Here is a 133,391-nt window from a genome sequence, read left to right on the forward strand (position 1 = left end):
GCGAATAGTTTGAACTGCAGCTTTACATGTCAAATATATCCATCACAAAAATCAGAGCCCATAATAAGAATATTATTTTCGGACTCAGCAAGCTCAACACCATTTTGACCAACAACAAACATTGTTGTTGGTCAATGTCGTTCTTTTCACAAGCACAGCTACTGCAGAAAAGATAGTCGAAAACTATTGATTTCATCATTGCACCTGACTAAAGAACCGTGTTACGAAAGCTCGTGCAACCGCTGCTGCTACAACGAACCCGCAGCATCAGGCTAAAACAGCTCGTTTATATCTACATTTGTGAAGTAAAATCTGATATATAGCTAGACAAAGACTCAGATAAAATTTGATGCAGATCAACATCATCCATAATAGAAGATTTGCTGGCGTAACAACACATATCAGAAAAACTTCACAAGAAGATCCAGTACTGTAGTTTGAATATTAAGATAACCTGCACTAAGTCTCGACCTAACGCATTGAAACAGATAAGCGAACACATTAACTTGAAAGCAAAATAGCCTACTGTTCAAAAGGTTTTTAACAACGGTTCGTCGATTATGGAATAAGCTGAGGTAACAATAAATTCAATGCTATTTACTATTCAAGTAGTTCAGCAGAGCACGAACGCACGGAGAAAACGTTAATTTCACAATCTCATGCTGTTTCTTAGATTGTTCTGTCCACTCACGTGTGGCAGAAAAAAAATTGTCCGACTACAGAATTTGTGGACAACAATAACAATAAGGTTTACTTCTGCTCAAAACAACTCCATAACGCAACATGCAAACTTGTTTTACGAATCATCAGAGAGCGCTATGCAAGATATGTTGTCATGGACTTATATTTTTCAATATGACTTTCAATTCTCATGCAGCCTAGTCAACATCCCTACTATTAATTATAAAAACGACCTATCTTTGGGCTTTGGTGTGGGCTACAACAACATTAAAGAAAAGATAAAAAATAAATGGAGCCTTAACCAGAAGGACATTTAACAAGAATGCCGAGTGAGCATGCTCTACTTTATACTCTGGGCTGATGTAGGCTAATCTCTCGACGCATAGAATATAACCGACTCATCAACGGATTTTGCTTTATAAAGCTAACACTCAAAATACAACATTATGTGCAGTAAATGACACTACTCTCATAACAAGATATATAAAATATTTTTCTTATAGGCTTGAAAAAGGATGTAGGCTATAACTAGCCGAAAACATTCGCTTATTGTTTTCATAATGTTAAATGTGGTGTTGTTGCTGACTTATGTCTACTTATGGTTTAAAAAAGTTACCGCTCTACTCAAATTAGACCTATATCTGATCAAAACGTCAATTGTCATGATGATGGCATGACAACGATAATGTCACAATGATGGCGTGACAACATCCAGGTTGAGCGATACTGGGCGAGCTATAGATCAAAACCGTGATTCATGGAAAGATAATTCACATTGATGTGCAATCTGCTTCAAGCGGAGGATGGCGACTGAATAGTAGTAGTTTGACTGGAAACACCGCTGTATTCTGCAGCAAAAACTACAATGCTAAAATATTTCCACCAAGATCTCAGATTTCTATACACAACTTTACCGTGTGATCACCAGTTGATTAATTATTCTGACGCTGAAACTAAACCGAGAATATCATAAGAGGAATACGATACCAAGACAAAGTTGGATTTAAATCAGATTTATTAAGACAAAAATAACGCAAAAAAAATGAAGGCTTTACACCGACGTTCGAGCAACTATCTGATAGCAAATAAGATATTGATCGTACAGCAAGTTGTCAACTGAGGAAAATCGTGATGCAAATCTTAATGAGAGGAATGAAAAAGGTGAATAAAATGCGTTTCATGCAACCGCGGCTAACGATGTTACGTAAAGCTTAAATACGGCCAGCTGGCAAAATCCATTTCTTTTACATTGATTCAACGTCTGCAGACGTTGAATCAATGTAAAAAGAACGGATCTTGCTAGCTGGGACAGCCGCAACGCAAGGATACAGTTAAGGATATTAGGTGCAAAGTGTGCCACACAGAAACAACTTTAAAAAACAGTTGATATTCGTTGCCCAACGTCCATATGATGGGTGAACGAGTTTTACGTTAAATGTTTCAAACAAAGCTTGTTGCTGCATAAAATACAATGCTGACTTTGAAAAATATGACAATGTACTTAGCAGTGCTACTTTACATTAGGCTACTAGAACCGGGTTGGAAGTGGAAAAAGGAACAAACCATACTGTTAGCTAGATGTGAAAACTGAATTCCTCAGATTTCACATACTTTCGCAAATATGACGTGATGTATGAAAAGTATCGCTCGAAAATCTCTTATAGTTACGTAGAGGCGCAAAGCTATAATCACACTACTCCAATACTCCATGTCACAGCTATATTAAGGCAAATACATTGATTGTCCTTAAGGAATTGTTAACAAGGTGTGCTGTTCATATGAAAATATACGCAAAGCAAAACGTACTTATTGTACCATATAGGTAAAACTTTAACCCGATCTGTACCAGGGTGGTACAACTGCCAGCAGCAATGTGGTTTTCGCGGCACACGGAATTCTTTCTTGCATACAACTTGACCGATTGCGATGAACTGCAACGCGTGACAATTCATCTCTGTATTCGTGTAATCGAGTACAGTATCAGCTAACAAGGCTTTTTATTAACGTTGTAACCTTATAGATTCAGTCAGGAACAGTTTTGAAGTGAACTATTTGAAAATGGCGAGTTTGCACAAAAAAGCTGCTGTAGCCCTTCCTAAAAAAACGTGGATCAAGTTATTGTAGCAAAAGCACTCAATTCGTTGAACAAACAGCACAAAATCCATATCTAAATGTTCTAACATTAGTGTAATTACAGTACAAAAGTTATTTAATACGAGCTATTCATTTTTTATAAGAGGCATTAGAAATTTAAAACAAACAAGAACATAGTTACATATATTATGTAAATAATCAATAAAAATACATAAACAAGTAAAGAATACTTCTGTTCAGTGTTTGGTTAGCTGATAACCAATTTGACAACTTGAAAGAACAATCATGTCGGTAACGTGCAAAGCGTAGCAAAAATCTCCTGGCAAGGAAATTCGGAAACGGAAAATGATGCAATGCTCAAAGAGGAAGATACGCAAGCTTTAACAAGGGCCTTTTTTGGGTCCAGAAGACCAGGATACGTTAAGACGCTTTAAAAAAAACAGGACAATATATGTTTCTGCCTTGATGACCGATAACGGGTATCTCCCAGTGTCAAGCTGGTATTGTGCTCATGGAAATGCTCCGAAACCTAAAACCTAACCTTGCCGGTTCTTCATATCCACAAGCAAAACAACACATCTATTCGATCATGTGGAAGTCGAAAAACTACACAGAATCAAGAAAATTGAACGTGCTTGAAGCTGGTTGAACAGCACCTAACAATGAATCAAAAGAAACGAGTTATATTCGTTTTACAAAGAAAAAAAAACGTTCATTAAATATACGCAAAAAAATTAATATTTAACGTAAAAAAAAAACAATAAAAAGTGTAATCTGCAACAGACGACACTTTAAACCTGGGTACCGTGGTATGAAAACCTTCATGTTGTTTGGGTGGAAACAGTTTAGAAATACACGAAAATAAGCAATTATTAAATAAAATAAATAACCAATACAATACACCAGTGCAAAGCAAGGCAAGTTATGACTAATGCAAACAGTTAATTTTCAAGCCATGCACGCACAAAGATACTGACAAAAAATACTGCATGCAAGAGAGTGAATACATAATCAATGACAGATTTTGTCACCACGTTTCCGTCACGAACAAAGTAAATACATATCGTCTCTAATATACGATAGTTCAGCTTATTAGAGACGATATACATAGGTAAAATGTATCTAAGTACCGTATAACAAAAGAAAGCTTGCTGAACACGTGACTGCTAGTGTGACGCAGTGTTCAGTTGCATTGTGAACCGTTGGCGCTTGAAGTTGAATACAATACTGACGAGAAAAAGTAGAGATTTTCATTGAATATCTCACTCCCGTTGAAGGTTAGGAGAGTCTGAATGATCCTGTCGTAGCGTTCGACATTTTGAACATTTTCTGGGCACTCTGGTCTTTGTATTGCATCGCTGTCTTTTCTTTGTGGTGCTGTGAACGAAAAAAGATGAAAATAACAAAATTTTGAATAATGCACCGATTAACAGAAACAGCACAGCACGTTTTAAGCAGGTTTTAAAGATTTTACATTATTAAACTGAACTTCTAGAGGAGATGCTGTCGATGAAGTTTCAATAGGATTTTTCGACATTTCTTTTTTTATAGGTGCATGATGACTTATAGTCAGTGTTGGACTAGGTTCTAATTGGCATTCAATGTGTGTTGTTTTGCTTCAACGGGATTTAGATTTTAGGGTCGGACAGTGCAAGCAAAACTGTCATAGAAAACATTCTCTTTTCGGCATGACATTGAGGAGTTTGTTAACATAGGTTTACCGCTCCCAGTGAGAATCGTACAGACAACCTTTAGAGCACTTCTCTGGCTTGAAAACCCTAAACAAAAAATCAGTCCCTTTTACATTGATTTAACGTCTGTAAGCGTGAATACATAGCCGAGTGATGAAAGCCTGCGCTGTATCGTTGGCAGGACACTGAGTGGCATGACTGATGGTGGACACGGAGATTGGCTTTCTTGCCTTTCCGCCCACTTAATTTAATTCTTCCACCACCGGCGTAAGCCTAAATATTTATTTTTGACAACGTTTTGAATTCACTTCGTTAATTAGGAGAGCTTGTGACAATTTGGGTGCAAAAAGACTTTAATATACTTAGCAAAAAAAAAAGTTTTTCTTGCTAAGTTCATGTTGGTGATGGAAGACTTTTTATTTACAAAAATGACGTTATTTCTCAGTGTATGGTAGGCTTGTACAATTTCCCCTCTGATCCTCTAAAATAAAATACGCACGCCCTTAAGCCGTTGGTTGGTTAATATTCCGGGATAAAGCAAACGATAAATTTTGCAAAAATTAAATTTTTTTTGCAATTTTTGAGTCCACGTGACTGTAGTTCTATGTGATGCACGAGACTGGTGGCTTTTCACAAAGCTTTGAAGGTTTGGCATAATCTCCATCAGGTTGCGTATGGGTAACGTCGAAGATCACCACGGTGGTATGAGTGGTTACTTCGCTTACAAGCATTACTTATATCGCCGCAAAAAACGTATCGTATGAGTGGGCACTGGGCTCGTACTTACTTGCAGGGCCGTAGAATGTGAAGCTGTGGCATAGTGCTGTGACAATCATACCGGTATCCAATATAGGCGTTTACCTTAACCAAACAATGCCTTTGACGGTCAATCTGAACAGCAGCTAGCATCCTTTCGTAAGACTTGCTGCAAAACTCTGGCTTGCTGATTTTAATGTGTCTTGGATGCATGTGGCCTGGGAAACTGAGTAATCCACTGCCGCAGTGCCCAGCCTGGTCGATTCGATATCTCTCCAACTAGACGTCGAGCTTCAAAGAAAGAAATGAAACTGAACAGCCAGAGAAGAAAAGTCGGCCTTTTCAAACTTTGCTTGACACGATGGGGCATGGGGGCTTCACGCATCAGCACGGTGCGTCGGAGAATAGAGATAATGACGCAATGTTTGGTTGTCAACTATTACCCTCCCAGCGGAATAACAGGCCTCCACCGACATGCTTTCAAGAAAAAAAAAAGGACTGGACTCAATACTCTATCCTGCTGATGAACTTTCTGCTTTTTTTAAACAGTGTTCACTTACCGTCTTCAATTCTTGCTACAATCGGTTGCTGAGAAACATACAGCAATATACTCGGTTAGTGATTTAATATTTTAACCCCTTTTGTCTAAATTCGCCTCCTATTTTCCCTTTTCGAGTTATCTCTTCCTGCATCTTAAAATCGCCTCCAAAGGAGAACACAGCCCACTTCGGGAATCAATGAACTAAGTCAGTGTTTCTTAAACAGGTGAATGGTTCACCCCAGGGTGAATAAATTTTTTGCAAGGGTGAACTAACCAAAAGGGGTGAATAAGGGTGAACCGTCAGAAATGGATGATGGCTTGCGAGCAAGGCGGATATTCAGGGTGTTCCACCTGTTCAGTGAACAGGTGAGAATTTCCAAAAACAAAATCCATTCTAAGTTTTTCATTTTTTAATCAAAAGTAATTGTTTTTTAATAAATTTCAATATTTTTTATTGTTTGATTCTTTTATAAATATCAAAAAATTAACTGAAAACTAAAAAGAGAAATGCGCTGAAATGTGTGAACTCATCGATGAGAGTGGCATTAGAAGGAAAGATTCATCCGCGATTTGAAAAACTAGTTGCGAAAGTTCAGGAGCATCCTAGTCACTGGTAAACAATTTTCTGCAGTAAATCGACTACGGTACTGTTGTTTTTTTGCTTATTGTAATAGTGAAGTTGTTTTGCACTGAGTGTATAAGTATAAAAATTTGGTGACTGTGTTTTGTAGCTTTATATCTCTGGACTCGAGAAATTGTAGATTGCAATGGTAAAACTTAGCTTGAGTTGATCTTAACAAAATTCGAAACAACCTAACTCATTCTGTGCTGTTATATATAGACGAGATAGTTTTATGATATCATGAGACAAGGGTGAATGAAATCTGGAGATAGATGCTAGGGGTGAACAAAACTAAAATAGTTTAAGAAGCACTGAACTAAGTGGTTGAAACGATGTAAAAATACGTCAGTTTGAAACAACTTTTTACCTTTGTTTTCTTCGCTTTCGGCTTCGGCCCTTTGGACATAGATGGAAGTTTTGACAACATTGACTCCAAAGAAGAGGAGTGCTTTAGGGGCTTTGACTTCTTTTGATTAGGAGGAGCTCTTGGAGGAAGAGCCGGGGGCTGTTGCTATGAAAAATGATGCAGCAACAGATGAGTTTGATGAAACAGACTGGATCATAAAAAATAATCTCAAGCACAAGCACCAAGGTTTTATTGATATCACAAATTTTACATTACAATAGAATTGATTTACATAAAATATGATTTGCAACAAAAAAAGCAAAACACAAGGGCTAACGATGGAAACTATCGAGCAGTAGAAAACATTTCTTTCGCTTTCACAAGCCAAGACAAAGCCAAAAATTTTAGAAAATATTTGCAACAGAAGATATCATCAGGATGCCTACCATGTCGCTAATCTCGTCATCATCGTATACGTCTTCAGGTATCATGTCAGGTTCCGCATACGTGGCGCTTTGTGATTGGCTGTCGCCCGAGGATGTGGATGACGCATCGATCTTAATATTGTTGGGAAAATGAATGTCAAGTTATTTATTTTTCAACATGGAATTAGATCAACAACATTATCATAAAAAAGAAAAACAGTGAAAAAAGGAAATTGAGAAATTAAAGCTTCGAGCATACACCAACAATCAAGTAAGCTTATGATCCCTCACCACGGTTGATAACAACCTATAGGAGTACTCGGTCTGTACCTGAGATAGATCCTGCCCAATGTCCTCCATTCGTTTCATGACGCAACCGTATATGTCGTCCGCTTGAGCGTGCGCTTGCTCAGAGTCAGTCGTACATTTCAAGCTCCTAGGAAGCAATAGAAAGATGATGATCTAATGGTGGCTTGTTATTCCGGATACAAAGCAAGCGTACAAATATAAAAACATTATATCATATTTCCAAAGGTAAACTGTAGACTACTACCACTGTTCAGGAAAGCACAACAGTCTACACGAAAGACATTTTCAAGAAAACGTCATGTGGAAAAAGAGCAGAAACTTTATCAACGGTGCGTAAAAGACACCACTTGATCACTCCACAGCATATTGGTTTCACGTTGTTTACTTTTCCAAAGCAAAATAGCCGACTGTGCCATCGGTTGAGAGAGGAGATTTTGTCGCTTCAGCTTAAAAAAAAGAATACCTTTAATAAGCAATAATGAAACTTTATTGTAGAAAACTGAGTGACTCACATGCCTCGGTTGACCAGTGCCTTGTGAGCGTTGGCAACCTGCTGCGCACTGTCAAGATCACCTTGCAAAGCCAACCTTGCCGCAGACTGACTCGCGTATGTTCCTAAAGAAACAAATCATTAAGAATAGAAACAAGAAGCAATGATGAAATAAAAGATCATTGGCAAAATCTCCAAGTTCAACTCAATTTTATTTTTCATTGCTGGCGCGAGACCGTTGAGAATGACACAGCAAACACACAAATCAGTAAAATAATGTGTTTAAAAATCACAGTGGTATCGTTAGTTTAAACAGCCACCAAACCTACACGAAAGCTAAACAAAAGTTTCACAAAGTCTGTTGAGAATGACACAGTGAACACACAAATCAATAAAACAGTGTTCAGAAATTACAGTAGTACAAAACAGTTTCACAAAGTCTGTGTTTTCAGTTGCTGCAAAAACACTATACAAAACCCAGCTTCAAATCAATGGCACTACCAACAGAAAGCACGTTAGCATCAATAGCAAACATACCTATCACAGCCGGGTCCATCTCGCTCTCTGCCAACGCTCTGTCTTGAGTCACCCATCGTCGTTGCGTCAGCACACGCATCTTGACCGCGCCATCCAATGAGCGATACATGATTTTCAGTTGGAAATGAGCTTCCTTGGGAGGTGGCGTCACTGCAAGTTCTAGAATACGGTGGACGATGACACAGCATGTTGGAGAGAATAATGATTATCAAAAATTTCACAATAGAATAAACTGCTTGCATTGAAAATAAGTAAAATTGCTTACTGATTGTGTTAAAGAAACTGCGTACGTATGAGCAGTAAATTGAAAATTTCACGATTTTGAACGTATTTAGGAAATTACGAAATAAACTGCGTACATTGAAAATCAGTTTCGTGTAGACTAATGATTGATTGTTTTGGATAAACTAGGTACGTATGAGCCGCAAATCTTCGCTGTGGTGACGTCATTATGTGTTGTACAATGTGTCGTTGTTAACCAGCTCAGTGGCCGAGTGGTTATCACCTTCAGTTCTGGTAAATCTGAGACCGATTCCAGGTCGGGTCAAACTAAAGACTTTAAACACGTCACCGATTGTGTTCTTTCTTGCATAACGCCGTGAGAATAAGTCGAGTAATAATGTGATGACATCGTTAACCTGATACAAAATGAGCCCTATCGCTAAAAGACCTTAGCTGTAGTGGAGGGACAATAAATAAAACCATAACATTGTTATTTATGAACGTGGTTGTTAACTGTCAACAACATTGTGTTTAGCCAAACAAATCATGCTGGCAGTTTAAAATTGAACTCGACATCTTTCTTTACAAATATGGTCGATACCAGAATAAATGGTTGTACGAGTAAACTAAACGGGTCATCTGATATGGGTCCTCTTCGTAGAGGACATCTAACTTCATTTTAAAACGCCAGCTTGATTATTATGGTCAGGAAATTGTTGTGAAGCTTTACTAGGCAGGGCATGTTTCTAAAGTTACTAAAAGTTAAGTGTAATTTTTTCAAAATAAAAAAAAAATAAATAAACAAGCACTCACAAAACCCTGCTGCTACTCTACAAAGTGGTAAAACAAGGCTGAAGAGAGCCACTGTTTGAGATACCTTGAAGTACAACTTACTAAAGCAGTCATTTATGTAAAAATAGCAATTTTTACGAGCTGGAAAAACACTACAATAGATCCTGCAACAATACACACCATTGTCTTGGTGCATTCCATAACGGAAAGTGACCTCAGAGTCGCTGGTAGTGTTGCCAATGAATTGGGAAACGGTGCTGCTGGCTATGTTCTCCTCGTTGTAAAAGTATCTGAAGAATACGTATCATAGAAAATGTCTTGGGGCTTGCATGTTTTAAGCCGCCGGCGATTTCATTTTTTCGCATCAGTGAGAAATCTAAGATTATCAGGTCAATAAAAACTTGCCTTGATCATAACTCATAAACGAGCAAAAATTTTATTACTTTATTCTGTCAGTTTCGATGACCGGGGCTGCGTTAGTGGTTCAAAGCTCCAAAAGAATGCGAAGCGGCCATAATTCATTTTCCAAAAAAAGAATTATTTTAGTTTTGGAATAAAGAGTCTTCTTACATTTCACAAAGTTTATTAAATCCCCAAGAAATCGGTTTTGATGAAAAAATATTGATCGCAAAAACTAAAACTCGATTTAAACATAAAGAATATAGCAGCTGCGAAGAAGCTTCAATGTTGTGCAACAGAAGCAACACGACTTATTGAAGTTAAAAAAAAGCAATAGACTGTAGAACAAATCTCATATAACAACAGGTTTCTATAAACACGGCATCTGAACAAAGTTCACTTACAAGTGCTTTTGTGTGACCAGATCGATGGAGACGTTTGTGGCTAAGACGTTTCGCAAGATAATGTTTTCAAACGCTTCTGATAACTCGTTGGCTTCTACTATGCTCACCTGTCAATGACAAACATAGAAGAAATAAACTTGCGAGGTCGAACAACTTCGATGAAAAACTAAAGAATCCTTGCCCAGACACCAAAATCTGTCAGTTTTACAATGATTTAACATCTGCGGATCATAAATTTTCTCAAAAGCTTCTTGCGAAGAGCAGATAAATTGGAAAGGGGATTATAAGCATTCATACAGTACTCAAAATCTACAGTGCAGTATATTCTACGCATAAGCCAACAACATACGGAAAAGCTGGTAAATCATGTAATCGAGTCAAAGATTCACAGCAAGACGGACTATTTCCTCGAAAATCACCTTAAATATTCTTCTTTTTATTTTAGTATGGATTGATGCCGTTAAAACGACTGAGCACCACGAAGCTCCAGTAAACGCCTGCAGCATTTGCCTTTGATTATAAGACCATACCATCATTGGTAACTAGGCTAATTCAGTGCGGTTTCAACCGAACGCACGTACCAAAAATCACATATTTAACACGCTGGTCAAAACGCTCTTTTAACATGCAAAATCAATTTTCACAACGGACTTCATTTCCATAATTCACGTATCCGAGACAAAAATATTAGCTACAATATGCAATAAATCAGCACACAATGAGCAGGAAAGGGTGGCAAAACCTTGCCAGTTTTAAAACGTAAAAAAACGTAAGTTATCGTAAAAGATACCTTTCAACACTCAACAGGTAACACAGCCACTGAAGGCAAAATTTCTAAAAGATAAGACAAGGTTTTACCTTCCCCGAGGTTTTATCGGCAACTTTCCCAAGCTGGACAAGACGGCAGTCGGACCCAGCAATGCTCATAATTGAAACGATCACTCTGAAAGTAACGACAAAACTTCCATGAATAACTTAATTCTTCAGCCAAGAATTCAAGAAGGCTGCCGCAGATGCTGGGGGATTGCAAAACGAAGTGATTTGAAAGGTCACACAAAACTTGACAAAAATAAATAAATATATAACAGAAAATCAGACTGTTTATATTTTCAGTAATTTTGAATGACAGAAATTCCTGGCGCAGCTAACCTTCAAATTGCTGTTGACGGTGAATTGTGCTTAGTTTCTACATTATGAGCTTTATATATTTTTTTTATCGGCTTGACCAGTGGTTCTAACTACTTTGCTCCCAAATAAAAATTACTTAAAATTAATAATGTTTTTGTCAAAACGCTCAAAAGAGTTGGTCAAAAGTTTGTCAAAAGAGTTCATCATGTACTGTATTTCTAACCCTCTCGAAGCAGCGAGGCCAGTTGCTTGGTTGTAGAAATGATGACATGATGCATAATCTTCCTCTGTTTCGAGACTACCAACCCCAACATTGGCGCGACCATCTGTGCAGACGACAACCTGTGAATAAAGCTTCAATAAAAATAGTTTGAACGAACCGAAGCCCTTTTGAGTGACGTTCCAAGGCTCTCACCAATGACAAAAAATCAAGCGGATAAAAATGAGGGCTGCCTATGAGCAATCAACTTTTGATTAGTGGCAGTCGAGCTAATGTAGTGAGAAAGGCACGGGTTTGAAGAGTCCCAAAGATCAGACCAGATGCCTACAAACTTCTCCAGTCTAGATGCTCAACACAGCATACCAAATTTTTATGTTTTTAGATTAGGGTACATTGATTTTCGCATAATTTAGCAACGTCATACGCAACTAATAGAATCTCTTGAGTTTATTCTTTTCAGAACTGGTAGTTACATGAGTGCAGTGAAGCCTGTTCCCAGTAGTTTCTCGGAGTTTTGAAGACACATAGCAGTCAAACAGTTAAGCATTCTCATAAAGCAGAGCTGTTGCGATACAAAACGTACAATATGCTAAAATAGTAAAAGCAGCGTATTGACTTTGAAAAGTTGCGCATTCGATAAACTTGGATTACTGTATTACACAAAACCAATTTTCTTCTTCCATATTTCGTGAACACACGGGTGACCATGGTCGAACTAGGTTAAAGATAAAAATTTGTCGGTTGAACACGATGTGTGTCTAATTTTAGAGCATTCAAAAGAAACCGTTTGAACAAAAGCATAAGGTAAACCCATGGATGACATATGTTATTCAGCACTGCAGTGGCGTGACGAAAAAGCTTACAATAACCACATAGGCGGCATGAAAAGAAAACTTCGAAAGGTGCGGACTAAGATATTCGTCACCTGCGATCCCGGCAATTTTGAGGCCATGGCGGTTGACAACAGCAATGCTGGGCCGAGAGCAGTTCCACCGCTTTCTTTCAGTCTGAGCATGAACAAGTTTGATTCATGAAATGTAGAGCTGATCCAATAAAGATGAGCGGACGCAATTTTGGCAGGTAATTAAAACGAGATGAAAATTGCAATGAAATCGTAAGCATTGATTTTACTACTACCTCAAATTCGTATTCGGAGACTAAACATCGTAGTTGTATTTTCAGCGCTATAGAACAATGACTCCTCCAAAAAAGTGTTACAAATGTTTAAGAAGTCAATCTCTATTTGCATACAAAGCCGAATTTATATCTGACCACAATTTATTGAGTTGTGATTTAACAGCACGGAAAATTGTTTAATAATAACGAATAACCAAAGAAATGTCACAAAAAAATGTCAACTTTTATCATAAAAGTTTAATGTGCGTCGTGAATGATCTTGGCTTTAAAAAAAATTGTTTTCTTGATGATTGCTTCTGTATTAGGTAAATCGCCCATTTGAGGAAGTGCTTTAGTACCAGATCGCCTTTTCCAGTTATTTTTTTCCACTTTTGATTGCTTTAAAAAAGTAGTAAAACAGGCACAATCTGGTGGATACACAAATACACATACCCAAGCACAGTCTTAGTCAGTTGAACACGTGAACTGTGTATCAAGCTAGGCAGAGGTGCATTCCAGCCAGTGTGGCACAAATAGTCGAAGTCCAACAGTTGATATTCTGATAAAAAGGTGGCTTGTTCAGGAGAGCCATCACCTAGCATTTGCACCTGAAAGAAAATGCGTTCATCGCAATTTTATGTCATTTTTGTCTATGCTATACTCCCAGAAACACAGCTAAAGTTCCTAAGGATCTTAATCTGCAGCCTTTCTTATGAAAACCTTAATAATGGCTTTTATTAATCTGTGGCCATATTACAAAATTTTAGTCTGAAAGCAATAAAAAACTACCATATTATCGACTTGAAAACTCGTCTAAAGAGAAAACTTAAACCAATTTTCACGCTTCAAGTCACACAACCATGTTGTTACATTTCCCTTGTCAGTTTTGTTGGAGTCCGGTCTGTGACCGAGGTTTCAAGATGCATTGTTATGTTGTACAACCACTTTTGGTAAGGGGTGTTCAGTGTTCACCCAGCCAGCCAATTAGTGATATTTTTACCTTGACCGGTTAATCAATGCAAAAAAAGTTGATTTGGTAGTTACGCAATCCGAATGTATCCAGCGCATGATAAAAGCATTCTAGCAAGTTCGTCAGACGCGAGTGAAAGTTGCACAATTTGATAGCTGTATAAGATACTTACACCGTGTAAATGTATTGTAATGTTTAAAAATTGTAGTTTGAAACACGTTAAAACTACAACAAAAGAATTTCACAAACAAATCAAACCTCGCTGTTGAATGTGACCAAAGCGACTCTGCAATTCGGTTTCGTTGCTTCGATGATGTTGAGTTGATCGCTGATGGCTTGCTGCAGGCTCTGATGAAATATTTTAATGCAATTCGTGAAGCAGGAAGAAACTAAACACAACATTGCGCATGACTAAGGAATTGCATCAGGTTAAAACAGATCGTTTGTATTTACACTAGAAGTAAACAACGATCATGCTGCTAAAAGCGAAACTCAATCTATTACTAAACACAAAACGTGATCGGTGGTTTTCAAATTCACTGCATTAGTGCACAACGTTTTTGGCATGCTGAGCTCGCGCTGCAAAAAAATAGAAATATCTCGCTATGTCAGTTTAACCTGGTTATATTAATGACATCATACGTAGGCCTACTACATTTAGACAAACCGTGGATTATTAAATTGTAACACAAAACTTATATTTTAATATAAAAAATACACAGCCTTGCAAGGCATGGATTCTGATTTAGAATCTTTACTCTTAAACAGATGCTTTCATCCAAACTACATAAGGATTTAGTCCAGCTATATCCTGATTTTGCTTGATACAAACTTAAACTTTAGTAGAAAGTAGAACGTGGATAGGAATACATACTTTCAAGCGTGAAACGAATAAACATCCGGTGTCTGACGTCACCTACAAGTTGCAACATAAAACCAATTTATGGCGGTTTCAAAAATAAAATGATTACAATTACCGATCCGTCGATTAACTTCGAGCAAACTCTTTTGAATTATCTAATCCAGTAGTTCTCAAACTGTGCGTCGCGACGCCCTGGTGCGTCGTTTCAATTTTCCAAGGGCGTCGCAGAAGAGTTTCGTTTCGTAGCTGAATTCAGTTTATCTTATAAAGATGAGGTTAATCCAATTGATTAACAGTTTCAGTTGTCATCAAAGTTGTTAACTTCATTAAAACACGCCCACTGAAGTCAAGAGTTTTCAAAAAACTTTGTTGAGAAATAAATGCAGCGCATCGGAGTTTGCTCTTTTAATTTTCATCCAAGTGGCTTTCGCTTAGAAAATTCTTTGAACGCTTCTACGAATTGGTGGATGAACTTGAGGCTTTTTTCCAGCAAGAAAATAATCCACTTGCAGATTGTTTAGCTCAGAACAATTTTTTATTGAAGTTGGCTTACTTTACTTGTGTGATATCTTCGCCAAACTGAACATTTCTATGCAAGGGCCGAATAAAAATGACATTTCAGATAAAATTGCAGCATTCGTTAAAAAGCTGCTATTGTGGAAGATATAGCAAACCTGTCTGGAAGCTCTCGATACATCACTTTCTTGTCCAATTTGCTTGAAAAGAAAAGTATGACGCTGCCTTCAAATTTGTGAAGCATATTTGGGCAACATTTGTCCAAGCTCGAGTCGAAATTTGCAAAATACTTCCCGAAAAATTTATCAAACTACGAATGGATTCGTGATCCTTTCGTCCAACCTACTCCACTGTCTTGTACTGCACAAGAAAAAGAGGCCTACATTGACCTTTCTTGTGACAATTTCCTGAAAAGGACGTTTAATTCAGGAAATCCGGCAAATTTCTGGATTTCAATGAATGGCGATTATCCAGCTTTGGTGAAGAAAGCACTACGAATTTATTTATGTAAAGCAGGATTTTCTGCCTTGGCGGTGATAAAAAGCAAATTTCGATCACCAATAAACACTGAAAGAAAAATGCGGGTGGCAATTTCAAAAATTCTCCCAAGATTTAATGAACTTTGTAAAAACAAACAAGCCCACACGTCACATTAAATAATATGCATTGCTTTTTGTTGTTGTATCAACAAGCAAAACTTTACTAATAAGTTTCCTCATTAACTTTTATTTGCTGGCGTCGCAAGTCCAGAAAACTTTTCCAGAGGCGTCGCAACAAAAAAAAGTTTGAGAACCACTGATCTAATCAGACTGTAAGCTTTATCAGCCGCTTAAAAGAATCAATTGTTATCGGTGCATCCAACCTTAAAAGATTAACTGGAGTACACCATACACATTTTTCAAGGTGCATAATATTCAACGCGACGTCTGCTTTATACTGACTTACCTCCGATGAGACACACATGCTCCCGGATGTATCCACACAAAAAATAACGAGGGATTCATCCGCCGTTGATGAACAAGTGGGCGGCTGAAGTACGTATGTGACGTCATTTGCGCAGTCGGCAGGCACTGATTGCACATGAGAATTGTTTTTCGACTCGCAAAAGATACAGTTCCATTCCTGATTAAACAGTAGGTTGTAACTGAGGTGCGCCAGTGGTTAAAGAATAGAATAAAGTGCTCAGGAAGGCAAAGAAGTTAATCTTCGGGTCTATCATCAAGTATTTACGCAATGAAATTCCACGTCGATATTGTTAACGCAAGTTTCTCCACGTGTTAATTTTATTCGTAGGCCTTTATCCATTGTTCGTTCAACCGTTTCGCCACTGTCCAAATTGTTTGCTCTACGTTGGCAGTGATTGACGTTGGTTTTGCAATGCCATCGCTGTCAACGTGGAACCTTTTTCGCTATAAATACCAGTTCATTTGTAGTGTTATTCATTCGCAATTCAAAAGTTGTACTGAAGAGAGCTAAATGCTCGAAATCCGGATATACAACAAATTCATGTTGTGTATGAATTGGAATTAAAAGCGAATTGAAGTTCATCTAGTCCTTTGTCTCCATTCATAGAATTTGAGCATACGCTGACGACGACGACGATCAAGCTTGTCATTTCCTGTCTTGCTAAGACAGTCATGTGCTCTCGAATTAAGGTCTTTTTGGGCATAGATTAGACTTGGTATGGGCAAGCTACAACCAGTGGGCCAGGTCCTTGCAAATATTACTAGCAGCATATCAACGGAAGCGCAGGTTGCTACGACGTAGTCAGCTACAAGTTCATGACGCTCTTGCGCTACCTGGGTCCATAATTCCAACTCTAAAAGATTTCTTGCCTGCTTGTAGCCTAAAGCGTTCACCCATCCTTTGATTAAACGCTTTTATCACTCGGAGCCACTAATTAAATAGATAACCAAAGCTGATTGAGAAAATTTTTTGAAAGGTTTTGCATTTGCAAGTTTAGTTAAAATGTTAAACCGTGTCGTTTGATTACAAACAGCAACCATAAACTGAAGGCCAAAGTGACAAATGTTCACCACGATGCCGCATCCAACAGTAGGACAACCACACAGAATTGAAGTTAATGATACACAGTTTGCATAAACATTAAACACAAATAGGTTTAAGAAAACCGAACTGAGACCGCTTCAAGTGTTATCTGAATATGTGACGTCATTCTTCAAACAAATAAACAAACAAGAAGCAATTCTGTCATGCATGCATTTGCAGCGTGCATCCTCAATAACGTAGAAACCCCCTAAACTACCAATTAATCACAACATGATTCGTCATGTGAATCAGTCGTGAGTCGAATTGTCACCAATCGAAACTATCCCTGATGTCGTTGGTTGTTTCAAGCAAAGTGAACCAAAGAGTGTTGATCGCATGTGAACGCAAAGTATTTCTGATCTTTCCTGTACGAATTCTCAAGTCATAACTCATAAATAAGCATCTTTCAAATATAGTTTAAATGTCGTGAGGTGGCATGCCGCTCTTTGAAAGCTGTGTGCCCTGCAAACAAAAACTCATGCCGACACAACAACATTTCTCCAACACTCTTATGATTATGTGTTTAATAGTATATTATATATATAGTTTTTAAGACTTAACTACGACTGACAAACAATACATAGAATAATGGAATATGAATTGCAGGATAGAGAATATCAGCAGCTTATTCCTGAATCCACTACTTGACGTTAAACGACGTAGACGACATTTTATGTAAAAATACAAAAACATCTACCCATACCTGTTCAGCGTTGTTTGCAATTGCCCCACACTTAAAGCAATGGGATGGCATCACAGGATGGAGGAAACTTTGTTTGTTGTCTCCAATAATGCCCAACTTCACGCAGACGATGTTCGTATCTGCGCAGGCGTATGTGGACTCGCTAGAATTTGCCCTAGACACAGTTGTTGGTGTTTAGAAATTTTTGCGCAGCATGCTTTTGGCTCGTTTTACATTGGAAAAACGGGAATTTTGTTGTCCTTGCGGTTTGAGTTTGATTGGAGGCAACAAGTTTAGTTTTCATTAAGCAAATCGAAAACTAACAGTGATAGATACCAGATGAGGTGCAATATTATTATAAATTCAAAATACATGACAATAAGACATGTTTTCAAGTTTAAAACAACATCAGGCCTAGTTCTAGTTGCATAGTCTTCAATGATGTTTTCTTCTAAGTTACTATCCACCCCTTTATCCAGCACTGATGCACTTAGCACACTCCTATGCTTTAGATAGGCATATGACGAGAGTCGAGTATCGAGCATAAAACAAATTGCACAAAGTAAGTCTGGGAATCGAACGCCTGCCCTTTCGATTCGGAGCGCAATGCGGTATCACTGCGCCACGGTTGCAGCTAGTCACTCAGCATCACATGTTAATAAAACGACAAAGCTCGCTTCAAACAGAGGAAAGAGTGAATGAATAAAAAACACTTACCTGCACTAACCATAGAAATTAAAGAACATGTGCCATAAAACAAGATGGAAGAAAATATTTCTTCATAACGCATCAATCATCATAAACTTAATAAACATGTAGGAATATGCAGCGTGACAGAAATTCTTATAAAAACGGTTCGAAGGCATCTATTTCAGTAGTTCGGCGTACAAGCTCGATACAGCGTAAACAATTAAAAACTCATAAAAATTTGACTAACTCTTTGATTTGGATTTTTGCTGCATCCCTGTCTCGACGAATCATGCTTTGAGAAAGATGAGGAGCCGATGGACGGATCAACGATGTCTAAATAGAAAAAGTTTCTTTTTAATTTTCAAGTGCAGCACATGTTACATCATCACATGAAACTGAATTGGGCAAAAAATGAGATTTTGTGATTATGAAAAAATAAAAATCGATTTTGATTGCTCCACTCACCACTCCAACTTCTTGCGCAAAGTTATCATCATCGGATAGAGTTTGATCAGATTGCCCAACGTTCAAAGTCCGAAGTTGCTGCTGCAAAAACTCTGCATCTTTTCGCACTAAAGTGGCAGTTAGAGGGGGAGCAGATGGCGTCACGTCTACAGTTTCGTATTCTTCAGCCGTATTGCCTTCCATATGGGATAAGGAAGGATAGCATGAAGGTATGACTTTGGAACCAACATCACTATTGAATACTGTCAGATAAGGAATATTTGACGCTTCTTTTAAGTCCTCTTGGTGTGAATGTGATGAGGAGTCTCTCAAGTCGGAGAGGCGTGCGTCTGCCAGATCCGATTCTGAAAGTTTTGGAGGTTGATAGTTCGGAGAGAACGGATTGGTCGGACGAAAAAGGATGCTGTTGTTCGGGATGGCTGTTTTGAGAGCCGAATTGCTGCCAGAAAAATCAACTGCTTCTTTAACATTCTTGCCATTAGTCGCAGTTGATGATCTACCACGTTGGTCGGCAGTGTCCTCCAACAGTGTCAAGTGAAGCTTTTCATTCTGAGGAGTTAATGAGTCGGTTTGTTGAGGAATAGAAAGAGGGTCGAATGGTGCATTAGGAAGAACATTTTTTTGCTTTGGTACGCTTGGAGGGGGATTCAGCAGAGGTACTGCCGGGATTGGTTTCTTGAAATTGAGTGACAGATCAGGAGCAGAAGAAGTCAAAGCTTTATTTGATCCTAAAAGTTCCTCAACATCTTTGGTGGATCCACTTTTACCAGATGGTATTGGAGGAGGGATGCTGGATAAAGTCTTTGCACGTGGTTTTCGTGGAGGAGCGCATGGCATTTCTCCTTTAAGATGACGGATAGGGGCTCCACTTTGTGAATATGGACTGGGCTTTTTTTGTATTTCTAGAACCTAAAAACACCAAATAGAATACATTATAACTCGGTAAAACAAAACAATAACATTAAGTTACAAAATCCAAGACATGACGAGTGTTCTTAAAATGAACTACTCGTTTGAACTGTCATGAGCAGAGCTGTAAGTAAAATAATTTTGATATTTTTGTCAACAGGTTGATCACAGGTTTTTATCAACCGACAATACTTTTAAGTTTCCCAAATTAACCGCAAAACTAATTATTAAAGATTCAAGGTGATTTAAGTTGGAAATTGTAGCCTATCCATTGTACATATATTATAAAAAACGGAAACACCTGCATAGCGCACATACAAAACGGAAACTACTGCTGAAATGGAAGCTACCTTAACCAAACACTTTCTATCAGTGGGTGTAGCAAACACAAACAAAAAGTCCTACTACTCTTGTTGCCATTATAACATAAGCAAGAGAAAATGAGACATGTATGAAACCAGAAAAAACTACGCATCAGACAGAACGGTTTCCATTGATTTGAACTTGTTGTTGCCGTAACAAAATCAGTTATTTTACAGTGTCCGACTGTCCGTTGGTGTCTGCAGATGTTAAATCGATGTATAAATTATAGGATGTCAAGCCATATCATTGATTTATTCCAAGGCAAGCTTTGTAAAGCACAGTTGTGAGGCTAACAGAAAAAATAGCTTTTTATCCCTTCTCAAAACATGCCCGTACCACCTCACTCCATTCGCCTTCACCAACTTATCGACATTTTCATTCAACCCAAGCAGGTTTATAAATTCTTCGATGTTCCTTTTGTCCATCAGCTTCACGCCACACATCACCATCGCTCTCTCAGTTCTTCTTAAAATCGCCAGTTTGTTTTCCCGTAAGCACCATGTCTCACTTCCGTGACTGCATTGCAGATCTCACGCAAATGTTTTTCTCTCATTTTCAATGGAAACCTTCTACCACAAAACTCCCGACACTCTCTAAACTTCACCCAACCAAATCTTACTCTTGCAGTCACTGCCGCTTCACAACCACCACTGGCATTCAATCTATCTCCTTGGTAGCAAAAGGAATTCACTGATTCAACTTCGTCATTCAGCTTTTCAACAAGACCAACTATTCTTTCTTCAATCGAATCTTCTCTTGTACATTCGGTAATCACATCAATCACAATGGCAAAGATTAGAGGAGAGAGCATCCTCTCTCAGAGAGGACAGAACCCTGGTGTACAATAACCTACACCAAAAAATCGTATGAAAGGACAGATCCAACGCGAACTCTCGTCCTTGCACCGTCATAACGACGCATAACTGCTTGCACGAGTGCCTCTGGTATTTATTTTTTTTTCTCATTGCCCATTCCATCACTCTTTTTGGAACTCTATCAAACGCCTTTTCCATGTCCATGAAACACATGAACAAGTTCTTTCCATTGTCCCGATAATTCTCTTGCAACCTTCTCAAAATAAAAACAGCATATGTCGTTCCCTTCCAGACATAAATCAACACTGCATTTCGTCCAGCTTCACTACATATCTTATTCTATTCTCCAACAGCCTTACCACTACCTTCATTGCATGTTCCAACAACTCCACTCTCCTATATGACCCACAATCCATTAAATCATCCTTTCTCTTGAAGATGGGCATCACCACGCTCGTCTTCTATTCATTTGGTATTCCTTTCCATCTAACACACGTTGGCTGATTTTCTGCATTACTTTCAATCCTGTCTCTCCACTTGAGCGTATCATTTCCACAGTGATTTCAGATAGTCCAAGAGCCTTCCCCGATTTCATTTTCTTCATTGCTTGCATCACCTCCTCTCGAGTTATTCTCTTTAATAGACCTGCTACCACGTCGGCTTCCACATTTTGATCCCAACCATTTGCAGGCCGGATCCGAACACTGCCGAATGCCGATCTATATTATGCCTGGTCTATATCCTAAAGCCATTACGCGTTACTGAAGCAACAAGGGCCAACGAATCCTTCTTAAATACATAATGCAACAAAGGCTTAAACATGAGAATTATTGCCAAGGTATCCAGGATGATGAAATGACTATAACAAAAAGATTTAAATAGATACTTTGACAACATTTGAATGCTGCAGGTCATAATAATTTGTTTCCTTGATAAGTAAATTCACAGAACGCTAGACCACATGACCTGTCATTTCACTGACACACTTTCACCTACTCTGGGAAAAATTTCAAAAATTTGAAACAAAACAAGCCGACATTTCAACCTGTTATTAAAAAAGTTATGCGAGTTTAACTTGACACGGCTTGCAGGCCAATTGCATTTTCACCTTTTGTTCCTTCTTTTCCACAGAGTCAATCCCTTTCTCTTCAAGCAATTGGTAGACCGCTGGTTTGTTGGGTATCCTTGGAGCCTTTGTTTGGTCTTCGCTGCACGATACACAATATTTAACGAAAAAAATTAAATATACGAAACAAGAATTTTGCACGTTGATCCAAACACTGTACCGTAACATGTCTTGTAAGTGAGCTTTGGTGCCAATAAACTGGAAATGTTAAAAAAAATCTATATATGTTTGAAAACTGTTTTGTTTTTGTCGATAAATACTTGCATATCCATTGACAATTAGTGACAGCAGAGATACTAAGAATTAAATATGCTGAGAAGAAACAAAAACTTTAATTTAAAAAAAAAATGACAAAGCAACCGTGGCCTACCTGACATGCTCATCTGCTACAGAATCATAGGTGTTTTCAGTCTTTTTCAATGGTGGTGGCATAGGTTGAAGTGGCTTTTTTTTAACATCTTCGATTGACTCATAAATGGGATCTGATACATAGCAAGCCATTAGATACTTTTAAATGAATATAAACTATAACATACTAAAAGATGTAAAGCCATGAAGTGAAATACAATTATATACAGTAAAAACACTATATTACCATTGCGTTTCGATAGCTGGAATGAGTAGCAAATCATTGCTTTATTATTATTGGAAAAAATTAGCAATGCATAATTGCATATAAACACAAAAGATTCAAATCGAATTTTTATACCATAATTGCTTGCATCATTTCGTTGGGCATTTGCTGTTTCTCTTGAGACACTGAAAAAAAGCATACATATATAATCAGTAGGCCTATAATACCGGAATGGCCCGTTTCGGCGAGTCCAATTTGGCTAATCCGATTCGGCTAGTCCGATTCGGCGAGTTCCCTATTCGGCGAGAGCCTTTTTCGGCGAGTGCCCTATTCGGCGAGTTTTCGAAATTTTATTTTTGAAAGGGAATTATCGGGTACCGTAGCCTAACTGTTTTCACATCGTTTTAACGTCGCTGAACGTGCAAAGAGGAATAAAAATAAAATGTTTGAACTATTAAATTAAAATTCATCATGTCAGTTCATTTCAGTTGTTTTTATTTCTGACCATCATATCAAAAACAATACACGTCAACATAGCAAAGGTAGAAGCGACAAAACGTGAACGCTAAAACGTGCTTGAATTCGTCATGTCAGTTCAGTTGTTTTTAAGGTAGAAGCGACAAAACGCGAACGTTAAAACGTGCTTGTGACCGAAGTAAGTTATTGAGTTGAAAGAAATTTGGCACAGTCGCAACACCTTCAGAAAAATTTAAGATGTGAAGGGAAAATAAAAAAAAGAAAATGTTACAAAAAAAAAATCATGTTCATATCTATAAGTTAGTACTTTTGAATAGTTAAAATGATTAGTTTCGATCAACAAATGTGTGGCCTACAGCTTGGATTGAAAGGAAATTATCGGGTACCGTAGCCTAGTTATCCCTACCAGCAAAAATTTGTTCCAAGATCCCAGTTAGCCTAACAGTTCATTTTTACATTGTAGTAACAGAATGAAAAGGCTAACCAAATGTGTGGCCTATCATTTTAACGTCGCTAAACGTTGAAATCGTGTAGAAAAGAGAACTTTAATGACTAGGATACGTTGCAAGCCTTAAAGCAGCCGGCGGCCATCGCCGCTAAGTAGTGCTTGAATGACCGCCTGTGCTACCTCCTCCGTCGGCCAAGTTTGCCGCCGGTTTCTTCTAGCCAATTATTTAATTTCACAATAGAATGATCGTGGATTAACTGTCGAAAATATGTAGTATCAAATAGTGACGCAGAATTAGGTCAGCACATCATAGTCACTGCTGTTGTATTGAATATATCCAGCTGCGATCACCAGCGCTGTAAGTCTTGTTTGCAATTCCCGATGTTTATTTTAACAAAGTGTTAATCCGAAGTGCTAATTTACATCGGCTGGCAATATTGTCGTATTTATATCGATTCAATGTTGTCGGACATTGAATCGTTGTTAAAAAGGAGAACTAGGTTAGTTGACATCCGTGGGTAAAACACGTGGCTTCATAGTTGAAAACGCTGTGGGTTAGTGACTTCACACCCTCAATGGTGACATCATAACGGAATAAATGGTCAGGTTTTATGAAAGGCGGTATGCAGTTGAAGCAATTTACTGAGCTGCGAGCAGTGAAAACAATTTAGGGTCGTTAGATGGTCCCGCAATACCGGATTACAATCCCGATAAAGCATTTAATGCGTGGTACAACGATTCTATTGCAGGACGTCGTCCAGACTTCAACAACGCTAACTGATCATTTTAACATCGTTGCGAGTTTAATGCTAGTTACTTGTGCTATCGTTATTGTATTTTGGCGTCCAAACACGCAGATTTGGCCGCCGAGAAGGAGCTCTCGGTAGGCCACGATGGCTGCCGGAAAAAAACACGAGTTTTAAGGCCTGCGTTGAAACTGAGAAACATTCACAGAAACCCTTCGATACGTTGCATTTTTAAGATTATGCATTTTTAAGATAATGTATTCAGACGTAGAATCAATGTACAAATGAACTGTTAGGCTAAATGGGTTCTTGGAACAAATCGAAGGGCTTCTGTGAATGTTTCCCAGTTTCAACGTATCTTAGTCAGCAAAGTTCTCTTTTCTACACGATTTCAACGTTTAGCGACGTTAAAACGATGTAAAAACGGCAATTTCTGCTGGTCGGGATAACTAGGCAACGGTACCCGATAATTTCCTTTCAATCCAAGCTGTAGGCCACACATTTGTTGATCCAAACTAATCATTTTAACTATTCAAAAGTACTAACTTATAGATATGAACATGATTTTTTTTTTTTGTAACATTTTCTTTTCTTTTTTTCCCTTCATTTCTTAAATTTTTCTGAAGGTGTTGCAACTGTGCCAAATTTCTTTCAACTCAATAACTTACTTCGGTCACAAGCACGTTTTAACGTTCGCGTTTGGTCGCTTCTATCTTTTTCTACACCTTTGCTATGTTGACGTGAATTGTTTTTGATATCATGATTTAAAAATAAAAACAACTGAACTGACATGACGAATTCAAGCACGTTTTAACGTTCGTGTTTTGTCGCTTCTACCTTTGCTATGTTGACGTGTAATGTTTTGGATATGATGGTCAGAAATAAAAACAACCCAACTGAACTGACATTTTAACGAATTTTAATTTAATAGTTCAAACCTTTTATTTTTATTCCTTTCTGCACGATTTCAACATTTAACGATGTAAAAACGGCAATTATAATTAGGCTGCGGTACCCGATAATTCCCTTTCAAAAATAAAATTTCAAAAAATCGCCGAATAGGGCACTCGCCGAAAAAGGCTCTCGCCGAATAGGGAACTTTCCGAATCGGATTAGCCGAACCGGACTCGCCGAATAGTAGCAGACCCCTATAATACATAGCCTTATACATTATACAATATCCAAAGTATCAAGAGCACGATCAAGCACAGCAGTTTGTATTTTTCCCTGTTTGCTACACAAGTGTGATACAGTATTCAGGATTCATTGCATTACCGTACTCAACATGTAGTTGTAAACACTATTACACCAGCTTTTTCAAGTAAGATAAACAAATGAGAAGTGGAAGTATCCTGGACAACAACCTAAAGATACAAATTTCACTTGCGTACGCAGTAGGGAGGGCCGTCGGAAACAGATCGCTTAGCAACTCGAGTTTCTTAGGAGGTTCGTCGAGTAAATGACGAAATCGAAAACAATTTTTTAATTGAACGCCAGGAAGACGGTGCACAACCAGGGGCGAGTTTAACTGGTGGAGGCCTGGGGCACTCTTAGATCGGGGAGCCCGTGAAAAAAGTTTTTTGCGCCGAGGGCGCGTAAAACTTTACAAGGTAACTTGAAAGTCACCCACACCGTTGCTAATGCCTTTACGCCAAGCTCAGTCGCCACCTTGTGACCAAAAATTAACCTTGAAAGAAAAAGGAGGCATCTTGCAGAAATTTCAAAGGCTGAGAGAAAATAATTATAATAACACAAAATAACATTTTTTCACGTCTGAGGGGCCTTCAAAAAGGGGTCCGGGGCAACTGCACCCTCTTCCCCCCTTAAATCCGGACCTGTGCACAACACGGTCCAACTAATTAGTAAATCACCCCATTTCTGGGATATAACCCCCCACCAGTGGTGACTTTCTCCGAAGTTACGCCCCAGTGAAAGAAGAAAATCATGAAGAAGGAGGAAACCGGAGATCACAAGAAGGAAATGGAGCTATCTACAATTTCGCCACAGTGGCGATCATTACGCGTGAGGGAGTGATCAAGAAGATTCTGAAGGAATGGGCCATGGTTAAGATGAAGAATAAAATCCTCACAGCGAGAAAGACGGCTAAATGGAAAACTTCATTGAAGACCAATCTTTGCCTCCACACTCTTACAAGAAGAGGGACGAGCGGAAGGAGAAGCTGTTTTCAAGAGAGAGAAGCGAGAAAACGAGCGGAAGAACGCGAAGAATGTACTCACGACTCGGATGACGACAATACAGAATGAAACTCCCAGAAAGCGCTTCCTTTCAGAGTGCTCGATTGGCAGAGAAGAACTCGAAGAAGAGCAGGAGCGATGTACTTTCGATCTGCATAAAGTTGCGCGTGAGGAGGAAAGGTACGGAATTCCGAGTCTAGCAGCAGCTGCCCTCGCAACCGCAACATTACTGGACACAAAAGATGATTTCAATCCGACAATGATAGTCGACAAAAACAAGCTCGTTCGTGCAGGAAAACGGTTCCGTTTTGAGACGAGTCACTTCGTGTCCAGTTCGCTCGGCACAATAGCTGAAGGCCTTTACTTTGATGACAGAAAGGATAAAACTTTTACATTAAATAGCATAACTATGGCTATCGTCAAAAATCAATCGAAGCCCACTACGTGATGCTGAAATACCCAGGATCTGAACATATCAACCACGTTTCCATTTAAGGGCGTTCAACTGGGAACAAGATTGCCAAAACGATGTTGGCTGCTCTTGAAGTCAAGGGAACTGACGTGAAAGGCATTCGAGTCGTTGGCTGCGATGGAACTGCTGTCACTTACAGGTAAGCACACAGGGCCATCACTACCATTGAGAAACATATCGGGAGTACGATGCAATAATCGATTTGCCAGTTTCACCTCAACGAACTCCTGATGGGAAATCATCTGCACCGCAAACCTTCAAAGGATTTATCAGCCGTGTCGTCGCTAATGATAAGTGCAAAATGGGAGAATTTGCAGTCGCCGAGTTTGAGAAGACAAAAACTAATCTGAAGGAAGTCGATGAGGTGATGGAAATTAGCGGCGATCAAAAGTAAGCCTATCTGCTAGATATCGTGTTGGTCATCGAGGGAAGTCTGCCTCCATAAAGTATTCGATTCAGCGATCCAGGAAAACAGGGTCATGCACGATGGCTTACTCTCGTTTCAAGGATATGCCGACTTTATATCTCGGAGCCAGAACCAACAGAGGCGCTGATAGAAATGACGACGTGTGCTACATCGTTAAAGTTTACGCTTCGATGTGGTTTACTACCATGCAAAACAAGAAGATTCACTTTGCTGCTCGGTCCTTCCTTCGGTTGGTGAAGCTGACTCGCTATCTGACAGGCCAATCAATAAAAGTCGTCGACAGTTGTCTACAAGCAAAGGCCTTCGCTGCTCATCCGCAGAATGTAGTGTTGGCCCTTCTGCATGACGAGTCTAAGCCAATGCGTATGCTCGCATTTCATCGGATCCAGAAAGCAAGGGACGAGTAAACGGGTGGGATACGTCCTTTCGAAACTCCTAAACTAAACTTTGGGTACACAGATTTGACAACAAACTCGTTGCTCCGGTGGAGCGAGCGGAAACTCACTGAGCCGCCAATCTACGCGATTTCAGCATCGAACAGCTCACAGAGCTTTTCGTCAAGACCGACGTTCCTAGGCTATATCGATTGACAGTTTTCCGTGCTGCACACAAGCAGTTGAGCGCGCAATCAAACTCGTCACCGAAGTAAGCGATGAAGTCATCGGCCATGACAGCAGACATAAGCTTATTCTGACGCGAACTGCTGCTCGCTCACAGCGTTCACGTTTTGAGTCAAAGAAAGATTACGTTCTTTGATTGTTTTTGACTGTTTTCGTCGTTTTGTGTATTTTCTATTTTTTTTAATGATTTAACAATTTTTTTTTTTTTAAGAAAAAATGATTTTTATTTTATTTGGGTAATATTGATTTTTTTGTGCGGCGTTTTCCCGCGGCCCGATCTAAAAAAATTCAGATTATTTGTTTGTGACCCAAGCCTCCTATCTGAGCCGAGTTGCTAAGTGATTTGACAAAAAAAGTGCATTGACGGCCCTCCCTAGTACGCAGAGGGGGGGCATTGGGCCATGCCCCCCTCCCTTAAAAATGTTTTAGTAGTTAACGACGTACATTAAGGCATTTAATATGTTTTGGATTGCACTGGCAAAGCAATTAACAATGTTGTTCTATAGACTAAGCCAATATATACATGGGCATGGCCCAATCCACCTGGGTCTGCTACTATTCGGCGAGTCCAATTCGGCTAGTCCGATTCGGCGAGTGTCCTATTCGGCGAGAGCCCTTTTCGGCGAGTTCCCTAGTCGGCGATTTTTTGAAATTTTTTTTAAAAATTATCGGGTACCATAGCCTAATTATCATTGCTGCTTTTACATCGTTTTAACGTCGCTAAGCGTTGAAATAAGACCCTAACCCCCAACCTCTAAACCCCAATCCTAACACTTTCCCCTAACCTCTAACCCCAACCCCTAAAACGGCAATGATAATTAGGCTACGGTACCCAATATTTAAAAAAAAAATTCAAAAAATCGCTAAATAGGGAACTCGCCGAAAAGGGCTCTCGCCGAATAGGGCACTCACCGAATCGGACTAGCCGAATTGGACTTGCCGAATTGGACCTGCCGAATTGGACTCGCCAAAACGAGCCATTCCGAATACACCTACCCCACCCCAGGTATGCCAATGTAGCATAGTGTTCTGGAAGCCTATTATAGTGAAAAAAAAATGGATAAATTCTAAACTAAAACCATACTGGGATATCATGAAGACGTTTGGGATATCAATGGCCAGTGGCGTAACCAGGGGGGAGGTTTGGGGGATACAAACCCCCCTTTGGCACGCGTGTGACGTCACGATATTGAGATTGATGCTTTCAGTCTCTTTATGCTTGGGAATGATGCTTTCAGTCTAAAAAAAACTTGTCTAATTTTAAACAAAACTGCATTAAAATAGCGAGTTTTGCCAATACCAAACATTCAAACATCTCAGCCAGGAATTAGCAACAAGAAAACATAGAGACTTAGCTTTATTTCCGAAAAATGCCGAAGAAAACATGATCTTATCCTTTTGCTATGCCACTGGACAGCACCATTTTACAGGAATATTCATATCCAGATTTTTGTTGAAAATGCTCTCAGAATGCACCAAATTCAAAGTAATTTTTCAAAATTTTCTGGGGGAGGCCCCCCAGACTTCCCGACGCTGGGTGTCGTCTCAGGCAAAAATGCCGTCGGGCTTCGCCCGCCGGTCATCACACCCCCCTTGAGAAAATCCTGCGTACGCCACTGGATGCAATTATGAATTTTATGGATATCATATATATATATTAAATTTATCTTAATAAATTACAGTATTGCTGTCTGTTAAGTTTTAGTTTTCAGTTGAGTTTCAAGTTCACACGTACACAAACTTAACAGGCAACAATCAAGACAGCAGCCTCAAGTCGATGAAAAGAACCGCAAAAAACAACAACACATTGTCTCCAACTCTATTCGTCATAACACAATTAACACATGACTGAGAAACTGTGTTCCAAAAGCTAATTGCAAACCGCGGCAGCCACAGGAAACCTACAGCATCAGGCTAAAACAGGTCATTCATATCTACATTTGTGAAGTAAACAACAATCATGTCGCTGAAGGCGAAACTCAATCTATTGCAAAGTTTCCTTATTTTCGCATAAAATTCATGATAATGAAATCAAGAAGTCCAAATAATGAATCAAGAAGTCCAAGTTTTTTTTTGTAGCACGTTCTCAAGCAGCTGCTTTCTTACTAAAACTCACAGATCACAAATAAGTTGCCCCAAATTAGGTTTGAAACAGCTCTTTCATTAAATACAAAGTACTGTAACTTGCCTAGTTATTAAATATTGTAGACATATAAAAAACAAAATGTATAAAAATGCTCTGTAATTACACATGGTAATCAGAGTCTTGTTTATTACATTTTTTGCACACAGAGTAATGTAAAGAATTGCAATTTGTAACAGTGACCGAAAATGAACTAAAAATAAAGCCTAAAGATAGGCCTAAACAGTTAATCAAGTTTCAAGTGTCACAAAACATTGAAATTGTAGACAGCCATTAATATTTTAGACCAACTTACCTTGAATAATATGTTTCAGAAGGTACACTTGCATAAACATGACTTGATCCAAACTCCATAATAACGAAACTGTTGGTTTTGTTCAATAAACCATTGGTAATTACGGTAATTCATTGAACTATTACAACCTTAATCTACAGTATTATATATGAAGCTGACAAACACATGTAAAAATTAAAAAATACAACATTACCAAAAACTATCTGGTCTACACTTTTTCTATAATCCACTAGCCTGGAACAATGCGATAATTACAGAAAACATACATTCAAATTGGTGATGTCCTGAGCAGAAAAAAACTGTCCTCTGCAAGCACTGCACTACAAATGTCTGCCTGCACACTGCATCACAAAAAAATCTGAAATCATCACAATGCATACTATATACTTGTAAACCTGCTCGACATATATGAGTAACTTACAGCAAAAAAAATTCCAAAAAAAATTCCGGACGCATTAATGACGAAAAATAAAATGAATGGTAGTGCCAGTGCCAGTGGTAGTAGCTTGCAAATAGACAGAACAGCTGGTGTGCAACAGCGCCATCGTATGGAATTGTTTATGCATTGCTCAAAATTTTAACCGATTTCACCTAATTTTAGTCGCTTCTTATACATTTTCGGGTGCTTTGTTTGATAAACTCATAGCATTTTACCATCATCCAAGCAATCATCTTAAAATAAAAGCAAGATTTCATTAGCAGTTGAATTTCAAAAGCTAAGTCAGTTTAATACAAAAATTTGTAGTTCTGGTTGTAGACTGGTCATAATTAACTATCACCAAGAGAAGTCAATAAAATCCTCTGCAGTATTTTCATAATAAATGCACTTAAAGCTTATTTTAGAAGAGCAGCTAGGCAGCCTCTATTAAAGTTGCACAATGTTTTACTTCCTTGATAAACTGATAGCATTTGCGCCAGGATTTGAGCAATTCACCTCGGCGTTACCGGGCATTCATAAAATTATTTACAAACAAGACATTCAGGTAGGCAACCCAAATGTAGATAGCCTACAACCATTTGGTTATTTCTTCGTTTAATGGTTAAGCTAGCAACTGCTAAAGAGAGATTCCTTTTTCAAGATTTAAAAATAAATTGAATTCTACAATGTCTCTAGACAGATTGTCTCACGTCTGCCTCAAAACGGGAATGACCTGGGGCCTCTCTTTACATAAATCCAGCCCTGCCTGTAGTGGTAGATAGTTTTTAGATGAAATTTATAAAGTTGGCTAAAAAATTAACTTTTGGTAACTTATCTTTCGACGGTTTGTTGGCTTAAAAAACTACTATAGCCTATTCGGATTTTGTTTCAAAGATGGAAAGTTTGAGTCAATGCAAGGTTGCCAGTTGAATTTTGCATTTGAGTTTGAAAGTCTGAGCAACATGCACAAAATTGTGAGTCCCCATTGAAACAAGTTACTATTGAAACGGCCCACCCCAGTTCGCAAGCGATTGAGCTTCACGCATTCATTCCAAGATAGTAGTGCATTGGTAAAGACTGAATTGGACTAGCCTCACGCCTTCTTTCCATTCACTGTTCCAAACTTCGAAAATGTGGACGTTGGAGTTGCAGATAACTGCAGCATAGCGGCAAAAAGGAAGTCGAGATTTCAAGCGCTGGGGCCTTTGAAAGTGCGAGATCAGGATAATCTGGTTAAGGTGATCATCCCTTGATAGGTGGTAAAACCAGACTACGTAGGCTACGTGATTTTCCCCACGCAGTCTAGCTGGGGCAATGTCTGATAGTAGCTACCAGCAGAAAGTCAGTGGGAGTTGGAAGTAGAAAACCGGTGATTATTCTCATGGTGGTTGTTGAGGGCAGTGTCAAATTTGCAAGTGTGTACGCTACGGCACCAAGCGGGGGAAGCATATACGGAAGTGCTGTAAACTAGTGCAAAAGCACTTTTACGGAGTGTGGAGATGGCCTACTATAGCACCCCAGGATGTTCTAGATAAGCATATCAGCAAGTTGTTGCGTGCTGATAGCTGTCTTAGGATAATGAAATAGGCTATGATTGAGCGAGCAAGAAACTTTCGCAAAAAGGGTAAAAAATTACATGTTTTATGCAGGCTAGGGGGCACGTGACAAAGCTGCCCTGGATCTGCTACTGGTGAAGCTTTAGTTCTGACACTCAGACAATTCAAATAAGATGCAAAATTTGTAATGCATATTTCCAGCAAGTACGCTTAACAAAACACAAGAAAGTAAAAGATAAATCATACTCGTAGCGACAGGTTGAAGCATCAGATTTCAATCACAGAATAACGCTTTTCAAAATACAGTGAATATTAAAAAATGATATCAAATGAAGTCACTCAGAACTACAATCGACTCCTATAGACCTTATGTAAGGGTAGATTTCTGACACGCAACTTATACAATAGCTGAACCTACATTCTGCACTTCAGTGCCAAAAACCTTAAGCTATCACTTCCGGTGAGCTAATCAGTTGCGGATCAGCCGTATTTCAGGTTTATTCCTCAGATTCAGAACATTTTTCTTGTAAAATACCACAACTCACACGGCCGTTCGTGGATTAAACGTTACTTAACCAACCAAACGGCTGGGATACCGGCAACTGAAAGATACAAAAAGGCTCAGTTAGCCTAGAATACCGGATACAATCTTTTGATCAAGATTCTGCCGAATAAAAACTTTTATAAGTTTTCTAATGAAAATAATTTCAGTCGTTTATAGTCACAAGCAGACAAATTCAATAATGTCTCTTTTTCTTTAAATTATAAAGCGTAGCTATAACTACAAATTTGCACCTCCACTAACTCTTCAACCTTGTCCTGTAACGTTTACCTTGAACGGTATGACGTGAAACCGATGACTGGGTAATGTCACGCAAAAGAACAACAAAAACAGCAATATTTGTGTGCATAACCAGTGAGTAAAATAGTCCTTTTGACATTGATTCAACGCCTGGAGACGTTGAATCAAAGTAAAAAAATGGCAGATTTTGCAAACTGATTACAACGGAAATAAACGGTTTATAAGATAATAATGCAGTACCGGTATAAAAAAATAACCTTGAAAAAACATATTAAACTCGGCGAACGTCTGCAGTGTTCACTGTTACGTTGAAATCATCCGTTTTCTGACACCGCATGAGCTGAATTGTCGTGGTGTTTAAGTTGAGGTGCTTCAACCCGGACATGCTCCACATCCAGAGTTGCGACTTGCGGTTCGCTGAGAAAAAAAGTTTGGATTATCACCAAATACAATACTTTGGCAATAAGTACGACAATAAACAAAAAACTGAAAAATAATTCTCCTCTTGGCGTCAGAAAAATATCAGTTTAATGTTTTTAAGAAACGTAAAACTTGGTCTTTTAAAGAAAGTGAGATCATAGCTTGCCATCCAGAGGTTGGCACATAGACCTCCGCCTTATAAAACGGCTATTTTCACACCTTCTGCGGTCAACACACGCTCGAACATGTGTTGTGTACCTAATACTATGACCACCCATAACAATCTTCATGTCAATATCACTACCCATTTTAATTCATTTAAATCCTTAACCAATTCGACAAAAAATGCCAAAAAATCATAAACTAATCCTGTGGACTGTTTAAATGCATCCCATGTGTTGATGGTTGCTTGGCGCTTGCACACCAACAGTGGATGTAGATGATTATTTTAGTTATAATAAGCAATAGTTCACCTGGCACGGATAACTCCTCTTATTATTTCTTCTTCGGCAGCTCTTTCTTGTTTCTCCAACTCCCGTTCTTCTGTTTCTTCTTCCTGCTGTCTTTCCCACTCAGAAATAGCATACTGATATTTTGGAGAAGTGATGCCGAAAAAGTAGGCCAGTTTCTCACCCAAGTAATCGCAAACTTAAAAATAAACAAGTTAAAAAATGTTACTGAATGCTTTGAAACAGTTATTATCGTTATATACAAGGTCGCAAGATTTGATTTCTAATCATCTTTCATTCACTAGTTTTTTAAATAGTAGCTAAACAAACAGCAGTGAAAACGCAAAATATATTACTGCTCAAAAAGTCAAAACAGAAATTTTGAGGTCTGAACTTTGACAATCTCCATTCGTAGCTACACCAGTACACCTATTAAGATTTATTTTTCTCGCTACATGGCAACTCTTCATGAAGATACATGTGACAATTTCATGGCCAATGATTCTTTTGTACTACAGTAGAATTCGCCTATAGTGACACCTGAAGGGACCGCGGAAAAAGTGTCACCATAACCGAAGTGTCACTATAGCCGAATTCTACTCAACTGTTGCGTATGCAAACGGGACTTTGCAACAGGTGTTACTATAGGCGAAGTGTCACTATAGCCAAAGTCACTATAGGCGAATTCTACTGTACTTTGAAAATACAGTAGTATTTGACATCAGGCCCGGATTTAGTGGGGGGCAGAGGGTGCAGGTGCCCCGGGCCTCCCGACTTTCGAAGGGCCCCCCTACATGAAAAAAATGTGATTTTGTGTTAATTTTTCTTTCTTTCAGCCTTTGAAGTTTCTGAAAAATGCTGTGCAGTACTGGATTAATGCCTATGTAGACGTAAAGGTGGGTTTTCGCACCAAGGCGCAAAATTTTTTTGCACGGAGGGCGGAGGCCCCCCGATTTAAAAGTGCCCCGGGCCCCTATCAGCTAAATCCGGCCCTGTTTGACATATATATTGGCAAAAAGTTAAAATCTTGATCTGTTACAACAATGCTAAAGAAATATGATATATATATTTTGTTTACAATAATTCAACAACTGGATGCTACAAAACACTGCAAAATATGGACCTTGCTCATTGGGAACATAATTGAAATCTAGTCACCTGCTAATCCACCAACAGCAGCCTGCACAGTGTAGTACCAAAAGTATGGACCCCAAGGCAATTTGCTCTGCAAAATCCACAACAAGAAAATAACAATGAAAAAAAAAGATGAAACCAAGGACATGATAATCCAATATATTGGGAGTTGTTTTGTGACAATTTCCATGAATATCTTGAGAATGATTATAAAGCTTAATTAAAAAAAACATATTTTACTAAACGATCTGTTTCAGTTAGTTTGAGAATTTATTGTACAAACATTCTCCAGAAAATATTTTAAAGGTTTATTTGATTTATGAAAATATTACCATTAAGGTAGAAACAAACGTTATATATATAACAAAGTGTCTTAATTTTTATAACTAAACATTAAACTTCAAAAACACACTGTATCAACTGGCACAGGTGGCAGTTCGTCTTCTTCTTCGTCTGTGCTATATTCTTCAAGAATTCCATCACTACAATGAATTAACCGTCGAGGAACCTGAAAGTGTTATGTAAATAAAGCTTTTCTATCAGATTAGCAAACTCGAACAGTTCTTTTCACAAACTAAACCAATCTTACTCTCTTGAAATAAATCTTTTCTGTATAAAAACACATATATATATACAATTACATAAGTAACTAGCTTACCATATCGCATTTGTTGTATGACTGACCATTTGGATGAAGAGTTTGAAATAAAAAACTAGCCTTTACAGATTACTATTGATTTGAACATTTTTATGAATGGATGTTTTGAATTAAGTCCTTTGTTTATTAAATAAAGCAAGGGCATTAACTCAATATCATCTTAATAAAAGAGAATTAAGACATTGAAAACAGAAATAGGGTTACCTTAACTTTCCCATGCTTGTTAAGCTTAAAATGGTCAAGGTCTGATGGACAAACTACAGCAGTATCATTTGGTCCTAGTGGTTGCGAAGACGATTCAGGTACATTAGTCGAAGCACTCATTTTTGACTAGAACTGTAGCCTAATCTACAAAGAACAACCTTTCAATAATAAATATTCAAATACTGTACAAAAACAAAGTTGCTACTGTACTCTCTTACAACGTTCAACAGTTTGTTTCACATTTGGTGGAATTTCAAAACATAAGTATTAGGCTACAATAGTTTTTATTGTTTTATTGCTTGGCATTATGCACCCTCTTTGGGATAATATTTATCCAGGACTAGCCCATACCATGTATGGTTTGGTTTTGAATCTTTATTCTTGGACTGACATTGAAGCCTTAATAGGTTAGGCTATTCTTGGTAGTTTCGCATACCTGTAGAGCAGTGGTTTCCAACCTTTTTTGGGTGACGACTTCTTATGTTGATTTTAAATATTTTGCAACCCTCTCCCTAAAACCAACTATTTTTTCTAAGCAGCAAGATCAATGTCGACGGTAATGAGCTCCAGTTGGGAACCACTGTTGTAAAGGCTTTTGAGTTTTGACGCATGGCTGGTTAACGAGATGAAGGCAGGGGTGCAACCTAGTTCGTACCTTGAACCATTCGTACAGTCAGTTCGTACCCTGAAGAGATCGAGAGAAAAAATTAAAAAAGCCGAAGTCGCTAATCGGAGTTTCCCTAAACAATTTGAAACAAACTCGAGGGTTAGGGTTAGCGGAAACTGCGGTTAGCGGAAACTGAAAAACTGCGTCAGCGAGGGTTAGAGCATAGATTACTCTATGGTTAGAGTTAGGGTAAGCGGAAACTGCGGTTAGCGGAAACTGCAGAAAAATGTTGCGGAAACTGCGATCAGCGAGGGTTAGAGCATAGATTACTCTATAGTTAGGGTAAAGGTTAGCGGAAACTGCGGAAAAATGTTTGTGGAAACTGCGATCAGCGAGGGTTAGGGTTAGAGGAGAGCATAGATTACTCTATGGTTAGAATTAGGGTTAGCGGAAACTGCAGAAAAATGTTTGCGCAAACTGCAATCAGCGGACTTCGGTTTTGAGCTATTTTTTCTCTCGATCTTTTCAGGGGGAAAATTTTAAAATGATTGCGGAAACTGCGATCAACGACTCCGGCTTTTTTTAATTTTTTCTCTCGATTTTTTCAAGGTACGAACTGACGGTCAGAACTGTTCATGGTACGAACTGACAGTCAGAACTGTTCATGGTACGAACTAGGTTGCATCCTGAAGGCAGAATGAAGTTTCAAATTGTTGAAGTGCTGTTGCCAGGGAATAATTCCATTCCTCGTGTGCTACTGAATGGAGAGCAGTCCTGAAATGTGTTGCTCAAGCACACAAGCACCGAGAAGTGAACCAGTGCCTTGTCATCTTGAGCTGAGCACGTAAACACTTCAGGAGGTAACGAGGGGGAATGAAACCTCACTCAAACAAAACCATAAAAACAATCTATTCATAAACTAGCCTACAGTACATTTCTGTAGAAAGTGCCAAATAGGAATCTAAAAATCTATATCTATAACACTGGTCTACACAAAATTTCAGGTTTGGGTTTTGACAACTCATTTTAGCTAATTTTGGGGCGCTGAATCCGAAAATGAACTCAGATTTTCTCCATCACATCACGTTTTTGAGATATGAAATATCCCTAATTTTTAAAAAAATTAATTTTTGCCCCCCCTCTGTTGTCAAAACAAGGAATTCTGATGCAATAAACACTGTTTTACCTGCAATAATGTAGCTTTAATTAGCAAACAAGCATTCTATATTATATTCACACAAATTTGCGTTGTCTTTATTAAAATTTCATGCCTTGGAATAAAAAATAGGCATGCAAAAGAGCAACCATAATAACATCAAACGCTACATTATGCTGACGAACATGTCGATAGGACAGTGACAAGGTATTATCTGAATTATAGCCTACAGTTCACACAATATGCACATAGACATTCCAATGGAGTGCAGAAATTCTGAAGTCCCAGTAGCATAGGAAACAAGGGTATTTGGTGTAGCCACTTTGTTGCTCCAGCAAAAAGTTCACCATTTTTAAATCTACACAGATGAGCCAACCATGCTCATGGTACTTAACTTTTCGAAAATGGTTTTGATGTTCTGATACTCTTCTTTCATTGTCACCAAATGTCATATCGGAATAGAACCGTACAGGCGTACACGTTACCATTGTGAAGTAGAACACACTTCAAACTTCGTTTGGAGCTATCAATGAAAAGTCTCCATTCGTCTGCATCATACTGTGGTAATCCCATTTTTGGAAGAAGCCCTTCTATATCGTTGCAATAAACGAAATCCTTGTGGGAAGCAAAATATGGAAGCAGTTCTTCTTCTCGTTTGCGATAAAATGTCACGCTTGTACCAGCTTTGAGAAGTTTCCTTTCCTGTAGCCTTGATGCCAATAACTCCGCAGATTGCTTAGGCAAATACAAATCTCTCACTAAATAATTTAATTCCAACTGATTAAACTGGGAAGGCTTGTCTGACAGATCCTCGGGTGCTGGTTGAAAAATTTCACTTTCTCCTTCACTAAACGATGCTTCTGAAGAAGAAATAGCCTCTTCGTGTAGTTCTGGAAGTGATGTAAATACTGGCAGTGGCTTTTCATCCCTGTGAGGAACTGGCCGCAATGCCGAATCCAGATTTGGATATTTCAAACAATGTTTACTCTTTTTGTTATACCCTTTCACATTAACAAGACAAAAATAACAATCATCAACATGATTTCGTTGCTCTCGCCAAATCATGGGTATTCCAAATTTCATTTGTGAACCTTTTCCTTGCGACCAACTTCTCAGACATTCAACGCGGGTCTTGCACACTTTATGAGGAGCCCAGCTTTTCTCCTGATCCCCCAACTTGACTTTAAAGTAAGCAAGATATGCCCTTTTTACAAACGTGGTAATATTGCATTGTTGAGACTTCAACATGAAGCATCCACAAATGTAACAAAATATATCCGGATCATTACAACATTTTCTTCTTTTGCTGGAAGCAGACATAGCTTGAGATCAAATATAACCTTTCTTTGTTAGTAGTTTTCTAAGAGCAAGTTTTTCCACAGAAACACCACTATACCAAAAACTCTAACCGACTTGAACTCAAACTTATAAAGTATGAAAATACCTTTTCCTTCTACACACCACTTTTCAGCTTGAACTCTGATGTTGGTCTGTACAATGTACATGTGCTTTATGAAACTTCTAAATAAATCTTCCTTACTGAGCAAGAATTTATTACTAAGTCAAATCTACTCCCACCAGCTGTCTTCCTACGATATTTCATCTGCACAGTGCACAGAGATAGCAGCTGACCCACAGATAACGCCTGAGAAGCCAAGACAGGGAGTTCAAGCCAGCATGAAAAAACTCAACGCTACCAATCTCCACTATGTCCTATTACGATTATCAAAACAGGAATTTTTTTTATTTTAGAGGAAATCTAAACCAATTTATGAATTTAGTGTAAAAATATCTCTATGTTTGAAAGTTTATAGTTGTCAGAAAATAATTACGGTATATTTGACATTTTACTGCACTAAAAAGGGTAAAAATTGGTCAATTTCATAAAATAATGGCAACGATAGAAAGAAAACTTGATGTGATAGAAAAAATCTGAGTTCATTTTCGGATTCAGCGCCCCAAAATTACCCAACATCAGTTGTCATTTGTCAAAACCCAAACCTGAAAAAAAAAGTTGAAATTTGTAGACCAGTGTAATCCGTCTCGCAGCAATGCTTAGGTATTTTTGAGAATTGCATTCCCAAAATGACAAAAATAAATAGTAATCCTCAACAATAACAAAGTTGCCAGATTCATATTACATACTATGATCAAACTTTATGACAAATTCAATTCAATTTACTTTTCTTTGTTGGAAAAAAACAGCAATGATAAAGTTACCAACAGAAAACGAGAATAAAACCAACAAAAGGAAACGGCGGTAAAACCAAAGAACTTTAAACAGTGCATGCGATGTAAATTAAAGGATACTTTGATGAAAGTAAATTTAAGCACGGCCACCAAACCTAACAGTGGCCGTGGCGTAGCCAGAAAAAAAATTTGGGGGGGGGCAAATATTTGATGAATTGAAGAGAACGACAAAGTGTTTGATTTAAGACATCGCCACCTGATGTGCAGTGGCATATCCTGATGGGTTTTAAAGCAAAAGAAGTAATAAAGCGGGTGGGGGGTTAGAGCGTGCCGAAGGCACGCGTAGGCTATTCTAGGGGGTCCGAGGGCATGCTCCCTTGGAAAATTTTTGCAAAATTACACTCAAATAATGGATTATAACGCTTTCTGGAAACACTTTCAGGGTAATATTTGTATGAAATTTATTAGCAGATAAACAGCTATTAACTTATTAAAGGTAACTGCTTACACACGAACGGGCAAAAACTGCTGCTAAAATTAGAGAACACAAAAAGTTCAGCTACACAAAAACCCAACAGAGTAAGCGAGTCTGAAATTGCTTCCACAGATTAGTTAAAAGAAGTGTAAATCGCGTAAACTTTGCACAATTTACAATTTGCAAAAATTATTGGTGTCTTTCTGTGTGTCTAAAACAAGTCCTGGGGGGTGTTAATAGCCAGATGTCTTGGGAAACGATATAAATTTGTTCAAATTATATTATATTTTCAACAAAGGGTTCAGCTTCAAAATCCAAACTGAAAATTTGGGAGGAGCCCCATGGCCCCTTTCACCCCCCCCCCCCCCCTGGCTAGGCCTATGAAACCTAACAGTTTAAAATAGATGAATGAGTTGAAAGAATCAGTTGCCTCCACATACCTAAAGCAATCGGAGGTCTGACAGTTGATGAAGCCATGCGGGGAGGACTGAACCTTACAACCGATACAAAAAAAGAAAAACCAAAAACACTAGCATTTAGAATCAACGTACGGTGAGCTTATTATACAAAAAAACTATGTACAGTACCGTACTTCGTTTTTAAATAAAATAAAGTGAAGTGTTTGCAGCAAAGACAGTGGTGCAGTTTCAAAATAGGAATCGATAATTGATGTGTTCAGGAATATACACTAAGTTAATTATTGTGTGAACATGATATTAAAGTGATGATCATAAATGATGAAAAATGTAGTGAAGAAGGTATTAAAATGGTCATGGTCAAAATGGTCATGACAAACAAACTTTCATCAATATAAAATAGATAGTAGTTTGTCGATTGTATCATATTTTCATTATTTTATAGTAAAAATATTTCTTATGCATCATAAACGTAATAAAATGCTATTGAATTTAATTTAAAAAACAAGTTGAAAGCATTATTTATCATGTTTTGTATTATGTTGATTATTACAAAACATATTTCAAAATATTCCTAAAACATTTGTTTAGAAACTAAAAAATGTATCAAAAATTACAGTTTAATCTTTTAAACAAAGAGCATTTTTTTGAAATGTATTTACAATTAGAAAACAAACTAAAACAATTAAATCTTTTTTTTTTGTTATAGAATTGGTCAAATTTGTGAGAACATGGATATATCTGGCAACTCTGGCATAGCGGATGGTGAAATTTTGTTGGAAAACGGAAAATATATAATCTTGGAAAATAAATTGATTAGCACAAAATTTGGTCTAATCAAGCATTTAGTAAAATTTTCAAAACCAGCTATTGAGTGAAAAAAAACAAGATATAAGCAGAGACTATTTTATGAATAAATTTTTTCCAAACATTTGATTTTAACCGTTTGATGAAACTTAACTTCAACTCAATTATTTACAACATACCAACTAACGTTACAACGTACCTACCCCCGGACTCGTTGAAGACGAAGAATAAAATTAATAAAATTATACAAAAAATAGTTATTTGAGATTAAAAACACAATTAAATTCATCCTATTTTTTACTGAAGTATTTTGATATTTTATCGGAAAGTGTAACTCAATGCACATTTGTTCACGAGTCGCACTTTGCACAACAGAAAAAAAGTTTAGAAAGATATTATCCGTTAATTTGTGCCATGAGTTGTTGATGTCTATGGTTATTATGCTTTTTTTCTTTGTCCGTTTTCCTCAGAGAAGCTTTGAGAACAAGAACTCTAGAAATGACAGTGGAAGAAAAACGGTAAACTGAGCTGGGCCATTGTTAACTAAAATCAGAGTTGTAGAAGCACGAAACATTTCGTGACCGTTCTGATCAGTAAATCACGTGCAGCACTAGCAAAGCCGCATGTGTGTCACCCCATATGGATTACTGTATCGTAATTTGTTTATAGTCTGTCACTGCATCTGCTTTTTATTTCATGTTAGGAACTGTCTCATCTCATTAAATAGAAGTACGGTAATGAACTTTATATATGATCGATGTCCTGCTTGTGGTCTAATTGGAAAATCTTTGGCCTGCTCCAAGTGTACGAAAAATCAAGAAAAGGGTTTTTTGATTTTGCAAAAAGGCAATCTTCGAGAAAAGGAAACTAAGTCTGCCAGTGTAATGTTCATTCCGAAGTAAGCTAATAATTGATTTTTTAACGGTTGTAGTCGTCTTATGTAAAGTAATTACCCTATATCTGTGATGCTTTTATTGCACATATGCATTAATTAGTTTTGTGCATAATCATGTGGACTCTAAGTTTTTGTTCGGTCATTTGTCGGTCTTTGACCAAATTTTAATCTAAGTTAAATCTCTAAAAAGTTAGTGAATTTGGTTAAAATGTCCAAAAAAATATATACTGTATTATACAGTGTATATACAATATACGGTACATGCATAAATTGATTTTAATAATGCAATAAAAACAATTAAGCGAGAGTTGCTAATGAGTGGGTGTGCACCGTTGTGGTTTCTACGGTATGTGTGTGTTATTTGTTCCTATTTTTGAAGATGAAATTGCTGATTTTTAATTGTTATTTTTTATGTATCCACTTTTCTTAAACTTTAATAGTTTCTGTGTCCCATTGAATTATTTCAAGTGACAGTGCAACCCACTATATAGTGGGTTGCATTGTCACTTGAAATGATTAATTTTAATATAAATTAAAAGGTTATAATAATTATGACAATGCAACCCACTATATTAAAAGGTTAGATATCCATGGCCTTTTACAATAAATGCATACACAAAAATAGCAGTTGAAAGGAAATATTTTCATCACAAAAAAATAACTTGCAGGTTTTTTGGCAAGTTTCTTAATTCATGCATTGTTTTTGCGATTGAGATTCCAAAGGGATAAATTTGAAACAGCCCAGAAGCGTTGTTTATTTTATTTTTTTATACTTTATAAAGCGACTCATTTGATGTTATGCTTTTCTTTGCAAAGATCAGTAATAAAGTTTGGATGTTTCATTCACATTGCACAACTGTTTGTTCCATATCAGATATCACTAAGTCATTTTTTCTTTTAGACTTGCTAGCCTAGTTTAGGGAAATGACTGTTTCGACTTACTACATTTTTGCTTTTAACAAGTAGGCTAAGTTTAGTGGCTGTAAAAATTACGAAATACTTATTTAAAAAAAATAACTTCATTATATGTATAAATTGAGGGTTTTGATTTTGCAATCTTTTTGTTGTCGTATTGCTGCCAGCTGCTGTCTTCATACCTGCATAACTTTGCGTTTTGCAATGATTGACATAATTATAGGCTGCAACACGCCTGAGCACATATTGAGGTCAAACGTCTTGCTTGAGTAAACAGGGAAATATAGCCTTAAAATTTACCTAAAAAATAACCAAATTGTTTTAAGTCATTTCGGACAAATAACCGAAAAGTCTCAGCCAAAAAAGACAGTGTGGACAACTTTCCTGTGAAGTCTACATAATTTCACATGCTTCTGATGTTGACTTCAAAGTGAAACTACCATGATAGTCATTATTTCAATAGTCAACATACCACACATAAGAAAGAGTGCTGAGATATACTTTTTTTTAATGAAAAGTTATTTTATGTATGAGTATCATAGGCGCCTAACTATTTTTTTGGCCGTGGGGGCAAAAGCGTATTTCATCAGCAGCAACGTAAATTCAGCGAAATGTCACGCAGATGGATGACGTAATTATGTCGTCACACTAGGATTGCTTTTATTGCCACACTTGGAGTTATCGCTATGTTCGACCTACAGTTAATTATTTTAAACAAAACTCGACCAAAACACATGCTATGTGTCTGCGTTGGCTAACGGTTGATGGACTGCGACTCTTTAAGCTAAGCACAACATAAAGTTTAGCAACGAACTAGATTTATTAGCATGAAACAAGAAACGAAAAGGTTTACTAAAAGGTATATTGTAAATGGAATGAAAATATTAACTTGATCATATGCTTGAAAATATAATATGCCTGTTGAAAGCAAAATCATTCATGTTTACATCAGTTCAACGGCACGTCACCTTGAATAAATTTAAAAGTTCCTAATTTTCGTAAACAGCCCTTGAAAAATAGTTACGGAGAGACGTTTGATTAAGTTTTCGAATTGACGTTGCTCCCTTTTCACTACAATATCGCAACTTATGGCTGACCAGCTGTCAAGTTTCAATTCGCTGTAATACGCCCATTTTCGTGTTGCAGATGAAACAAAAGATGTGCATATTCTCCGCTTTTGATCGGGTTTCCACAGCAACGGTCGTCAGGGTTCGACCTTAACTTTTTTTCGCACTGGCCAACCGGACCAGTGGCTCACCATTTGCACTGGTCCGCACGAGATCGCACTGGTCCGTCCCGATTACTGATAAAAACAAGATTGTCGTGGGAAGCACGAGGCCAACCCAGGGAAAACCACCTTAAAACGACAATAATGAATGGTGGCAATAACATGGAAATATACAACGGCAATAACAGTAACAACAGTTTATCTAGGCAAGACATTCAATCTACGTTGACTCTTCAATCTACTTGGATCAATCAATCTACTTGATATCCGATGATGGGTCATAATTGGAATCTGATGACGGGACGATCACGGGGTCATAATCAGAATCCGATGTGTGTTTGTCTGGTCTTGTAAACACATAGCCACTGTCGGTCCTTCTTGACCTCACAGCTCACGTGTTGTTGCGATTACCCTTTTTCTTACGATTTAACACCGTCACGTGACGTTGCGATTGCTTTTTTCTTACGATTTAACACGTGATGTTGCGATTGCCTTTTTCTTACGGTTTAACACGCACGGATCACGTGTTTTGTTGTTTGAAGAAAAGCGCAAACGAGAACCACGCACTCTAAACGATCAAACGACATAATACGATGATATTTTCGCACTGGACAGTCGGACCAGTGCGAAACGATTCGTACTGGTCCGCGGGGAACTCGCACTAAGACATTGGCCAGAGGACCAGTGCTAAGATCGAACCCTGGTCGTGTGTGCGCCATGCACTTTGCGCGAGTCCGTTGTTGTGTTGATTATGCCGCATGTGCGCAATGCGGTTTGTACCAGCCCTTGTTACGTTGGTTAGTGGTTACCTAGGGCCGAGACTTCAAGTTCATTTTCACAGCAAGCGATTCACTGCCGCGACAATTCTCTGCAGAGGTTTCGACTTTTGAAAGCGACATCGAGTCTGTTTGCAAGCGCATTAAGCTAAACGCACGCTGCGTCAACGTAGCAAATATGTTGTTTTTGGGTGCATTCAACATCTGATGACATTGAATCGACTCAAAATGGTAGATTTTTGCTATGTCTCAGGCAGCAAAATTAGTCATTTTACATTGATTCAACGTCTGCAGACGTTAAATCAATGTAAAAATGACAGATTTTTTTGTCTGGGGTGGGATTGTAGCTTCGCTACTCGTTCTAGTGATTATTTATCGCGAAGCTGTTGCGGTTTGCATTTAAAAATGTTTTCCTGCTGCCGATCGCTAGTTCATCTATTGTTTTATGTATCAATGCAGCATAAAAAGTTGCTCCCACGCAGAAATATGCGTGGGGGCCTGGCCCCCACGGCTTAGGCGCCTATGATGAGTATGTCCCATTTAATGCATATATACATATAGCATCAGCTTAAATGACTAATGGCTAGCCTACCATATACATTTGATTTTCTTCGTTGTTTATTTGTTTAAAATTCATTCTTTTTATTGCTCTTTATTTTGAATAACAAATACATTCAAAAGCTGTTCAGGTAATATGTAGCTGCTGTGGCAGCTGACTTGATGACCCTTTGTGGTCCTTTCGCAGGCTCAAGTTCATTTCTGAAGGAATTGTTGGTTGTTAATTCCTTCAAGACTGGTATTAAAGCTGTATATATTTATATATTGTAGTGAAAAATAAATCCATTGATTGATTTTAGAGTTCTGGAAGAAAGATTGACAAACTTTCAAGACAATCTGAAGAACTATAAACAATACAAATCAAGGTATATTTGACTTGTGAATTAGTAAATATACAACCATTTGTTGAATAGGCTATCAGTAGCCTACTTGTTGATGATTTGAATAAAGCACGCTTTTCCGTAAGTTACTCAGTAAGTAAGTAAGTTTCCGTAAGTTACGCACTAACCGGTCAAAACTAGGTTTAAACCGGTCAAAACCCTGAACTGACTGGTCAAAACCCTGTAATGAGTTGCTTGATCGTGTTTGCCAGAAAATCACTGAAAATGTGAGGGAGGAGGGAGAAGGAAAAGATGAAATTGACTGGTGAATGAAGCATTTGAATATACTGGAGAGACTTGTTAATTCCAATTGTTCAATTGAGGTGTTCTACATGAAGTAGATAGGCATAAGGCATCACAACTTGTTCCTTTTCCGATAATCCTTTCTTGGCTTGACGTGTACTTTGCTTCAAAGAACGAATCATAAACTATCCTGTCTTTAATTTTTAAAGCATCTTAGAATATGCATTCGCATTGTTTTATTTTAACTGGATAAAATTTGATGGCAAATGTTATTCATAAAAAAATTGTTGGAATAAATTCTTGTACTTCAGTTGGCTGTGCAAATTGTTCATCGTTTCACCAAGCATTTTTTGGTTCATCAGAAACTTATTTTTAGAATTTGAATTTTCTCCATGATTAAAATAACCAACTGATTGAAATATCAAAAACAAACAGAGAAGTTGAATATTTTTTGTTCCAAATCCAGCATTTAGGTTATGTTGATCAAAACAAAATATAGTTGAACATCATTACTAATAACATGGAGGGTAATACATTTAATTCAATTGAAAAGCAACTTGATTCATACACTAAAGGAGTTTTGACCAGCAATAGGTGGTCAAAACTGCCCGGTTTAAACCAGGTTTAAACCGCCCCGGTTTAAACCAATCCACCCTGTCTCACTGAAGGTCACATGTGGAGTGTGGACTTTATGTTAACATCGGTAGGCTATTATAATTACACGTATTTATCACTTGATGGGGTACCAAGGTAAACATCAATTATATAAGACGAAATCGGTTAATAGTATACTGCTTAAACGTATCAATCGTTTATTTGAATCAAAACCTGAAATCCCAAACCAAATCCAATCTAATGTTAAGTAAAAACATCGGTTATGCGTATACCGCTTAAAAGAATAAGTCGGATAAAAGCATCAGGATTTGCTTCTAATTTGCCTACTTCATTCATTTAATCGTATAATTGTACCCGTTAGCGAAAAGAGAATGTCTCTTTTTTGCTTCGCATAATTGTCTGCAATGTTCAAAGGCGAAATGAAGCAAAGGTTAGACAGATGCAAGCGATCAAAACAAAGACAAGTGTCTGTAATCCCAGGCCATAATCTTATGTGCTAGACATCGCACTACAAAGAACCAATTTTCGCACAGCTGGGCTTCATTAAAACAGAAGAGCACACAAAAGGAATAATCACACTTCCCAATAAAGAAGTTTAAATGCTTTTGATGTCATCGGTCGGCGACTGGCCTTGCAAGGAAAAGACACGGACAAATTATTTCGGCTTGAGAGGGAAGTGTTGAAAAGAATGTCTAAAAGTTTAAACCAGAAAACTGTGGAGAATTTTTTTTTAAATTGCTGAAAAAAAGTAGCCTATTGTTGTGAAATGCAGTGCGTAATTTCATTTGTGCAGTATTTTACCAGACATGGCAAAACACTTGAAAAAAAACCTTTGCGATTTCAAAACAAACAATGAGTGTGAGCTGTGTTTTTCCACCATACCACTATTTTCGTAGGCCCTTTTCCATACTCAAAACTACACAGCTGGTACAGAGCTAAAAATAGACCGCTTGAATCAAAATCTTCAACGTCAAAGTTCGCGTTGTGACGTCACAGAGATCGGTGATATGAAAGATTGCCGATTTGCAAACCGATTGCTGCAGTTTGCAGAAAAATGCTTTGATGGTTCTCCCTTTCAGCAAAGCTGATCTTTTTTACATTGTTTCAACGTCTGCAGACAATAAATCAATGTAAAAAAGACCAGTTTTGCTGGCTGGGACATACAGCGTAGTGGTATGTTAACACAGAACTAGGAAATTCTTTAAAGTTTAACCAGAATTGTAAACAGTTGTAGGAAGTATCAGTGGTATAATGTGCGTTGCTGCCTAGTCAGCACAGACATCTTCTCAACATTACGCCCATTCACAATAAACCTTTTTTTAGTAAATTGGTTAAACGAATCAATCGTATAATCGTATCAAAATGTCTGGCAAATAGGTGATTCGATTAACCGATTTCGTCTTGTAGTTGAGTAATGACAACTTAAAACTTTAACTGACTTCTAGTTGTGTGAAGCAATATACTGTGGAAATGATTCATCACACAAACTTAGATTTAATGTAGTTGTTCTTTACTATTTTATATATGTCATTAAATTTGTTTATAGTATTGTAGGCCTACCAATTCTGAGTGTTTGATAACCATAAAAAATGTACAAACAATTGTTTTTAAATAGTTTATTTATCGCAGTTACTGAATGACAGATTTTATATACTTTGTATTTGTAACCAAATGTTCCGTACATATATTTTACAGAGCTTCCAATGAAATAGAAACCCTGACAAAACATCCAAAAATCGTAAGTGAAGTTTCATTTCAGGCAGTAGGCCTAATCTTTTGAACAAACATGCTTCATTGCTAATTTTACTTCAGTATTTTTACTTTATTCAAGAGCTTGATGAAGAGAACGCTTTTACCTTACTGTGTGGGATTGTTTTATGGCATTCGCTGTGCACAGTGTGTTACTTATGTCATTTACCAGTTTTCCTTGAGTTCATACATACCTATAATTTTTTGATTCTACTTATTATTATACTTACCAAGTCAGTTAGCATGTCAGTTGCTGTTCATTGACTTCACAATTCAACAATACAACTTTTGCACTAATTTTCAGAAGAGTGAAATTTCTCATTACACCAAATCTATTGCAAGATTGAAAACAATCTTGGCCAATCAAAAGCTTGAGCTACGTCATCAAAAACGTGTTCTATGTGAGAGCCGAGAAGATTCTCTAAACACCCAAAAGCGAATAAAGAAAACCTTACAAAAGAAAGAAAAATTGAAAGAGTACATAAAAAATAGACAGGTAAGGTACTATGCACTACATCAGTTTATGTTAATTTAACATGTCTTGCATCTATTCATGATCATGCTGTCTATGGCTGCGCCTGTGCAGGCTACTTACTTCTGAGCTTCTTGGCAGCGTTTTTTTTGTTTTGTTTTTTTCAACAAGTTTTATGTTTCATGATTTTATTCAAGCAAAAAATGTCTGATTTCTGAATTTTGTATCACTCGCAGATTCATTAAAGATGCAATGGGTCTAGTGGAACTTTATTGCAATTTTGCAGCAATCGTTTTTTTAATGTAAAAGATTTTTTTCGTTAGTCACAGATCTTTCATGTTTTGTAATATGTTGATGCAGAACAGCATCAGTGTGTCTGTGAAGAAATTAGAATCGGTAAATGAAGATTTGACACGTCGCCGGAAGGAACATGTAACGATTCTCACTGAGTACATTTTTCCCATCAAAGAAGTGAAGCTTATGGATTTGTCGTCAAGGTACATGTTTTTCAATTGAGCTTTTTGCGTCTTTGAAATGTCTGTTCTGAAATAATCAAGACATCGGTAAATTACAAAAATACAACTTTGTCACTAAATTTTTCGTTAAAATCTTTTGACTTCACCAATGATTCAAAAGGATGCGTAGTGTGATAATATAATCAAAAAAAGTATAGAGTATCATCACACTATAATTTGCAAATGCACGTGAATTACGTTTAAATTGAAAGAGCTTGAGTTTGTCGATTTAGTGTGGTACTGTCCGTTTTTTTTTTATGGATTAGTTAACCTGTATCAGTCGACTAGACTGTAGATTTACCAATTAGACTGTCACTTTGAAGAACATCATAATACTCATCATAATAGGCTATGTGAACGATGCAATAAAAGAAATGACAGGGACTACAGAAATAAACAAAGTAATAAAAGAAATTAAGACAAGCGGCAAAGGAGGTTGACTGTTAACATGGTCGCCGCTGGGACCGAACAGTCTTCATCCCTCTCATCATTAGTAGGCTAGCACTTGAAGTTGGGCGGTTCATTGGTACCACTTGCTGAGCATGCGACCACACTTCTGACTTACTGAGCTTATTCAAAACTGCAGCAAACTAATTTATAATAAGTTATTCAGCAACTATAATTCAACACTTTTTTTTGCAGTACTTTGTTGTGATAAATGAAAACAGTTATTACTTGAAAAAATGTATGAAACAATTGAAAATAGTATAAAAAACGAAAAAAATAAATAAAACGGATAAAAAAAATGACGTCTAAAAGAAAACCGTTTTTAATCATCCCTAGTCTCAAGGTACAGCTGTATTACAGAAAGTAAAGAAGTAATGCGCCAATGCGCAGCTGTGATAGGCCTATGTATCAACAGGTAATTGTTGATAAGTAACAATAGCATCAGTCTACAATAGGGATACATGTACATTAGGGTGGGTCGCGAAATGGACTTTTTCACCAATTCGAAAACCTCAAATGGATATGTGAAAATAGGCCCGAAAAAATACTCCATGCCAAGTCTGAGCTGATTTGGACCAGAAATAGCTTGCAAAAATGCATTTGAAATTTCCAAAAATATAGACTTTTGGGCAAAAATGGCATTTATTGTTTTTTTATCCAGAACTTAAAAACAATTATCCTGTGATCCAATATTGGTGAAATGCATCTCCTATACATTTTAGATACCACTATACCCTTTTCAAGGTCACAATTCACCTCATGATTATGTTAAAAACTACTTTAAAATGTGAAAAAATTGCTAAATTACGCAATATTGCATCATTCACAAAATGATACTGTAAGAGAGAGGTAGTGTTAATGTAGACTGATTACAATGCTGTCAAAATTGAAAATAACCAGAAAATATGCATGCCCGATTGTTGGTCCTTCTAGAAAGCTACCCTAGGCACAACTTCCAATATCTAAGGATATTTTGAAGAAAGTGAATCTCCTTAGGGAAAGATTCCTGGGGGATGGGGACGAAGAAGCTGTCCTTTCACAAATAATGTCAGATGTGAAATCAATTAACCTCAAAATCTGTACCAATATTCCACTAATTCCAGACAAGACTATGAAAACCAAATTGGCTAGGCTCCTTAAAGAATATGAAGATCTCAAAACAAACCATCTCACCAAGAAAAAACGGACTAACTTTACTTCAAAAGGACACAATTGTGGCGGAATGGCCCGTTTCGGTGAGTCCGATTCGGTGAGTCCGATCCCTTAACGGGGGATTTTTTCAATTTTTTTTTTTAAATTATCGGGTACCGTAGCCTAATTATCATTGCCGTGTTAGGGTTAGGGGTTAGGAGTTAGGGTTAGGGGTTTGAGGTTAGGAACTCACCGAATCAGACTCACCGAATCGGACTCACCGAATAGTAGCAGACCCCAATTGTGGATGTGATATGAAAGCTCATATCAAATGCAAGTGCACAAAAGAGGATCAAATACCATTGATTGATCTGCATTTTGTGTGGCATCAGCGGTTAAGGGATAGTGGTCGCTCAAGTTCTCAACTTCAAAGTGTCGATCCAACTGGAACTGCAGCACTAAGAGAGCAAGTACGGAAACAAGCAAAGAAAGGATCTAGATCCGCAGCTGCACATTGCAGCACATTTGCCAGTGACATTCAGGGAGACTCTACTAATACTGATGATACCAATGACTCGTCGTCAATTGTTTCCTCTGTTACGTCTTCATTTAGGGATGTTGTTGCTGATACGCCAGAACTGTCAATGTCGAAAACGTATCAAGTTCTCGATTGGCTTCACAAAAGAAGATTTTTGAAAATACTGTACGCGAAAGTGAAAGATAATGGTGTGTCCATTCGAGCAACAGCAGTGATATGTACCGCTCTCTTAGTTGATATCGGCATCGTTACGGAAGATGATACTTCACAAATAATTGATAAGATTAAAATCCAAAGAGATAAGGAATATCTTAGAAATGAAAATGTGGATTGCAATTTCATCGCAGTGTGCCCGGCTTTGGTCCAGGATGTGTATTTTGATGGCCGTAAAGATCAAACACTTGTTCCACGACCAGGAAGCAGCGGCAAGCACGTGGCCAAAGAAGAACATTATTCTGTAGTGAAACAGCCTGGTGGCAGGTACCTAACTCACTTCACTCCTCAAAGCGGACAGAGTAAGGACATTCAGCAATTCTTATCGGCTGCCCTAAATAAAAAAAATTGGCTGACCAGTTTGAAGTTCATCGGATGTGACTCAACTGACTCAACAAATGTTAACGTTGGAATGCATGGCGGGGTTATCGCATTATAAGAAAATCATTTGGACCATCGGCTTGTCTGGCTGATATGTATGCTGCACATAAATGAGTTGCCATTCCGGCATCTTTTTATCAAACTTGATGGAGAAACTACCGGTGAAAGGTCAATAGGTTATTCAAAGGATCTATTGGGCAGCTTTGTAAGTCTGCTGAATACCTACCTATCGATATCAATTTCCAACCGATCGAGAATGCCCCACCTATCCGAGAACTACCTAAGAGATTGTCTATGATTTATCGGATGATCAACGGTATCTGTATGATGTTTGTACAGCTATTCGAAATGGATCTGTACCAGCCCGACTAGAGAGCATCAATATCTGCCCCTTAAACCATGCTCGATGGTTGACTTTGGCCTCCAGAGTTTGCCGGTTGTACGTTAGTGAACATGGTCGTGTTGGTAATGTGAAGGCCAACCTTGAGGCACTAGGGAGGGCCAAATTCTGTCGAAGCTTAATTCAAGAGCCATTCATCCAATATCTGATTCGAAGAAGAATTTCATTTCATTTGTGCACCAAAGTGGCAGTTATGATGGAGCAACCATTGATGAATGAATTGACTGACTGCAGCCGAACTGCTTTCATAGATGCTTAATTGCATAATACTGTATGTTTCTATGTACTTCAGCTTGAATGGTACAAAACTTCGAACAATTGAGAAAATGCTTTAAATGTGTGCTGCAATAAAGCATTTTATCAATTACTTTTAGCCTATACACACTAGTATACAGTATAATACACTGCAGTATACAATACACGTTATTTCAATTGTATTCGTCATCATGCATATTTGGCGTTTTTTTTACATTTTCAAACAAGTAGTTTTGAGACATAATCCTAGTTGAATTGGCCTTTAAAGGAGTACAATGACATCTAAATTGTATAAGGGCATGCATTTCATCAATATAGTGTGACAGAAAATTTTTTTTCAAGTTCTGGAGAAAAAATGGTAAATGGCATTTTTCCCAAAAAATCAGGATTTTTGGGAAATTTCAAATGCATTTTCGCAAGCCATTCCTAGACCAAATGAGCTCAGATTTGGCATGGAGTGTTTTTTCGAGCCTATTTTCAAATAACTATTTGAGGTTTTCGATTTGGTGAAAAAGTCCATTTCGCGACCCACCCTAATGTACATTGTACAATCCGACCGACCCGACCGTATCCTTCTACCGTCACGTGTGCACTGTCGATACATTAGAACTTTTTGCGAGTTGCATGGCTAAGCGGTAGGAGAGCTTTTGAGTGACGCTAAAAGAGCGGTCGACTCAGAATTAATCGAGCTTTCATTTCTTTTAGCTGTGAATCTGATAGTCAAGATGTTAGAATAGTCACTGCGATAGGGCGCAGTTCGATGCAGAAGGAATTGGATGAAGCCCAGAAATTGTCGTTTGTCAATGGGAGATGGGTCGATCAACCGGTGAGTTACGGTATCTTTAAAGACGTTTCAATGTTCAACTGCCTGAAAAACTGCTGATTGTCCAGTTTCGTATGCTAAGAAAAGAGTGAAAGTCTTGTTAGGTCTTAACTTATTAATGGTTGTGCGAGAGTGTAAAAAAAAAGTAATAGTCTTCCAAGTAAATAAAACGTTGGACGATTTTACTTTTCAGCATAATCTTTATGTCTTCCTTCATCGTAACCACTGCACTTGTCTGTACATTTTTTTTTCGTTAGGCTCATTGTTTATCATACAATTCTCGTATCTGCTATGTACACTAACTGATGACATGGTATATATAACATAAAATGTAATAGTTAAAAACTTGGAGGCAGTGACTACAATACTTGTCAAATGAGTTTGTGATTTGTGAACCACAAGCCCTTTCTCGTATGGAGTGATCGATCGCAGCACCATTTTGTATTGCCAATGTTTAATTTAGTGAAGTGATTGTTGTTTGATAACTTGTCGTTTAGCGTCATTTACACACAAGCATTACATTATTTCTGTATGCAAAGATTTGGTAAGTAGCTTTAAACATTTCATTTTGGCAATGTAAATGATATAATTCCATTATTTGTTTCCGGTACAATAAGGTTCTTTCTGTGAAATAAAATGGTATGCTGCCATCATCACTTTTTGCACGATTGTGATAAAAATTTTCTACTGCTTGTTACTTTGAGGATACGTGGTATTGCAATGCACGAAACGTTGCATTTTTGTGCTTTTTACTGCATCCTACAAGCACTGCTAAATAAGTGCATCGTCTTTGCAGTGCGGCGATTTTGTGAATTTGTCTGTCGGCGACGATGCGGCCAGTGCTCCTCTTAATGGGGACTACAGCCTCTACGTGACATGGCTGGAAGAGAATCACAAATCCGCTGGAACAGATCCTCCACCCTCCGGTGGCTCCATGTCGATGTCCCAGTCTGTCGATGCGGGATATCACCAGTCTACGCACAGATCCGCACTTCGAATTGGAGTTGCTCTCTGCCATGCAGCCCAGATGTTGTTGGTCATACGAAAAATCTTAGGAATTCATCTTCCTCACAAGTTAAACTATAGGTAAGAAAATCTGTTTTTATTTTAGACGCAGTCCTCAGCTACTCTGTATGTTCACTATACAATAGGGTGTTTCATTTTTTCACCATTTTTGAAATTCAAAATGCCTGGGGTCCCATCTGGTGGTATTTGGGGTAAAAAGTTTACATCCCAATTTTTTTTCAATTATGACGTCATATTGAGGTGGTCCACGAGGTTTGAAATTTTTAGGCCTCAAAATCTCGAAATTTGGCCGTATCTCCGGAACCGCTCATCATAGATCGACAAAATTAGTATCAAAATGCGCAGAAGGGTCGGTTTCCTATACCTGATGTAGAGAATATTAAGGTCTATCTGCTTCAGAAAAAAAGTTCTTTAAAAAATCTGATTTTTGGTCTATTTTCTCCTGATGAACAGAGATCAGGTGATCAAGATAAGAATTTTTTCTGTATTTTTCCATCTTAGAAGCTGCTATTGCGTAATAATAGTCCTTGTTCGTTTTGCAAGAGATGAAAATTAATGATAATTTGAAGGTATTACTATTTTTACTTAATGTAACCGTTGAGGAAGAGGTATGCTGCTCAGTGCTCACCTGCTTTAGATTAAGTGTCATTATGGCATTAAGGTCAAGTATTAGTAAGTCGATGCAAAACTTCAAGGAATTGGAGAGAAATGTGCTTCCCCTTAATTCAGATATAGTCAGTCACTATTTTTACTTGAGGAAGAAAGTAGCCGAAGCTAATCCTAAGTTTTTGAAGAAAATACCCCATTTAAAAGATGAACTGCTGAATGATGTAGTTGGCATATGGAACAAAGCTGGTCTTCCAGTGCTTAGCAAACAGAGAAACCTAGCACTTCTGGCATACAATCTGCCAAAGCATCGGCACTACTATGTATGAAACAGAGAAAAATAAATGAAGTAGTTAGATGTCTACACAGTAGCGAAAGCGACTCTGATGGTGATATGAATTGGGAAGATGATAAAGAATACAAGCCTCTGAAACCAGCTGTTGGGGAAAAGTGTACAAGAAAGTACATTCTTTTTCAGTAAATGATAGAAGTTGTGTACTTGCTGATCGTAGGATGACTTCGGTACGCCGGCAGTCAGATCTTATGAGGTCGGTTCTTGGAAAAGATCAAGTGGCTGCAATGCTGCATCACCTTCGACAGTATATCGCCAACGACAAAAAACGAGAGAAAAATCTCTGATGGAAAGTGAGAACCTTCTCAACTCAGCTTCTGCCATGCAGTCTGTTATGTTATGACGGGCGCGTTGTCGATAAAATAGATCGATACGTTTTCTTGGGCCAACTGGTTGATGATAATGGCATGAAGCACGAAAGTGTGCTTGCTGTTAAATCTTTTCCCAAAAGTGTGTCGGTCACTGCAGAACTGATTTTTGGCACCATGATCCAGGAGGCTTGCAGAGTTCACCTATCCCAAGTATATTCAGTCATGGCTGATAAGACTGCTCTCAACGCAGGAAAAAAAGTCCGGAGTCAATACTCGACTGGTCAATTATTTTAATGATGAAGTTGGTCATGATATTCATACCCTTTAATGCATGTTCCACATAAACGAAATATATCTTTCCCATGTCATTTCTTTTGTGGACGGCGCCAAGAAGAGTCCCGGAGCAATGCATGACGGGGCTTTGCTTAACCAGATAGCAAGACTAGACAAGCCCAGTACTGAAACCTTAACACCACCTATTATTACGCAATAACAGCTTCCAAAAGTAGAAAAAAACAAAAAAACTTTCATCTTGATCACCTGATCTCTGTTCATCAGGAGAAAATAGACCGAAAATCAGGTTTTTTGGAATAACTTTTTTTCTGAAGCACATAGACCTTAATATTCTCCACATCAGGTATAGGAAACCGACCCTTCTGCGCATTTTGATACTAATTTTGTCGATCTATGATGAGCGGTTCCGGAGATACGGCCAAATTTCGAGATTTTGAGGCCCAAAAATTTCAAACCTTGTGGACCACCTCAATATGACGTCATAATTGAAAAAAATTTGGAGTGTAAACTTTTTTCCTCAAATACCACCAGATGGGACCCCAGGCATTTTGAATTTCAAAAATGGTGAAAAAATGAAACACCCTACTATACAATGTAGATTGCTGCTTGTCCCTTTGTCGACTAAAACATCAGCGCTTGCTTCAAAAAGTTGCTTATTACATCATCCCGTTTGAACTGTGTTATTATTTTCTTCTTCATCTTACAAGTTTGTTTTTTTATTTGACAAACATTTTCATCGCTTCCAGAACATTCTGCAATCCAACGATATCACCCCATCAGTTTATCAACGCAGTCAAGCTGCTGAACAGCAACCTGCTCAACATATGCTTGCAACAAGGCGTGGACAGTCTCGCTCTACACCCACTATACACTTTAATAAATCTACAGAAAGTCACCGATAAATTACGAAATGAAGGCGAAAGGTAATTAAGTTATGTTGAAAAAGTATTCAATTATAGTTGGAAAGATTACGTTACATTTTAAAATTCATGAAAGTGAAGCTTCACAGCACATTAGTCATACCAGTTTCAAAGGTGGAAAAAAACTGAAACAGTGAACACTGAACAGTATCATAGCTGTTCCAGGCTCCGTACCTTATTAGCACCGCACATACTTCGATCATGTACCGCCGATACAACTGCAGTGTCCTGCTTGAGTTTTTCCGCAGTCTATCACCGATGTACAGTTGTACACGTGAAAGTTGCGATAGACGGTTATCGTGGAACGTGTTTGTTCATTGTATTGGTACGTGCCATATCTTGCTCACAATCATCCCTAGCCCTTTTCAGCGCCTATCCGTATGCTGATAGTTAGGAATGAAACCACTGGAACAATTGTTTGTTAAAACGCGCTGTGATCATCCTAATGCACCTCCCATCACTCAGTTTTTGTCATTTAGAAAGGTGCATGCTCTTCCATCAAATGACGTGCTATTCTCCATGGAAGACACACTGGGTCTTACCGATGTTTCCGATGATGATTCTGATCCTGACGCAGAATCGCTGGACTGGCAGTTGCCGTTTGAATCGGATTGGGAACCCGCATCAACCGGAGATTCCAGGTAGGAAGCAGTCGTACCGCGATTTTGCTGTAGGTTCATCTATTGTAGTGAGAAGGTCAACTTGTAGGGCATTTTCCCTTACTTCTGTGTTGATGTGGTAAAAACGGTTACGAAATGTTGTCAAGCTTAACCTTTGCTAAATAGTCTTAATACAGCTTTGGCTAGGCTTTCTTATTAAAGCTTTCGCTGAAATTGTATCTAGCTTAAACTAAGCTGTTCACTGAGTGTTGATATGGACAGATTTTGATACTATTTGTGTTTGAATACCTACTGAACAACACATTAGCGTCTACATGAGGTTTTCATAAATCTGACTCAGTCTGAAACAACTACGGGTAGTTCAAATCAGGATGTGCTTCAAAAACATCTGATAAAGAAACTTATTGGACACCATAGTTTTGGCCAAACCCGGCTTCCTGAACCAGCATGACTTCAAAAGTTTGTTATATCAAGAGGTGCAGCTGACTCGAAGACTATATGTCACTTAAATGCTGCTTCCTGTAGTATCGCATCTGATCGCAGTGTACTGTATGTTATCGCAATGGGGGCAAATAAGAGCATGATTATTATTATTATTATTATTGTTTTTTCTTTTTTTTCAGTTCTTTGCCACATTCGTTACAAGCATACCAATCAACCAACACTCAGTCAAGTATTCTTAGCCAGCCCAGTGGTCTGGTCACCAGTGCTTTAAACTGGGCTACCAAAGGATGGTGGGGCACTGACTGATACCAACCAGGCCGTCTTTTAAGCTTTCTAAAGCATCTGTGACCAACGTGGAATTTTGCTGTGCTGTTGCATGGCTACCTGGAGGTGCGGCCTGATTTGTCTGACTGAAACTGTCACCTGGGGAAAGCAGCAAAAAACACTTTGAAATATTACCAAAAACACTTTGAAATATTACCTTTAGAAACTATCGTAAAGCCAGTTACCAAAAGTTGGCAAAATCTATAAAAGTTTGCTGAATGTAACAAATCCGGTCGCATTGGTAGGTAGCCATGACTTGCTTTTACCTGTTCTGCAATTACTTACTGTTTTGATACTTTTCTGTGTTGTGATCACTTTGTCCTCGCTTGGTACGTTCTGAGCCTTCCTACATTGTATGTCGGTTTCTTTCAATGAAATTTTGCTATCGTAAGCTGGTGGTTTTGCGTTATCCTTAGTTTTGGTAATCACTGTTACACGAGTGGATTTGGGAAAAAGTGTATTCCAATAAATCTCCCAGTTTTGCTTCAAAGCAGCCTGTAATAAATATAATCATTACACAAATATGCCATGACTTTATATTTCTTGATAGTACAGGGTGGCCCAGCAAGTGTGGACAAAATAAATTTTAGGTTATTTTCAGTTATATGAAGACCAATAAAAACAACTCAAATATCAAATAAAAGAAAAATGTATTGTCTTTTATTGTCTTTTATAACATACCGTATTGGTATGTTATAAAAGTTATGTTATATTTGGTATATTTGGTAAAAATTATGTTATATATTGGTATGTTATAAAATAACTTACCATAACATACCGAAACCGTATTGTCTTTTATAACATTCAAGAATTACGAGGGATCACCTGACACGTAGCACGCACAGTATCAATGTCAATTTCTGCTCAAAGTTTGGTTAGTTTTTGCTTCAGAACCTCAACGCTTGAGTGAGATACAGCGCAGGACATCTGCTTCAAGATAGACCATATCCCAAAGTCTATTGGATTTAAATCAGGAGAAGATGGAGGCCGTAGTTTATGGGCCGAAACGACTTAAAATTGTGTTTCCACCAGTCCTGGACCAAGCTGGCTGTGTGAGGTTGCTCCATCCTACTGAAGTGTAATTTCTTCATTTCCTACGACTTTCCTCATCCAAGGAACAACTTCATCCTTTAACATCTTCAGATAAGCAGGTTGGGTAATTTTGACACCGGCGATGAAAATCAAAGGGATTTTGAGACATGTGGCCGTAACCCTTGCCCACATCATTACCGAAACCGGTTTTTGCCTCCTGAATGAAGTTCAACAGGCACTGAATCTTTAGATTTAATCCAAATCCGATCATGCTGGCTGTTGTGTATGGCTTGAACGGTGAATAATTTTTCATCAGTCCAGAAAACGTGTGGCTGCGTGCCATCAAGGATCTTATTCAGAAGAATCTTACGAACCTCCTTATTGTGGCATCAAAGAGAAGTTTTCGTTTGGTAATTTTGTAAACCTTACGATCCCTTACTGTGGCACCCTCTGGACCGTTGAACGGCTAACATGTGCCACTTTAGCAAGTTTTCTGGTACTCCTTCCAGGATTCCGTTGCAACTTTTCTCTAATGTTTTTAATGAGTTTTTTGGTTCATGCGGACCTCTGGTGACCTTTGGTAAGCAGCTACCAGTCTCTACATCTTGTTACTGCCTTTTATACACGAGAACGACTTACAAACCTTTTCAAAATCTTAGCAGGAACACCCACTCGTCTCAGCCTTTATGACGGGGCGTTTCAGTGATCTTATTTAAAGTCTTCGCCCTAGATGTAACATTAATTTTCCAGAAAATTTATAGAATTTTGGTGATCTAGGATGATTGATTATACCATAATTCTGTAATAAATACAAATAATTCAGTAGTCGGCAAATGTGTTTAATATAAAATTTAGTCTACACTTCGCTGGACCACCCTGTATAAGGTACCGTAATTTGGGGTGCCGTAACTTCACGTTTTAAAGGGATGATCGGTTTTCAACAAAATGCCTATGTCTAAGCTTCAACGGAAACCATAAAAGTGAGCCTGACGTTAGTTGCGAAAGAGCAATGCAAGTTCTCATACTGTCTGGTTAGGTTCTGAAAAATCACCCAGTAGGTTTTGCATATTTTTTTTTACTTGTTATAATTTTGTCTCCTGGGATTGTTGGCTCATCTCAGTCTGTGCGTGAACTCACAGAAAGCTCACTGTATTGACTCCTTTACACTCATTTTAAAATTTCTAAAAACGATGTATTTTTTGTACAATGTTGCCCAACTGCTGTATTTCAGATGTCGTCGTTTTAGTTTTGCCGTTTGTCATCATTTGCAAGCGAGTCAGTGTTTATTACGTCTGGGTTGCTTTAGAAAATAAAAAATTGTTTCAGAAAGTTTTTCGTGTCTTATTGTCAACGTAACTTTATTATGAATCCCAAAAATATAGCCTACATGATTATCTTGTTCCTGATGTTATACTGACGTCAGCGATTGTCATCTTTCAAACAGTCATTTGACATCTTGCATTGTCGTTCTTGATCCAAGCATTGACTGCCGGTGTTGGTTTAAGTAGGCCTCTTGTATGAAAAGTTTCCAAGATTCTCGGTTTTTTGCTGCGTTTATTAGGTGTATGTTGGTGTTGGTTTAAGTGGGTTAATCTTCGTCTGCCTTGAACACGTTTCTCTTTAATTTTGCCTGTGAGAGAAAGATGTTCTAATTTTCCTTTTCGCAGCACGTGTCGCAGAAATTGAATTTGTTTTTCTTTGGTATTTTTCAGTATATTCTTTCACGTGCCTCTCGTCGGGGCATTGGCGACGAGAGACATGATCACGTGCCTCTCGTCGCCAATGCCCCATTTCAGCAAATGCCATCGCCTCACAACTTGTGAAAAATGGAGTGCACAGAACGAGAGACCGTGAATCAGACAAGTCCGTTCTCAAGGAAATGACGGACCTCTGGAAGGTCCCAACACCTGTCGAGGGCAACATCTCTGGTGAGTTTACCCCAGAAGAATTTGCCTCCGCCCTCCAGCACCTAAAGCCAGGCAAATCCCCGGGCCTTGACCACCTATGCCCGGAACTAATACTCCAAGCTGCCCCCTCTATGAGGTCCTGGTTAAAAGACTTCCTTTCCTGCTGCTTGCGTCACCTGCGCATCCCAAGAATCTGGAGAAGAGCCCTAGTGGTTGCAGTCCCAAAGCCGAAGAAGCCCCCAGGGGATCCGAAGAGCTACCGTCCCATCTCTCTGCTCTGTATCCCCTTCAAGATACTCGAAAGACTTATCTACGCCCGTGTCGAACCGATAATAGATCCTCAGCTCCCTCGGGAACAAGCCGGCTTTCGCCACGGTAGATCAACTGTAGACCAGGTCACTCTGATGACCCAAGACATCGAGGACAGCTTCTCGGCAAAAAAGAAGGCTGGCGCCGTGTTTGTCGATCTCACGGCTGCCTACGACACTGTATGGCACAGCGGCCTTACCTGCAAACTACTTCGTCTCCTTCCTGACAGGCACATGGTCCATATGATTATGGAACTTGTGCAAAACCGCAGCTTTACTCTTTCCACCGGTAGCGGCCGACGAAGTAGACTACGTCGACTCAGGAACGGCGTCCCACAGGGCTCTGTCCTGGCTCCCCTCCTCTTTAACACTTACATCTATGACCTGCCTGACACCATCTCCAGGAAGTATGCTTACGCAGACGATCTGGCTCTCCTGCATCCAGCCGGAGACTGGCAGTCAATGGAGAGGAACCTAAGCCAGGACATGTCAACTATATCAACATATCTCCAGAAATGGAAGCTACAGCTCAGCAAGGCAAAGACAGTGTCGGCGGCCTTCCATCTAAACAACAAGGAAGCAAAACGTGAGATCAACATTACCACCGATGACGAACACCTCCCCTACTGCGCCGAACCCACCTACCTCGGCGTAACCCTGGACAGGTCACTCACGTACCGACGACACCTGAAGTCACTGCGCAAAAAACTATCGGCGCGCGTTGCACTTTTGAGGCGGCTGGCGGGTTCCGGCTGGGGAGCTGATGCGAAAACCCTTCGCACAGCTACCTTGGCCCTCGTCCATTCTACCGCTGAGTACTGCGCACCAGTGTGGTGCCGCAGCTCTCACACCCGCCACATTGACACCGCCATCAATGACGCACTACGCACTGTGACTGGATGCCTGCGTCCCACTCCAACGGACTGCCTTCCCATCCTTGCAGGCATCCAACCTGCTGAGCTTCGCCGTAAAGGAGCCATGATTTCCCTTGCTCGTCGCGCACTGGACCCCGACCACCTCCTCCACAGTGCACTCCAGCGCCTACCTGGAGGACAGCAGCGACTGAAATCAAGACGCCCATTTGTGCCCGCCGCACAACAGCTTCTGAACAACGTTGAAGATCTTGGAATAAGTGCGGCACACTGGACGAACTACACATGGAACATGGAGTGGCAAAACAACACCTCCCGACTCCATGATTTCCTACCCGACGTCGATCCCCACCCTCCGGGAATGTCCCTCGCAAGACTTGCGTGGGTCCGGCTTAACCGCCTACGAACCGGCGTCGGTCGCTTTCGTTCAGACATGTGCAGATGGGGCCTGGCTCCCTCACCGGGATGCGAGTGTGGCGCCACAGACCAGACAGTAGATCATGTCGTCCATGACTGCCCAATCCATCAACCACCACATGGAACGCTTGGACTGAAGACCCTGGATGACGAGACTGTAGAGTGGCTGATGACATCATGCCCAAACATATAGTCCCGAAGAACAGCTCATACGACAAAGAAAGTATATTCTTTGTTTAATTTGATTTGAAACACTTTGGTCGGATTTTCTGGCAGTCCAGAAAATCCTCTGCAATTTTCGAAATGCCCACATTTCACAAGTAATTTGACATGCGTAGCCTAAAACAATTTAACGACAAGGCAGAAGCAATCATTCATACAACATATCCCGAGACATATCACAGGAATATTTGGTTTAATTATTATTTATCCGAGACCATCGATGCCTGGTTCAGGTAAGGCAATTGAAGAATAAGAAGCCTAAAACCTGAAGCAAGTTGTATTACTGACTAGGGGTCCAGAAGTCATCGCCTGTATATAAAAATAAGCCACTATAGCTATAGGCACCGGTTTTAAAACTTATACCACCCCTGAACTACAAATTATTACTCGTTGCTTGTTAACAAGCAGACTAATTTATCGTTATACTTTGAACGCTGCTGCCATGTGTTGCTAACGTGTTAAAGTCAAACTAATGATTTCTTACTGATTAATCTTTCAGTTACATTTTTCTTCGAAGAAGACACATAAAATATCATTCAAGGCGGCAATTTATATTATATTTGTGGCATTCTATAGCTTAACGACGAGTTATAAACTACCAGACATAATAACCTACAAAAATAACAATCAGGAGAAAGTTTTGTGCAAAATTATAACTGAATTTTACACAGTTTCATAAGACTTATTGATAAAAGTTCTATTATTTGAACTTCGACTTTCGAGAAAATCCAAATTTCAACGAAGATGATGTTTCGGATTTGTTGCCCGCTTGTGTTTGACTGGTCGTTCTTCTGTGAATTCCTGCTGGTCTTGTTCCAGGTTGCGACAAGGATTTTGAATGTCTGCCAAATTAAAAAAATTGTTTACATTTTTATTCTCAATCTACAACAATTGATTCATTTCCATCACGATTGACTTGACTTCAGCAGTCAAAATTAGACCAATATTCAGTACCAAAAATGAGTAAAATATCTGTTCTATACTCTACTTGGACTACCCGAGCATTGTCCTGACCTACAACTCTCGATTCGTATCAAGAAGTGGATCTAAGCACCTGCTCATTATTCTTATACATCAATGGTGCATGGTTATTTACATGTTTATCTCATTGTCTGTTAATTATGAATTTGGACTACGGTAGGCTACTTTACGAGCAAGCCATGTAAAAAAAAGAATTTAAACAAAGTTAAATAGGTCATGTTGCCCTATACAACAGTGGGCTAGTTTGGTGGTGCAGTTGAAGAGCACTTACTTGACTTTTGCTTTAGATGCGTTGTCTTTTGAAACTGCATGAAGCGATGTTACTGAATTTCCAATTTTTCGGCTTGTGCTTTCAATGGCAGGCTTTTTTGTGTCTTTATTTGTTTTTAATTTAGAAACCACTGTCTTTGAAGCTTGAATCGAATTTTTTGCATCAACAGCTACATTTCGATATTTATCTGGTTTAGTATCCGACTTCTTATTTCCAAATCGCTTTAAACCTGACCATTTAGACTTTCTGTTAGTCGAATCTTGGTTTAAAGGAGACTTTTTTGCATTGGTAAAACTTTTATCGTTCTTTCGAGACAATAAATCTGCGGAAGTCCCATATATTCTTGAACGAGCAGATGGTTTTGAAGTTTCAAGTTCATCGTTATTTTTATCGTTTTCATTCGTAATCAACAATTCTAGAGTTTGGCCGCCATTGTTACGCTTTTTTACCAAAGTCAGTCTTGCACCTTCCTTTGATACAGATTTAGTCATGACAACAGGTCTAGTAGTTCTGCGTTGGACTTCGCTACTTTTGTTAATTTCACGCTTACTAGGTGATTGTGAAGCAGTGCTACACTTTGAAGGACTGTCAAAGGAGGAACTGCTGCAACTTTGTTTTGTGCTGACGTAACTCATTTCAAGGCTATTGGAATCGTAAACACGGACTTCATGCTCAGGAAAACTATGACAAGTGTCTGCATTCCGACTGTTGTTTCTTTTTGTGTTGTTTCCTGTGCAGCTCCCGTTTGTGTCAGTCCCATAAACACATTGCAATTTTGGCATTTCTTTTATATTTGACATTCCCAAATCTATCTCTTCTTCTGAAAGATCTTTTACTCCTTCTATGGAGTCTTCATGGGAAACTCCAATGGTCTCATGGTGTTGCACATCCCGAACAGCCCACATCGCTCTTTCACTTTCTTCTTCAACGTCTACTATGAATGTGTCACTGCGCGTTAAAGACGCACTCGCAGAAGGTTGTGAATCACAACTAGTCGCAGTATGGTGACATTTATTGTCGCGTAGTAGTTCGTCGCTCATACCACTGTTAATAATTTCAGTAATTTCTTGTTGTTCAGATGCTACATTTTCTTCTTGTTGGTTTTTGGTCGTGCTGCTGGTTTCAGAAAAAGACTTCTTTCTCAGGTTGTTTTTAATCTGTTGAGAAAATTTGCTTTTTGACATTGGCATCAGTGGATTTTTCGTCATGAAGGTCAAGCAATAAAAATTAACATCCACGGCGTCATCGTCACTGTGAGAAGAAAAATCATCTTTGTCTTTTTTTATGCAGTCGTCTTCATCTAAATTAACTAGCAAGCTATCTGGACGAATATCCATTTTTTTAATGTTGTCTATTCCTGATGTTGCTTTATATGCAAAATCATGTTCAGAGTCACTTGCGCAACCGACAGGTTCCGGTCTTTCATCTTGAGCGGTTGGATATGTTTTTGTTGTTTTTGCCAGGCTGTTATATTGAGCGTAATCCTGAGTAAAATCAATGTTTCTGTTTGATTTTACAGCTTCCGTAAATTGTTGGACATTCGGTATCAAAGAATCCATGTAATAAGACTTTTCAACACCTGAGGAAATTTTGGGAGAGTCATGTATTGATGACTTCGACTGACATTGAAAAGAAATATTCTCGTAAATATGACCCAGTCCGTTGACTTTGGAAATAATAACGTCTTGTGTTTCGTTGGTATCACAGTCTTCTGTAGGTGTCTTTGTGCTTGTTTTTCTTGGTCCAGAATCGTCAACTAAGCTTGTTATCGTATTCTTCAGCTTACAAGGCCGAGGTAACGAAGACCGTTTTCGTTCAGGCACAGCAGATTTCTCTGGAGTTAAATTTTTTGACCTTGGAGGCTTCAAAGGTGGTTCCTTCTCTCTTGAAGACAATCTTGTGTGATTGGTAGGTTTATTAATTTGCCGACATGAACTTACGGCATCAGCACCGTTATGAGAATATTTCTTTAAAGAATTTTTCTTAACATCTTCACTACCAGAACCGGAAGCGTATTTGTAACCAAATGATTGTTTCATTCCATGAGTTGTTACATTAGTTGAAGAACCATTATTACGTGAATTATTCCTTTCTGAAGTGCTTTTTTCTGTTGTTGGATTTCGGGGTGGTTTATATTTTCTATGCCCAAAGCCAAATGATTTACCAGGCATTGAATTTGAAGACGTAGGTGTTTTAAAATTTCCATTCACTTTTGCTTCCTCGTTGTGCATTGATTTGACTTCTGCGATGGTTGATATTTTTGAAAGCTTATGGACTTTCGCTTGAGCAATGTTGTAAACCATACCACTGTCATCTGGTGGGCTCGCTTCAGCAATAATTGGTGGAATTTTGGGCTTTGCTCTAATTGGCAAACTTTCTGGTGGTCCTTCATTATCTGTGAGTTCTCGGTCACTGATTGGTAATCCCTTCTTGTTGACGTACACCACAGTGTCACAAGATAGCTCGCTACCCGACGTGCATTCCATTCCAGAACTGCAACAAAAACACGAAGCGAATGATGCTTCAAATATACTTTATTTCAAGCTCGCAAACGAAAAACAAAGCCAAAAGAAACTTAAATGATAATGCCAATAACCGGCGGATTCTTTGACTATTTAATAAGATAGGTTTGCAACCGTGGGGTCCTGTGACCCTTTCTTTGTTTGTTCACTTATTGTCAGCCGGCTTTAAACACACTCTAGGTTTGCACTTTGCTACATAGCTGTTTATAGGCTATCCATGGCCACCTAAAGATACGGCCTGATTTGTCACATTTTGCAGAAATTTCCAGGATTTTCTAATTTTGGGCGAACGTTTAAATAATTCTTTTTTTAATTAGATTTTTACGCTTTCTTTATTTTTTTCCCCAGATGACACGGTAGGTTTTAACATCCTCACATGTTGAAAAACAAAGAAATTTTGATTTCGAAGATTTTAGTCAGACTGTTAATTTTCAATAACAGTCTGATTTTGTGTTTTTCAACTTACTTTTTCTCATTTGCTACTACTTCCCCAAGGCAACAAAAAAGTTTTATGTCATTAGGAAACCGCAAAAAGTAAAAACATTTCAAAACATGTTAGTATAGCAGTAGCTGTAATCAAAATCTGCAAACTGTGACAAATCAGGCCGCATCTCCAGGTGGCCATGGGCTATCATGTTAAAACAAACTGATATGATATGACATACAGAGTGTCTATATCCAAATTAGGCGTGTTTGAAACTTCTTAAAAATGGTCACCGCACGCCACTGAGTTGCACAAATTCAAATTTAGGTTTGTCTCCTTCACAGTGAAAGTTTTTTTGCGAAGACTGTGCTTGTAAGCTTCACACTGTTTGTCCAATGCAATGTTATGTTTTTTCATATTGTTTTAATAACTAGAAATTGGTGAAAATCGGAAGGATGCAAACAGTTGCATTCAGATGAGAATTTTGTAGATGCGCAATTGCGCATGCTTGTTGGGCTGTACATCGCTTGGTTACTCCACGTAGCGATATAGCCTATGAATTTTACTGTAACTGTGAGCACGCTATTGGAGTGTGGCCTACTGCTGCGTATCACCAACACTAACATTATACGAAATAAAATTATATTCTTTGTGTTGTCACCTAGAACCAACGCTATCGTCGTCCCGATATTTGCTCCTCAGAAACTGAGATCTTTGGATGCGGTGTTCTCCCCGGTGATAGTGGCTCGGATTGTACTTCTTTTTCATTACCCGATGAATCCTAGATGCCATTTGGATGGTGGAGAGTGTGTCCGAGTAATGAGCAACATCACGTGACACGTGGGCTAGCATTGCTACTCTGCAGTTGACATTCCCAAGCATTTCACGTAAAACGCAAGTTAGTTTGCTATCTCTGTCGAAAATAAAGAGAAAAAATTCATTTCAGGAGCAAATAGTGCATGTCAAATGTTTAGATAATCTAGCACAAGAACATGGATTGTCGAATCTACATCAATATTCCAGAAAACTCCAGCTGACTTCTGTCCTTCGAAATGTTTATTTATTTTGTCATTTAGCATTAGGCCTAATTGAAACTTATTAAAAAAAATCTGTAACATATTAAATCTATGTAACACAAAAATTTAAGTAATGGCCATAGCCTACTGGCCAAATGATAAAAACTGAAATTGACAAAGGGGCATAACCTACAAAGTTCAACACGAAGCTTATCTAGATAGTCATTGAAAGTAGCTAAAAGGGGAAGTCTTTAATAGAAAACAACATCACTTCTGCATTACTATAACAGGTAGGCTACCGTGTTTTTAGTAAAACTTTCCGAGTTAATTTACAAACTACACTGTACGTTGGCACTTAGCCTACCCTACTTGTGATCAGGGGCGCCGGAAGAAGGGGGGCGGCCGCCCCCCCTGCCCTCAATTTTTTTTGCAGATGGAGGGGCAGGGGGGGCAAAGGTGCCCTTTAAAATTCATGTGTAAGCTACTGCACATTTTGCAATATAACAATTTCTGCTATTCGCTTTTAGCCTAATTATAATCATTCATTTTTGCCTCAAAATAATATATACGGCACAAAATTTTGCAACACAGTACAGGCCTTAAAACTCGTTTTTTTTCGGCAGCCATCGTAGCCTACCGAGAGCTCCTTCTCGGCGGCCAAATCTGCGTGTTTGGAGGCCAAAATACAAAATAAAAATAACGATAGAACAAGTAAATAGAATTAAACTTGAAACAATGCAAAAATGATCACTTAGCGTTGTTGAAGTCTGGGCTTGGGCGACGTCCTACAATAGAATCGTTGCACCACGCATAATAACTGCTTTATCGGGATTGTAATCCAATACAGCGGGACTATTTAACGACACTCGCATGAGTGTCTCCAATGTGGCTAATTTTAAAGAAGTTCGCCACTCCCCTAGAATTCTCTTTAGCAACAAAAAATAACGTTCGACATGTGTTGACGATGACGGCAAGGTCATAAAATAAGTATTTCAATGATGTGAAGGACATTACTAAAAGAAGCATAATTTTTGCAAAATATGATCAAAAAATGTTTTCTCCTCGGATGTCAACTAACCTAGTTCTCCTTTCTAACTAATCTAGTTCTTCTTTTTAATGTCCGACAACATCGAATCGACATAAAAACGACAATATTGCCAGCCGATGTAAATTAGCACTTCGGATTAAGACTTTGTTAAAATAAACGTCGGGAATTACAAACAAGACTTACAGCGCTGGTGATCGCAGATGGATATATTCCATCAATAACAAATATTCCTGCACAATGCAACAGTGGCGATTATGACGCGCTGACCTAATTTTGCGTCACTCTTTGATACTACATATTTTCGACAGTTAATCCACGATCATTCTATTGCGAAACCCTTTAACGCACATAAGGAATTGGATATAAATTTTCAGTGAACCATTGTATTGTCTGTATTGTCTGAACCATTGACATGTCTGAAGAAATTAGTTCAGAGTTTCCAACTACTAGTTTCAAATTAAATTTTGATGTATAGAGAGGTTGTAGCACAAAAATTATATCAAAATATTACGATTTTGAAATATAAAATCATAATTTATTTTGTGGCACACATGCGTGCCACTGTACTTCAAAGGGTAGAATTGGCTAGAAGAGACCGGCGGCCAAACTTGGCCGATTGAGGAGGTAGCACCGGCGGTCATTCAAGCGCTACTTAGCGGCCATGGCCGCAGGCTGCTTTAAGGCTTGACAGTAGGTGACATCATTATAACATAGCATGATGCCCTTCTTTGTATACCGGACACTTATAAGCTATCATTACTCAATAATGAGCTGATAGATGAGCATTGTCGCTATATCTTATCTTAAAACTTGAAAAAAAATTGGCCTTTTAGTAAACAAAAGTGCCCTTTTTTCGTAATCTTGCGCCCCCAGTCAAAAATCGTTCCGGCGCTCCTGCTTGTGATACGCAATTTCAGTACAAGGTACTTCAGGTATGCCATTGGTAATTTAACCATATAAAAATGTAAATGTGTTAAAAAAATGATAACATTGGCCACACACTGCATACTTGAAAGGAACATGCTTTGAGTTGTTCACTATTGCCATGATCACATGTCCCAGTGATGATAAAGACAATGCAAGAGAAGTTGTGGTTTTCACCAAAGTACGTTCACAGCTCCCAAGATCAATAAAGTGCAACCTACTTCTCCCTCCACTTACTGAAAAATAAGTTGTGCAATAAACAGTTAGGCTGTACTAGTAAACCGGAAGGCCATTTTGTACTTAATTTAGTTCTTTACAGATAGGCTACAGTATAAATGAGTAGCCTGGACTACACGTCATGCATAATGCAATTTCGCACCTCCGTTATCGCCAACTTTATGATGGTAAACGTGAAGTGTGAAGACCATGTGCGAATGTCTTCTGGCTTCTGCCGTGTTTTTGGATCCAGAACAGCTTCTGGATGCTATTGCAGCATCCAACAAGTAAGCAGATCTTTCGGCAGAATTGGCTCTAACTTCGGATTGGTTTTGAAGCTGTCGTAAAAATTATATTAAGCTCTTCAAAGTATAATTATTATTATTGTTACTTGTTTGGTTGTAAACCTTCCAATGAGATATCTAAGCTACTTGATAGACTAGCCTACTTATTTAACTTAAATGGAAATCTTTTACATAATTTTTACACAAAAACAACGTACGTTGAACACAGGGGCGCCGGAAGCGGGGGGGCAGGGGGGGCGAATGCCCCCCCTGCCCTCAAATTTTCTGCAAATGGAGGGGCAGGGGGGCAATGGTGCCCTTTTAAAGTCATGTAAGCTACTGCACATTTTGCAATATAACAATTTCTGTTATTCGCTTTTAGCCTAATTATAATCTTTCATTTTTGCCTCAAAATAATATTTACGGCACAAAATTTTGCAACACAGTACAGGCCTTAAAACTCGTTTTTTTTTCGACAGCCATCGTGGCCTAACGGGAGCTCCTTCTCGGCGGCCAAATCTGCGTGCTTGGAGGCCAAAATACAAAATAAAAATAACGATAGCACAAGTAAATAGAATTAAACTTGCAACAATGCTAAAATGATCACTTAGCGTTGTTGAAGTCTGGGCCTGGGCGACGTCCTACAATAGAATCGCTGCACCACGCAATAACTGCTTTATCGGGATTGTAATTCAGTACTATTCAAACGACACTCGCACGAGTGTCTCCAATGTGGCTGATTTTATAAAAGTTCGTTACTCCCCTAGAATTCTCTTTAGCAACGAAAAACAACGTTCGACATGAGTTGACGATGACGGCAAGGTAATAAAATAAGTATTTCGATGATTAAAACATTACTTGTAGGCTTTAACTGCCCTTTATCAGAACTGACGATGCACTAGCAAGTGCGAAATATTTTTTCTGTTAAATCTACTGACATCTGATCCTGTTGCCTTAGCAATTGAAGTTTTAGCTATTTCAATGATGTACATTCCTAAAAGACATTACTAAAAGAAGCATAATTTTTGCAAAATATGATCAAAAAATGTTTTCCCTTTGATGTCAACTAACTTTGTTCTCCTTTTTAACAACGGTTCAATGTCCGACAACATCGAATCGACATAAAAACGACAACATTGCCAGCCGATGTAAATTAGCAATTCGGATTTAGACATTGTTAAAATAAACGTCGGGAATTACAAACAAAACTTACAGCGCTGGCGATCGCAGATGGATATTCCATCAATAACAAATATTCCCCACACAATGCAACAGTGGCGATTATGACGCGCTGATCTAACTTTGCGTCACTCTTTGATACTGCATGTTTTCGACAGTTAATCCACGATCATTGTATTGCGAAATTAAATAATTGGCTAGGAGAGACCGGCGGCCAAACTTGGCCGATTGAAGAGGTAGCACCGGCGGTTCATTCAAGCACTACTTAGCGGCCATGGCCGCAGGCTGCTTTAAGGCTTGACAGTAGGTTACATCATTATAAAATAGCATGATGCCCTTCTTTGTATACCGGACACTTGTAGGCTATCATTACTCAATACATAGTGAGCTGATAGATTAGCATTATCGCTATGTCTTATCTTAAAACTTGAAAAAAAATTGGCCTTTTAGTAAACAAAAGTGCCCTTTTTCGTAATCTTGCCCCCCCAGTCAAAAATCGTTCCGGCGCCCCTGGTTGAACACACCTGAGTTCCCAGCAAAGGATCTTCAGCGACGCACAGCGCACCTGATGGTCCATCTGGAAACAATTGTTACTATGAAGCTTGGAATTTGATTTGATATTATTTGCAGTTTTGCACCATACTGTAATTACGTATATGCCATTCAACCACGGATTATACAAGCTAATTGTAGATTTACCAAAAATAACTGCACTGGAAGTTTTCTTGACATTTTTTATATAACTTACATTACAGTAGATCTTTTACTTAACCCTTCTGTTGTAGGTCCTATACTACAGAAATATTGATTCATATATCATGCACAAAGCGTTAAAATACTGTATCTTCTATGACCAATCGACTGCTATAATTCGTCACATTTATTTCGAATTACCTTCACAGTATCCCGCAAGTAAATCTCTTAGCTTTTCTGATCTGCCGTATACTTCAACCGCAGACACTCGCACGGAAAATCTTGTCCCTTGTTGTTCTTTAAGTTCGTTTATGCATCGATAAAGCCAGTTGATGGCACAAGGGAGCACACCAATGTCTTCTGTTGAGTCACCTTGTCCCAGAAGCACATGCGTTTTGCCTGCAATAGGTCACATTATTTTTCTCTAAACAAAAATTCTCCCATATTCGTTTCATAAAATCATTTTATCTTTTCTATGTTGCTTTTATTCGATAAATTTCCAAAAAAATATTGTTTTCGGTCTGAACGCTGTTATGAATATGATCCATCAGGAGCTCTTGCACTTTTTGAAAGATTTCACACTGGAACATGAAACTATTGAAAAAATTGAAACGCCGTTCAAATTTAGAATCAAGCCAAGCAATACATCTATATAAATACGACAATAAATCTATTATACAAGTCAAACAAAGTATCATCTTTCAGCAATCGGTTAAAAACTCCCTGTTTATGTTTTTTTTTTCAAAAGAAATATTAAGACTTGTTGATTTGTCAACCTAATTCTATTGCCTTTGCTAAATATCGTTTGAGTCGATTTTCTTCTTTTTACCTGACATGACGTAACGGTAAAGAGTCATTGGAAACTCCCTGTTTATGTTTTTTTTTTTTCAAAAGAAATATTAAGACTTGTTGATTTGTCAACCTAATTCTATTGCCTTTGCTAAATATCGTTTGAGTCGATTTTCTTCTTTTTACCTGACATGACGTAACGGTAAAGAGTCATTGGCCTATCATGGCACTGCTGTTAAAAACTATACTTTTCATTTCGTTACAAAACAATTATTTAAAGTGTTCCACTCACCGAGGTTAGATTGGCCGTAGCAGAACACTGTCCCATCGGCTCCTTGCAAGACTGCTTGAATTACATCAGGTAGGCTTGTGTTACAAATCTCCGCCTAAAAAATTGTAATTAATTGCAAAGTTTTGACATTTTGTCTTGCACCACCATGGTAGAGAAAACATATCACTTTCTTTGCCACATTCCATTGATGCTGATAACATATTGACTATTGAGGTATACAAACATGGTATTGGTCTACAGTAGCTAGCTCATTTCATGCCACCTCCCAGCCAAAGTCTATTGTTTTACCACATTCATTCAACGTAAGCATAAGTTGAACCAACGTAAAAAAGGGACGATTTAACGGCTTCATGCACTATTACATGTATTTGGAAAGGTGTTTTTCACACTTAGGACAATCTTTCGTTGCATATCAAATAACAAGGTTTTCTGAACGATGAGATAAGTTAAAGGCTTACTACAACGTAGGCTACCTAGTAATCGACGAAACAGACGATTCACAACTAAACTTTACTGTAAAAATTGCTGCTGAACGTTTCCAAGTAGCCTAAGTAGAATGTCTAGTAAGTTTATTTTCTTGATCGTAAACTTTAATTCATAAAACAAAAAAAGTAAAACAAAGCATTAAAATCACATGACTTTTACCATGTCCTGTTTTAAAACTGTCACATTATCTTGTCTCCAGGAAAGTACTTCCATGAGCATAACTGCTTGTTGCGTAGCCTAATACTCTAACAAGCCTCTTTCAAATGGAAGAGTTTGTTGGTACTTGTTAGAGTTTGAAAAATCACCAATACGCATACATGTGGTTACCTGTGGGGAAGCTTCTGTGAAGACGGAATCGAACGCATAAACCTTCGGAGCCAGTGCCGGATTTCTTTTTAATTGTTCATGAGGAACAAAAACACTTACGTGTTTTTTGTTTTCCTCAACACGCAGAAACTCTTCATTGTTTGGTTGGCCCATCGAATGGTCTGATGATACACGGAGCATGATTTTGACCTAAAATAATGCAATTCTTGCATAATCTGTTTGTGTCAGGCCTTGTTCACTAACTAAACTTCTTAATTCAAAGTTTTTTTCACGTAATTCAACCCTTACCAATATTTCATGCACCAACACTCATTCGGCACTTTTCAGGCAGCAGAAGTCATATTCACATCGTGTCATGAACGACATAAAATGGAATCTTTCACTGATAAGATCCTGATGGCTCTTTCAGGTGACAGCGACGATAGAATCGCTGTCACTGGCGTCTTTCTGGTGAATTAGTTTTAGAAATCACACTGACAGTGATGGTTAAAAGCACTACCACTACAGTATCATAGCCGATGCGGCCTTTGATAAACTAGATGCTCAGTTCGTAAATTCTTCCAATGTTCCCTTTGTCGTGCAGTGTCCCGAAGTGTTCTTGGTTGGCTGATTGATGTATTTCGTTGAAAATTAGATATAAATGTTGTTCGTTGCCTGCCACAAGCACGTCTCCAGAGAAGGCGGCCGCTTAGACAAAGATTTTCGAATTCTTAAGTTATAACAAAAAAAACTACCATGTAATAGACTGTTTCTGCTACTTTTTCAAAATAAAATGCATTACAGTCTGAATGTCCGCCTTGATATTCCCTACCGTGGCAATGCTAGCACAGCGTTTGTGCTAGCATACTGTACATCAAAAGCAAAACACACCTCTGCAAACTATTAAGCGTACGTATGCTTGCAAATGCAGTTTCTCTCACAATAACTGTTCCATTTTAACGGAGTTTACGTAGGTTACAAATATTTTTATTCACCTAGCCGCCATAAATTACCTAGCTAGTCGGACATAAATGAAACGAGTTCACTCCCATAAACTTATGCAATGTTATTAAAGTTATATTGGTATTAAAAGTGGTCATAAATTTATTTTGTTTTGAAATTACAGTGATTCAAAAATACAATGACTCAGATTACTGTAAGTGTTTCACAAGTAAGCCGCTTTCAACAACTGAAAATAGTGATGTAGCCGCTTTGTGCTGTAGGTTTATCTTTTTTTCGTGGGGGTGATTTTTGCATAGGTAACAAAACTATCACACTTCATGCTGTTGGAACATTATATTGAGATTAAATCCCACTATTTTCTGAGTGGATATTTAAACCTTTTTGTGGTCTCATTTTTGCATTAATTCAGTGTTAAAACAATCTTGACAAAGCATTGCTTGCTCTTCTTCTTCTATCAAGTTTTCTAAATTTGGTTGATGCACCACAGATCGACACATTGATAACAGCCAGAAATCGAGTTTAGAGTGACATTGACATTTGTTTCTCAAGTTATTTCATTGATTAGTTGAAACTAACAATGGGCCGTTGTGTTTTCTATTGAAGTCTCATCTCTCCTTTGAAAACTTGCAATAATATTAATAACGTTGTCATAACTTATTACCAATGTCTCAATCGCAAGTCATTTGCTTTCATAATAATAATAATCTCATTTCAACATTGCTAGCAGACAACAAGAATTAAGATCGTCTGAAGTCCCATGTGAGATATGAAAGGACGGCAATGAAAAGTGGACCATAGAGAATTCGCCGCAAAAATTGCAGCGATCCTCATGCAAGAAACGAAACAAATTGATATTATATCATTGAAAGACATTATAATTTTGAGAAATTTCTTTTGGAATGTCGAAATACACTTTATAACTCCGTATGCAAATGTATGATGATGTCATGATGACTATAATGCCTTGATAGTGATTATATCTATAACGATATCTTTGCAGTGCGGACAGCGTTGAATTATAGCCTTCTAGAAGCTTCGGAGAAACTACAGAGAAAACAACAAGAAATTTTTTTAAGATTTTTGGTTTTGAAGAAAACTGAACAATTGTATATTCTGCAAAAAAAAAATATGACTTTATAGATTGTCTAGTATTGTAAGAAGCAGAATATTTGTTAATGAAACTCACTGACTGAAAACCAGTTGGTTTCAATTCACGGCATACTCTAGCCTTAAATATAATTTACCGGTTTGAAACCGGTCGGGAAAAGGTGACTGTGTTGTGACAAGACGCATAACCACATTGGACATCGTAAAACATTAGCTTCCTTGTTTGTGTGTCCACCTAGTTCAAATCAAAATTGCCAAGAAGCTTATAGATGAGACAAACCAAACAAAATCTAAAGTTAAAAGATGAAAAGCAACGTAACATTGCACAATGCACAACATCTAACACCACTTTGTTTTGTAAGGTTTAGGGTTAAAGCTATGTTATGCTGTTTGAGCAATTAACTCACATGAAAATGAAAAGTATAAACAAAGCGTTTCATGCATTTCACATTCAGACGACTTTGATGAGTAAATTAACGCGGTGTCAATTGACGAATTTTCATGTTGTATGCGAGTTTGAAAATAATTATGGCGAATATAAAGAACCATTTATCGTACAGTTATGTAAATATTAGTTTTCGCAATATTGCTAAAACTCTAATTGTCAGCAGTTCAATCATTTGCACAGTTTAAATAGTAAAACCTTCAGTGGGTGTTTTCTTTTTAATTTAATTGGCTACTGGCGGTCAAAATTCCAAACAATCTAAATTAGGCCTACGTAAAACTTAATCATTTTAGCTGGCGACACATAGATTTATTTTGATTAATAAGCCCTCGGTATATTACAGACACGTGGACTCGCCGTACAATCGTCTTCGTTTTCTTTCACGTTATGTCTAATGACGTTATTTTAACTACAACATTTTATTTTGAAAACAGCTAATCCGAAAGCGAAAATATTAATCAATGGCTTGGTATTGTTGCCTGCTACCATATGTTTTTCCACGCACTGGCTCAACGGATCGATGAGACTTAGAGTTCCTTGACCACTATTTCCCCACAGACTCAGGCAATCAACATCAAGCTTAACGGACCGCAATTTGTCACGTCTATTTGGTGTTTTGAAGTTTTTTTTTGCACTAATAAAAGAAACAGTAAAACTTTTACTGCACTGCCAGCACACGATATCGACTAACTCTCGCTTAAATTATTATCTGTCCGAAGAAAATCCGTTATTGAATCCAAAACAAGACGAATCTAATTAAAAATCAATTCCTGTTTGAATAATACGATAGGGTTGAATTTATTGTAAAAAAATAAATAAAAGAAAAATAAATGCAAGATAAGATATTGTGATTTGGAAGCTTAAAGAGTGCGAATTGAATTGAGTTGAGTTTTTACACAACAGGCTACTGTAAGATTGAATGTCTAACGGCAAAAATTTTGCACAAAATCACTTCTTATGGAAATAAAGTTTGGAAAATCTTTGTTCTGTCCATGATTGTGTAGTAACACCATGAAATCACTTCTTAATTTTACTTCAGACATAAACTGCGTTGTTAAGTTGGTGATGATGACTCCGGGTATAACGTCATAAAACGGGTGTTTCTAACATGAAGTCATAAACGGCCGAAAAACGACGTTTGGAATAAGCGTTTCATCAAATGATATGAATAAATTATCGCAATAATATACCAATGTTTGTATGCCACACTCAATAGAAAGATTTTACAACTGAAATTTAAATTAGACTGGCATATGAATATACAGTAGGTAACGAAAGCTTTACTGACCTTGATCTATGATATTTTACGATTATATTACGTAGCCTAATGTAGCAACAACATTTAAAAAAAGAAAAACGAATCGACGTTTTAGTTATTTGATGAAAGTTATTACGCAATTTTCCACAAATTTCTAAAAATTCTGAAAGCATCCAGTTTTCAATTCATTGATTAGGTAGAATTTTTACAACGCACTATAGCTATTGATTATGCAGTAGTCCTTTCAATAGGTAGTATTAGTTTTGATTGCAAAGTCTCTTGTCAATACGTTTGCTTTGAAGCCGACCACAAGCCGTTGTGGCGTTGTTGGTCGGATAATAAAATATTAATACCAGATGAAAATTTCATGAGTTTATGACCTTGGGCTCATTTGTTTTTTTCATGGGAAGCATCATAAAAAACAACAGACTTAATTTGCTTATTTCCTTTGTAGAAAAATTATTGGAAAATTGATTTGAGCAACTAACCTGCTTAGAAACATTTGAGAGTGAGAAACTATGCTGTATCGCTACACAATGTGGAGAAGACTATCAATAGCAACACTGACATATAATTTATCTTAATAATAATAATTTTTGTCGATATCTTGGCAGAGTAGGCGTATAATACACGAGAGAGAGAGAGAGAGAGAGAGAGAGAGAGAGAGATGATTTTTTATTTGTCCCTTCAACACAAGAAAAAACGAGTAGTTACACAATAGAACACATATAGCCTACTTTATAATGGAGAAAGGATTGGCAGCACCGAATAACCAATAGTGCAATACAACAACCTAAAAATTAGACACATGACAAACTGGAACGAAGCAAATGGAAGAAACCGTTGTTGAATAAACTCGATATCAAAAACTTGAACATCATTGGCTGAAACGTTAAAACAGCAACTACATGGTCCATTGTGTGGCACAATCGAATGCTAGCTCAAAGTTAAATGAAAAAATATCAACTAGCTTTCTGCCAACAACAATGAGGACGGTGAAGTGCATTCATGTTTGATCAATACAAATAATATATTTGATATTTCAAATTCATTCAATTGAGTTAACAAGCAGTACACTTTGCAAATAATCGATGAGTTCAAAAGGTAGACTTGTGGACGTGGTAAGAAAGTATTATGTAAATTTACTCTGTAAAGTTGTATCTTTCAAGTAGCAAAGTGCTACAACAAAGCAACAGAAAATGTGCTTACTTTTCCTAAGCCTGGGTTTTCTTTCTTCTTTACATTTTCATCAATAGCTGTTATTCCTCTTAGCAATGATGCTGGTGGATTGGATGTAAACTTTTTAACTAATCCACAATAATCCGTCGGAAAACGTCGCTTCTGGCGGAGCTTATCGCTTCCGCCTGGTATCCTTGATGGAGCAAAAGACCTGGTTTGGCCTTGCGGGGCCATTGATGATTTCTTTCTGATTGAAGTTGGTTTTGTATTGCTTAATGATTTTCCACATGACCTGAATAAGTAAGACTATAATTTAACAGATATATCTGAACTTAAATTGGTAAGCTAACTTGAGTGTATTCACAAATAAGTTAGTGGTTGTCCAAATAAGATAAGAAAACTTTTTTTTGATTTTTGAATTGATGTAGAGAGAACTTTTTATATTTCCTGCTCAACTGACAAACTATTACTTTCGTCCATTATAAAATGTTAAGCCGAAGTTCTCAAAGACTAAAAAATGTCAATAAATAATTCAGTTCCTCATTCAAATAGTCAGCAAATTTGGTTAAAAATTGTGGCCAAGGTTGTAAATCTCAACGACACCTGTCTCAAGCTTGTTTCTTCGCAAAACATATTTTCCTTAGCAAAGTGGTAGCGTTTAAGTAACCTGACAAGACTATGCACAGCTTTTAGAGATCCACATCAGTAGCCTATAAATTTACACTATGCGCTTTTGAAATCGGACCCGTATATGATGACTACTATTGACACCAGGTTGCTCAAAGTTATTCAAACAAGTATTATTGCCACTTTAGAGCAAAGACACTTAAAACATTTCATCAAATTTTTTATGACTCAATCGATCTGAAGTTCATGAACTCAGTAAGATATGGTTACAATGTATGGCAAGTAATATTGAATATGGAAACACAAACTGAACAAATATTAAAAAAACAAAAATCTTAGCTTGTGAGAGTTGGACGATTCAAAGCTATTTAACATAGAGTGGCTTACTGCTTTCAAACTTCTCATTGCGAGACGGTTTTTTGAAAATAAGCTATTTCATTTACAGTCATTACGCTTAAAAAGTAGAAACTAATTAAAGAAAATTATTTACAAAATCTGCTTCTCAATTTTTGTCCAAATCCCACGCGACACATTTCAAATTAAAGAAAACTGCTTTTTTCTACAATTGATCTCAAAACTCACTGTAAAATGATAACCTATCTTCGAAATCATGTGGTTCTCTGACGAAATTTCAAAGTAAAAACGAATGTGAAGAACTTTCACATAATGAAAGGAACGACAACCTGTGAACTAATAAATGCGAAGTTTCCAGTAAACGCAAAGTTGTTTGTACGCGATGGCGATAGAAAACTAGCAGACAGTAAATCGTTTCAGCTTGAAACGTCCAAAGAAGTAATAATGCCGTGACAACAAATCGACCATCCTTTTATTTCCTTTGCAGTTTTTTTTGAAACTTTATAAAATTATTTTTTCATTTAACTGACTTAGTAGGGTATTCATTAACAAAACAGTGTATTTTGACATCTTACAAGCATACAGGACTTCAGTCAAAACTTCTTACCACAGTACCACAACGTTTGAATTTTTAAACCAGTAAATTTTTATCGTTATCAATTTTTTATCGTTACCAATAACAGCCCTTTTAAATTTGACTACAATCTATTGTTAACGATACTTGATCACGCAGATATTATTTGTGGTGGGAAAAAATAAAAAGTTGAAAAAGCTATTAACTTCAGACTTCAGAGTGCTTCTGTGAGTTTATTTGTGTTAGTTCTGCGACGGGGTTTTCTAACGTTTGTTGTCCCATTGTTTTTCAGATCACTATAGGTTTGCTATGAGGCAAAATATCTGCTGCAGGTCAGTACGATCAGGCTATTGTCAATGCAAATCATTGCGTTTGCAAAAATGGGTTACAAAACAGCCTATAAGTTAAAAATTGTTTGACATCAATAACAATGAAACGTCTATAAGCAATGACAAATACGTACTGCCTAATGAGCCTACAGTAGCCTAAGTATTGCATGAAGAACCAAACAACAAAAAATCATCATCGGAATAGTCTTACATAATAATGTTTGTTACTCCAGTGAAGAAAAAAGTGTATTTGATGACATTATGAACAAATACCCACTGAATCGGTAGGGAAATAAAATTAAATGTTGAGCTATAATTTTCAGCTACGTGTAAGTATTTTGATAGTAGAAAGACTTAAAAAATGCAATTCAATGGAAAATTTTTGTAATAAAATACAGCGCAAAAAGCCTTCTTCAGGGTTGACTTTACGTTTGAATTTCATTAAGCTACAAGTTTAAATAAATTATTATGACATAAAGTCACGATGGACGTTGCGTTACAAAACTATAGCCTATGTAGGCCAAGAATCTAATACTATCTTTTTTTTATGATTGATACTATTTTGAGGTAGCCTACTTACCCTGCTTCATAATTTCGGCTGTTCATTATTTGGTGCTTGTCACGACAAGAAATTGCATCCACAAGTAACGAAATCAAGAAGCTCTTGCAACACAAAGCACATTGCTATTCATCTATCTCATTTCAGTGATGTTCAATATTGAATTAAAAATAAAACCAGTAGCTTGGCTTGAAAAGGTTTCTACAGCAGAAAATACCAGCTGGACTGACCCTGAGAGAACAAGGTGTGAAGAAGATTGAAATATTTAACGATTTCTTTACTGCACCGCTTTGATGGATCTAAATTGTTACAACGACATGACAGGTGGCATTCTTCACACTTTTCCAAGTTACTCCCAATCACTAAGATGGTTAAATAGTCCGTCTGTGAACGCTTTTCAAAGGAAGCCTGTTATTGGTTGTAAAATAAACCATAAATGGGTAAGAAAATAAAAAGAAACTTTTATTGTTTTAACAATAGGCCTACTGAGTTTTCCGCTATGTAAAACAGTAACATCAGATTTTTTATTTTATAAAGTTACAGTTCAAAATGCTGCTTTTAAAAATAATGTTCTGCGTTTTAATAGCTCCAACTCTTTTGTCATTGCCATCTGAGAAAGATTTGCTTGTCTAAGAAAGATTTGTGAGACAAATTCACAAAAAATTCGGCACATTTTCATAGTTGGTTGTACCTGAATAGCCTTTCGTCATGAAATTAGTTGTAAGTTCTATATTTTCAAACTAATAGAACTGATCTGTCATCATAAACATAATTGTGTCGAAAAACAAAAAAAACATTTAAATAACAAAATTGGCTTTAACATATCTACCTCGTAAAGCTGTTCACGTAGTAAACACTACAAGCTTGGCTACAAACGGCTTGACTGCATAACACCAATCCCCAATGTAACGACAGTCAATTGCCAGTGAGTTTTTGTTCTGCATTATCGATCACCAGATTCCAATCGGCAACCTGCAGTTCCATCAATTATGCATCGCCATCACGTCCATCTTAAGGCCACAAACACGAAAGGTGATTAACACAATCAAATCAACACAAGAAACTTTATCACACCGGAGATGTATTTTATTTAAACGTTGAGTTTTGTTTTAAGGCTGAAAGGCTTTAAGCTTTTTGTTTCATTTTAGTTCATATGCTACCAGCTCAGTGGCCGAGTGGCTTCGCGGCCTTCGGTTCTAGTGCTGGTAGATCTGAGTTTGATTCCAGATCAAGTCAAACCGAAGACTTTAAAAACCGATTGTGTTCTTTCTTGCGTAATGCAGTGATAATAAGTCGGATAATAATGGGATGACAACGTAAACCTGATATAAAATTAAAAATGAGCCTTGTCGCTCAAAAACCTTAGCAGTTGTGGAGCGACGATAAATAAAACCATAACATTGTTATTAGTTCATATATGCTGATGAAGTGGGTTATTTTCATGACATACACTTTCAAACAAAAATTTGTGGTAAGATTTCAGTGAGTAGGCTTATTTTCAAAAAAATACTTTACTGTTTATCAGTTCCATAAGTTTTTTTGTTTTTTTTTAATATCAAAAGACGGTTTAGGAAAGAATACAGGCCTCTAAGCTGGTAGTAGCCTATTACGTGCAAAAACATTCAGCTGTAATTTTAAGGCGTTCTCATTGAGTTCTCACGTGTGCCTACACTGCCCAATTAACTTTCGCCTATTGGCGCCCACTCAGTGAGCAGTCCTGCAGTGAAGCATTGATTAAGCTTTCAAACTTGGAATATGCACAACACAGAAGCAAACCAGTTCAGTGGCCGAGTGGCTTCGCCTTCGGCTCTACTACCAGTAAATCTGAGATCGATTCCAGGTCAGGTCAAACCGAAGACTTTAAAAACCGTAACAATTGTGTTCTTTCTTGCATATCGCAGTGAGAATAAGTCGGGTAATAATGTGATGACATCGTAAACCTGATATAAAATTAAAAATGAGCCCTATTGCTATAAGACCTTAGCAGTTGTGGAGCGACAATAAATTAAACCATAACATTATAATAACACAGAAGCAACCATCAAAAGTAGGACAAGCCTAATAAGCTAAACACCTATTCGAGTTTTATTCCCATCTTACAGATTAGTACGGAATTTCACTTTGTTGTTTAGCTAATTCAAAAAGAAGTCATCAGATGTAGGCTACCCTTCTGTGAAAAACCTTTCAAAACGAAATCTTTGTTACGGTGATTCCATATTCTGCAACGTTAAAATATATTAAAGGTGCTTCGTGGTTTAAATGAATGATTGAGTTAGCACGAGCAACAAACAGTTTGAGGCAAAACTCAAGTAGGTTATCCAGTGAAGCAAATAGTCTGTAACATTATATTACCATCAAGGTTTCAAATGTTCTGTTTTCCTGAGGCATTCTTTGAGATCAAACCGTTAAAACAAACAATATTGACACAAATAATTGATTTTAAATTCTTGCCAGCCCGGCAATAAAAGATGTGATGCACTGTTTTGCTACCCTGTCTCACTGTGTAATAAGCATATTGATTTCACACTCACCAACGACCTTACCCACAACAAAGAACCGTGGCTAAATTTCATAACGTTGATGTTAGATCAAAATAGCGTTTCTCACCTTCACAATAAACTAACTGAAGTCCGATACAGGCCACGCAATTATATTGAAGACATTCACTAAACAAGTAATACAAAGTGACGTAACGACTCAAAAAACCAAAGTTTAGGCTGCATTAAATTAACCATTAATTAGACATTGCCTTATGTAATACAGGTACGACTTTTTGGGGGTATAATATGAACGGCACGTAACCTAGTAGCCTAAGACGTGGACGAAACCTGGCCTAAACCTGCATAAAAAGCAATCAATGCAATATTTGTCTCAAGTTTCTGAAGGGCATTTCCTAATTCTCTATATACCTGCATGGCCGCTTATTTGGAATTCATCTTTTCTTTTATGTTGCTTGGATAATATGGCGTAAGCCTAGCCTACCGTTTTTATTTTGATAAAAATATAGTGTCCTCTGAAGAGTTGTTTTTTGAATCCTCTACAAATTGTTGGTTGCGTCTCCAATGTAGCCTACTGCGGTAGGCTACGATACAATCGACATAGACCTGTTATTTCTACAAATTATTTTTTTTTATTTAATCTTAGACTGTAGTCAGATTAAATGTCGAATTGTCGGATTAACTGAACAAGCCACAAAGTAATTACATTAATGAGCGAGCAAATGACGTTAATGAATATTTACTCAATTTGCGAGAACAACCATGATCACGTGATTTAGGTTGACCTTGTTTGAACCTGGCAAAAGTGAACGACTTTCTTAGAGTTTGAAGATCTGCTTTGAAATAGAGAAGATTTTTATTTAAGTCACTTTGTCAGCATACAGGTTTGGTTCAACTTTTCCAAATAAGTCTCTTTCCGTAAAAGTATCGAATGTTGTCATATGACAAGAACAATTATCTTATTTTCCACATAAGAAAAAAACCTATTTAGAAAGAATGAAGTATTGCCGTCTGGAAAACTAAACCTTAAGATTGGTAACGTATAGGGTTAACAATAAAAGGTATAATTAGGCTACACCTTTTTTAAATTCTAAAGCATGCTGTAAGTCATCTTCTCAGAGCAATTTGATTGAGGTCTTTACAAATGTGCACATATTTTTAATGTGACACCCTGAGATAAAAGAATTAAAGATCAAAATCCCAATAGTAAAATGTTTGGTGGCGCAAAAACTGAAGAACCTATATGTTCAAATTGTAAGGTAGAAAGACACGATATCATTATTCCTACACCATCAGAGGTTTTAAGTAGCGCTGGTTCGGCTCTCGGGTTGTGCTCTTGAGTAATGCATTTCAGGACTGCTCCCCATTCAGCGGCACCTAATGGATGGAATAAATGCGCGTTAACAACTTTTCAACAAACGGAAACTTTACACTGCCAATCTCAGTAACTGGCCTGCGTCAAAAGCCTCTACCTACAAGTATGCGAAACTACCAGGAATAACCTATCAAAGGCTTTGTCATTCCGAGGAGAAAGATTCAAACTAAACCATAATGACCCATGGGCTCGGCTTTTGAACATCTCAGAACGAAATTGACAATGCGACATTTTCAGTTTAAAATTAGCCTGTGATAAGCTTAGGCCTAACCATGAAAAAACAAGTTAAGCTAATCATATTCGTAAAAATGAAATCTGACAAATGTAGGCTATTGGCCAGTGGCGTAGCCAGAAAAAATTTTTGGGGGGGGCCAATTATTTGATGAATTGAAGAGAACGACAAAATGTTTGATTTAAGACATCACCACCTGATGTGCAGTGGCGCATCCTGGTGGGTTAATCAAGGGAAGCAATAAAGCTGGCGGGGGGGTTAGAGTGTGCCGAAGGCACGCGTATTCTAGGGGGGTCCGGGGGCATGCTCCCCCGGAAAATTTTTGCAAAATTACACTTAAATAATGGATTATAACGCTTTCTGGAAACACTTTCAGGGTAATATTTGTATGAAACTTATTAGCAGATAAACAGCTACTAACTTATTAAAGGTAGCTCTTATCTACACACAAACGGGCAAAAACTGCGGCTAAAATTAGAGAACACAAAAAACTCAGCTACACAAAAACCCTACAGAGTAAGCGATTCTGAAATTGCTTCCACAGATTAGTTAAAAGAAGCGTAAATCGCGTAAACTTTGCGCGATTTACGATTTGCAAAATTTATTGGTGTCTTTTTGTGTGTCTAAAACAAGTCCTGGGGGGTGTTAATAGCCAGATGTCTTGGAAAACAATATAAATTTATACAAATTATATTATATTTTCAACAAAGGGTTCAACTTCGGAATCCAAACTTTGAAAATTTGGGGGGGGCCATGGCCCCGTTCGCCCCCCCCTGGCTACGCCTATGCTATTGGCATTTGGTCATATGGAATAAAACATTTAGTTTTTCCAAAAAAGTAGCCTACATAGCCTAACAGCTTACGTCTCCTGCCAAAACGCACAAAGGGGATTTTACATTAATAGAAAACATAACATATTTAAAGATGTCCCTCCTTTTTTTGCGTGATACTAAGCCAAGGTTACTCTTTGACATCACAATGCATTGCTTCGTAGATCCCTATTAGCCAATGCAGCTTTTGCCATTCAGGTTACATTGAGAAATTATTAGCCTACAGATAGGCCTAGGCTTAGGTAGGCTACTTTAACTAGATTTTGTATTTTATTCACGCACCTATTATAGGCCTATGGTGAATTTAATGTAGGGAAATGTTAAATGGCGATTTTCTGACTTGTAAGAATGTAAATAACTTAGCTTACGCTAGGCTGCAAAGCTGTGAGGAAATTTTGAATCGGTAATCAAGACATCTGTTTGGGTCAAAGTATATCCATTGCAGTGGCGTAACTACCCATTGAATCTTGTGGATAAATCCAGGGCGGCACGTTGCTAGAGGGCGGCAAAATGTGATAACGTTTCAAAGTTTAAACGAACAAGGACAGTCACATTAATTTATTCTCTGAGAGACTCAGACTTAAACGACCTAAGCACTGATCTAAGTGAAGCCAAAAAATTAAACAAGTTAATATATTAATACAGTGAGAATATATAGTATATATAGACATATATACTATAATATATATAGACATTAAGACATTAGACATTTAACTTGTAAACAAGCTTTTACGACGGTGTCAAGGGTGGGCAATACGACGGTGTCAAGGGGGCGGGGGACGGTAGGGGCGGCGTTTCGTGCAAAAATCCAAGGGCGGCATATTGCATTGCTACGCCACTGATCCATTACTGACAATAAAACAACAATTTCACTTCAAAAGTGTACAAAACTTGAATATGACGCAGCCTGGTTAAAGATTAAATTTTCGACATCTGGCATCAGAAGGTAGGCTATGTTCAACAGTCATTGTGTTTAAGGTTGCGTATAGCGTATAGATTTGTAGAGGGTTTTTAACTCTTATCCTGTAATTACGGGCCTGGGAGGCCCGGTGAGAGAGAAAATTCTTTTAATTTTTTTCTTTTTTGGTTTTTAGAGCTGTTGCTCTAGAAATGCCTAAAATAGTGTCGTTTGCAAAACTTAAAACCGGAGTGTAAGGATAAATCAGTCCAAAAAAAATTTTGTTGGCTAAAAACAAAAGTACACCTCAACTTGCAATTTAGGGCCTCGGAGGCCCGGTTGTAGTTTAGAGTAAACTTTAGATTATAATTTAAATTATAATAGAATTAAGAAGTGGTAGGCATACACCAGCGAGGTGGTGTTCGCCCCTTTTAAAGTTCATGAGTCATTAATTCTAGAACTGGCATGTGTTGACTTTGATTTGGGTACGAACATCGGTCTTGCGTAGCGTGAAGTGTCGACCTAAGATTGGTGACCTTGCCATCTCTGAGCTGTGTCGTTCTGTGTTCTGCAGCGGCTGTTTGGAGAGTTTCACTATCCCAACCTACCGTATAGCTCCAATTGGAGATTCAGGGTGGGATTGGGGAATAATTTGGATGTTGGGGGGATCTCTTGAGTGTGGAGCTCATTTATCTTGGGTTAGAGTTGTGTTTTGTCCATCATTCACGTTACGTTCTTTTCATTTTGTTTCCGTATATGTTAATTTCGTATATAATATATATAGGCTACTGTATATATAATATGCACAACGATCAATGCAACCTTCCAACCGCTACATATGGTGCAGAAACATGGAACCTTACAAAGAAATTGACACTTAAACTAAGAACTATGCAGAGAGCACATGAACGAATTATGATGGGTTTAACATGGCGAGATAAAAAGACTGCCGAATGGATCAGAAATCAAACGAAATTACGAGATATATTAAGCACAATCAAGAAACTAAAATGGTCCTGGGCAGGTCATATAGCAAGATATCAGGACAATAAAAGGACCAAAAAATTAACAACATGGACACCACGAGAAAACAAAAGAAAGAAAGGAAAATCAAAAGTGAGATGGAGGGACGACATTGACAAACAATGCAATACAGTACAACCAATTGGTACCAACTAGCACATAATCATGTAAATTGGCATGAAAAGGGGAAGGCTTACGCTCTGCAGTGGGCTCTCACTGGCTGAAAATGATGATATGTTAGTTCATTTACATAGATAGTAGTAGACAAAACGTTAAATGTCAGTAACATAATTATATTGGGCTGCAGATTCATTGCTTTATATCCAATGAAACATACATTTACTGTTTAGTTTTACAAAGATTTAAAACTGTCAACATTGAAGTGATTACTGGTAATGCTTACTGAATATTCTATTGGGGTGCCCATAACCTATTTCAATTATATCACTAAGTTATGACTGTATTACAATAGTTGCTTAATACATGTGTTTTTTATATAACTACAGTTGTTTGATTTTGACACTGGATAGGCTGAAAATGTAGTTTTTGTTGTTAATTATTGCAGGGATGAAACCAGTTTCAAAAAATTTGGGTGATAAAAGGAAAATGTGGAGTCACCGCAAGAAAATATTTTCGAAACGGTAGAGCTACATTGAATTTAGCACATTCTGTGGCAATTTTGGGATCGCAATTTTTCGGAGGGCAAAATAAAATTTTTAGGGGGGCAGTTCCTCCCCTGGGCAACCCTGTTTCTACATCCGTGCATTATAGACAACTTTGGCCTACAATCATTTTCTGAAAACAAATACAGCCGATGTAATGAATTGAGATACGATTGATTTACTTTTTCATATTATGTTAGTATTGGGCCTAAGAGGCCCGTAATCACTGTTTGTGTTACAGAACAGTAATCACAGGATAAGGGTTAAAAAAGATTCCAACCAACCCCAACCTATAAAATTAGCATGCTTAGTCATGATCTCAGTAAAGCTAGCCTAGCCTACGTATAATTGTGTCAAATCTGATAATTGAAAGTGCAGAAAAGTTTGGGTTTATTGCAGGACAGCAATTCCACCACAGACTGAGCCTAAGTCACAACCGACATCAGCACCCATTTTGAAAATCCAACCAATGCTCGGAACCATAAGCTGAAACCGATGATTAGGCTACATGCGCAACATAAATCTTTTCCAGTTTTGGTCATGTTCAAGTGAAAAAGGTAAAAGCTCTCTAACACCACGGCGTGATAAAATATTTATTTAATTTTTTTAATAACGTTGAAATTAACTGTTATCACACAAAATACAGTACCGTACGGTACCGTACAAGAAAGTTGCGGGCCAACAAGCACGCTTACTTTAATATTTTTTTTAGGTTGTCGTCACTGCACATTTTTTGCTACCACCTTTTTCTGTCCAATCTTGGTTGCCAAATGCCAAGCGATGTTGTAAAACGTAAGCTACATAGGCAGGGCCGGATTTAGCTGATGGGGGGCCCGGGGCACTTTTAAATCGGGGGGCCCCCCTGCAAAAAATGTTTTGCTCCTACGGCGCGAAAAACCACCTCTGCGTCTACAGTAGCATCAATCCAGCACTGCACAGCATTTTGCAGAAACTTCAAAGGCTAATAGGAAGAAAAAATAACACAAAATCACATTTTTTCCCCTTCAAAAGTCGGGGGGCCCGGGGCACCTGCCCCCTCCGCCCCCTCCTAAATCCGGGCCTGTACATAGGCTACCGGTACCGTAATAGTCCTGGTTTTCACAATTCTAGGGATACAGCTGGGGAGTTATTATTACAGCTTCAAAGCATGTAGGCTACGCGTCACGGTGAAAAGTCATGAGCAGCAAAATTTTGGATAATGTTTGCATAGCCAACATGCAAACATTTGTGCCATTTCTTCTATAAGCTAGTTCCTCTGGACAATTTAGGCTACAGTTACAGTTCAGTTTGTTTTTATTTCTGACCATCACAACGAAAAACAATATATATATATGCCAAACATAGCAAAGGTCTATAAAAATGTAGAAGCGACAAAACGCAGACGTCATAACGTGCATGACACTAAAGCAGGACAATCAGTTTAAAATATGGCACGGTCGCTACACCTCAAAATTTACAATTTACATCCTCTGAAAACATCGAGATAAAAAATGAAGCAGCGCCCGAGTTGCTCATCAGAGCAACCGTAATTTTTTTTTAATTTTGTGAGAAAAACGAAGAGGTGCAGTCAGTGTTCCCTCTAAGGTGCGCAACTGAGCAAATGCGCATCAGACTATTTGCGCAGTAAAATCTCATTCTTGCGCACTTGCAATTTCCCAATTTAAAAGTAAAATGATCTTCAACATTATTTTTGGACAGAACGCTTCTGCGCTTATCGCATTTATACGTGTGCTGATGCACATGATGAATGAATATATCCAACCTACGGTATGCAGATGAGCCTACTGTTTTATTGGCGGAATCAGCAGAAGCTCTCCCAACAATAATAGAAAAAGAGAACAATATTGGAAAGGAAGATAACATGAAAATCAACACAAATAAGACGAAAACGATGATTATTACAAGAAAAGAAAATGTACGAAGTGTAAATATTACTATTGATGGAATGCTGGTCGATCAAGTCAAAAGCTTTACCTATCTGGGACACACAATAACTGAAAATGGCAGATGCGATACGGAAATATTGAGACGAATAGAAATAGCAAGAAACAACTTCGTAAAGCAGTGGCCGAACTCGGCAGCAGTGGCCGAGTGGTTAGCGCGTTGGGCTCGCAGTCGAGAGCCTGCATGTTCGACTCCAGCCACCCGCAATTGCTGTTGTTTCTCTGGGCAAGAAACTTTACGATAATTGCCTCTACCCAGTGATCGATTTCGAGTAATAAGTAGTACCAAGTTTAAGTCATAAGTAGAGTAGACAACCGGAAACAGACATTGCCGTCGGCTGCAGCGTGGGTCAGGTGTAGCCTACGTCGGAAGGCGTACACCGATGCATAGCGCTCAAGTCCGCTTTCCCGCAATGCAGGATAAAGATAAACAAACAAACAAACAAAACAACACGCAAAATTAACATCAACACTCGAAAACGAATTATGAAATGCTACATATGGACTACGTTACTTTACAATGCAGAAACATAGACAGTTGGACACTGTCATCACAAATATTTAAACGACTTGAGGCATTTGAAATGTAGATTTATAGAAGAATGCTTAAAATTTCATGGAAGGATAAAATCACAAACAAAGATGTAGCCTACTATCCAGAATACAAACCAACATGGAATTTCCACAAACAATTAAATCAAGAAAATTGAAATATTTTGGCCACATGATTCGCAATAATTCTATTCAAAGACAACTACTAGAAGGAAAAATGAACGGAAAACGAAATAGGGGCAGACCACCAAGAATTTGGAGTAATGATATTGAAGACTGGTCAGGGCTTAATTACAAAACTGCAGTAAAAAAATCTCACAACAGAGAAACTTGGCCTCTCATTGCCTCCAACCTTCGACGAGAGGAAGGAACTTAATGATGATGATGAATATGATGCACATGAGCACACAGTACCCTTTTGTTACATCACAATCCTTTGTCTTTGCTTCACAAACAAACACAATTTGTTCCCTTTTTATTAAACTTCTTCTAGACCAGTGCTGGTTCCCAAACTCGGTTCACAAAGTTGGTAATTCATTTTAACTCAGCATTAAAATGCTCATGCTCACTAAATCAAATATTTGCTCAGCCTGAAATTTTTTTAGAGGGTACACTGGGTTGCAGTGCCGAAGTCGCTGATCCAAGGCACTACCCAACAATCTCCATCTCTTCCCAACAAATTTGAAAAAAATGCAGAAACTCTATTCAGCGACTTAGATGGTTAAGGTTAGGACATAACCATTGATTTAACAAAGCATTAAGAGTCAAGAAGCATAGGCTTTGCCGCTTTTCTTCTTGTTTTTGTAAACACAAAAGTGTGGTTTACAAAAACAAGAAAATGAAATGAGATACAGTACCGTACTAACATTTTAGGCCTATAAGCAGCAAGGTAAAAACCGCAGTCTACTTTTATCAGAAGTTATGCTTCTCACTTTCTTCTTTATTAAATCATAGATTAAATCAATGATCATGTTCTAACCTTTACCGACTTTTGACGTTTCTGGAGAAAATCGAAACATTTTTGTGGAAATTCGGATTTCCAATCAGCCACTTTGGCGCTTGGCGCTTCCTCATTCTTTTACTTTGAGGTTGAGTTGAGGCTTGACCGCTTGACCTTTTGACCTTTTGCAGGAGACAAATTAGATTGCACTCAAACCAAGCTGTGGACAATCAAAAGTGATAAAAAGGCAATGCCTTCTATTTTGATTGTGGGAATCTTTATCCTCGGACTGAGAAAGCTTTTTTGAGAGTTTAATCCTGGCGGTTTCGCATACTTATAATAGTCTTTACTGTAGAGGTTTTGAACAGTCATCGAGTTTGGCAAGAGTGAAGTTTCCCACTGTTGAACTGTCTTGTCTGTGAATTATGAGCTGACTAGATGACCAATTGGTCTTTCGCTGCTCCAAGCTAATCAAATTGAATAGCCTACGGTAATTCAACACTGAGCGTACTTATGCATTCCTCTTTGTTTATGAATTGTGTATTATTGTGATGTAAGCTTATTGTGTACCGTACTGTACTATTATAGAATCTGATGATTTGCAAATAAAGTTATTTCTCTCCCTCCTTCAATCTCTAGGCGCCACTGAATAGAGAGCAGCTCTTAAAATGCATTTGTCAAGAACATAACCCTTGGGCCTGGAGACAAACTAAGGCCGCATCTGTTGAAATTTTTACTGCATATGGTGATTGATATAATCCTAACTTGCTGCTGCAAACTTGTCACTAAACATTATCAAACTAGTTATAAGCAAATGTTATTAATATTATTTACGGTAGCCTATTGAATAAACAAATGGGTTAGTCGGCTTTGAACTACAGAACGATGTTTGGGTTAGTCTTCAATGCAAAATCTTTCTATTGCAACGTCAACATTTTGGTAATGTGTCATTAAGCTGACAATTATATTATTATTTTCATGTTTTGCTTTTGTTTTAGAAAAAAAATTTAGTAACTAGGCTACCGTATCTTAGATGTGTACAAGCTGCAAAAATGTGGCATGAAGCAAGAAAGCAGGAGAAAATTGTAAGAAAAGTTATTGTGGATTATAGGCGACGTGCAGAAAGGAAACATGATTATTATGATAAAATTAAGCAAGACCCGACTAAGTTTATGCAGGTAATGATATACTTTTGTAAAGTAAAATTTATCCACAAGTAATGGCTTAAAGTCTGTTGGATTATATCTATGCCTCAGTATTGGTATTCAGAGCTTGAATTATTGCTGTTTATATATAATTGCTTTAAAAACTGAATAGTTTGATTGAGAAGATATTTTTGAGAAAATGGCTACATCTATTACATCGTGCATAGGGCACCACCAAAATGCGGAAAGTCAAACAATTTTCTGGTGTGAAATGGTGCATTGTCCGCAGAAGTGAAGAATTACCGGTAGTGCTGATGTAGTAAAAGTGTAAATCCAATGTAGCCACTGTTGTAAAGGCGGAAAGCGTGTTTTGGTGTATATGATATGTTGTACAAATGTACAATACAGCAATGAAGTCATGTTGAAAAAATTAAACATCAGGGGTCGATCTTAACTTTTTTTTCACTAGCCCACCGGACTAGTTGCTCCCCGTTTTCACAAGCCCGCACGATTTTTCATTAGTCCGACCAGTTTACTGACATTTCACTTGTCTGATGACGTATTAAGATAAGTACTGTAATTTGGCTTAGTCTGAAACTAACTAAAGTAAAGGCTTTCAGATTTCAGTATGCACAAGAGAGCAACAATTCACACAAAAACACCTGCTCATTCTACAGACGCAAACAATGCAATTTTAAAACATAAAAAATAAATGTGGCATGCGGTGTGCTTAATATTTATTTATGTTGTAATATTACATTGTGTGCATCTGTAGTACGAAATGACACGCCACTTGCCAGGGTGGAACAATACATAATATTCGTTCACTGTCAAAAAAGTGGACTATTGGATGGATTGCGTTTGGTTAGGTCTCTAGCCTACCGTCAGACCTGTCTGGCTTGTTGGGTCAGCATAACTGTTTATGTCACAGAGGCACACGAGCTCTTCAACTACGACAAGGGTAGCAATCCAAAGAGGAGAAAAAACGAAAAAAGTAGTCACATGCTCAGTTAACCGACTTTGCAGCCTTCTTCGTGCAATTTCGCCTCTGGCTAGCAAATTTTGCAGTATTTCAGAATGACGTCGCCAATCGCCATTTTGTAAACCGAAACTTCATCGGCAAATATTTTCACTAGCCAATCGGTCTAGTACTGCAACATTTCTACTAGTCCGCGCAAATTTTCACTAGCCATTGGCTAGCGGACTAGCATTAAGATCAAACCCTGAACGTTGTTTCAGGACTTCATAGATTCATTTACGTTATTCTTTCCTGTTTTTGTGAATCACAGGCAGAACCAGGGTTTTACTTTCAAGACAAAAACCACACCTTCATTCTTCGTATTTTCTGATTGATTTTTTTGCCTTGAATCATCTTGAATTGTCTGTTGTTACTTAACCTGGCTTCATTGCCATATGTTCTATAATATAGCCTAGATGCCAAGATTGGATTTTCACCTTTTCTACATCGGCAATAATTCTTTACTTCTGTGGACAATGTGGCAATTTATGCTGGGGAAATTTCTGTATTTTTGCCTTTTAGTGGTGCCCCCGTGCATATAATAGCTGTTTTATGCATGTTTTGTATTTATGGCATTTTCACAAAGTCATAATAACATTGGAAACTTCATGATGTTTCAGTTTGAGGTCTAGACAAGAGAAAGTGATTACTGCCGTGCTGCCTTGCAACATGTTTAGAAACTTTAGTAAAGCAGTCTCTACCTATTTTTTTTTCCACCAATGTTGATGTGATCTCCAAAACAGTTATTTGCTCCCTTAAACACTGGTATTTTCCAGTTTTCTGCCTAGGTTTAGCATACTCTCTGCCCAAAACTTTCTCAAATTATATACATTTTCTTATTTCCAACAGTGTTAAAAAAAATTCAAATCCATGATAGAATTTCCTATCTGAAAACATTGACTTGGTTTACACTTTTATCTGATGTCGACTTGAAAGCAAAACATTGTGATGTTGTTGCTCAGATTCTGCATGTGTTTGTGCATAAGTGCAGTAAAGACGTCACAGATATAAAGTTTTTTTTTGTATGGATAGCCTATAGTCACTTCCTATTTAATGAAATTGTTTCCTCTTATACTTTCAGTAAGAATTGTTTAAATTTTATAGCAAGTATGACTTTGGAAATTTTAAATTGACTTTAAATTTTTAATTTTTTTTTGCATTTGGTCAGATTGTTAATATGCCATCGTTTTTTCTTAAAATATATAATATATATAGCCAATACATTATATGCTTAAAATTTGTCCCATCTTTAAACTGTTGTTACCAGGAAGAAATCAGATTAAAAGACACATCTAACACAGCTCTTATTCATTACGCTAACCTGTAATTTATAACACAAAATATGTTTCTAGGTGCATGGAAAAAGGATGAAGTTGATAATTGATGAAAACATCACCTTTAATGATAATTCAAGTCACATGGTTCCATGGCAAGGGGACAAGTCCAACATGATAGACAGGTAGGCTATGTAATTGATTAAACTTCTTAAAGCTTACTTTTCAATCTTAATACCGTATTTAAAAGCTGTTGTATACATATAATATATATACATCGTCCATCACTGTTTTATTTTATTTTTCATGTGTTGTACTGCACAGAGTATTATACTTGCCTAATATATTATACTGTATATAACTAACAGTGCAGTTCAACTGTTGTGAGGTAACGAAATTGTGTTGGCATTAGGTGGTGTTGAGTATGTAGTTGATGATATAATTGTAATGCTTTCAGTGTAATTATTATATAGCAAATGATTGCAATGAAACTGTAATTCTAGTGGATGAACATTATTTAGTCAATAAAAAAATATAGCGGCTTATACTGACATTGAGTAGTTTTCAAAGTAGGGTGCAAATAAAGTTTGAAACATCTTTGAGTTTAGCGACTTAATGATTGCAAGGTAAAAACTTCATGCTATTGCAAATTATTGGAGTTAGTGGCTGGTAATGAATTTATTGTACATGTGAATTCTGTTGAAGTTTGTATTATTTTGCAACAGGTTTGATGTTCGAGCACACTTAGATTTCATTAAAGATCTTCCTAAATCTCAACAAAAGGAATCCACAGTTAGCAAAGAAGAGAAGAAACTGAACTATGAGAGATACAGAATATTAGTTTACAATGAGCATAAGTATGGTTCCTTTTATTATTCACAGAAAAGAAAAATGTGATACTATTGTTTTATTTATTTTTTTGAAAAGTTGACGTAAGTCGTATTGCTGCATATTGACTAAGTTATATTGCTGTTGCATTGTAGTATATATATATATGTTGACTTTTAAGTTTTAAGTAAGCAATCCACAATGTCAGTTTTCTGCAATTTTTCAAATTTACAGTACCATAAAAGATGACTGATGATAACTTAATGGGCTTAAATAGCATTATTCAAAACAAATACAATACACTAAGAAAATATTAACATAATAAACTCAAACGTTTTCGGCAAGAACTTTTTGCCCTTTCAGGAAATAGGTACATATATAATGCATTTAAACAAAAAAACAAACAAATAACTGTAAATAGTGGTACAGTGTTAAGTGACTGAAATAAATAACTGCAATATGCACTGAGCTGAGTACAACATATAACAACTGAAGAACAGATATCAAAGGTGTTAACATTTTTTTGATACATATGTAATCACAAGACAAGATAGCAAGTGGCAATTAAAGACAATCAACTTGAAGCAAACGTAATCTAATATAAATACAGTAGGAAAAATGCCCCTCTCCAGCAAATAACTGCTTGTTGAGCTAAGAGTCGCGGTTGCGTTGTTTTACTTGAAGTGCTTCTTGAATTTTGGTTTCAAATTCCGATTGGCAGTTTCAAATTATTTCAAATAAATCTGATGTAAAATTGACGTCGCAACAAAATACTGCAGTCGTTTATATGCAAATTTAATGCTACAATACACCAACAAAACAACTATCCAAATTGCTAAGTGATCATACTGAGTTGTTATTTAATTCTTGATTAGTGATTACTTGCCTAAATTGCAAAATATTGATGGGTTGACTTACAGTACAGTGAGATAATTTAAACATGTTGTTTTTCCAGGGGGATATCTGAATCACAACATCTGCATAAAATCTTCATCAATGAGACATATCCAGAGCTTACTGCTCAGAGACAAGAGGCTGAAGCAAAGAAAGTGCTTCTTCAGTCATCGAAGGCCACTATAGGATTTGATTATGGGGAAGGTAGTTGTGGAAAGGTTGAAGAAGAAGCCGATGAAGATGGTAGGGTGCAGATGTTTGTTGATGGTTTCAAAGCAATCTCATGTTCAACGTTTAATCAGTAAATGACTTTGAAATGCAAAGATATTTTTATTTCGGTATTTATGATTGTTTTCTTTTTCCTTGAACAAACTGGTATATATATCTTACAATGTTATAGAATATAGATATTATAATATGCTGAAACTTTCTGTTTCCTAGCACACAGTGAATTAATAGCGTATTTACATTTTAACTGTGTAATATTACTTGCGTAAACATACTACCCCATACCTGAGAAGTTACCAAATTTTAATTTTGCAAATATGATACTTTTTTGTATAAGTGATGTCTGTAGCAATGTGGTAGTACATCAAGTGCCGAAGAAAAAATTGTAGTGCCCTATTTTCTGTTCTAGTTTACGTAGCCTAATGTCCTTGAACAAGAAAAGTTAACATTAAATTGCTTGGCATACCCGTTATTCAAAGTGGACATCTCACCATGATTGCATATGTCTTCCATGAAAAAGTCTCAGATCTCACCAATTGAGAAATGGACTCAGTAATAAAGGGACTGATACTTTTTGGTTGCAATTTGGTTTCTAATTGTTCATTTTTTGCTTTCGTGCCATGCCGTGTTTGAGTTATCTGTTTCACCATGTGATAGTGGTCGTTTTATTTACACCATTGGTCTACCTACTGATGATTTTTGCTGACCGATATTAGTGAGCGTCTTTGCAGATTAACAACAGTTGTTCTTTGTCTTTATGGCCGGCTTTTTTGTACTCTCTTGTCACCTGGCATAATGCAGCCTTCGTTATTTTTAAACTCATTTCGAAAGATCAGCTTGCAATACCTTCAAGGGTTAGTTTAGTTTAAGTTTTACACATCTCGTTTTAAAGTCGCTTTTCGAACGCTTGAACCAATCATGTATTTGCAGACTCGGATTCTTCAGTTGAAGACGATGACGAATTTCTTTCCGACCTGGAAGATATTCCTCCGCTGCGTGATCTAAATCCTTCCGCTCTACAAGACATCGAAAAACACTCGCTCCATTTTGGAATGGGGTATACGGATTTTGTAAACGCCTTAGACCAAGACCAAAGTATGCAGTTGCAAATGGATGCAGCGAAAGCGATTGAAAACGAAAAGTTAAAAATGGCCGGAAAGAAGTCGCGAAGGGAAAGGCGTACTTTGAAAGACCAACGATTAAAGGTATGCTGCAGACACGGGAAAATCAGTAATCGTCATCAATTGATCAGTTTAAAAAACATTTTTTTACTACAGTAATAATTAGCAGCTAACCTCGTCGATTTATTTGTCATTGATGTAGAAAACACGCCATGTCTGAACTGACACGTAATTTTAACATATTTTTGGCAAACAAGTGTTTTATTTGTAGTAAAAAAAGTTGCGAGTGGAATGATAAACAGTTCGTACACACTGCACAGTCGCTGTTTCAGTGACTAAAGTGTCACTTTCATTTCAGGATCGTGTCATCGGACCACTCAGTTATGCTCAACGAGACGACAGTGATAAACAGTCAGGTATTTGACTATTATCAAGTTTAACAGTTTCAATGTTTGTGCGATGGTTGAGTAGTGAAGGCGTTTGATCACTCAACATAGTCCGACATACGGCTCGGGTGGGTATCAAAAAACGGATACACGATATTCTGACGCAACCGACTTGTCGCAAGATACATCTCCTTGGAAACTTGAAGTCTGAGAAACTTGAACCATTACTGAAGTAGTAATTGGTTTAGTTGGGTGGGAGTACACACCTACTCTTCCGACAAAATGTAGTATTGTTTGTTTTTGTTCTTGTTTTACATTCTAAGACTCACAAAATCACGACTTGCATCTACGCTGATTGTGTAGTACAGTAGTGTAAGTATTTCAACGCCACTCTTTAGACTTAAGTGCTGCCAAATGGAAAGTTACCCACAGTGATCGTTAAGAATGTGATCATCATTGTTTCGTTGTTTACAAAGTCGGTGCTGATCAATTGAGCTACCAAGGCACACTTGTGTACAGTATTAAACAGCCACACGGTGCCGAACTATGGGGTCTGCTACTATTCGGTGAGTTCCTAACCTCTAACCCCTAACCCTAAAACGGCAATGATAATTAGGCTACAGTACCCGATAATTTAAAAAAAATTGAAAAAATCCCCCGTTAAGGGATCGGACTCACCGAATCGGGCCATTCCGCGAACTATGAGTGTGTTCATCATCTCAATTCTTTCACAGGCAGTGGATCCGATTCCTCAGATTCGGATGATGACGTTCAGGACAGAGACAACGAAGGGGCGATAGAGTTTATCACTAGTTTTGGAGATAACAAGTCGGTAACGTTTGATTTACCTCGGCTGATTGTGCATGTATAATTCAAGTACACTTGTAGCAGACGTTTGTAAGATTTTTGTCATTTCTATTGCTGCATCAGTTGATTCTATGTTTCAAAAACAGTAGGAAATTCAGTATTATTTTCCATGGCAGTTGGTTACATCCCATCTCATTGTTTAATCACCTTTCCCTTTCAGCTAGGTTGCCCTGTGGTTGTACTCGTTGCTGTGTGTGTTTTTGGTCACCTTAATGTCTTGTTATTTTAGTTAAAATGTGACGTCATTAATATGAAAGGTCATCTGTTGGTTTCGTATTTGTCTATGTTCCGACTGCACGCCGCAGAGTTAAGCTATATCAACTACCGAAGCTGTGTTGTTGCAATTATAAGCGTTTTGTCAACCGAGTTTATCTATGTCTTCAGCGGTTTGGATTCAGCGAAACCTGGCCAGTCCGCTCAACCGGCAGTGACAACCTCTACCAATGAGAAATCCGCTGACAAGACAGTCAAAAAATATTCCAAAAAAAGTCGCTCGAGGTCACGTGGCAGAAGGTCACGATCACATGACCGCTACAGAAGGAGTAGGTCAAGGTCAAGAGGTTACGGCAGGTCACGTCGCGACAGTGACTCTTCTCACCGACGGTAGGGTTTATAGCACAGTGACTGAAGTAGTTCTCCCGATTGACCTACTTTGTACTACGTCATGTTTTGTGAATATTCCGTCTCTTGAAACCAACGCAAATAAGACAATGACTTAAAAATGCCATCATCTTCATGCCATTGTTGGTAGGTGGCCTCTACAGGTTTTTCCACCCCTTTCTATGTTTTGCAATTTTCAACCCATTCTTTGGTTTATTTGTGTTTTCAAGGACATTACTTCCACCGAAACGCGAAGTTGTTCTTTATTTATTTTTTTATTTTCAGCGATTATGCAAGTCATCGACGAAGATCTGGTTCTCGAGATCGCTCATACCGACGTCGGTCTCGCTCACGATCAAACGAACGATGGTCGCGCGCTCAGAGGTCGCGCTCACGTGAGCGAAGGTCCAGGTCACGTGACCGACGGTCACGGTCGATTGACCGTCGAAGGTCAAGATCACGAGAGCGACGAATGTCGAGGACACGATCACGTGATCGAAGGTAACACAACATGGCATTTGTTTAGTTTTTGCCTGCTTTGTATGGTTGGCTGCATCGCTAAGTGTTCAACAAGCTTTGGTGCGACGCTCGAAAGTGTGCCATTGCTCCAGAGCATGCGACTGCATTTTGGCAAGACCTTTAACGTCATGGCTGAGATAGGGCACGAAGATTGGCCTCTGTGCCTTCCCGTTCTAAGTCTAAAATCACCGTGCATAAGCCTGGATGCGACAAAAGTCTGTTTTGCATGAGCCATGCGAGCACTGCGAAATGTTTCCACTATGCATTATTTTTAGTTCTCCTATCTTCAAGGTGAAGGTTTCGTGTTATTTGTAAACTGTTTTTTTTTCTCCAGCCCCGGAAAAGTTGCAACTGCCACTCTGAAGTCTGCCACTCCTTCCAAATTGCCACCTGCCACTGGGGCAGCGACTAAGAAACTTACACCTCAGGAAAAACTTAAAATTAAAATGCAGAGAGCGCTGAAAAAACAGGTAATGCTTTCACGCAGCTTTACTGTACGTTCCAAGAAAATCTCCATAAGAAGATGTCAGAAGATATTTCAATACAGCACATGTCGGCCTTGGATGACGGCGGCTAGTTTAGTTTTTAAAAAACTTTTAAGAGCTGCGGTTTGAAGTGTACGGTAGGTATTTGACTGTATTTGCAGACGTAAAACCCAGCTAAAGTTCTTTGTAAGCATTTTTTGTAACATTTTTTCTGCTTGTAACGGAGCTTTGCTACATGTGTCTCCCAACCAGTTGAAAGCAGACAAAATAGCAATGGCGGATAAGAGAGCTCAAGCTTACAATGAACAAATGGAAAGAGAAGACGACCTGAGAGAGATGGCTCGCAAAATGAGGCGAAGAGAACATGATAAACGTGACAGATACGACAGGTAGTGACGATACAATAGTTGCTTTTATTGATCGACTGTAGGTCCAAGCTTGATAGGTAAGGTTTATAACGTACCTAAGTTAATAGAATTATTTTTAAGATGTGAATGTAGAAGCTGATTCTGCCAAAGTGCGATATTTAACTTCTAAAAATTTTAAAACTACAAAAGACTACCTGGTTTCGCACACTTTGTAATGTGTGATGTTTGTTTTTGTATAACGCTGTCTCCGCCGGTGTCAGCGAGCTGTGGAGTAGAAAGTTGTCTAAAATCCATGTCCTTAACGCTGATTGCTAAGTAGAAGGATATTTTAGTTTTATGTTTGTAAAAGATTTTGATATCAAACTCACATTTGCAGTCTCATAACTGCCTTTTTGTCCACTAACTTTCTGGGCCAATCGTAGACAGCCCTTTAATCTTGTGCAAGATCTGCAGGCCTTCGCTGTGCAAAGATTTAAACAAGATAAAGTGGCTATTTGGTGGTCATATATGAAATACCATCTAAAAAATTGACGATTAACTTTCTGACAGAAACTCACCGCATAGGAACCGTGGAGATTATCGTTGACATTCGATGAAGTGGTGATGTGTTCTCGTATGTTGCCATCCAAGATTTTTTATCGCCTTTCAGATTTCTCTTTATTAAAATCTACCCAGGTCGCTACTGTCGAACATATTTTTATGCCTCACAGAACTACAACAACTCTGAAAAAGAGTTCACACCAAAAACAAACAGCACCTGGTAGACTGCGTTTTTTGTTTTGTCATACAGTAGGCTATAACTTGTTAGATTTATGGAATGATGACTTCGTTTTCTGTGAAGTTTCTGAGATTGCTTGTAGCCTATGTGCGACAACTATGTTTTGGGGCAAGCTTGTGGTAGTCAGTCGTGCATGCGTTTGTTATTCACGCTGAAATACGGGGTCGGAATATCTTTGTAATAATAAAAAAAGCAATGCTGACAATTTGATCATGGCTATTTCACAGCAGAAGTTATGCAAAAACATGTAGAAAATCGTACTCGATAAAAGCACTGAAAGAAATCAACGAGCATGAAACTGTGCACTATCCTGAGCAAAGGTCTACCTGCTTTATCTTCGGACTGACAAAGCCTTGATTGGTTATTTCTGGTAGTTTCGCCTACTTGTAGAGGCTCTTGCCGCAGGGCCGGTTACCGAGATTGACAGAGTGAAGTTTTTCGATTGTTGAAGTCTTGTTGCCGGGGAATTATTTCATTCACTAGGTGCCGCTGAATGGAGAGCAGTCCGGTAGGCACTTTAACATGCAGATATCCAATCCAGCACGAACCAATCAGAAGCTACGCTTTTCATGACGTCATCAAGATTGCGTTTGGGAAGAATAAAGGAAAAACGCAAATTCTAGCTAAATTAAATCATCGCTTTGCCATCGGTTGGCTTGGCGCATTGGGTTAGGGCGGTAGTAGTCATTACAATGACGTGGGTTTGATTCCCACCTCTGCTATAGCTCTTTTTTCTTCTGTAATTACCAAACAAAGTTCAAAGTAATTATTAATTCTCTGGCTGAATGCTGGAATGGTCACAATAGCAGATAACGTAGCATCTCATTGGTTCGTGGTTGAATTGGATACGCGCGTGGATTATTAGAAATCTGCTTGTTAAAGTGCCTACCGAGCAGTCCTGAAATGCGTTGCTCAAGCACACTCCCCTAGAGCCAAACCAGCACCGCGTGATTTTGAGCCGGCTACATCACTTCAGTTTATTTCTGACCATTGCAACAATAAGACTACTGTACTATAGGTAGGGGGAGTGTGTTATTTGACGAATTTCACGATGGCAACGTGGTACGGTGCTTAAAATATGTAGAGTAGTATCCAAATCAGGAATATGAAAACAATTATCATATTGGACCACCCTAACCCCCATGTACATGCCCCTTGAAAAGGGGGTATCCATAAATTTACCAAAATATGAGTTTTTAAGCCTTTTCACCAAACGGCGTGTAGTTTGGCGGTATTTATGGTGCTCCTATAGGGGTTTTCGCGGTCTGTGAGTTCAAATATGGCATTAAAAATTACCTCCAAAAATCTAATATAATGGTAATCCAATATGGCGGCCAAAATGGCTTTTAGAATGGGTACTTTCAAAAAGTTTAACCAAACATAGTCATGTAATATGTCGAATTATAGGTTTTCGGGGGCGTAGAATACGAATTCATGATTATTTCAAAAGAAAAATAAGCTGATAACAACATATTTTCAAACTTATGACGTATAGGTAATTTAGTATAAAACACAGTATTCAGGTCTTTGTTAGATTCATGCCGTCAAGAACAGAATTTAAATCAGTCATCGTAACATCCGCTTTGCAACTCAAATTACTCAGGTAAGCTTTCAGATTGGCTCCATAAACAGAAGATGGCAACTTTTTGTGGTCTTTCAATAAACGAAAAATGTCACTTTGTTTTGGAACTGAGAGTGCAGTGTCACGGGCGTATTTGATCTCGAGGTATAACCGCTTCTGTTTCTCAATCTCTGTTATATTACTATTTAGAATCTCATCCACATTAGAGTCCTTCGTAAAAGGACCGCCTTGTTTTTTCAGTTTGTTTAAAGCATTATTTCGTCTTTTATCAAGTGCTACGTTAGCTATTTCTTTGTCGGCGAGGCCCTGTTGTTGCAAATGCTTCTGTTGCTCATCCCAGGCTTTCATTACGGCGGGAATCGTAAACTTTGCAATGTTGCCATATTCTCGGAATGAACCAGAAGATTTGGATTCTATCAAGTCCTGTGATTTGGCCTTTAGGCTACTTGAACAGTCGACGCACACTTTAAGTTCTTGGCGCCTCGTTGTTTGAGTTCATAATTTATGAATCCTACGCCCGTTCTGAATCCAGATTGTGTATAGGGGCACTTTCTAGTTTTTCCGAATCCATTCTTGACAGAGCAATCTCCGATACTCATCTGAAATCCAAATCCAAATATGTCCCCTTTCTGGCGTTGGAAACCATCCGCTAGTTTTGGTAATAACATAGTAAGAACCTTAATCACTTCAGGACGTGTGTCTTCAATTGCTTTACTAAGTGACTTACGGATATCTTGGCTGTATGTTGTCTGGTTAAAGCGTTCCAGGGAAATGAAGTTGCATGCAGGCTGTTCGAGATTGAGCAAAGCCTGAGCATCGGTTTCACGAAGGTTTTTATTCAGTGTTTGGAGAGCTTCTGTTAGCTTTGAATACTTAGTAGTTTTTGCCGTAGTGAGGGATAGAAAAGGTTCTACCAAATGCAATCCAATCAGTGCTCCTACAACGTACATTACTTTCATGAAATCTAGTTCTAGAAAACATGTTACAATACAAGCGAGCTGGTTTGTTACTTGCTCAAATTTTTGTGGAAAGCTATTCACGTCTTGAAGATGGTGAACAACTACAGCGCAAGTGAGTGTCAACCGATTAAATCTTTCATCTTTTAAACATACGGAAAGATTCTTTTTAGGCGCTATGAAGATATTAAAATCCACTGCTCTGTTCCAAGGCTTGTGATCGAAGTCGTGGTTTACGAGCCTTGTTATGCAATCGAGTGCTTGCTCGGTCACACTTGAATGTGTATTACTTGCTTCAACGAGGAATTTTGAATAGATTTTGTCCTTTCCAAGAGCGTTCTCTATCTCTGCCCATAGCCTCGTGATTATTCTATTGAAGATCAAAGTTGGATGCACATTACAAAAGAGGTGATCAGAGATGTGCCCAGTCTCAAGTCTTTCAGCTACAAATTTCTCTACCTCTAGAGTCTAAATTGTGCGAAGTCTGATCAGTAAGAATGAAGTCAAGTTTTTCAAACAGAAGTTTGGTGCTGACTCCACTAGTAGCTGATAACATATTTAACACGGCAATCTTCAGTTCTGCTAGGTTTTCACGAGTCTCGGATGCAATTGGCAATGTTGGTAGTGGTCGAAACATGCCATTTACCGTTACACCCTGAACTGAGAAGGACCCAGCTCCTTGCTTTTTTGATCTGTCATCTGCGTACGTAACTGTAGATTTTCCATCGCTGTCCATCATCTGTTTTACGATTTCATCTAACGCCAAAGCTTCTAAACTTCGCCCCACCTGTTTCACGTTGCGCTGATCAGGCAACGTATCTCTGTCTATTTCATCGGTAGACTCATTGTGAAGTTTCCATTTTCGACCAAAAACCTTATTGCCGATGGTCACAACGCCGCCTGTGTTTCTGACATGTGGTTGACGCTTTTTAATTTGTACATTGCCTCGTAAATCTCTGAACACACTTTTCGTTCACCTAAACGGATGTGACGATACTGCGCTGGCATGTCATCATGTTCATCAGATATACTGAGACCAAAATTGAGCTTTTGTTTCTTTCTATGTCCTCTTGAAACTTCCTCGGAATCACTTACTTCATACTCGCTTCGGTTTTCTTCAGCTGATTGTTCGGAGGAGCCACTTATCTCTGCTTTCTCTTCCCAGTATGATTTTTCTTAGACAGCCGTCTGGCGCGATCTGTCGATACTCTGCATATCCTGAGGATATTGCAAAACACAATGCAAAATAACAAGCATAATTCATCAGTATGAACATATATAAATGCTCAGGTATATTCATTGCGCATGCCAGGAAAGAATAAGCCTACTTTTGGGATCAAATTCGTATTCTACGCCCTCGAAAACTTATAATTCGACATATCACACAACTATGTTTGGTCAAAATTTACAAAAGTACCCATTCCAAGCCCCATTTTGGCCGCCATATTGAAATACCGCCATATTGAAAATTCTTAAGAATTTTCTAATGTCATATTTGAACACACAGACCCCGAAAAGCCACATATGAGTAAGATAAATACCACCAAAACGCAAGTATAGTGGGTGAAAAGGCCAACAATCTTATATTTTTCTAAAAATAGGGGTACCTTATATTCAGGGGGCATGTACATGGGGGTTAGGGGGATCGTATGTCGAATTTTAATAAATATTCTAGATTTTGATACTGCTCCACAAATTTTTAGCAGCGTACGGTATGAATCGACAATTAACACACCCCCCTACATAGGCTATATCAAACGTAGCAGAGGTCTAAGACAGTGGTTCTCAACCTTTTTTCATTCGTGGCCCATTTTCGTTGCACAAAAATTCTTATGGCCTATTAATTGTTTATGCAAGAAAAAAACTGCAAAATACAGTAGATTTAAAAAAAAACAGCAGAAAATATTTCAAAACAGGTTATTTATTGAACCGTGCATCAATGAGATGCATGCTCCTGAACGTTATTGACCAATTTGTAGTTATAGGGGTTCTCAACATTAATGCCGTATTCCTCCTTTGAAAGACACAAGTATTGTCAATTTCTCCCCACAATAATTCTCAAAAAATACTAAAAACTGATCTGCACAAATTTCAGTGGGCTACCGCTTTCAGTTAGGCGATGACTTGATGGTAATCACAAAGTGGTCTATTGCATCATAAAGTGTTGTAAAACCTCGACGTTGATCAAAATCTATGTGCTCAGTCATAAATAAATTAACCATTTGAATAGATTATTTATTTAGATAAATTTACATTTCTTTCCAATTCCTTTCAACACGATTATTCCCCCTTTAAGTTAAAAATGTCTCCTTGCGGAGCCAAGTGGCTCCCTATAAGAACCACACTGTTGTAGTTGCTTAAAATCAACGTTCGTATATGGTGCAACAGACGGCATTGATTACATCACGCCACCAAATTTTTATTTCAATAATTAGAATGGAAGTTACCATTCTGCAGCAAATTACAGCAGCACTATTCATTGTTGCTACAATCAAAACGACTAAAAACACACAAGTGTAAAATTAACTTTAGTAACACAAATGAAACTAAATTTTTCACTAACTCCGGCAAATTTTCAAATAGGCCTGTGGCCCACCTCAAAATCTTTCCATGGCCCACCGGTTGAGAACCGCTGGTCTAAGAGAAGGTAGAAGCGAGAAAACGCAAACCTTAGCCTAACGTGCTTGATACCAAAACAGGATAGGCCTAGTCACTAATGTGGCACGGTCGCAACACCTTAGATTAAGACTTAAAATATTAGAAAAACGAAGAGAAATAAATGAGCAAGTGAAATTAGTAAGAATAAAAAACAAACAACAGTTGCTATAACTTATTGATCGGCCTTGGTGCGTTATCAATAGCGCTTATGGTCGATAAGAGTCAGAGAACAATCTTGATGGGTTAGGTCATCGTGGAGAAGAACAGAGTAGGCAAAGAAATCCTACTACCAGCAAAGCCATTTTTAAACGCAACTCACTAGTAGGCTACCGTACCAGTCTTTGCAAGACTAAGGTACCTGCAGGCTGCAGCTAATAAGGCCCGCTAATTTTCAAACTTCAATATTTTTCTAAATGCTGCATAATTTTGAACGAAGCTTGGAATGAGAATACTTTGGGTCTACCTAAACAACATATCTGTGAAATAAGTTTCTAAGTAGAAAATGAGTTGTGAAATATTAAAAAAAATCTCAAGCGGGCCTTATTAGATGCATGTGTTGTGAATAAGGCCCGGTTTGAATTTGCACCAAAAGTGATAGAAAATAAGGTGTATTTTCACAATAACAACACCACAAAATAACTTCTAATCGTCAACACAGGCACAGAACTAACAAATAAATACACAGAGACAACTATTCCCTCCCCCCACGCTCCATTCTTTTTTCAAAGCAACATGGTGTTTTTTGATATGTTCGGGATGCTAAAGTATTTTGATACTGAAATTATGATATTTCCATTGCAATAACAAATTGGATTAGGCTAATGGTATAACAAGAATTGTTTGGGTCACTTAAGTTTTTAACCCTCACTTTCTTAACCAGGGGCGTACAATGGTACAATTTTCCTACTCCAGGGGCCCATGGGCCTTATTACCAACATTAGCCTAGTCTGATCATCATTATCAGTCTTGCTTTAATTCGAAAAAAAAGTTCAAATTTATTGATTTTACTGCATCAGCATGCACATATTTTTCACATAAAATGCAAAAAAACAGAAGTCAAAGCGGTTTGTTAACTGCAGAGCAGTCTAAAATATGTAAAAATTAATAAAACCACTCAATTTCAGTCCCCCCAAACTTCAACTTTCCGTAACTCAAAAAGTTCTGAACTTTAGGCTGTGAAACTTTACCAGTTAGTCTCAATTCACCATAGCAAGCAATCAGAGCTTCCACTTTTGTTTAAAAGACTTGTAACAACGGAGATCTCTGGGGTGGGCCTTAGTAGCCTAGACCAATCAGTCAGTTTGCGTCCCGCTTAGTAGTCACCGTACTGAGCTATGGCATGGATTCATGTGTGTGTGTGCACTGTGCAGTTAGTGTTTTTAAACTAATCGATTGTAGCGGACGCTGCTTTCAGCATATCCACCCATACACAGCCATCAGTGGGATGGCAACATTCCTGGGCAAAGTCGGCAAGGAATGATAGGACACGAGGTCGATTACGCCGCTGTATTGTTTACTAACTCAACTCAGAAGATCAATGCTTGCTCACAACGTAATTGTTTATAGTTTTTAATCTTCGATCCAGCAACACAGAAAGTAAAGGAAAACACCGGAATATTAAAGCTCCACCACCAACAACTGGATACGAAATGTTGTCGCTGCTACATTAACAATAAACTGATCCAAACGTCATCCTGGCAGTGCCAAAAATAGAAAATAGTAGCAACAACGAAGCTGATATATTGCTTTAGAATTACTAAGACTGATTTCTTGATACTGGTTTTAAGTTCTGACTTTTGATATTGCATTCAACTGATTTCCATATTGAAAGAACCGACTTTTCATATTGAACAAAAACTCAACAAACTATTGATTTTCACATAGCAAAAACTTAACACACTCTGATTTTTACATGTTGTAGAACTCTACAAAAGACTAAATTTCACATAGCAAACGACTGATTGACTTTCACATAACAAACGACTGATTGATTTAAAATCATGAGCTTAACTTCTTTAAGAAGGTACTAGTGTGAGATTGCGAGTTTTACATATGATCACACAACGCAACACGACTGCAATTCTACATAACGATGAACCAAGGTAGGAATTCGGCATAGTGACGTTGATTACAGAAGTTGAATTCCCGATTACTGAATTGAATTCCCGAGACGTGCAGTTATGCGCTCAAGGCGGAGCTTTCTGGAAGATTCTAGTGACGTGTACGTGTGACGTCAGAGACGACAGAGCTCTCTGGCGCTACACGATAAAAAAATTATCCAGATAATTTATATACGCAAGAGATAGCCTACATGTTAGCCGAATTAACTCAAAAGTGGCATGATAAGCCATCAATCGCCGAATACAAACAGTAGTTTGATGAGGTAGAGTGGTAGACTAGCCTACCTGCATAAAGCAGTTTGCAATGCTTGGATGAAGAGATTTCTTCACAAAAACCAGCAAGTCAAAGGACATATATATTTTTTCATTAGCCTATGCTCAGCCTATCCTATGTGATAGGCTAAATAGTAAGTTATGTTAAAAAAAATTTTGATCCTTTTCACTTCGGGATCGTAGCAATTTGGTTTCGTTATTCGCTTGAAAAAATATGAACTGCGAATGTGCAGTAGAATTCGCCTATAGTGACACCCGAAGGGACCGCGGAAAAAGTGTCACCATAACCGAAGTGTCACTATAGACGAATTCTACTCAACTGTTGCGTATGCAAATGGGACTTTGCAACAGGTGTCACTATAGCCAAAGTCACTATAGGCAAATTGTACTGTATAAGAATCGTCGCGGCCTCGCGTGAAAGGCGCTTATTTCTCTCCGTATTTGAAAACTCTTGGCCACTCCAAGGGTCGAGGGGCTCTGTCTTTTACCACCCTTGAGCAGTGGTGGCAACTCGGTCTAGCTCAAGGGTCTCAAACACGCGGTCGGGAAGACGTTTTGTGCGGCCCGCCATGCGTTTTTGAACTTTCAAATAATAATTAACGTTCAAAATATAGCCTACTCTTATTCACTATTCACTTATTTGTTCAAAAAATCTGAAAATGCCCATCAATTTTCTCCCGACTTAAAAAGGGCTAGCTTAATGTGGTGTATTTTTATTGTTTGTGAGAAAGCCGCATTGTTATATCACAATCACATTGCCTTGTTAGTTTTTCAGCCGTCAGTTCTTCAAGGATTTCATTTTTTCCACGCTTTTTCAAAGTCGGTTGCAAGATGTTTGCTCTCCAACAGCAACAGGTCGTTCCTTTTGCATTTTTTTTCGTTTTTGCAGTGTTTTTTTATATCTGTTTTAACGACTATTTCTTTTTTGCAATCTTACGTTCTTGCAGCGTTCTTACTACCCCATTTATTGCGTTTTTACTGTGTTATTTTGTTTATTGAACGGTGATGAATTGTTTTATCAGCATTGACAACGCAAAAGTACGAATTATAATTGACACAGCGAGAAAACTCAAAAACACAACCAGGTTAGAGACTTCAAAGAACCGGCCCGCCACATCCTCGGTGGCGAGGAGCGGCGTGTTTTTGGAGTGGCGATGCACCCGGGGAAGAGGTCCATCAGCTTAGGTTGCTGGAGCTATAGGTTGCGGAGTCGAGGTACCTGTGGAAGGAGAGTGTGAATTGAAAACTTTATAGGATCCGTCCGCAACATTTCAAAAATCGAAACGAGCCAGGAAGACAAGCTCAGTGTAACTTTCCGAAATGCACAAAGGTATTGAGGTTCATTTACAAGTATTTATATGGGCCTCAAAACAATATTTGAGCTTGAGACTCTTGGTCTAGCTAGAATCTAGATGTTTGGGCTGGTGTCGAGCAGCCACTGAATTTATTCGTCATCCAGTTTACGCAGACCACGCACATCATTTGACGCATGGCCGATGGCGTTGTCTGCGATTTATACCTCCTTGCCACACTCACAGATCGCGGATAGAGTTATCTTCCATTTGTGCGTGTTGGAACATAATAGTCCGACGCCAGTGTCAGTGTTTATTTAAAACATGTTGACTAACTTACTTTCACTTAGGAATGTTTCATAGAAGACTAAGCGTATTTCAAAATTTACGTTTCGTTTGATATTCACAGGGTTTTAAATATTTTATCTTGTTTGACCTATCGTACTTTTTGCTGTCGTAGAGTAAATGCAAACTGCTAGGCCCAGAGGCGTAGCAAGCGCCTTCCGTACCCTTCAACCGGAGGGGACCCCGTAAAGAATGGGGGCCGTTAAAATGTTTGGGCGGCGCCGAACGATCCTAACCGCTGTGCGGAACGGTTAGCTGAACTGTGCCCTCTGCGGTGCGGTGTATACATAATATGAACCCTGCATGTTGTATAAAATAAATACCGCATTCCATTTTCTGCATTGTAAGGGGCCGCGGACTTATGTTTGGAGGGGCCACGTTTTTTGTTGTTATGGCCCTGGCTAGGCCTACAAAAAGTGCTCTTAAAGTACCGTAACTTACGTGAAAAAGGTCTTCGTAGGCCTACTCCACACATAAAACCGGTCAAATACCGCATGCAATATTTGGGGACAGTGGATTGGATTTATAATATAGGCTACAGTGCATTGCCTATTTTACTTAACTGACAAATTTTAACGAAAAAACGTGCTGTCACTGAAGGTCACTTGACCAATGACCATGCTGTAGCTTTCATCATTAGCACAACGACAGACATACATTTTGTTACTTATCATAATTATGCTTGCTTTTGTTTTTGCCATGAAGTAAATGTAGGTTAGCCTACCATTGTTTGACATGGTTTCGTGCAGTTTTTTCAACCTTCCCAATATTGATTTTTAAAATTGTTTCGTTTTGTGTTTATATCTGCAATGTTTACCTTAACAGTCTGCTTCCTTGATCTCAGAGCATCGTAAAAAATCAGCCATATGTTTCAAATCTTCTCTTTCTATTCTCAGTTTCCAATGAAATATGACGATGGATTTAATTGCTCGAGACCGCATTTTTTCTCTGAGTAGGCTTTGTTAGCCTGCTGAAGAGAAGTGTTCGTCTTGACTATTCTATGAGGAAAGCACAGATTAGAACAACTAGTAGCACATACAGAAGCCTAATCTAAGCTAGACTAACTTTGTGGTGTTTTAAAATTTAGAAAATTTAAAATGTGATCTACCTCTAATTTACGAACAATTTGTAATCTATAATGAAATTGGCCTACTGTGCACCGTATTGCATTTGTCTTTTGCAGTATGCAACAGAAAGGGCCAGGGATGGTCATTTTCGGCGATAATTTATCGGCGATAATTATCGGCGATAAATTTTTATCGCTTATCATTATCGCTCAATTATTTTTTCAGTTATCGTTTATCGTTATCGCCAAAGGCAATATTTGATTATCGCCGATAATTAATCGCCGATAAATTTTATTTCGGATCAACACACGTGGAAAGACCATGAATAGTAATATTTTTACTAGCCACCTAGTTAATCAAACTAAAATTAAAACCGGTTCTTATTCAGTACCTGAAGTGTGTGTGCACAGGTCGTTGTCAAGGGAGGGGGCACGCCCCCCTGCAGCGACGGCCCTAACAACACAATAATTTTTAGAGTTGCAAATTGCAATGCAATGAAATGCATGCAACAAGTCTCTTGTTGTTTTGCTGCAATCGGCAATCGCGAGTGAATTTTACAATTAAAATGTAAGCGCACAGACATAGGCTACAGATACCTTTGAAGCGAAGCGAAAGAAATTGGCAAGTGGTTTGTGAAAGTGTCGCAATACGAGGCCGCTTTTACATCGGAAACATGGTCTTTCGCGCCACCTTACGATCAACTATTTTATTCTTGTGTTTTCTTTTTTCGTTGAAAGTGTTATTTTTAGTAATTGTCGTAAAAAAATAAAATCTCTTTCATCAAAACCTGAAACTTACTGTTTTAAGCGCATTAAATCTTTAGATAAGTAGATTAACCAAAATTGCAAGAACTCGCCTTGAGACGTGCGGTTACGTCACAAACTCAGTTTAAAAGACAAAATTCACACACAATAACAACACAAGATTGCTTATAGACTATAAGATCGATTTTTTTCTAGCTTGGCGATATAACTTTAATCCAAAAATAATAACCAAATTCGTAAGTGCCATTTAACTTAAAAATTTAACCCATTTGTGCCGAAAGTGAAAGTACTTAAAAAAATTTTTCGGAAAATTTAAATATTGCATAATTATGACCTAAAGAACATATCACAATTATTTTTTTTTTAATTGTGTTTGTACTTTTTGAGAAAAAAGCCGTCCTATATATAAGACGCTAGGCAAATCCGTTATCAAATTTCACAAGTTTCTTGTGCGTAATGCTTCTTCTTCGTCGTATGAGCTGTTCTTCGGGACTATATGTTTGGGCATGATGTCATCAGCCACTCGACAGTCTCGTCATCCAGGGTCTTCAGTCCAAGCGTTCCATGTGGTGGTTGATGGATTGGGCAGTCATGGACGACATGATGCTTAAGCGTTATGCTTAATGCTTAAGCGTTATTACATTTTACTTATCGCTCAAAGTGATAAATCGGAAATATCTTGTTCATGTCTTGTCATGTCATTATTGTCATCGAGCATTTTATTAAAATAAAAGTTCAAAAAATATGAAGATGAAAATTAGCAAAGTAACACAATATCACTGAAACCAGTCATTGCGGAATATGATATTGCTTGAAGCATTTGACATGCAGACCGACATCACATTTTTTGCATCTTGTAGTAGTTTTTGCATGACAATAGGCGCATCGAGTTGCGTGGTAAAATTATGCTAAATACAGAATAACCTTTCTCATTTACCTATGCGACCTAGCCTACCTCAATCAAATATTTTTATTCCCACTAATACAGTGCCTACATTGCAATTCTTATCTCAACAACTCAGCGTTCTGCCATTGCTTTAATGATGGTGTCCACAAAGAAAACAAAAAAAATTATCTGAAATTATCAGTAAATTACGATAATTAAGTTGTGTTATCGTTCTTAAACAAACACGACTAATTTGACAAGCTTGATGGATTTCACAGTATGCACATTTATACTACTAATAACGCTTAAGATTACTGATAAATTTTCAAGCAATTTGCGTAGAAAGCAAAATACAAAGTTTGGAATTTTTTATAATATTTTCATTTGATTTAATTATTTTTCCTACTGCACGTAAGCGGCAGTGTAACTCAATTGATAAAAGCATCCAACTGGTATCTGAGGGTATAATAAGCACGGCGGTTACCTTAGTGGTTTGATTCTGGATCAAGAAGTTGAAGATTCGATACCTACTGCCGCTGTTGTGATTCTATTTATGCATAACTTACAAAAAGTTTTGTCCCTTTACAGTACCGTATATTATGTTCGATTTTTCGTCATGTTGATGAAAACAGTTCGTGCTGCATGAGATGGGGCAGCGCTAATCAAGAAAAAAAATAATCGTTATCGGACATTATCGGCGATAATTTATCGCTTATCGTTATCGCTTAACTTTTTTTTGATTTATCGTTTATCATTATCGCTTTAGGCATTTTTCGTTTATCGATTATCGTTATCGCTGAACTGAAAGATTAGTTATCGCGCCCAACACTGGAAAGGGCATACAGGTTACTTTTGGGCTTTTAATAATTTTATTCATAAATATAAAAAGTTATTAAAGTAGCTTATACTCGTATACAGTAGCGGATCCAGGGGGAGCACATGGCCACGTGCATCTCCAAAATTAGAAACAACTTAAATTTTGCGGATTTTGCAATTTTTTTTCTCGCTTCCCTCGCTCAATCATATTTCATCAACTTATAGCCTAATTGGTTGCATAAGGCCCTTGCACTTTCAGCAATGGATTATAAACAAAGAGTCTTGGGTGTGACCCTCTATAATTGAGAAAATAATTAAACATTTTTTATAACTCAATGAGCCACCTCCTACAAGTTTTTATTTTAGTAATTTTTTTTCAGCCTAATTCAAAATTTCGGTTGTGAGGTATACAAAGTTTTTGAAAAATTATTTTAGGTACGTATAAGCTTACTACGAGAAAAAAGTTGGAAGACCACTTGATCGTTCCAACCAGTGCCGGATTAACCATTAGGCAAAGTAGGTACGTGCCTACAGGCCAGTCAAAAATCCAGGCCACTTTAAAATCAGTAAAAATTTAGTCATGTTTTCAAAGTAATTATTTTCTAAACTAAAAAGTATTTATCTTAACAGCTCTGTTTTTCCAGATAAATTAAAGGTTGCAAATATCGTTAAACTGGTGTTTATAATGCATTTCCGAACACTGAAGTAGCACTTAGAATGTACTTGTCTCTAATGGCTACGAATTGCTCTGGAAAACGCTCGTTTTCACAACTTAAACAAATTAAAGACGTTAAACGATCAACAATGTGTCAACAACGTCTTGGTACACTGGCACTTTGTGTATTGAAAGCGATCTACTCCGTAAGATAGATCTCCAAAAATTAGTTAACGCGTTTTCAATCGCAAAAATGCGCAAAGTTGTTATTTAGTTAGGCATATGACCAAGTTTTTGCATGGTACTCTGTGTTATAGGGTGGCAATTGACTAGTAGACCGTAAGGTCGTCTCGTTGTCTCCCTGTCGGTATGGGAACTTGTGTAACTTACGTGAAGATTAGTGGTGTGCAATAGCATTGTGTAACTTATATTAATTGCATATTTCAAACATGTACCTATGTTCCTATTACTGACTAATAAAACATTGATTGATTGATTATAGTTGCAACAACGATCTTTGTGACAATGATTTTGCAACACTGATAATTTAAATTTTTTAGTTGGCCACCCTGATTTTCGGAAATTTCAGGCCACTTATAAAATGTGCCTACAGGCCAGCAGACCCTTAATCCGCACTGGTTCCAACGTGTTAGTTAGGCAACACACAGAAAATTCTCGTTGGGGAAAGTTTAAATATTAGCATCATACACCAGCACCAGAAGAAACTTCAAATTGCAACTATGGTAGTGGTTTTTAGTTTGGGGCAGAAAATGTAGGCCTATAGCCAGAAAAAAAAAATAATCACAATGTCGTCTATGTCTGCAAGTAAGCTATGTAATGGTCTTGGTTCACGCTAATTGGGCACTTTACTGAGAGCCATCTTGCTATTACATTGCGCATAACTCACTGCTCAGGCAGTTCGAACACTCTGGAAGGGTGGGTGTAGGTATCAAATGTTGGTCCATTACCTACCACATATGAAAAATTGCCACGTTAAATTACTGCAGTATGCAATATAGCAATAAGACGTTGTATTCTTATGGGTACCTACCGTATACCTGTATCCTACCGCTAAATTTAAACATTTTTTTTTAATTTGGGCACAAAATTTTTTTATATTCTTTAAAATTATTGCAATAAATGTGTACAGAACTTTGTATGAATTTAAAGTAACTTTTTAAACTAATGAGATTTTGAATAAGTTTAGATCTTGTAAAAATTTGGGAATACATTAAGTTATTTAACTTTCATTTAGTTTTTTGCTTAACTGATTAAAATTGTCACTGAATGATAAAAATAGTAGGCTAGTGCATTGAATATGCACAAATAACAAAGATTATAGCTTACATGTTAAGATGAAACCGTACGTATTTAGGTTTTAAAGTTTTAGACATAGCCAAACTCAAATAAAAAGATTTGAAAAGAAGGCAATTGGAGGTTGTTGAACTAAAACTTTAAATTTTCCAGAGTCTTGAACCGTTTAAAGGTACAAATGTGTCTGATGTTTTATGATAATTTTACAAAGTTATTGGGATAGGTTTATTGGACAGCATTTTTTACATAAACTTCCTGATATAATAATTTTCTCGTCGCGAGCGCATAGTTGAAAAATGGTGAACTGACAAAAACAACATCCAATTGTGACTTGTCTATGACGATCCAATCAAAACATGACACGCACTTCCATGGTCTTACTCAAAACTTCCGTTTGCTTCCATAATACACTAAGCCAGTGCTACGTAAACTTTTTAAAACAACGCACCGTCAGGGATCTTATTGTTATTCGGCGTATCTGTCATACATTAAAAAAGGTTTGGTGGAGAGTTCGATTTATTGTATAGACATACAAAATAATGTAACTTCAGTGAGTTTAACATTTTATTACACAAAGAGGTAGCCTACAACATAACTAAAAATAAACTCAAACGTTTTGGACACGTAGGCCACTTGTGTTCTCATCAGGAATTATTTTATATCTGCTATAGATTATGTAAAAAGGTTAACTAGATTTTTGCAAACTTTGTTGAATATTTTCCTGAAAAGGGCACACTAAAAAAATTACTAAAATGTACTTTTTCAGGCGTGTCCTTTGGTTTGGTTTTAGCTAAAAAATAAATTTTCGTGTAACATTCATCGTGTATACAGTAAGCTATAAAACGTTTAAAGTGCACCAATATTTTCTACTGAAATCTTCCATACTTCCTTTGTTCTTTCTTTGAATGTTGTCAAAAAGTTTATAGTTGTTTGCGTGACGCAAACCAGACATACATTGGTTTGTCAACCAGACATTAGTTGACAAGGGCTGTGGACTTGTGGAGCACTAAAACACAATTTAATAACCAAAAATGCAGTTAAAGACCTTTATCACTTCTTGTGTGACGTACACTGACAATGTTTTGATCGACCAATTCAAAATCATCTCTTGAGGCAGATCAGACAAAGATCATGCTGCAAACTCTTAGAATCAAGCGTAGGCCTAATGATCCGTCTTTGAACAGCCGATTATTATTATTGGCCTGCGAGTCGTCCTTCCTTTTGTATTTGTTCAAGTTAATGTCGTGTCACATCCTTGTATTTTAACCTCATGTGATTTGTTTCCCGCCTTATTATTATTCGTAAACATTCTTGTGTCACTTCTTGAGTTTGTGCTGTTTCAGTCAGGAGTGTCGTTTGCAGTTACAGTATAGTGCACAGTCAGATTTATCTTTATGCATATAGCAGATATAAAATAATTCCTGATGAAAACACAAGTAGGCTAGGCTACGTGTCGAAAATGTTTGACATTATTTTTAATTATGTTGTAGGCTACCTCTTCGTGCAATAAAATGTTAAACCTATTGAAACTCCTTTGAGTTGTATGTCTATGAAAAAAGACTGACAAGTCCAATTTTGGCTTTGCAAGACTGGTACCCGGTCATTTGGTCGACAGACATTTGGTCGACAGTCATTTGGTCGACAGACATTTGGTCGACAGGACGTTTGGTCGACAGGCAGGGCTGGATTTAGCTGATGGGGGGCCCGGAGCACTTTTACATCGGGGGGGCGCCCGTGCAAAAACTACATTTACGTCTACAGTAGCATTAATCCTGCACTGCACAGCATTTTGTAGAAACTTCAAAGCCTAAAAGAAAAAAAATCACACAAAATCACATTTTTTCCACGTCGGGGGGCCCCCTTCAAAAAGGGGGCCCGGGGCATCTGCACCTTCTGCCCACACCTAAATCCGGCCCTGTCGACAGAACATTTGGTCGACAGGACGTTAGGTCGACAGAACAATTCATTTTAGGGTTAGGGTTAGTTAACTAACCTTAACTTTAACCTTAACTAACCTTAACTTTAGTTAACTAACCCTTACCCTAACCCTAACCCTAACCCTAACTCTAACTCTAACTCTAACTCTAACTCTAACTCTAACTCTAACCCTAACCCTAACTCTAACTCTAACTCTAACTCTAACTCTAATTCTAACCCTAACTCTAACTCTAACTCTAACTCTAACTCTAACTCTAACTCTAACTCTAACTCTAACTCTAACTTTAACTCTAACTCTAACTCTAACCCTAACCCTAAAATGAATCGTTTTGTCGACCTAACGTCCTGTCGACCAAATGTCTGTCGACCAAATGTCCTGTCGACCAAATGACTGTCGACCAAATGTCTAACGACCGGACACCGCAAGACTACAGTGAGCCAATTCACAAACAGTCTGCCACTAACATTTGACCAACGGTAGGCTATATGGTTTTTGAGCTTTTGCAATCATTAGCGTTACATAGCCTAGGATACACGTAAAGATTTGATATTTATAGAAAAGTGTCTGTACATCTGTTTTTTGCGCAGCTTTTTAGGGGAAGGTGGGGCAAGATGGAACGTGGGGCAGGACGGGACACCGTGGATATTTTTAAAAGTATTAGCTTTAGCGTCCTCTACCCATTTAGATGTTAAAGGACACCATGATTCTCGATGACTTGCAAAAAAAAGAGATGTTCAGAGAAAAAACGTGGTCGTGGCAACAAGATAACTGATTAGAGGCTAGTTGCTATAAGAAATCTTATCAAAACACATTTTAGCATGATTTCAGAAAAATTTGGAAGATGATACGTGGTCTGGAGATACAGTAATAAAAGTGCTTTTTGGTGTATCTGACTTTTTAGATGTGAGTTGCATATATAATAAACAAACAGAAAATTTCAAAATGTCAGTCATTGGGGCAAAACGGGACAGAGCTGCTTGGGGCAGGATGGGACATCTGTTCTGCTTATAATGGGCGTGGCAATTTTGTATGTGATTTTTATGGAAAAGAGTAGTCTGTCATTTTGCCCTGATGTAATTACGTGTGCTGTAAATGCAAGTCATTTTTGAAATTACAAAATATTATCAGTAGATTTGTGGTTTTACAGGTGATTCCTCATATGAGCAATACGCGTCCCGTCCTGCCCCAGGTGTGGGGCAAGATGGGACAAATTAATTAATTTATGGGACAAATTTGTTTTTGTTAATTATAAAGTCATGCGATACTAACTGAGTCTTTGTATCTTGCTGGTTGGTAGTGGTGTGCAATAGAAATAACATGATACCAAAGTTACCGATATTGATAAAAAGGAATTCTGCAAAACATCGATTAAAGTTAAGTGTCCCATCCTGCCTCACCTTCCCCTACTCGTTTTGTTTCCTCTTCAAAAATTTTTTTTCTCTTATTTTAATGTATTGTTTAGAATTTCAGTACAAAAATTATGCCTCGAAAGAAAACAACCTATGCAATTTGAGCACTGTGAAACCCACATAGGCCTACTAATCAACACAAAATGAATCGTTTTGTCGGCAGCAGTGGCCGAGTGGTTAGCGCGTTGGGCTCGCAGTCGAGAGCCTGCATGTTCGACTCCAGCCACCCGCACTTGCTGTTGTTTCTCTGGGCAAGAAACTTTACGATAATTGCCTCTACCCAGTGATCGATTTCGAGTAATAAGTAGTACTAAATTTAAGTCATAAGTAGAGTAGACAACCGGAAACAGACGTTGCCGTCGGCTGCAGCGTGGGTCAGGTGTACGTCGGAAGGCGTACACCGATGCATAGCGCTCAAGTCCGCTTTCCCGCAATGCAGGATAAAGATAATAAAACAAACAAATAAAACAAAACCATATTCAATGAGTTATTTTAAAGCTAATGGAGTACGGCAGGCAAGTGCTTGCGTGCCGGTACACGTACCACAGTTTGAGTAGCACTGCACTGTGCTATCGTAACCGAAAAAAAATCTATAGCACTCTATAATAGCCGACACAGGCCATGGCAACGTGCAAGCTTCAAATATAATCAGGGGCCGATCTACATTTCATAGTAGCCAGAATCTGTATTATAAGTCGTTAGTTTGATAAATATATTCTTTGTGTATGCTTTGTGTGATTTTTGGCAATTATTGTGCTTCATTATCATCCAGGCTGAGGGTGGCATGACTCGAAGATCGTTCTGGTCACTTTGCAGCTTGTTTACTTAAAAATGAGGTGCATTTTATCTGATTTTTTTCTTGTTAATTAATCTAACTTATAGGCTATTTTGTGTCCTGTATCATTTTATATTATGTTGTTACGGAATTGCACGACAAACTAAATCAATCAAGTTGTTAGCATTCAAATAGTGCAAAAGATTCCAGCATTTGTGCTGGAAATCCTCAGAACGTCTAGCAACACTGGTAATATAAAAATATTTGTTTTGTTTTTTTAACGTGAAACTAGTTTTTGCAGTGATTTGTGATTCCGTGATTACACTTTGGCAGTTGAAATAATAAAAACTATAATTTCAAAGGGACGTGAAATAGTTTACATTTATCTTGGAGTTCAACATAAAAATTACATCGATTTTCAGTCATGATTAGGCGACAGATTCACACGTTTGCATGGCTTGTGCAGCCTATTAAGTCGCTATGAGATATAGAAAGGAGTATCAAACTGTCGCCATTTGTTATAAAGACCTTTGTTGAGTGGTAGCCTGAAGACCACAAGACCTAAGGTACATTAGGCTACTTGGGATAAGTTGTCTGACTGTCAAAATTTTGTAACATGTAGGCTAGTGGTAGAGTCAGAGAATAAGTATTTTCAAAAGAGAATTTAAGGGTAAGGCATTTGGTGACAGGTTCTTCTCGAAACCGGAAAAATAACGTGCAGTTTATCCATTTTTACAAAATTATCTCTCTCTCATTACATAAATCTGTCTAGGCAAGGCACATAAGCCATGCGTGTTTTAACCCATTAAAAGCCGCCACAAGTTCCCGTTGCTCTTTTTAGGAAATATTTCAGCCACAAAGTTGTATTGTCATAACTTTTGAATTAGTTTAAAAAAATTTGATGATTTTTACTTTTTTGATGCATTTTTTTGTTTGCCTTTTAAAAGGACACCGGCCACATAGTCAAATGTAAATCTCGCGATACCTTAACATAAGAAGGTGTTTGATTCGGTAGAAATTTGTCAGATCTTACTTGAAGGACGTTTCAAAGTTATTGTATGAACATATTATATTCACGGTAACCATCGGCGTAGCTAGTGGGGGAGTGTCCCCCCCAGTGGGCAGTCTCCCCCTCGGTCGTAAGCTTGTGGCAGTAGAATATTTTTAAACGTAAACGAAAAAGCATAGTCAAAATCTTTTTTGAAATGGATTTGGCTCGTATTCTATTTGCTGGTTCCTACTTCACGCGTTCAGGGGTGTAAAATCATGGTCCACCGCGGGCGGCACAAACCATAGCGATACGCCACTGACAGTCGTCGGCTCCAGCTCGTGTCTGAGCATTGGTTTGTCATCAAATCGAATTTGGCTTTGGATGGTGATGTCATATATGGCTTTGGAGGCCAGTGTATGATGGAAAAGACGTGGGCAAAAGTCACATTGTATGAGGGGTAAGGATTGTATGGAGGGAGGGACGTGGTAGTTTTAACTTTTCTAGTGTTCGTTTTTCTTGGGCTTTTTGTATCCTTTTTTTTCGAAAATTTCCGTGCCTTCCTTAGATCTTTTTCTGCAGAGTAATCTGTCACTAGCAAGGTTTTCCCATGAATCCAGATCAATGTTTGCATGGTTGAGGGAGACTTTCAGCTAATCTTTGTATCTCATTTTTGGTCTTCTGGAGGGGGGTTTCCTGTCTCTAGTTGTCCCTCCTCGTTGTTCCTTCTCATGACATGTCCTGTCCAGCGAAGGCAGTGTTGCAATATGGTGACTTCTGAACTGGGCAACCTAGCGCGATCAAGGATTGCATCTTTGGTGAGACAATCTTCCCAACGAGTGTCTAGCATTTGACCCAGTTTCCTCTGCTGAAAATTTTCAAGACTTTTGATGTAACGGCGGTATAATGTCCAGGTTTCACAAGCATAGAGAAGAGTGGATAGAACGACTGCCCGGAGGACCATAATTTTTGTGCGGATAAATATAGCATGGTTGTTGAAAACACGATGGTTAAGTCTTCCATAGGCACAATGTGCTGCTTTTACACGATGTTCAATATTCTTTGACAGTGTTACAAACAACCAAAAAAATGTGGCCATGTGGCCGGTGTCCTTTTAAAAGGCAACAATAAATATAAAGCAAAATAAACAAATAAAAGAAGCAAAACCTTACACAAATTAGAGTGTAGTAGGAAGCACAATATTACAGAGTATCAAACTATGAAGAAACATAATTCATATCTATTACCAATAGGCAATAAAACATACATGTTCCTCCTCACTTCACTTTATCGGGCTCTTCTCATTTTTCAACAATTTTCAAACTTTCACAAAATTCAGAAAAAGTACTTTGTTTGCAAATATTTATCAACACCTTCCAAAACAGACCCTAAACAACTACTAGCAAGTCCAAAATGATTCAATCAAAATAAGATGATGCAATACTGATGCATTCAAAACGATGTCCTTTTAAAAGGACACCGGCCATGAATGGGTTAATACTTTCAAAAAGTAGAAATTTGGTTATATAACCCAAAAACCGAAAAAATTGCAGTAGACTGTTAACTTACTAGTTAACAACATTACTCAAAAGGTAAAGGCACTTTAGGTGTTTTTTACATTTCACTGCTACCTGAAAACCGGAGTAAAAAAATTATGTTCATCGTGTTGTAAAATAAGGTAGAAACATAGCAAGCAAGTATAATTGCAGCGTTTCCAAACAAATTTTTAATTAATAGATCATCAAGTCATAGTTGCGAAGTTTTACTCATTCGAACGGTAGGCTATCCCATAATTAACACATAGCCTAAAAGCAACTCGAACCTTCTTCAAGAAATAAATCATGGACATCACATCGTCGTCAAAAAAAGTTATCCAAATTCTTATTAAACTCCATTTTTTTTTAAAAAACAAAGCTTTATTTTTTTAAATATGTAAGTTATTAATAGGCTATAAAGCGCCCATCGTAAACAAAAGCATTACTGGACCACTATATAAAGCAAAGCAAATGAAACAGGGGGAAGCTTGTTAAAAGTTTCTTGGAGCAAGCTCACCAGCCCCTTACAAACATCTTCGACTCTTCAAATTCAATTTTTACATTATTAATTCTCCCTTAGAATTTTTGCTTCACTTCTGTGGTGGACTCTTGTTTAAAATGCAGTTTTGCCAAATAATTGTAAATTAGTTCCCAAGCTTTGAAACAAACAACTTGATTAAGCACGCCAGTTTAGCCAAAATTTCCTGAAAAAGATAATCATTTTTTCCACTTGAAACATGAAAGTAATTTGTAGCAAAATTCTAATTAAAGCAAACGTAGCGGAACGCTTTTCTGTTACTTTTAGTAACGTATCGCCGTTGCTTTATAGCAAAAGTAGCTCCGCTATCTCTACTAAAAAAAACAAAAACAGCACTACAAAGGTAGCGCGCCACTGCCCTTTTCTGCTAACATTCAACGGGCTAGACCAGGGATGTCCAACCTTTTATTATAGTGGGCCGCATTGTCACTTGAAATAAATCAATGGGCCGCAAGACCTATTAAATTTCAAAAAAAATAGGTACATAAAGAAACAATTAAAAACTATCAATTTCATCTTTGAAAATAGGAACAAATAACACACACATAGAAAGAAACAAAAATTTATTTCTACAATGCAAAGTCAATGAGATTTTTCACATTGTTTTCCATCAGCTAAGAGGTTATCAACATTTGCATTAAAGGACGTTGTCTTGGTTTTCTTAGGATGTTTGCTAAGTGTTTGTCGGTCAGTCTGTTTCTTTCTGCAGTTTTGATGTGTTTTGTGGATAAAAATAACTGCTCGCGACAATATGTGCTGCCCCACATAAACAATAATTTTCTGGACAAATTAACTATTTTAATAAATTCATTACATGAAAGTAATTCTTTAAAAAATAAAGGAAGAGTGTGTTCTCTTTGGAAAGTTTTCAAACTTTCTCGACTTCGAAGGTCAATCAGTTCAAATTGAAATTCGGGTGGCGCTTTATCACACTGAAATAAAAATGGGTCACTAAATAATTTTAATTCAATTTAAATCTTTTTGAAGTCAGAAAATCTGACTGTAAATTCTTGAAGCAAATCTTCACATAACTTAGCATTTTTTTCATAGTTTACAGACCTGTCTTGAGCTCTGTCTTGAGATGGACTACAAAAATGTACAATTTCGCCAGCTTTCAATTGTGCTATATGAAAAGTTTTAATTTCCTGGTAAAGCTTCTTATTCAGTCAAACATTGAACTACACAACTGACCTTTTCCTCATAAATGCAAGTTGAGCTCAGCTACAGCACTTCTGTGAGGTCAACTAAGAAAGAAAAATCATTCAACTATTCTTCATTTTCTATAAAATTCACATTTTGTTTCTTTTTCTCCATGAAGTTCAACATAGCCTACTACTTGGAGTGCAAATGACTAGCGGGCCGCACAAAAATCTCAGGTGGGCCGCAGTGCGGCCCGCGGGCTGCAGGTTGGATATACCTGGGCTAGACGTAGGCCTACTCCTGACAAAACAACAAAAAGCGGGTCAAGGTTATGCCATATTCAAAGCGATTGCTGAAATTGTTGATAAAAATTTTCGAAAGCTGGGAAAACACATTTGATAACTTGCAAATAAGTTTGATAACTTTTCTGAAAGGTAGCTTATATAGTTTCCTTTTCAGTACAAAAAATTTAAATTTAGAACAAAACCAGTTAGTTTTCGAATTAAAAGAAATAGCAAATACCCCAGGATTTCGAGGTCGAAATTTTTTAGGATCCACTTGCAAAACTACAGGGTATGCTACTGATAATCTTCGCTTTCAACAAAGTTATGCTATGTGTTGTAGGCTATTCCTCATGGACATTTAGAACTAAGATCAACAATTAAGATCATATGTGTTTTCAAGCTGTTTATTCAGTATCGTCATAACTCAAACATGTTAGTGTAAATTTGTAGGCCTACAGTGAGAAAGTCTTTAATAATGAATCTTTGCTTTTCACTTAGGCCTAGACTACTGTGGAAGTGGTGTGCACAGTCTTATTTTATCAAGGTTGTGTTCCCGTGTTGACTTTTACTCAACAATCTAGCAGTGTAGCTTAAGATAACCACATCGAAGCTCCAGGGGAGCTTAAGTTATGGAGATTTTTGTGCTAAACATTTAGCCTGCTCATGAATGACAAGTATTTTCTAAGGTAGTTAAATATCAATTGGACTTTGTCATGAACATTGAATTTCCACCCAACATTTTCTATTTATGTTTGAACTACATGTACTTTAAAAGGTCGTCAATATTACTGCATTCAATCTTTTTCACTAAATTAGATGCTTTTGTATCTGCTTTACGCGGATCCTCTATTGACTTTACGTTAATCAGGGTTTAAAGTGTCGAAATTCTCTCTTTTTTCGTTTTCTAAGGTTATTTGTTTTTGTAAAAAATGACGATCTTTAGTCAATATGCTGAAGATTTGCTCAACAGTCCTAGTTGCTTGGCATTAGTAATTCACGCTCAAGCCGATTATGTAAGCACATAGCCTACAAGTTGAACGGAACTGGTTCAACTGCCTGTTAAACTGCAGTGCATAGTCTTTAAAGGTTTGAGTTTTGCATCAAAATATATACAGTGTTAAATTTTTTCCCATTGGCATAATATTTCTTAGTTTTCTGCAGAAAGTTTCATTAAAACATAAAAATTTACCAAAAAAGTACGTTATGAAACTATTGACAGTCGGCAGTTTGCAGCAAAAAAAACTTAGAAAGTGTTTTTTGAAAGAAAGTAAACGAATTTTTGTTCCACGTTGAAGCGCAATATTCTTTCGTGTTGTGAAGCTCTTGCCATTTGTTTATTTATGAATTTTATTATAACTTAACAGTTTTCACAAGCGCAACATTCAGTTGTTAGTCTACTTGTTTTGCTTAACAATTTTAAGTTGAAAAGAAAAAGTTAGTTTTACTTGCACGACTTCAAACTTTAGTTAAGCTACAGTTTTTAGTTAAAGAACTGACTATGCTCTGATTAGGCAAAGATTTCCTGCTGGGCACATTGGCGTTCGGTATGGTAACGCCTAGAACATCACACAACTAAGGCAAAAGAGAAAACTGAATTGAGTTCTGTCTTTGTCATGAGTTACCAAGGGGGGTGGGGGGACTTGTATACCTGGGACAGGTATATAAGCCCCCTCACCCCCCCCCCCCCCCTTGGTAACTCATGACTCGTATTGATATGGATAAAAAAATCTCTCGATATGAAAATCTTCACAATTTACTTGATTATAACTTACTTTCAGCAGAAATACCATTGTTGCTAACTATTATTTTGTCTAGAAAAAATTGTAAACACACAGTAGCCTAGGCCAGTAGTTCTTAATCTTTGATAGGCCTACTGCCGGACGGTAAAAAAAAAATTGCCGACCGGTAACCATATAGTTGCTTGTACAAAAGAGGTCGTATAAATATTTATAAAATAGCCTACTATTGAGATTGAAATACAAAAGCCCAGGTTTACATGCAATAGCGGGTCCATAAAAAACATAAAAGGCACCACAATTTGAATGATCCAAATTTTTTTAGAAAAATAAACAATGTAGGCTAAATATTCGAGATTCAAATTTTGCGTTGTTTAGATCGCTTTTTGTGGGCTATTGTTATGTACTCCAATATTCTGTCTTTTCGCACAAGACTCGCACTTCGTATTTGACTTAATGCACACAATTAAAATCTAGGTTTCTGTAAAAGCTATACCACGATGTTTGGTTTACACTTGAAATTAAATTTCAAATAATTTTTTTTATGGCACATGATCTTAATAGCACACCATTGACGTAAGTTATGCCTAGTCTTGTATAATCTTTCTGGGAAGTTTTGTATATTCGTCTGCGGTGTCACCACCTTACCATATTGGCCAACACATGGCCCACTTTACGTCATACTTCTATAAACACTGAAATAGGTTAATTAAATTACAATTTTGGTAAAGCGGTGACTTTCTTCAACCATAGACAGATAAAACCAAGCAATATAACCAATAAAACCAATAAAAAATACAAAGTAGAACACATTGCTCACCGAAGTGCAGTAGTCAACAATTTAATTAATCATAGACAGATAAAACCAAGCAACCGCACGCAGGGCCTCCGAGAGAAATCAAAACTGGTCCGGAAACAATACAAAAAATGGGCCCCCAAAAACAATTTCTGACAAAAATAAACGCTACAAGTTGGTATCGTGCGTTGCATGAGATTTCTTATAAGCTGAATTTGGCATACTTTCCTCAGTGTGAACTTGAATTTCTTTGAAGTTTAGAGTTTTACAACGTCTCGTCATGAAAAAAAACTTCTTTCAATATGAGAATCAACCAAAATCACTCGACTACACATATTTTTTTTGCTTTTATTTTTGCTTAAAAATAGTCTATCTTGTTAGGGCCCATTTTTCGTATTTTCCCAACCAGTCCTGATTTCTCTCGGAGGTCCTGCCTGGTCCAAAAGCACCCCCTGAACTTCCCTATCAACGCTACTGCTTTGAACTAGAGTCCAGATGTCCCCAACTTTTTTCTCTTACGGACCGTTTTTAAAATAAAAATAGCCTTACTGACCGGCTGTAAGAAAAATGAAGTTTGACATCTAAGCTGATCTACTTTGCGGTCTAATTGTTAATAGCGGTTAAAACACCCCTGAAGCAAAGCAAGATTCATAAAAGCATATAGACAATGTTACTCCGAAGATAAAGATTCAAAACCAAACCAATGTCGAGATCGAAAAAGGAAACTAGTTTTGCTGGGGATCTTGGAGGATTGCTCCCTATAACTTTTAGACTAATTTAACGTTGTTTTGACCGTATTTTGAACCTTTTTAGGCCCAGTAAACTAAGGATTTTTGATAGAGACAAACTCTTTGCATTTCACCAATATCATCAAATTAAAACTGGAGTTTTTTAGAAGTTTAAGTGAAAAGTTTTGATTTAAAATTTAAGATACTTATTTAGTACATTTTTTTGCACGATTGCAAAAGGATTTCAATAAGTTATTGTTGAAAATTTGTATAGCCTAGTATTGTGTGATCTTAAAGTAAAATTTTTGAAGTCTATCTGATGTGTAGCCTACTCCCACCTTTTTTCTACAGTTTACGCAAAACACATTTCACCTCATACTTGAAATAGGTCAATTTTATTGTTATGTAGTTGGTGAGCAAGGTGTTTACTTAGTAACATTTTATTAGTAGGCTACTGGTATCTTGGATTTCGAGAGGCCTTTACTGTTATTATTGTTTAAATTCACCACTGAAATTGTGGGTTGGCTATGCCACCCGTAAGAAAATTGTTGCAAAATTGTGGAAAATTTAAGTTTTTTTCTTTTCGAGTTTAGAAGGAGGCACGTGACCAACTGCTTCTTTTTGGATCCGTTACTACTTTGACAAATAACAACAGGCCAGAGGTAGGCTAATATTCATGTGCACGTATTTCATGCATGTTGGTGATTTTTTCACTGTGATCAATTTATTCAATGGCTAAGGATATTGGCTGAGGCTACACTTACAACCAACTCGCACTCTTAGTCTTGACGACCTGTTTGGACGTGTGTTCTCGCGACCCGGTAGCAACCTTTTTGCGACCAGGTACTGGGTCGAGAACTCGTGGTTGGAGAACCCCTGAGCTAGACTACAGGGCAAAAAAGTCAATACGTTTGAAGGATCTTGATGAAATACGAAATGTTCTACTGAAAATTAAACAAAAAGCTATCAGCGTATGTAATAATTTCGGAAGCTGTTTCACCATTAACAAACAAAATTTAAGGTCCTAGGCTACGCCATATAGCCTACTGAAAGAGACACACCTTGAGCACACCTTGAACACACACCTTGAGCAAATAAATCCTTTGTTGTGAATCTAAAGAAAGGAGAAAGCGTCAAGTTTTTCTGAAACCAAAAAATATTTTTCTGAAGCTATTAGGTTATAAGCACAATGGACTTGGCTACTGTATAGCACATTATAAACTTTGTTCAAACTCAGCAGCTTTTAACAGATGTAGTCTAAGCATAGCCTAAGTTTTTAGTTTAGATTTTGGAGGAGCAGATTTCACAAATAATAGAATGAACTGATTTTGTGATTGGTTCTACACTTTATACACAGCATCAATGTTGTTATACGAATGAACGATTGAAGCAAAATATTTGGAAATTATTTATCGGATTTGGTTTCCTTTGACTTTGTATCGGACTGCCTTTCACAAAAGTGTTTTGCATTGACCAAGATTTTTGTTTCAAACATTCGTATTTTGTTGGTCTGCACCAGGATAGGTCTTAAAATCTGGGAATTTTTGTTTCCTACAGACTTTTTTTGCAAAATAAAACTGCAAAAATACTTTTCATCTAAATATTTGCTCAATTACTTTATGACTTTTGAAGTTTCTGATTTGCATAGGCTTGTGAATGACAGCTCTTTTTCAGTTTTTGGAAAGATCTAGTGATCTTTGCACCAGCATATTGTTGCAATGTTGCATATCATCGTCTTGATCAGGTCTTATCAAGGCTGACAAGTATCATCGATAAATTTCCAAGTTATCAAAAATTTTGCTATTTTTGTTGGAACGATTACCGATTTATATTACATCATCTCGCCATCTTCTGTTCAGTGTTTTCATTTTTTCAATCTTAGGAAGTTTACCGATGACAGTTTTTCTAAAGCTGCCAATTGGTCTTCTACATCATGGTCAGTCCATGGGTAGACTACTTACAGACATAGGCTTTGTGTACACGCAACCATGCAAGTACCGTAGTCTATTGTCGGTAGTTGATGCATATCTGCATTACGCAGTTAGGTCATGCGTTATCACAAGAATTGGCAACAATGCTTGAGAGAAAACGGTACCCGGTCATTTGGTCGACAGTCATCTGGTCGACAGACATTTGGTCGACAGGACGTTAGGTCGACAGACATTTGGTCGACTGGACATTTGGTCGACAGGACATTTGGTCGACAGACATTTGATCAACAGGACGTTAAGTCGACAGGATATTTGGTCGACAGAACGATTTATTTTAGGGTTAGGGTTAACTAGCATAGGGTTAGGTTAACTAGCATAGGGTTAGGGTTAACTAGTTAACTAACCCTAACTCTAAACTAACCCTAACTAACCTAACCTGGCAGTAGCCTTGTTCGACTAATTTTGTTGCTGCGGTA

At 37.8% G+C, this 133,391-nt stretch overlaps 5 protein-coding genes across 5 annotated transcripts; 2 read left to right on the forward strand and 3 right to left on the reverse strand.

Moving 5' to 3' along the window:
- Positions 1–1,684: 1,684 nt before the first annotated feature.
- On the reverse strand, positions 1,685–30,681 carry LOC145784337 (uncharacterized). The gene is made up of 22 exons (XM_082596137.1): positions 30,618–30,681; positions 22,930–22,979; positions 22,591–22,702; positions 22,203–22,302; positions 19,008–19,916; positions 18,790–18,875; positions 17,874–18,027; positions 16,067–16,243; positions 14,618–14,659; positions 14,002–14,091; positions 13,227–13,381; positions 12,583–12,664; positions 11,661–11,779; positions 11,168–11,252; positions 10,310–10,416; positions 9,687–9,796; positions 8,493–8,651; positions 7,978–8,080; positions 7,487–7,592; positions 7,178–7,288; positions 6,753–6,896; positions 1,685–4,152 (listed from the first exon to the last, which is right to left on the reverse strand). Exons 1-22 carry the CDS (start codon positions 30,674–30,676, stop codon positions 4,054–4,056), a joined length of 3,159 nt encoding a protein of 1,052 aa, XP_082452263.1. The 5' UTR covers positions 30,677–30,681; the 3' UTR covers positions 1,685–4,053.
- A 2,085-nt stretch (positions 30,682–32,766) lies between these two features.
- Positions 32,767–36,398, reverse strand: LOC145784553 (uncharacterized). The gene is made up of 5 exons (XM_082596395.1): positions 36,259–36,398; positions 35,809–35,904; positions 35,421–35,487; positions 34,287–34,461; positions 32,767–33,810 (listed from the first exon to the last, which is right to left on the reverse strand). Exons 1-5 carry the CDS (start codon positions 36,376–36,378, stop codon positions 33,708–33,710), a joined length of 561 nt encoding a protein of 186 aa, XP_082452521.1. The 5' UTR covers positions 36,379–36,398; the 3' UTR covers positions 32,767–33,707.
- Positions 36,399–42,625: 6,227 nt separating this feature from the next.
- LOC145784281 (beclin 1-associated autophagy-related key regulator-like) lies at positions 42,626–61,695 on the forward strand. Its single transcript, XM_082596072.1, has 10 exons — positions 42,626–42,807; positions 46,581–46,646; positions 49,215–49,257; positions 49,573–49,764; positions 50,101–50,237; positions 54,326–54,446; positions 55,240–55,529; positions 57,779–57,955; positions 58,432–58,593; positions 59,196–61,695. Exons 1-10 carry the CDS (start codon positions 42,647–42,649, stop codon positions 59,320–59,322), a joined length of 1,476 nt encoding a protein of 491 aa, XP_082452198.1. The 5' UTR covers positions 42,626–42,646; the 3' UTR covers positions 59,323–61,695.
- Positions 61,696–65,508: 3,813 nt separating this feature from the next.
- LOC145783952 (uncharacterized) lies at positions 65,509–80,715 on the reverse strand (the record flags this gene model as incomplete). Its single annotated transcript, XM_082595713.1, has 9 exons — positions 80,512–80,715; positions 75,551–75,739; positions 74,738–74,831; positions 73,858–74,055; positions 73,488–73,540; positions 71,664–71,838; positions 71,370–71,520; positions 68,958–69,209; positions 65,509–67,843 (listed from the first exon to the last, which is right to left on the reverse strand). Coding segments are annotated over exons 1-9 (3,651 nt in total), but the record flags the coding sequence as incomplete, so codon positions are not given.
- A 14,164-nt stretch (positions 80,716–94,879) lies between these two features.
- On the forward strand, positions 94,880–104,598 carry LOC145784722 (CLK4-associating serine/arginine rich protein-like). Its single transcript, XM_082596577.1, has 12 exons — positions 94,880–95,055; positions 97,393–97,499; positions 98,040–98,171; positions 99,098–99,279; positions 100,195–100,469; positions 100,744–100,801; positions 101,506–101,599; positions 102,023–102,241; positions 102,524–102,739; positions 103,092–103,227; positions 103,495–103,631; positions 104,160–104,598. Exons 1-12 carry the CDS (start codon positions 94,930–94,932, stop codon positions 104,194–104,196), a joined length of 1,719 nt encoding a protein of 572 aa, XP_082452703.1. The 5' UTR covers positions 94,880–94,929; the 3' UTR covers positions 104,197–104,598.
- Positions 104,599–133,391: the final 28,793 nt, after the last annotated feature.

Source organism: Aplidium turbinatum, chromosome 15 (genome assembly GCF_918807975.1).
Source record: "Aplidium turbinatum chromosome 15, kaAplTurb1.1, whole genome shotgun sequence".
Classification (NCBI taxonomy): domain Eukaryota; kingdom Metazoa; phylum Chordata; class Ascidiacea; order Aplousobranchia; family Polyclinidae; genus Aplidium; species Aplidium turbinatum.

Coding starts and splice junctions, on each gene's coding strand:
- LOC145784337 (XM_082596137.1), bottom strand. CDS start 30,676: ATGGAGTTTGGATCAAGTCATGTTTATGCAAGTGTACCTTCTGAAACA. Junction 18,028..18,789: donor GCAAAAATCCAAATCAAAGA/GTTAGTCAAATT, acceptor AACTGTGTCTAG/GGCAAATTCTAGCGAGTCCA. Junction 9,797..10,309: donor CTGGTCACACAAAAGCACTT/GTAAGTGAACTT, acceptor CGTATTCTTCAG/ATACTTTTACAACGAGGAGA.
- LOC145784553 (XM_082596395.1), bottom strand. CDS start 36,378: ATGAGTGCTTCGACTAATGTACCTGAATCGTCTTCGCAACCACTAGGA. Junction 35,905..36,258: donor ACAAGCATGGGAAAGTTAAG/GTAACCCTATTT, acceptor TAACACTTTCAG/GTTCCTCGACGGTTAATTCA. Junction 35,488..35,808: donor CACCTGTGCCAGTTGATACA/GTGTGTTTTTGA, acceptor TGGATTTTGCAG/AGCAAATTGCCTTGGGGTCC.
- LOC145784281 (XM_082596072.1), top strand. CDS start 42,647: ATGAACTTTATATATGATCGATGTCCTGCTTGTGGTCTAATTGGAAAA. Junction 42,808..46,580: donor AGTGTAATGTTCATTCCGAA/GTAAGCTAATAA, acceptor GATTGATTTTAG/AGTTCTGGAAGAAAGATTGA. Junction 58,594..59,195: donor GCATCAACCGGAGATTCCAG/GTAGGAAGCAGT, acceptor CTTTTTTTTCAG/TTCTTTGCCACATTCGTTAC.
- LOC145784722 (XM_082596577.1), top strand. CDS start 94,930: ATGTGGCATGAAGCAAGAAAGCAGGAGAAAATTGTAAGAAAAGTTATT. Junction 97,500..98,039: donor AAGTCCAACATGATAGACAG/GTAGGCTATGTA, acceptor ATTTTGCAACAG/GTTTGATGTTCGAGCACACT. Junction 100,470..100,743: donor TGAAAGACCAACGATTAAAG/GTATGCTGCAGA, acceptor CTTTCATTTCAG/GATCGTGTCATCGGACCACT.